This window comes from Balaenoptera ricei, chromosome 9 (assembly GCF_028023285.1).
Source record: "Balaenoptera ricei isolate mBalRic1 chromosome 9, mBalRic1.hap2, whole genome shotgun sequence".
Classification (NCBI taxonomy): Eukaryota; Metazoa; Chordata; class Mammalia; order Artiodactyla; family Balaenopteridae; genus Balaenoptera; species Balaenoptera ricei.
This window is the reverse complement of record NC_082647.1, coordinates 35,359,483-35,503,661: the sequence shown is the minus strand read 5'-3', so window position 1 is coordinate 35,503,661 and position 144,179 is coordinate 35,359,483. Positions and strand designations below refer to the sequence as shown.

The 144,179-nt window shown below is 37.6% G+C and overlaps 1 protein-coding gene across 3 annotated transcripts; it reads left to right on the top strand.

The window, feature by feature from the left end:
- The first annotated feature begins 35,057 nt into the window (after positions 1–35,057).
- MDFIC (MyoD family inhibitor domain containing) lies at positions 35,058–137,244 on the top strand. 3 transcript variants are annotated; one of them, XM_059933583.1, is made up of 5 exons: positions 35,058–35,207; positions 35,767–35,955; positions 58,244–58,366; positions 97,607–97,879; positions 134,514–137,244. In XM_059933583.1, exons 2-5 carry the CDS (start codon positions 35,871–35,873, stop codon positions 134,759–134,761), a joined length of 729 nt encoding a protein of 242 aa, XP_059789566.1. In that variant the 5' UTR covers positions 35,058–35,207; positions 35,767–35,870; the 3' UTR covers positions 134,762–137,244. The 3 variants fall into 3 exon arrangements, with proteins under 3 accessions (XP_059789566.1, XP_059789565.1, XP_059789562.1); XM_059933582.1 differs by having other exon boundaries at positions 35,058–35,342; XM_059933579.1 differs by having other exon boundaries at positions 35,058–35,495.
- The last annotated feature ends 6,935 nt before the right edge of the window (positions 137,245–144,179 follow it).

Sequence of the window (144,179 nt, the reverse complement as noted above, 5' to 3'; positions counted from 1 at the left end):
ATATTGAAAAATCCTTGCATTCCTGGGATAAATCCCACTTGATCATGGTGTATGATCCTCTTAATGTATTGTTGGATTTGGTTTGCTAGTATTTTGTTGAGTATATTTGCATCTATGTTCATCAGTGATATAGGCCTGTAGTTTTCTTTTTTGGTGGTATCTTTGTCTGGTTTTGGTATCAGGGTGATGATGGCCTCATAGAATGAGTTTGGGAGTATTCCTCCCTCTGCAATTTCTTGGAATAGTTTCAGAAGGATAGGTGTTAACTCTTCTCTAAATATTTGATAGAATTCACCTGTGAAGCCATCTGGTCCTGGACTTTTGTTCAGAGTTTTTAAATCAGTTTCAATTTCAGTACTTGTGATTGGTTCATATTTTCCTTTTCTTTCTGGTTCAGTCTTGGGAGATTGTTCCTTTCTAGGAATTTGTCCATTTCTTCCAGGTTGTCCATTTTATTGGCATAGAGTTGCTTGTAGTAGTCTCTTTTGGTCCTTTGTATTTCTGTGGTGCCCATTGTACTTCTCCTTTTTCATTTCTAATTTTATTGATTTGAGCCCTCACCATTTTTTCTTTGAGTCTGGCTAAAGGTTTATCAATTTTGTTTATCTTTTCAAAGAACCAACTTTTAGTTTCGTTGATCTTTTGTATTGTTTTCTTTGTTTTGGTTTCATTTATTTCTTCTCTGATCTTTATTTCTTTCATTCTACTGACTTTGGGTTTTGTTTGTTCTTCTTTCTCTAGTTGCTTTAGGTGTAAGGTTAGGCTGTTTGTGATTTTTCTTGTTTCTGGAGGTAGGATTGTATTGCTATAAACTTCCCCCATAGAACTGCTTTTGCCCCGTCCCATAGGTTTTGGGTCATTGTGATTCCATTTTCGTTTGACTCTACGTATTTTTTTTTTTGAATTTTATTTTTTTTACCCAGCAGGTTCTTAATAGTTATCTATTTTATACATATTAGTGTGTATATGTCAATCCCAGTTTCCCAATTCATCCCACCACCAGCACCCATCCCCACGCTTTCCCCCTTGGTGCCCATATGTTTGTTCTCTACATCTGTGTCTCTTTCTGCCTTGCAAACCAGTTCATCTGTACCATTTTTTCTAGATACCATATATATGAGTTAATACACGATATTTGTTTTTCTCTTTCTGACTTACTTCATTCGATATGACAGTCTCTGGGTCCGTCCATGTTTCTCCAAATGACCCAATTTCATTCCTTTTTATGGCTGAGTAATATTCCATTGTACATATGTACCACATCTTCTTTATCCATTCATCTGTGGATAGGCATTTAGGTTGCTTCCATGACCTGGCTATTGTAAATAGTGCTGCAATGAACATTGGGGTGCATGTGTCTTTTTGAATTATGGTTTTCTCTGGGTATATGCCCAGTAGTGGGATTGCTGGGTCATATGGTAATTCCATTTTTAGTTTTTTAAAGAACCTCCATTCTGTTCTCCATAGTAGCTGTATCAATTTACATTCCCAACAACAATACAAGAGGGCTCCCTTTTCTCCACATCCTCTCCAGCATTTGTTGTTTGTAGATTTTCTGATGATGCCCATTCTAACTGGTGTGAGGTGATACCTCATTGTAGTTTTGATTTGCATTTCTCTAATAATTAGTGACGTTGAACAGCTTTTCATGTGCCTCTTCACCATCTGTATGTCTTCTTTGGAGAAATGTCTATTTAGGTCTTCTGCCCATTTTTTGATTGGGTTGTTTGCTTTTTTAATATTGAGCTGCATGAGCTGTTTATATATTTTGGCGATTAATCCTTTGTCCATTGATTCATTTGCAAATATCTTCTCCCATTCTGAGGGTTGTCTTTTTGTCTTGCTTATGGTTTCCTTTGCTGTGCAAAAGCTTTGAAGTTTCATTAGGTCCCATTTGTTTATTTTTGTTTTTATATCCATTTCTCTAGGAGGTGGGTCCAAAAGGATCTTGCTGTGATTTATGTCATAGAATGTTCTGCCTAGGTTTTCCTCTAAGGGTTTTACAGTGTCTGGCCTTACATTTAGGTCTTTAATCCGTTTTGAGTTATTTTTGTGTATGGTATTAGGGAGTGTTCTAATTTCATTCTTTTACATGTAGCTGTCCAGTTTTCCCAGCACCACTTATTGAAGAGACTGTCTTTTCTCCATTGTATATCCTTGCCTCCTTTGTCATAGATTAGTTGACCATAGGTGCGTGGATTTATCTCTGGGCTTTCTATCCTGTTCCATTGATCTATATTTCTGTTTTTGTGCCAGTACCATACTGTCTTGATTACTGTAGCTTTGTAGTGTAGTCTGAAGTCAGAGAGCCTGATTCCTCCAGCTCTGTTTTTCTTTCTCAAGATGCTTTGGCTATTCGGGGTCTTTTGTGTTTCCATACAAATTGTGCAATTTTTTGTTCTAGTTCTGTGAAAAATACCATTGGTAGTTTGGTAGGGATTGCATTGAATCTGTAGACTGCTTTGGGTAGTATAGTCATTTTCACAATGTTGATTCTTCCAATCCAAGAACGTGGTGTATCTTTCCATCTGTTTGTATCATCTTTGATTTCTTTCATCAGGGTCTTATAGTTTTCTGCATACAGGTCTTTTGTCTCCTTAGGGAGGTTTAATCCTAGGTATTTTATTCTTTTTGTTGCAATGGTGAGTGGGATTGTTTCCTTAATTTCTCTTTCTGATCTTTTGATGTTAGTGTATAGGAATGCAAGATATTTCTGTGCATTAATTTTGTATCCTGCAACTTTACCAAATTCATTGTTTAGCTCTAGTAGTTTTCTGGTGGCATTTTTAGGATTCTCTATGTATAGTATAATTTCATCTGCAAACAGTGACAGTTTTACTTCTTCTTTTCCAATTTGTATTCCTTTTATTTCTTTTTCTTCTCTGATTGTCATGGCTAGGACTTCCAAAACGGTGTTGAATAAGAGTGGCTAGAGTGGACATCCTTGTTTTCTTCTTTTTAATAAATTTATTTATTTATTTTTGGCTGTGTTGGGTCTTCGTTTCTGTGCGAGGGCTTTCTCCAGTTGCGGCGAGCGGGGGCCACTCTTCATCACGGTGCGCGGGCCTCTCACTGTCGCGGCTTCTCCTGTTGCAGAGCACAAGCTCCAGACGCGCAGGCTCAGTAGTTGTGGCTCAAGGGCCTAGCCGCTCCGCAGGATGTGGGATCTTCCCAGACCGGGGCACGAACCCGTGTCCCCTGCATTGGCAGGTGGATTCTTAACCACTGTGCCACCAGGGAAGCCCCCTTATTTTCTTCTTGATCTTAGAGGAAATGCTTTCAGTTTTTCACCATTGAGAATGATGTTTGCTGTGAGTTTGTTGAACATGGCCTTTATTACGTTGAAGCAGGTTCCCTCTATGCCCATTTTCTGGAGATTTTTTATCATAAATGGGTGTTGAATATTGTCAGGAGCTTTTTCTGCATCTATTGAGATTATCATATGGTTTTTATTCTTCAGTTTGTTAATATGGTGTATCACATTTATTGATTTGCATATAGTGAAGAATCCTTGCATCCCTGGGATAAATCCCACTTGATCATGGTGTATGATCCTCCTAATATATTGTTGGATTTGGTTTGCTTGTATTTTGTTGAGGATTTTTGCATCTATATTCATCAGTGATATTGGTCTGTAATTTTCATTTTTTGTAATATTTCTGTCTGTTTTTGGTATCAAGGTGTTGGTGGCCTCATAGAATGAGTTTAGGAGTGTTCCTTCCTCTACAATTTTTTGGAAAAGTTTGAGAAGGATGGGTGTTAGCTCTTCTCTAAATGTTTGATAGAATTCACCAGTGAAGCCATCTGGTCCTGGAGTTTGTTTGTTGGAAGATTTTTAGTCACAGTTTCAATTTCATTACTTGTGATTGGTCTGTTCATATTTTCTGTTTCTTCCTGGGACAGTCTTGGAAGGTTATACCTTTCTAAGAATTTGTCCATTTCTTCCAGGTTGTCCATTTTATTGGCATAGAGTTGCTTGTAATAGTCTCTTAGGATGCTTTGTATTTCTGTGGTATCTGTTGTAACTTCTCCTTTTTCATTTCTAATTTTATTGACTTGAGTTCTCTCCCTCTTTTTCTTGATGGTATATCAATTTTGTTTATCTTCTCAAAGAACCAGCTTTTAGTTTTATTGATCTTTGCTATTATTTTCTTTGTTTCTATTTCATTTATTTCTGCTCTGATCTTTATGATTTCTTTCCTTCTACTAACTTTGGGTTTTGTTTGTTCTTCTTTCTCTAGTTCCTTTAGGTGTAAGGTTAGATTGTTTATTTGAGATTTTTCTTGTTTCTAGAGGTAGGATGGTATTGCTATAAACTTCCCTCTGTTTTTGTTGTCATTTGCCTCTAGGTATATTTTGATTTCCTCTTTGATTTCTTCAGTGACCTCTTGGTTATTTAGTAATGTATTGTTTAGCCTCCATGTGTTTGTGTTTTTTACATTTTTTCCCCTGCAATTGATTTCTAATCTCATAGCATTGTGGTTGGAAAAGATACTTGATATGATTTCATTTTTCTTAAATTTACTGAAGCTTGATTTGTGACCCAAAATGTGATCTATCCTGGAGAATGTTCCATGTGCACTTGAGAATAAAGTGTATGTGGTGTTTTTGGATGGAATGTCCTATAAATATCAATTAAATCTATCTGATCTTTGTGTCATTTAAAGCTAATGTTTCATTATTAATTTTCTGTCTGGCTGATCTGTCCATTGGTGTAAGTGAGGTGTTAAAGTCCCCCACTATTATTGTGTTACTGTTGATTTCCTCTTTTATAGCTGTTAGCATTTGCCTCATGTATTGAGGTGCTCCTATGTTGGGTGCATATATAATTGTTATATCTTCTTCTTGGCTTGATCCCTTGATCATTATGTAGTGCCCTTCCTTGTCTCTTGTAACATTCTTTATTTTAAAGTCCGTTTTATCAGATATGAGTATTGCTACTCCAGCTTTCTTTTGATTTCCATTTGCATGGAATATCTTTTTCCATCCCTTGACTTTCAGTCTGTATGTGTCCCTAGGTCTGAAGTGGGTCTCTTGTAGACAGCATATATATGGGTCCTGTTTTTATATCTTTTCAATGAGCCTGTGTCTTTTGGTTGGAGCATTTAATCCCTTCATATTTAAGGTAATTATTGATATGTATGTCCCTATTACCATTTTCTTAATTGTTTTGGGTTTATTTTTGTAGGTCCTTTCCTTCTCTTTTGTTTCCCACTTAGAGAAGTCCCTTTAGCATTTGTTTTAGAGCTGGTTTGGTGGTGCTGAATTCTCTTAGCTTTTGCTTGTCTGTAAAGCTTTTGATTTCTCCATCAAACCTGAAAGAGAAAAAAAAAAAAAAAAAAACCTGAATGAGATCGTTGCCAGGTAGAGTAATCTTTGTTGTAGGTTCTTCCCTTCCATCACTTTAAATATATCATGCCACTCCCTTCTGGCCTGTAGAGTTTCTGTGGAGAAATCAGCTGTTAACCTTATGGGAGTTCCCTTGTATGTTATTTGTCATTTTTCCCTTGTTGCTTTAAATTAATTTTCTGTGTCTTTATTTTTTGTCAACTTGATTACTATGTGTCTCAGCGTGTTCCTCCTTGGATTTATCCTGCCTGGGACTCTCTGTGCTTCCTGGACAGGGTGGCTATTTCCTTTCCAGTGTTAGGGATGTTTTAGACTATAATCTCTTCAAATATTTTCTCGGGTCCTTTCCCTCTCTCTTCTCCTTCTGGGACCCCTGTAATGCTAACATTGTTGCGTTTAATGTTGTCCCAGAGATCTCTTAGGCTGTCTTCATTTCTTTTCATTCTTTTTTCTTTATTCTGTTCCACAACAGTGAATTTCACCATTCTGTCTTCCAGGTCACTTATAAGTTCTTCTGCCTCAGTTATTGTGCTATTGATTCCTTCTAGTGTATTTTTCATTTAAGTTATCGTATTGTTCATCTCTGTTTGTTTGTTCTTTAATTCTTCTAGGTTTTTGTTCTTTAATTCTTCTAGGTCTTTGTTAAACATTTCTTACATCTTCTCGATCTTTGCCTCCATTCTTTTCCCGAGGTCCTAGATCATCTTCACTATCATCATTCTGAATTCTTTTTCTGGAAGGTTGCCTATCTCCACCTCATTTAATTGTTTTTCTGGGGTTTTATCTTGTTCCTTCATCTGGTACATAGTCCTCTCCCTTTTCATTTTGTCTGTCTTTCTGAGAATGTGGTTTTCATTCCATAGGCTGCAGGATTGTAGTCCTTCTTGCTTTTGCTGTTTGCCTTCTGGTGGATGAGGCTATCTAAGAGGCTTGTGCAAGCTTCCTGATGGGAGGGACTGGTGGTGGGTAGAGCTGGGTGTTGCTCTGTTGGGCAGAGCTCAGTAAAACTTTAATCCACTTGTCTGCTGATGGGTGAGGCTGAGTTCCCTCCCTGTTGGTTGTTTGGCCTGAGGACACCCAGCCCTGGAGGCTACAGGTTCTTTGGTGGGGCTAATGGCAGACTCTGGGAGGGCTCACGCCAAGGAGTACTTCCCAGAACTTCTGCTGCCAGTGTCCTTGTCACTGTGGTGAGCCACAGCCACCCCCTGCCTCTGCAGGAGACCCTCCAACACTAGCAGGTAGGTCTGGTTCAGCCTCCTATGGGGTCACTACTCCTTCCCCCGGGTCCTGATGCTCACACTACTTCATGTGTGTCCTCCAAGAGTGGAGTCTATTTACCCGAGTCCTGTTGAAGTCCTGCAGTCAAATCCTACTAGCCTTCAAAGTCTGATTCTCTGGGAATTCCTCCTCCCATTGCCAGACCCCCAGGTTGGGAAGCCTGATGTGGGGCTCAGAACCTTCTCTCCAGTGGGTAGACTTCTGTGGTCTGATTGTTTTCCAGTTTGTGTCACCAACCCAGTGGTTATGGGATTTGATTTTATTGTGATTGTGCCCCTCCTACCATCTCATTGCAGCTTCTCCTTTGTCTCTGGATGTGGGGTATCTTTTTTGGTGAGCTCCAGTGTCTTCCTGTCAATGACTGTTGAGCAGTTAGTTGTGATTCCAGTGCCCTCGCAAGAGGGAGTGAGTGCACGTCCTTCTACTCCTCCACTTTGAACCAATCTCAGTTTCTAGGTTTTTTTTAAAATTTCATCTTTGATTTCTTCTGTGATCCATTGGTCGTTTAGTAACATATTGTTTAGCTGGCATGCGTTTTTGTTTTTCATAGGTTTTCTTCTTATAGTTGATTTCTAATCTCATAGTGTTGTGATCAGAAAAGATGCTTGATAAGATTTCACTTTCCTTAAATTTACTGAGGCTCGCTTTGTAACCCAGCATGTGATCAATCCTGGAGAATGTTCCATGTGCACTTGTGAAGACCGTGTAGTCTGCTGCTTTTGGATGGAATGCTGTCTAAATATCAGTTAAATCCATCTGATCTAATGTGTCATTTAAGGCCTGGGTTTTCATATTGACCTTCTGTCTGGATGATCTGTCCATTGAGTAAAGTGGGGTGTTAAAGTCCCCCACTGTTATTGTGTTACTGTCGATTTCCCCTTTTATGGCTGTTAGTATTTGCCTTATATATTGGGATGCTCCTATGTTGGGTGAATGTATATTTACAATTATTATATATTCTTGTTGGATTGATCCCTTGATCATTATGTAATGTCCTTCTTTGTCTCTTGTAACAGTTTTTGTTTTAACATCTATTTTTTTTTGATATGAGTATAGCTACTCCAGTTTTCTTTTGATTTTCATTTGCATGGAATACCTTTTTCCATCCCCTCACTTTCAGTCTCTATGTGTCCCTAGACCTGATGTGGGTCTCATGTAGGCAGCATACATATGGGTCTTGTTTTTTTATTCATTCAGCCATCTACGTCTTTAGGTTGGAACATTTAATCCATTTACATTTAAGTTAATTATTGATATCTATATTCCTACTGCCATTTTCTTAATTGCTTTGGATTTGTTTTTGTAGGTCTTTTTTCTTCCCTTCCTTTACTTTATGTTTGCCTTTACCGGTGAGCTTTTCCATTCATAATTTTCTTGTTTCAGTAGTGGCCTTTTCTTTTCTGCTTAGGGAAGTTCCTTTAGCATTTGTTGCAAAGCTGGTCTGGTGGTGCTGAATTCTTTTAGCTTTTGCTTGTCTGTAAAGCTTTTGATTTCTCTGTCGAATCTGAATGAGAGCCTTACTGGGTAGAATATTCTTGCTTGTTGCTTCTTTCCTTCCTTCACTTTAAATATATCATGCTACTCCCTTCTGACCTGCAGAGTTTCCTCTGAGAAATTAGCTGATAACCTTACGGGCGTTCCTTTGTATGTTATTTGTTTCTTTTCCCTTGTTGCTTTTTTTTTTTTTTCCTTGTTGCTTTTAATATTTTTTGTCTTTAATTTTTGTCAATTTGATCACTATGTGTCTTGGCATGTTCCTCCTTTGGTTTATCCTGCCAGGGACTCTCTGCACTTCCTGGACTTGTGTAACTGTTTCCTTTCCCATGTTAGGGAAGTTTTCAGTTATTATTTCTTCAAATATTTTCTCCAGTCCTTTCTCTCTCTCTTCTCCTTCTGGGACCCCTATAATGCGAATGTTGGTGTGTTTAATGTTGTCCCAGAGGTCTCTAAACGGTCTTCTTTTCTTTTCATTCTTTATTCTTTATTCTGTTCCATGGCAGTGATTTCTAACATTCTGTCTTCCAACTCACTTAATCGTTCTTCTGCCTCTATTACTCTGCTATTGATTCCTTCTAGTGTATTTTTTATTTCAGTTACTGTATTGTTCATCTTTGTTTGCTCTTTACTTCTTTTAGGTCTTTGTTAAACATTTCTTGTACCTTCTCAATCTTTGCCTCCATTCTTTTCCCTAGATCTTGGATCATCTTACTATCATTACTTTGAATTCTTTTTCCGGTAGATTGCCTATCTCCACTTCACTTAGTTGTTTTTCTGGTGTTTTATCTTGTTCCTTCATCTGGGATATATTCCTCTGCCGTTTCATTTAGTTTAATTTTCTGTGATTGTGGCTTGCATTCTGCAGGCTGCAGGATTGTAGTTCTTCATGCTTCTGCTGTCTGCCCTCTGGTGGATGAGGCTGTCTAAGAGGCTTGAGTAGGCTTCCTGTTGGGAGGGACTTGTTGCTGCCCCCTGGTGGGTGGACTTGGATCTTATCCCTCTGGTGGACAGGGCTCTGCTCAGGAAGACTTTAAGCAGCCTGTCTGCTGATGGGTGGGGCTGTGTTCCTGCTCTGTTGGTAGCCTGGAGTCTACAGGCTGTTGTGTGGGGTTAGGTCTTGGGAAGGGAATGGCAGCCTCCAGGCAGGCTCACACCAGTGAGTACTCATCAGAACTGCTACTGTCAGTGTCTTTGTCCTTGCAGTTAGCCACAGATGCCCCCTGCCTCTGCAGGAGACCCTCCAATACTAGCAGGTAGGTCTGGCCCAGTCTCTTATGAGGTCACTGCTTTTTTCCCTGGGTCCTGGTGCACATGAGACCTTGGGTGTGCCCTCCAATAGTGGAGTTTCTGTTTCCCCCAGTCCTGTGGAAGTCCTGTGATCAAAACCTGCTGGCCTTATAAGCCAGGTTCACTGAGGTCTCCTCCTCCCATTGCCAGACCCCCCAGGTTGGAAAGCTTGATGTGGGGCTCAGGACTTTTACTCCCATGGGAGAAATTCTGTGGTATAATTATTTTCCAGTTTGTGGGTCTCCCATCCAGTAACTATGAGATTTGATTTTATCACCATTGAGCCCCTCCTACCATCTCATTGTGGCTTCTTCTTTGTCTTTGGATGTAGGGTATCTTTTTGGTAGGTTCCAGTGAGATTTTTGTCAATGGTTGTTCATTGACAAGCAGTTACTTGTGATTTTGGTGTTTTTGTAAGAAAGGGTGAGGTCACATCCTTCTATTCCACCATCTTGCCAGCAAACCTCCAAGAATTTGCCTACATTCTTTCACTTTTATATCTTGAATCTCTCTATTCACCAATACTGGTAAGCTATCATATCACAGATACGATTTTGTTGTATTACTAATAATATGAAGCATAGTTTACATTTACTAAGTGCTGACTAAGTAATCCTTGTAACCACTCTATTAGGAGAAAATTGAGCCAAACTCATATCAAGTAACTGACCTGTGATGCAGAGGGTAAGTGACAGAGACAGACTCTGAGCCAAGATGGTCTGAATTAGGGTCCCTTGGACTTTACCACTTCCTTAAGCTGCCGCTCTTTATAAGGGAAGTAGTTGCACTCAGTCATCTCTCTTCAAATTCTGCCCATTATGTGATACTTATTTCCAGTCTCAGAAAAGCATTTCCTGAACACAGTGGCCACTGATGGTCTTCTCTATACCTCAGGGTTCACACACAACATCTTCCCCAGGAATATGGTTCAGAAAGTTGAAAGTTTTATATGAGATACAGTGATTGGTGAAAATAGTAGGATAGTCAGAGTTTGCAAAGGTGGAGAGAAAGAAAAGAATCTATTAGGCAGAAGTATGGCACAAGCCTGGGTACCACTCAGGAGTGAGCATGGAAGGCCATAGGAATGGTGAGGATCCTCCTGAGGTAGAGGAAAGCAAAATAAAGGTAAATAAGGAGAGTGAGATCAGAGTTGTGAATGACAGGTGGAGGACTTTCAGTTTTATCTTAAATGAAGTGGTTAAACAGAAAATTTTAGAAAAGAAACTACTAATAATTCAAGGTTTCAGAAAGACCAAATCCATGCTTGGTTTTGATAATGGACTGTAAAAGAATACAAAGCTAGGAAAACTGGTAGAGAAGCTTTTGCAGCAGTCCAAGTGTGGAGTGTGAGTGCCTGGAATGTGGTGGTAGTGGGGAGAATGGAAAGAAAGTGTGTGGATTCACAAAACATTTGCAAGAAGACACTAAGGAGCTTGATGAGTCATGGCTTAAAGTCAAGATGATTGGGAAATAGACTAATTCACATCCACTTAGGCTAGTCAAATCTATTTGCCTCTTTGAATTATTTTCCTTTCAATGAGGAATCAGCAACTGAGGAATTTTGTATCATTATGTCCCTCTTGACTCTGCTTCTTACTCTGAGGTGTGGATTTATTCTAGTAATAAGAATTGTGATTTTGTCAGTTTTTGAAATCTTACCCATCCTTGTCCAGCATACTTTTTGCCAGCTGTCTTAATATTAGAGGATCATAGAATTACTTTATTTAGAATTCTAGCCCTAACAAGTCTTCCCTGGGTGTTCAGTGAGGGAAAAGAAAACAGGGGAAGGAGAATTAGGGCGTTTCATGAATTATGTGATATCATTTATTTTCCAATGTTTAGCCCAGTAAGGTGTAAGCTCTGTGTTCAGGATGCCTCTCCAACTTGGAAAAGCATGGGTCTACTTTGACTTAATCCTATGCCTCCCCAGGCAGAAGTAATTGAGTCTCTCCTTAATTATTTCTTTCTATTATTTCCTTATTATGACTTTTACCAACATTTCTTCTTAATGAGGTACACAATTGCAGTCACTACCATTAAGTTTTGAGTCCTCAGGGACAGTATTTACACCTGGAAGCCAGACTTTCATGGTTAGTTTCTCAAACTTATTTTAAGAAGGACATGGAGAAAAGGAAAGAGGAGAAAGAGAAAAAGGGTCTGGATGTAGGAAGATACAAGTGTTTATATAAGTATAAATGTGCACAAAGAAGAGGAGAATTTTGTAGTAATTAGTAGGAATTGCACATAGTTTATACGCTATGCACACACAGACACACCTGTCTATTAAAAGCTTGAGAAATTATCTATTAAGCATGTTTTATTTTAAAAAATGTGCCAATACATCTAGGGTATTGACAAAGTTTGAGCAATAACTTTTTGTTGCTCTTTTTTTTTTTTTTGCTAGTTTTAGACATAAGCAGATTCCTCCTTGAGCAATATGATATTTTTTTTATCAGGAATAAAGGTGATCATGAAGTGATCACTTCCTATAGGATTAATGACTGAGCCAAGAGACAGTGACTGTAAGGCTAGAAATGAGTTACTGGGTGAATAAAATATAACTCTTTTAAAAACATTACAGCCATTCAATGTGTTTTGTTTATGGGTATTTCTGAGACACCCTAATATTTTCCGTGTATATAGATGCCATTTTACATTGCATGGTTTCTCTCTTATGACCCCTTATGAACTCTTGTGCTTACTGTTAAATAATTCAAGGCAGAATTATTTTTTATTGTTTTGAAATTCCTCATAGTGCTTAGTTCAATCCCTAACAGCATGTTTTTTTTTTTTTTTTTATAAATTTATTTATTATATTTATTTTTGGCTGTGTTGGGTCTTCGTTTCTGTGCAAGGGCTTTCTCCAGCTGCGGCAAGCGGGGGCCACTCTTCATCGCGGTGCGCGGGCCTCTCACTGTCACGGCCTCTCCCGTTGTGGAGCACAGGCTCCAGACGCGCCAGCTCAGTAGTTGTGGCTCACGGGCCTAGTTGCTCCGTGGCATGTGGGATCTTCCCGGACTGGGGCACGAACCCGTGTCCCCTGCATTGGCAGGCGGACTCCTAACCACTGCGCCACCAGGGAAGCCCTATTTTTATATAATTAATAAATATTCATTGTAGGTACTACCAAAAATCTGTTGTTTTCTGGGTTTTTTTCTTTTCATCATTTTTGATCAACATGTACTAACAGAGCACATTTGTCCAATACTGAGATAAGTTCTAGAAAAGTTTTTTTTAATGATTGAAAGAAATACAAGAAAACATGGTCCCTACTCTCAAGGAACTAACTCTCCTGTCATATAATGTCAATGCTACCTCAATTTTTATTTGCCTAGTGGGTTTCGACTTTCAAAGACCATTTGTCTACATCTAGTTTTTCAGACTTTTATTATTCTCTACAAAGAGTGGAAACCTAACTATTTTTGTAGGAATTGAAATATTTGCCTCCATCTGTCATTTCTACTTTCATCCTTTATTTCATCTTTTCTATTTAAAAGAAAGATGCAATTGAATGATATCTTTAAATACTAAGATGACAAGTGAAATGATGAAAATTCAGAAGAAGCAACAGTGTATGTGACAGTCCATAGTACCAAAGCTAAGGTGTCAGTGTCTGAGAATATTTGTTTCATGGATCCACATTGCTTCTATACCTCAGAATTGTATAATGGCTTTAAGGAATAATTTAGGGTATCTATTTAAGATAGATAGTCATCAATTAAGAAAGAATTCATAACATTTGAGTTTGTACTACTATTTGAATTTTACTGCTGAAAAGAACTCATGAGCTAACCAATTCTGGTTAGATACTTTTACAGATGAAGTAATATCTGCACACGTCCCAGTGACAAACTTGCAAGGTGAAGGCAGAACTTTGCACAGAACCCCAAATCCATGACTCATTCAATCTGGGGATCTTTGTTTTAAACTATGTTTCTGAAAAATACCATGTGATATATTTTACCATTTATGCCACATACATCTTACTGTCATAGCAATTCTAACACAATTGGATACGTAAGGCTTTGTCCACATGACACTAGATGAGCTTACCAAAAGGAACAACATTTTAAAGTATCTATTTCATTCATTCATTCATTCATTCAGAAATATTCAGAGTGCCTACTATGGACCAGGCACCTTCAAGCTATAGGAACCCGGAGCTCTAAGGTAGACATAGCCACTGACCTCTGAGTGGTTCTTGTACTGTTTCTCAAACTGATTCTTAAAAACCTGTAGCTCCATGAAAGTATATCAAGGATTAGGTAAAAACAAAGGTTTCCACAAGTCAATAAAAAATTTTAAAGTGAACTATTCCTTGATACTTATCTATTTTTCACATGGTGTATGGGAGGATTTCACTTGAACAAAGAATTCTAAATCTAAACCAGTAGAATCAAGTAGCTTATAGAAGACAGAATAAGCTCTATTTTGGATAAAAGAAGAGTATGTCACCATGCTTCCATAATAATAGGCAATATATTAAAATGTATTATAAACAGATTTCTGATTTCACCCTATATATGTCCCTATTTTCTTTTTTTGTAAATTGAAGTATAATTAACATATAACGTATTAGTTTCAGGTGTACAACATAATAATTCTATATTTATACATATTGTGAAATAATCACCATAATAAGTGTAGTTAACATCTGTCACCGTACATAGTTACAAATATTTTTTCTTGTAATTAGAACTTTTAAGAGCTATTCTCTAAGCAACTTTCAAATATGCAATACAGTTTTGTTAACTATAGTCACCATGCTGGCATTACATCCCATGATTATTTTATAATTGGAAGTTTGTACCTTTTGACCACCACACATTTTGCCCACTCCTTACTTCCTGTATCTAGCAACCACCAATCTGTTCCCTGTATCTATGAGTTCAGTTTTTTTGTTTTTTTAAATTTCTATATACAGTTGAGATTATATGGTGTTTGTTTTTCACTGTCTGACTTATTTCACTTAGCATAATGCCCTCAAGGTCCATTCATGGTGTCACTAATGGCAGGATTTCCTCTTTTGTGGCCAAATAATATTCCTGTGTGTGTGTGACAACTCTTTTATAAATTCATTCATTGATGGACACTTAAATTGTTGCATATCTTGGCTATTGTAACTAATGCTGCAATGAACATGGGGGTACACATATATTTTCCAGTTTGTGTTTTCATTTTCTTTGGATACATATCTAGAAGTGGAACTGCTAGATCATATGGTAGTTCTATTTTTAACTTTCTGAGGAACCTCCAAATTGTTTTCCATAGTGACTGCACCAATTTACATTCCAACCAACAGTGCACAAGTGTTCCCTTTTCTCCACATCCTCATCACCATTTGCTATTACTTGTCCTTTTGATAATAGCCATTCCATTCTGACAGGTGTGAGGTGGTATCTCATTGAGGTTTTGATTTGCATTTCCCTGATGATTAGTGATGTTGAGCACCTTTTCACGGACGGGGTGGCCTTCTGTATGTCTTCTTTCGAAAAATGTCTATTTAGGTCCTCTGCCTAATTTTAAAAAAAGATTTTTTTTTTGCTATTGAGTTACATGTTTTCTATATATATTTTGGATATTAACTCCTTGTTATATGTTAAATCATATGATATATGATTTGCAAATATTTTCTTTGAATTTTTCATATTTTTTCGATTATAGTTTATTACAGGATATTGAATATTGTTCCCTGTGCTATATGGTAGCACATTGTTGGTTATCTATCTTATATATAGTAGTGTGTATATGTTAATCCCAACCTCCTAATTTATCCCTCCACCACCTCTTTTCCCCTTTGGTAACCATAAACTTGTTTTTGATGTCTGCGAGTCTGTTTCTGTTTTGTAAATAAGTTCATTTGCTCATTTGTTCATTTCATATTTTAGATTTCACATATAAGTGGCATGATATGATATTTGTCTTTCTCTGTCTGACTTACTTCACTTAGTATGATAATCTCTAGGTCCATCCATGTTGCTGCAAATGGCATTATTTCATTCTTTTTTATGGATGAGTAGTATTCCATTGTATGCATACCACATCTTCTTTATCCATGTTGAGTTGATTTTTGTGTATGGTGTAAGATAGTGGTCCATTTTCATTCTTTTGCATTTGGCTGTCCAGTTTTCCCAGTAGTATTTATTGAAGAGACTGTTCTTTCTCCATTGTATATTCTTGGTTCTGTTATTGTTAACTGATTGACTACATATGCATGGGTTATTTCTGGGCTCTCTCTTCTGTTCCATTGATATATGAGTATTTTTATACCAATATCATCCTGTTTTGATTACTATAGCTTTGTAATATCATTTGAAATCAGAAAGCTTGATGCCTTAAGCTTTGTTCTTTCTCAAGATTGTATTGGCTATTTGGGGTCTTTTGTGGTTCCATACAAATTTTATGATTGTTCTATTTCTGTGAAAAATACTATTGGCATTTTGATAGGGATCGCCTTGAATCTGTAGATTACTTTGGGTAGTATGGATGTTTTACAATATCAATTCTTTCAATCCATGAGCATGGAATAAATTTTTGTGTTTCAATGCCTTATCAATGTCTTATAGTTTTCAGTGTATAGGTCTTTCACCTCTTGGTTAAACTTATTCCTAGGTATTTTATTATTTTTGATGTAATTATAAATGGGATTTTTTTCTTAATATCTCTTTCTGGTCATTATTAGTGAATAGACACACAATGGATTTTTGTATGTGGAATTTGTATCCTGCAACTTTACCAAAGTTGAATTTTACCAAATTCATTGATTTATTCTAACATTTTTTGATAGTCTTTAGCGTTTTCTATATATATTATCACGTCATCTGCAAGTAGTGACATTTTGACTTCTTCCTTTCTAATTTGAGTGCCTTTTATTTCTTGCTTGCCTAATTGCTCTGGCTAGGAGTTCTAATATTACTGTTGAATAAACATGGTGAGAGTGGGCACCACTCTCTAAATATTTTCACTATTTATTCCCACAGATATTTTTTATAATTTTAATAATTTTGATACTCATCTGATCACCATGTTGAAGAAAAAGCTAATTCTCTATAAATGTAAAGTTTTGCATTTAAGAGAATGCCTTCTTTTTGAATGACATGACAGTTTTACTTTGCAGTTGATAAAGTGTTAAAGAATTAGGCATTTGCTATTTAGGCCTTTGATGTTAATTACATGAGTGCGTATTACTGAACATGTTGACTACTGGCTGAAGCAACATTATTTAGACTATGAAGTTACTTTGGTACACTGTACATAATTGGAGTCTCCTGACAAGATGTCTTAGAATTCATGCTCTTATTAACACACTTCCTGAGTGGAGAGGTCTCTCTCCTTCATTTTGTGCTATTGTGAAAATTGATTCCATTTTTCTAATGGGACATAAAATATTCTTTTCTAGAGAGCTCTTGAATTTCTCAGCTACATAAAGTCATTTAGCTTATGGCCCTGCAACACTATCCAAGGTATTTAAAATCACACAAAAACTCACAGGTCGTATTGCTTTTATTTACTTGGTGACTAGCTGACCTTCAAAGATTCATCAGGAAAGTAAATGACATCTTGGGTTTATATTATGAGACTAGGTAGTTTTTCATCAACTAAAAGAATCCAGAAATTATCATACCATATGATTTGTTAAAAGGCTGTAAGTTTAATTTTATTTACATCTTGCAGAGTTGGGGGAATTTCAGTAGATTATTCAAATTTTGCATCTATTACAGGCCTTTAAAAATAAGAGCTAAGCAATGGGCACAATGAAAATATGTTCATTATAACTATAATTGCTAATTCTTTGACCTATATAGACTGTATTCTGTTGACGATATCAGCAGAAAGAATTTTGTTTAAAACTTTTTGATTTGGTTATGTAGTCCTTTGAAAACCTAGGTTTTCTGTTATTTTCTGCTACAAAACTTAGAAATAACATTTAAGGACTTAGAAATAACATTTAAGGAATGGTAGAATAGCAAGTAATGTCTTTAAGTAAGTCAATAGCTTTGAATATTATACCTATTTAAAGAAATTTTGCTATGCATTCAATATGATAAATTCATATTCTGCAAATATGTTCTACTGTTAATAAGCATTCACAGTGTACATGGATAACGGTTCCCAAGGAAATGTTATAAGATATGCTCTGAATATGTATGAAGAAAAATAGACACATGTATAGGTTCAAAAGGGTCCTATAGTAAGGGTCCAAAAGGTGGAATGTATGGTTCTATTAATACTCATTCACTGAAAATACTGAAGAAACAAAAAAAGACACATTACAGTAAAGTCTGAATACATATTAAATGTGTACCACAAACTTAGCAAGCCTTTATGAGTCCACTGATTCTACACAATGTGATGGTGGTATTTTTTTACAAAACATTAGCTCATCCATAAACATAGAAAATGATTTAGATTGGATAATACAGCTCACATTTTAATAAGATTAAGTGCTTAGAAGATATTTGCACCTGTGTTCCATTGATCAAAGTATAGGCTTGGTGGTTTTGCTACCCTTATTGGGGAATAAACTCCTGAGAGGCTGACCCTCCCACAGAGTAGAGCTATCAGTTTTGGAGAAAATACAAAAACAAAAACAAAAAACCAACTACCTGAAGGCTATGGATAAAGGCAAAGGACAAAAGCTAAGAAATTTTGGGGGGGAGTCAAAACTTGAATGAAAGAAATGGCATGGTTTGAATTTCTGGGTTTTGCAAGCTTTGGATTAAGGGCAAAAAGTTGAAGCTCCAATAGAAAACCCATGGTATTTTTTGGTCTAAGGAATCAGACAGCTCAAGGTGGCCACTGCTATATGAAAATGACAAGTAGCCCTGAAAATAGCCAGAGAAGGGTAATCTCAGGTTCTATGTATAAGTTCTGCCCCAGTCCCTGAAGAATACATAAGGACCAAAAATTAAACTGAAATTTGAGATGCCCTAGATGAAGCAGAGTTTTCAGTTTGAAAATCAAATCAAGTTAATTACCTGCCAAGACAAAAATAACAACACTCTTTAAAGGAATGTAAAGGTATCTAGTCTCCACAACATAACACTCACAATATCCAGCATACAACACGTATAGAAAAAAGAAAAAGATAAGAGTAGAATTCAATGAAACAAACAAGCAATAGGGAAAATCTAAAAGCCAAAAGCTGGTTCTTTGACACAATCAAAAAAATTGGTCATCTACTAGATAGTATATCAAGGAAATAAAGGGGAGGTGGGGAGGGACGGAGACACACATCAAGACTGAGTAATGGATGGTCATGGCATCTCCTACAGATATTAAAAGGATAACAAAAGAATGTTAAGTATGACTTTTTGCCAACGAAATTAACTACTCTAAGTACAACCTACCAAAATTGACATAAGGTGAAACAGAAAATCTGTAACCTCAGTACAGGCAAAGATTTCTTAGAACACACACACACACACAGTTATACTTCAGGAAGGTTGTTAAATAAAATACACGTTTGGGAAATAGATACTTGGCATTGTATTTTCTAACTGTAGTGCTTTAGAGTCTTTGAATATGTGCATAGGGAAAACACTAGAGAAATGTTATTATGCCTAAACACCCTGTGGTAGGAAGCTTTTGACATGGTTCACAATGAGCTCTATCTCTTGGTATTCACTCCCTCATGTAATCAACTTCCATTTAGTGTGGCCTGGGCCTAGTAACTTGCTTTTAATCAATAGAACTAGCTGACAAAAGGCCATGTCTTCTATCTTGCTAGCACCCACTGTCTTGCTGGTACTCTCTTGCCCTCTTGCTTGCTGGCTTTGATGAAGCTAGGTGCCATGTTGTGAGATATTCTATGAAGAGGTCCAAGTGGCAAGGAATCTTGTGAGGGCTGTAGTAGATAGCACACGAGGAACTGACACGTTAGTCCAATGGCCCACAAGGAACTGAATTCTGTCATCAGTCTCATGACTAAGCTAGGAAGTGGATCCTTCCCAGTGGATCCTTGAGATGACTGAGACCTTTGGAAAGACCCAGAGCCAGAGGATCAAGTTAAACCATTCCTAGTTTCCTAACTTACAGAAACTATTAAATAATAAATATTATTTTTAATCTGCTAAATTTGGGGGTAACTTGCAGCAACAGAACTGATACACACAAACATACACCTAACATATGTTACAAATTGGAGGATAAAAGAAGAACGAAACAGGTTTCTAATTCTGAATATTCATGAGTAGAAGTTATAGAATTTGGAAATTTTAGAGAAAGTGGTCTTAAAAATCACTTCCTGAAGCCATTTCCTTTTATTCTCATGAATAGTAAAGTCAGTAGGTGATTTTTAAGGCCACTTTATCATTGGATTTATCATTTCTATCTTTTAAAAAATCATTAGTTTGTCTTTATTTAAGTCTAATAGTTTAAAAGATTTGTCGTCTTTAAAGTTCCTTAAAACGAACACTGTTTTATTTTTTATCTTTTAATTTTATTAATAAAGGCATTTAAGGCTACACGTTGCCCTCTGAATACAGCTTTTCCTATATTTTCTAGCTTTAGATTCAAAATGTTCTTAATTTGTGTTCTAGTAAGTTCACAATCTCACTTTTGATTTCTTCTTTTATTTAATGATTTTCCAGGAGTATGTTTCTTAACTTTAAGGTAGTTTGGAAAACTTTGATCACTGTCTTATTACTTTTTTTTTTTTTTACTACATTTTAATCAGTTATTTATCTACATAATACTAATGAACAATGGGAAATTGAAAATTTTAAATTCCATTTAAAATAACATCAAAAAAAAGTAATATTGTTGGGAGACAATTCTCTATTCGTTTCTCTCATTTCTGCATGTCTCACCAGTTCAGACACTGCCTGTCTTTGTTCTGGACCATCTTTTCAAGTGTGCTTGTGTCACAAAAAACATTGGAAGACAGAAATAGTGCCTCCCTACAGAGCAAAGGGTAGGCTTGCTTATTGTTTATTATAAAATGTTTAGGTCTCTAAGCTTGTGCAGTTATCACAAGAACTTTTTTGCATCATCCCATAGGAACTGGGGTTTGGGGACGTGGTGCAAATGCTGATACTCTGGCTTGTGCTATCTCTGTGAGTACTAAACTGTCTTTTGTCTCTGAGCCATAACTCAACTGTCTTCTGCCACCACCCATGTAACTGTGACAGGCTAACTTGTTAGCTTGCAAGTAGGGTAAAACTTCAGAAAGATCATAGTTCTTGACAAAAACACTTAGGAATAAATCTAACAAAACATGTGTTAGACCTTTACATTCAAATTATAAACATCAATGATATTAAGGAAAACAACTAAATGGAGAGAAATAACATTATTGTTGATTGAGAGACTCAATATTGTTATGATGTTCATTCTTCCTATACTAGTTTATAGATTCCATGAAATCTTTTTCAAAATTTCAGCAAGTTATTTTCAAGATATATGACAGGTTATTCTTAAATGTATACAGTAATTCAGATGATTTAAAATCAAACCAATTTTTACAAGGAACACTGTTGGAGGACATGTACATATGATTTCTAGACCTAAGATAAAAACTGCAGCTATAGTGTAGTATCTGGGTAACACCAGGAAAACAAGTTGATGGAACAGAATAGAGAGCCCAGAAAGAGACTGACAGATTTATGGTCATTTGATTTTTAATGAAACTGGCAAATTAGTTGAATGTGGAAAGGAAAGTCTTTTCAACAAATTGTGCTGGAACAATTGGATATCAATATGAAAAAAAGTGAATCAAGATCACTCTTTCACTCCATACACAGAAAGAAGAATTTGAAATAGATAGTAGACCTAAATTTAAAACTCAGAACCATAAAACTTCTTAAAGCATAGAAACCTACCTTTGTAACCTCAAAGTAGGCAAAAATTTCTTGGACAGGTTGCAATAAACACAAACCATAACACTTTAAAAACAATAAATTGAACATTATCAAAATTTAATATTTTGGCTCCATCAAAAGGCTCCATTAATAATATGAATAGACAAGCTGCTCTCTGGGGAAAAAAATTACAGCAAATATATCTAACAAGGGACTTGTACCCAGAATATAAGTACACAGACACACACATACATGCAAAGTAACAAATTCAAGCAACTCAGTATAAAAATGGGCAAGATACATAAATGGTTAATAAATGAAAAACGTACAACCTCATTGATGAGCAGAGAAATTCAAATTAATATCACAATGAGACACCACTTTTACCTACTACAATGGTTAAAATTTTAAAAAATGCTGGCAACATGAGATGTTACCAAAGATGGTGAGCAAATGGAATTATTCTGTATTGTTTATTGGATTGTACAGTGACATAAGTTCTTTGAAGAACTCTTTGGCAGTTTTTCATAAAGTTAGCTATATGCTTACCCAGGTATCCCACTCCCAGGTATTTACCCAAGACAAGTAAAAATATATGTACACACAGACTTGTATTCAAATGTTCATAGTAGATTTATTCATAATAGGCAAAACTTCAAATAACCCAAATATCCATCAGCAGTTGAATGGATAAATAAATTGTGGTATATCCACATAAATGAAATAATTCTCAGTAATTATAAAGAAGAAACGACTGACACATGCAACAATATAGATGGCTATGAAAATTATGTTAAACTAAGATAACCCAGACAGAACAGAATACACAGTGTCTAAATCCATTACTATGAAATCCAGATGAAGGTAAAACTAATCCATGTCAATAGAAATTAGATAGTTGATGAGGCGGGTAGCAACCAGTGAGGAGGAATAATAACAGGAAAAAGGCAGGAAGAATATTTCTAGAAGGATGGAAATATTCTATAGCTTGTTTTGGGTGATGGTTACATAGATATACCCAATTGTTAAAACATCAAATTAAGCATGTATAATCTGTGCATTTTATTGCATATTATATATCTCAGTTAAAATGTCAGAATATCTGATGCTTTAGGGAGGTAGAAGAATTCACTTATTTACCCATAGGTATGATAGAAAAAATTCAGACACTAACAGAATAGGCACACATTTAACCCTTTGGCTGAAGGACAACTCTTGTGTTTATTTGCATTAAGAAGCAAACAAACAATGATCCTGAAACATCAGCTTAAGTGCTGGGCACTAAGGCAATTGCCAAGGCTTAAACTCTCTCTTTATAGTTCTGAATGGTGTTCTTTTGTATTCTGTAGATTTAGAAAGAAAAAAAAAAAAGCTAAATGATTGTGTTAGTTATCTACTGCTTCATTACAAATTACCCCAAAATTTATTGGCTTAAAACAACACCCATTTATCATCTCATGGTTTGTGTGGGGAATGACTCTAGGCAAGGCTTAGCTGGGTTCTCTGCTTCAGAGTCTCTCACAGGCTGAAAGCAAGGTGACAGCTTGGGCTGTGGTCTCATCTGAAGGCTCAAGTGGGGGCAGATCTGCTTCTAAGGTCACTCATACAATATTTTGCAGGATTTGGTTCTTCAGGGGCTTCTGGCTGAGGGCCACCCTCAGTTTCTTGTCATAGAGGAGAGAGAGAGAGAGAGAGAGAGAGAGAGAAGGTGCTAGCAAGATGGAATTTTCAGGCTTTGTAACCTAATCATGGAAGGTGTATAACATCACTTTTGCCTTATTCTGCTCATTGCAAGCAAGTCACTTGGTCCAGCCCACACTCAAGGAAAGGGACTACATAGAAGGTGAGGATCACTGAAGGTCATCTTAGATTGCTGCCTGCCAAGACACTTACTAAGGTGTCTAGCATAGGGGATACTAACTGTAAGGTACTATTTTATAGAAAATTGTATTTTCTGGTCTTCAGTATGCATGTTATATTATTTAATAATATTGAGAAATTCACATGATGCTAAACATAAAATATAACAATCGTTAAATATGCTTTCATAGTGTATAGTTCTAAGTGCATAATACAAACATTGATTGACAAGATAATGAAGTAATCTTTCAAAGTTATAAGTTATTAAATTTGCATTACAATTTGTAAAGTATCAAAGGAATATGGTTTAAATAATTATTTTAATTCAATTTTGCTAGTCAACTGGTCGTTTTCAGAAATATAAATTTGTGCCTGGTATAATTTTTTTTCTTTTTTTTGGTGATGCTGCACGGCATGTAGGATCTTAGTTCCCTGACCAGGGATCAAACCTGCGCCCCCTGCATTGGAAGTGTGGAGTCTTCACCACTGTACCGCCAAGGAAGTCCTAATACTTTTTATAATATGGTAGCTATAACCTGATTGTTTAAACAGTTGATTAGTTATTGGCTTGATATTTCAATGACAGAACTCATCCTAAACTATCAAAAATAATTATTTAACTTTAAAGGTGGCTTTCTAAAATACTGATTTTTAAAAATTTATTAAGCACACTATTATTATTCATTTAAAATAGCTAGGGAAACAAAATGATTCAAAAATATTTCTAATATCAGGAAAAAACTCTCTTCTATTCAATATTTTGAAATTACCATTGATCTTCTACTGAATACACTAAACTACATACACATAGACATGTAAAAATTTTTATTGGTATATTTGAATCAAGCTTCTGTATCATACAGAAGCAAGATTCTTATAAGTAGCAAGATTCTTATAAGTAGAGGAAGCAAGATTCTTATAAGTAGAGGTTATCACTTTTTGGAGAAATTTTAACAAACCAAAAGAATGATGTTAAGCTTGTCAAAGACCAAAAAAATGGATTTCTTTCATTTCATCTTGCTTAAAGAGTGCAGTTTTTAATGCATCTGTTGCCCTGGGTCAAAGACAACTAGGGAAATGTTTCAAACTGCTGGTTGTTTTACTACAGTTTTTATCTTTCTCTTGGATTAAGGTTTCAAATTCTCTAATTGAAAGTCTTCTCTTTCCCCCCTTGCCCTGTTGTCTATCCTGATTTGAGTGAGGGGCGGGGGGAACATACATGGCTCCTTGACGTAAGAACCTGTGAGTCTTGGAAAGCATGACTTTAGCAGAGCCCAAGAAGGGAGTGACTTAGCTTCTTTATGCTGAACTAAACATCAGAATCATAATTTGAGTTATTTAAGAATCTTCCATAGCTTCGTTTCTAAGGTAGTTTTGCTAAATTTGGGAATTATACTCAGTTTTTTTAATGGCTTTTAAATAGTGATGCTAAGAAAATCCCAGGCTCTCTCCAAGGATTGATTTATCAGGAAAAAAAAAAAAAAAATGGTCCTAAGAAGTTGCTTCCTTCTGGTTGTGCAAATATTCACATCCTTGTGTGAAAGAGGTTTAGTGTCTGTAGTGCTGAATGATCACAGACAATGTCCGTCAGCTAGTATCTAAGGAAAGAGCACTCTGGGTCCCAATGCAGACTAAATGAAATATTCTAATGTTATTCCAGCAATTTTAAATGTCATGATTTCATTTTGTAATGGTTTGTTTCAACCTTACCTTTCTTATCATCTTTGGCCTTAATGATTATGTTTTACATGATTCAGAGATTTCCTTTTATTTTCAAACTATTTTATAATCATACCTTTTATAAGCACCATTCCCTCTTTTTTTGTTTAAAAAATTAACTTTAACTTATTGGTGGGATTTCCAAGTACCGCCTTCTTGATTACAGAGAGACCCAGGAGATAGTTCTTCAGAGTCTAAAAAGTAAAGACTCTAAGATGAAAAGAGACAGATGACACCAAAGGACTCCAGCCAATGTCATATTCCAGCAACACCGTGGGGCAAGATTATTCTACTATTGTTGGTATTGGTGGTGCAGTTTATGGTGTAAATACAAGTGAGCCTTCTAAGCATACTCTTCTTTTTTTTGTGTGTGTGGCTGTCAGGTGGATTTCTTTTAAAATTTTTATTGGGGTATAGTTGATTTACAATGTTGTGTAAGTTTCAGGTGTACAGCAAAGTGAACCCATTATATATATACATATATCCACTCTTGTTTAGATTCTTTTCCCATGTAAGCCATTACAGAGCATTGAGTAGAGTTCCTGGTGCTATACATGTCATGTGAATTTCTGCCAGCACCACATAGCCAATAGCATCTTCAGCATACTTCAAATGGGTTTTTGTTTGATCACCTGGGGGAAATTTAATAAACAGTCTCATTGTTAGAGAGGAGAAAACTCAGTCTAGAAATCCCTCTAATAGAATTCTGAAAAGAATTAAAAACTTCTGGAATGTATAAATGAGATCCTAATTTGATATAGGCATACATGTTGTAAGAAATGTGGTAGAACAGGTATAAGGTTTGGAGTTCTCTGAATGCCCACTTCACCTTCTCCTGTAACTTTGCACTTGCTGCTTCCTTTCTCTTTCCTCCTCACCTTCCTATCTATGGTTAAGTCCTTTTCATCCAGGCTCTTCTCCAAACCCATTTCATTCTTCAGACTCCTCTCTCTTAGGATTGGGTTTGTTGCTGCCTCTTGTGTCCCGTCATAGGGCCCAATTCCTACTTCAAAGTATGAATCCCATTATATTTTATTCTTCTCTTTACTTGATCATTTCCCTTACTCTACTTTTAAGTTCTTTTAGAGCAGGGACTTTGTCTCTAATTCTATGCCCCTCTTGCACACACTCACAGCATGCCATTGTTCTTTACTAACCACTATTTGTACTTAGATACTTATATGTGTGATTATTTGACTAACGTCTACCTGTCCTAAGACTAAAACTTTGTGAAGACCAGGGCACGTGTTTCACTTTTCATTTTATTCCAGTGTTTAGCAGAGTATGTGACATCTTGTAGTTGATTACAAAAAAAAATGCTGCCAGGACCTAACTGGAGACCTGGGGTAGAGCTTATATTCAATAAATATCTGATGAATAATTACATGAAGATTTCAGTTACAGTCTGAACTTTTCAACTTACTACTTAATTGTTCTCTGTTGAACCTCTCTCAAACGTTGTTTCCTTATTTTTATAGAATGGGGATTATAATATTGTACACTTAATACATATCAGAAAGGGTTATCCCTAAGATAAAATTGAGGATGCATGGTAAAGAATGTGTAAATTTTAAAGGACTTGGTATATGATAGTCGTTATAATTAATTATAAGAGATGGGCTATACCTCTGGAGGTATTGGACATATGTCAACCTGGAAAAGGCTTTTGATAAAAGAGTTGAGTCCCTTCCGGGATTCAGAGTAGATTGCTTTTCCCTTTGATAGTGAGCGAATAGCAAACATCAAATAATTAATAGTACACTGGGCCTAAAGAGCTTCAATTTCACTTTGTCTAAAGACAGTTGTATTAGTTTTCTGTGGCTACTGTAACAAATTACCCCAAACTTGGTGACTTAAAACAACAAAAATGTATTCTCACAGTTTCAGAAGCCAGAAGTCTGAAATCAAGGTGTTTACAGTGCTGTATTTCTTCTGGAGGCTCAGGGCAAGGATCTGGGCCATGACTCTTTTAGTATCTGATAATTACCACCTTCCTTAGCTTGTGGCCACCTAACTCCAATCCCTGCATCCATCTTCATAATGCCTTCTCTTGTCTGTGTGTCTGTTATAAGGACACTTGCCGTATTAGATAGGATTCTCCAGAAAAACAGAACCAATAGGAGATATATATGACTTATTGTCAAGTATCAGATGGAGGCTGAGAAGTCCCAGGATCTGCCATCTGCATGCTGGAGACCCAGGAAAGCATGTGGAGTAGTTTGAAGGTTGAGAGCCAGAGAGCCAATAGCACAGATTCTAGTTTGAGACTGAAATCTTGAGAACTAGGAGTGCCAAATGTGACAGAAGATTGATATTCGAGCTCAAACAGGCAGAGCGTGAATCCAATCTTCCTCTGCCTTTTTGTTCTTTTCGGGCCTTGAAAGTTTTGGATGGTGCCCATCCACACTGGGGAGGCTCATCTGCTTTCATCAGTTCACTAATTCAAATGCTTATCTCTTCCAGAAACACCCTCATAGACACCCCCGGAAGTAATATTTAACTAGCTATGTGGGCATTCCCTGACTTAGTCAAGTTGACACCTAAAATTAACCATCACACCTGCTGTTGACATGAGGGCCTACCTGGATGATCCAGAATGATCTCTTCATTTCAAAATAATTATGTCTGCAAAGGCCCTTTAACCAAGTTAACCAAGTAATGTAACATTCACAGGTTCTGGGGATTAGAATGTGGGCATATCTTTTTAGGGGCCAATACCAGCAGACTACAACAGTCTATATGAGAGTGAGTAAGAAAACATAGCTTTGTATAGATGGGCTGTTGTAACCAAAGTGTTCTGGTGTTGCTGTGTTATCTTTAACACAGATAAATTAGGTAATCACCTCTGTAGTGATTTTAGAGATATATGTAAGATACGCCTCTTTCAATATATATCCTGTAACATCTTCATTTCTTGTCATTTTATTGCATTGCCTGGTAATAAGACTTGCTTGAATTTTTGTTTGGTAGATTATTATTACTTTATTATTTATTTATTAATTAATTATTGGCAGTAATAGTTGTCATGGTTTTGGACCTCTAGTGCAAAGAATTGAGTTTATCAGCCCCTTGGTACATGGCACATTATCATGGTCTGTCCAAGTCCCTTTTCTTGTCTGTATGCTTGTCTGCCTCTATGTGTTCTCTCTGATTCCTATTCTTTTTTTTTTTTAAACATATTTATTGTAGTATAATTGCTTTACATTGTGTTAATTCCTGCTGTACAACAAAGTGAATCAGCTATACGTATACTTATATCCCCATATCCCCTGATTCCTATTCTTCACTCTTTTCCTTCCTCCCATTACCATTCTAAGATGTTTATGTAAGTCCTTTTTCTTGTGTGTATTCTTATAAACTGTGCTCTGTTGTTTTGTGTGTATATAATTTTAAGTATTAATTGGTGCTGCACTAAAGTCACATTGTTTCTTACTCTTTTCACTAAATACAGTGTTTTAAAGATCCATTTTGTGGCTAACATGTGCATATAATCTGTTTCTTCTAGTAGCTACACAATACAGCATCCTCTGCCTCCACCCCATAAACTTCCTGCTCTCCCAGGGATGGCTGCCCAGGTTGACTCCGACTCCCTGCCACCAAAATAATGTGGCAACAAATAACCTAGGTCCCTTTATGGGCCTGGATACATTTTAGGGGGACTATGGACATGGGAACAGGTTTGTTGCTCCTAGAATTAGGAAGACTATGAGTTACTAATATCTTCGTGTTTAAGGTTGGAAACCTGGGTCAGCAAGAGAATAGAATGGGGATCCAGGTGCCTGGGGAGGAGGAACTGTTCAACGTAAGAGAGAGGAGAATAATGGGAGGTGGGAGGATATTCAAGAAAACTTTGCCTTTTTCCCAGAATAGATTATAGGTCCCAGGATTGAATGAACAATATAATCAATCTGTAATCCTGCATTTTTTATTTAGCGTCTATTTCTTAACAGAAAATTTGGAGAAATAGAGGCATTGGTTTAAATCCCAGAGTTGAAAGTTCCTCTCTTTACCTGAGAGTTTTACCTATAAACGAGTTTAGGGACCCTGGTGACAAAAAGAATCCTCATCTTCTACATTATTTCAAATATCTTTGTCTGGATCATCATGCTAAGATTATTTCTAATTGTGATTTTAACACATCAGTCGTCATTTTCAAGGACCTCTTGTATTTACTACTTTTCCACAATACCTTATATATCCAGGTTCACTATCTACGTACCTTCTTGTTGGCTGCATATGATAGAAGCACATTTTCATTTCTACCTTCACTCCAGTTGTTCTCTGACATGTGCCACTGTCTGCCTTAACCTCTCCCTCCCTCCCTTCCTTCAAAACACAAGCAGGAAAGTACAGTGACAGCAAGGAAATACCCGAAGGCCAGGGCACCAGGCCATAGGAGTCAGACAACCGAAAGGGGCACTAACTGAGAGCTTGGAGGGAAGGACAAGTCAAGCTAATTCAGCAACAGGAGATTCTATGCTGCATTCTTTGGTCACACATTTACAACAGAAAATCGTTGGAACTCGTGAATGGAAGATCAGATATGCCCTAGCTTCACCATCACTTAGAAGTGATGGATTCATTTACGCAGCTTATCCAGATAATCAATCAGAGCAAGAAGCCTGGACGTTTAGAAACTTAGCTCTATAGCAAACCTACAAAAAGGACCTTTGCCGAGTCATTTAACTTCTCTGGGGCTTTCACACTTCTCTGCTTTGTAGGCATTATCTCTTCAGTCTGGAATTCCCTAAGCATTTTGACAAGCAAACTTTTACTCATCAGCAGTACTCAGCTTGGTATCGTCTTCTTTCTGAAACATCCCCTGGCTCTCCCCGCCCACGCTCAAGCAGTTAGGCGCTGCTGCCTTCAAGTTCCTGCTGTACAGTCATTATTGACGTGAATGGCCCTCTCCCACTCTGCCCTCTGCCCATCTCTTCCCTCACACACTCTGAGCTCCCAGTCTTTCCTCTATCTTTGAACTTCTGATGCCCAGCATGTGGTTTGGCATATAGTAGATTCTAAGTATATGTTTGTTGAACCTAATGAATGAACTTTATGTCTTTATATTTCTTTATATGTTAAATGAAGGAGTTGGGCCTTTCGGTAGTTTTCAAATGTTCAGAAAGGGGAAGAACCAGTTTTCTCAGTTAAATTTAAGGGAAGGGCCTATGCATTATGGAGAAAAAGAACAAAGTGCTCTATTTGAAGTAAGGCTGGAATTCCAGAAATCTGTCCACTTGACCTCTCCTCTTCAAACAGAGCACCAGGAGGTGGAGAAATACAGTTACAACAAATTGGCCTAGAATCATGATTGCTCATTTCCCTGGCAGCTATAAAAATGTAATCCTGTGAAAGTTATTCTTTCAAGTAGCAACATTTTCTTATGTGAACTTTTTTTTTTTTTGGTGGAAATTTTCCTAAAACGTAAAAATACTGACCTGCCTCCTTAAAAAACAGAATGCAGCACTAACATAACTGAATCCTTCCTTAATGACTCAGGCCCTCATTAGGAACAGTCCGTTTCACTGAGTTGAATTCACAAAGGCATTGTTATGACGTGTTTATTTCCCTGTATCTTCTCTGTCTGTCAGCTGTCATTTCTTCTGCTGTCACTTTTTTCTGACCTAATAGCTCCCTGAGCTAATCTCTTTTCCTCAAAGCCCCTGCGCCCTAAATCTTCTGTGAGGTAAAACAATAGAAAATAAAGTTTGTTGAAAAGTATATGTGCACCAAAAAAAATGAGTAGAATTTGAGAAAGTCGATGGCCGTTGTGTTGGCATTATGTGAAGGTCATGGAGGTTACCTGAGGGTACTAAGAGACTCAGTTTGTATGTTTGTATGTCCTTGGGTTTGGGGATTGCTAAAGTCATGCTTCTACCTAAATGAGGTAGGTATATATGTTTTGTAGTAAAACTAACCTTGGTACAATCTGGGTGAATGTACTGACTGAATGTACCTTAAATGATATAAAGCATTTAAATCATTTTTTAACCAAGTAAGCAGTAAAATACTTTTAAGCGTGAACCCCTAATTTATATTTATTTATAAATTATACATACTTTTGTACTAATACTTTGTATAAGTTTTAAAACATACTTGAGAATTGAAATGACAAATGACATAAAAACAAATATAAATACTCATTCTACTGTTTCCTCCTCACATTCCAGAGGATTGTCTTGTCTACCCCCTGGGAAGTATGCACAATAGCACACCCCAGTTGTAGACCTCTGGCTTAGATAACTATGCAAAGATACTAACTTCAACATTTGCTAGGCAGATAGGTCTCTACCCAACTGAAAAGTAATTTAGCTGCTTTTCAAGATATTAAATCAAACTAAAAAAAAAAAATCTCCAGAAACTAACGTGTGGCCTAGAATATAATAGGTGCACAATAAATGTTTGAATATTGACTGAGTGATGAAGATGTGGTAGTCCACAAGGATGCTTTATAAATCCTTTTAATTAGTTCATTTCATTTGCTTAGCTCATGTCAGATCTCTTTCACAACGTGTTTACGTATCATTACATCATCATCAGTGTGTACATCACTAGGCAGGAATGGTTGTAAGGCACATTGGGATTTCAGTGGCAGAGGGCTTTGAGCCGGGGCTAGGGTATTTAATTCTAAAGGAAGGCTGGTCCCCAGGGGAGGTTTCCATCTATCAAGATGACTATAGTTTGAGACATGATCAAATCCGGTTTAATCAGGACCATCAGGTGATACACCTGGGGCATCTGGACTGGTGGAGGGGCACAGGCAGTAGTAGTACTAAATAATGGTGATTCTCGAAGCTAGTCAGATAAAAGTATTATCGCATTGAGAACGGTGTGGAGAAACGGAGAGGGGCCATTAAGGACACATTTGGATTGAGTTTCAGGGCATAGCTGTGTTTTAGGCCTTCTGTTCTTACACAGCATGCTCGCCTTGGGTACGCATGACCTCCTTGCCAGTAAATACCATCTATGTGCTTGTATTCCAGACACCTATCCAGCAGCCCACTGGATGGTTCCAATTAGCCACTTCACAGGTTTCTCAGACACTACATCATCCACATGACTAACTCAGCAGCTTTTCCCCAAACCTGCTTCTCCTGAATGTTTCCATCTCTATAGGTAGTATTACCCCCATCCATCAAGATGCAGAAAACTGGAAGTCACCCTTGATTCCTCTAGCTTCCTTATCCTTTATCTCAGCCTATTTGGCTCCATTCCCACTTCTATCATCATCCCTTGCCTCCTAATCGGACTTCCAAGCTCCAATCTCAGTGCCTCCAAATCATTTTACATATTATACCAGAGTGGCTTTTATAAATAGAAATTTGGAAAATATATCCTCCTTGTTCAAAGTTGCTAAGACCTCTACTCTTCTCTTCAGCTTCCAGCTCTCTTCCCCTCACATTGGGTTATCCTCTTATACTGAACTTCTTTCAGTTCTTCATTGATGCTAGGCTACCCTCAAACCTCTGCACTTCCACCCACACTGCCTAGACCGGTCTTTTCTCTCATCAATTTCTTCTTCTGCTTCCAGGAGAGACATAACTTTTTCCAGAAACTTTTCCCTGATTCCTAGACCAGACTGTATCTCCCTGTGAAAAAGAATTATCATGGCATTCCAGAACTTTCCCTGCCATCCCATTCAGCAATTGTTGTTAAGTGGTTGTGTGTCCATATTTCCTTCTAGACTGAGTTCCATGAAGGCAATGGCCATGTTGATCATCTTCACTGCTCCATCCCCAGCACCCATGACAGTGCCTCCCACTTCCATACATATTTGTTGAATAAAAGAATGAGAGGATGAGGGCACTGGAGTGCTCTTCAGGAACCGAGCTAAGTGATGAGTCAGAAAGACTGAAAGACAGCAAGGGATGGGGTAAATGGACCGCCTGGGGAACACTTAGGAGCCCCCACTTAATTGCTGGTGTATCAAATACTAAGCTTATGGACTTCTAGGTGCTCCTAGAAGGAAGACCTGAGTTTACCTAAAGACACAAGATAGGCTTTCAGTCAGACAGACTTGAGCTATAAATCCTAGCAGTGCAATCCTGGCAAGGTACTGGTAGGGCTGATGTCAGAAGTCTTTGAGATAATTTGTGTAAAGTATAGATTGCACATGTATACCAGGCATGGTTACCTGGTATTTTGATGTGGCCCTTGTGATATAGTCATTATGCCATGTTCAGCACTACCCATCAAAATGCTTCTGCTGAATAATAATAATAGTTAATATTTTTGAGTACCTTTCCTCATAGCTGATGTTCTTCTGAAAATTATCTTATTTAGTCCTTATGGGACCCTGTGAAGAGTTTCTTTTATCATTCTCACTTATGAAGCAACCAAGGCATAGAGGGATTGACTAACTTGCTCAAAGTTTTGCTGAGCAAGATACAGCATTTGACTGTCTTGGTGATTCTACCACACAGACTCTCATTTGTTCCTAATATTTTTATTTGAATCTTATTTCTTCACTGTTAAAGAGTAAGATGTTTACATTTAATTCAAGGAGTATTTATTGAATCACCTACCATGTGTGCAACATTAAGTACTGTGTGAAATTAAATTAACAAATATTTACCACTGACTATGACTTTCTAGAAGAGTGCTGTAATTTCCTAAAATTCGTGGAGTTTAACATCTTAGTGAGGGTACATTTTTTAAAAAGGCAAGGCAATATATAAAATAGGGATAAAATAGTATCTAGGCGTGAAGCTTCCTCAAATGTTTGCTCTCTAATGGTAATGCAGTTGCCCTCAGAATTGATCTGTTTTCATCAAGCAGATTCCAAATAGTTCAGGCCCCCAGACAAGTTTTCAGAGAGTTAAGGCACTTTTATACACCATTCCTGAAATCGCTAAATTAAAAAAAAAAAAAAAAAGGCATTTGTTAGTCACAGGTCGTTGGGCAAAATGTCATTCGTCTTTTGGGACAGAACATGTTCTGAATAACTGTCAGCAGAAACTTCAAAGGCTGTGTTTTTCAGGTTTAATTGAAAGTAAGTTTGGTTGCACCAATTCTTTAAAGGTAAGAAATAGGACTTCTCAGTCAATTGGTATCAATTCCAGTTGGTTTTTTGAAGAGATGCAATTCCTGGGATATTATTGATACCCCTAGAAGGAAGATGTATCCAATGTACATTTTCTCCAATTTTGAGAACATTACTGTCATTACTCTTTTTAAAAATTAATTGATTAATTAATTAATTTTAATTAATTAATTTATTTATTTTTGGCTGTGTTGGGTTTTCGTTTCTGTGCGAGGGCTTTCTCTAGTTGCGGCAAGCGGGGGCCACTCTTCATCGAGGTGCGCGGGCCTCTCACTATCACGGCCTCTCTTGTTGCGGAGCACAGGCTCCAGATGCGCAGGCTCAGTAGCTGTGGCTCACGGGCCTAGTTGCTCCGCGGCATGTGGGATCTTCCCAGACCAGGGCTCGAACCCGTGTCCCCTGCATTAGCAGGCAGATTCTCAACCACTGCGCCACCAGGGAAGCCCACTGTCATTATTCTTGTCCTAGAAAGTCAGAGAATGAGTTTGTTCTAGCTTTCTACAAATTTTGCATTTCATTCACAATGAAATAAAGAGCAAAAGTTATCTGAAATACTTTACATCTGCAAATTATTTTATACTTGTTATTCTTGGCTCATCAGATTAAATTGCAATCGGAACGTCTCCTTTATAAATGGAGAGTTGATCAGCTTTTTACTTCCCACCACAAGTTTATCTCACCACAGAAGTCATCTGTGGAGGAGGCATTCCGCCTGTAATAGGCTGGGCCTGAGGCCCTGGGCCAGCGCATCCTCAAGGGTGTGACCCTTGCCTGCCTGGACGCCTCCAGGGTCTTCATGCAACTGCAAAAGGTTTTTCCTTATCCGGGATCCTGTTTGACCAATACAAAGAAAGAACTGAAAAACAGAATAAAGGTTGCTTTAGAGTCAGAGATGAAGGGATTAAACACTGAGCTAGGGGTCAAGGTTTCAAAACCACCCTGACTGTATTCCCCCAGGAAAGTCTGATACTTTTTTCGTTTTGCATTGTTCACCCTAAAGGCTTCTACTTTCCTCAGGGCACCCCCAGAATGTCAGTGGGTCTGAGGCAGGGCTGGGAAGAGGAGTAGGGAGAGAGGATGCGGTGACTCTCTGGGTGGGGGGCACTCTGGGGCAGCCAAGGAAGAGCCAGCTCCCTCCTTTCCCCCCCCCCCCAGGCGGCGTCCCCCCTGCCTCCCATCCTCCCCAGCGCCAGCCCTGTAGGGCTTTGGCCTCCTGACCCAGACAGAGCCGGGCGCTAGGGAGCCTGCGGCCGAGCGCGGGTCGAGCCGCCCCCAGCCTCGGGGCCGAGAGCCAAGAGTTCGAGGCCTCCCCGATCCGGATATGATGAAAAGGAGCCGCAGAGGGAGAAGTGTTTCTGGAGTATAGGCGCGCTGTAAGGGGGAAAGAGAGGCAGAGGGGAAAGAGTCCCCCTCGGAGGGGAGCCAGCGGGGCTGAGCTGGCTGGAAAGAGGAGGCGGAGAGCGCCGAGCGAGAGGAGCGGCGGCCGCCGCCGTTGCCGCCACTGCGGTGTACGCTGAGCGGGCGGGAGGAGGGGAGGGACACCCAGGGGTGGCCGCCGTCGGGCCAGCGCGACCCACGGCCCCTGCCGGAGCCTCGCTAGCTTTCCGAGGCGGAAGAGGAGGAGGAGGAAGGGGCTTTGAGTGAGTTGGGGGGATGCCGAGGTAGGTGGCGGTGCCCCGGGCGGGAGGAGGATGGGTTCTGATCCTAAATCCGATCTCCCTTCCAGCCTCTCCCACTTGGGTCCCCCCGCCCCACTTCGACCCCCTAGGACTCACTGCTGTCAACTTGCTGGGTAACAGTTTTCCTCCCGGGTTTCAAGTCAAAACTTCCCCGGGGTGGGGTTTGGGGGAGGGAAGCAGAGGGGGAGGGAATGTCCTGCAGGGGTGGTGTGCTCTTCTCTCAAAACACTTTTTTTTTTTCAATCCCCGCCAGAAGCGGTCAGTTGCCTGCACCCAACATCTCCGAGCCCTTAGTGCGTCCGCCCCGCAGGGCGGCGAGCTAGGCGGAGGCGCGGCGAGGGCTCCGTGAAGCGGCCCATGTCCGGCGCGGGTGAAGCCCCCGCTCCCGGGCCCCAGCTCGGGGCCGAGGCGGGCGGTGGCCGGCTGGGCGCCGCGGCCCAGGGTGAGTGTCGCTTGCAAGTTGCAAGCTCCTTTGTCATTGTTGCATTTTAAAATGTGTTCGCACATTTGCTGCTTGGGGTCTGTGTGTGGGGAATCGGTGCGAGGGCCGAGCCAACCTCGTCCTTGTGAACTTTTGCATAGTTAGCATTACTCGAGCAAGTTCTCCAGCATTGCAGCCCTAGATCAACAACCGGATAAGAGGGCGGGATCCGTTGGTCCCTCCACTCCCCCCTTCCTTTGGCTGCGGAGAAACAGGATGACAGGATCGCTTCTTTCTTAAGCATATGCATTTCAGGGCCTAAGACCCGACAGTGTGGACTCTGAAGCACTTCCCCACTACTTCTCTTCAGTTCCGTGCCTTCATCAGATCAAGGACTGCCGCAGCTTTCTGAACAAGCCTGCACTCTCCCTTCATCGTTCTGTTTCTTGTGGGCTCGTCTGCAACTCTGATAATCCAGGTTTCTGTGACCAATTGCTTTGGGATGGCTCATGCATACGTTTTCAATAACTGTTTTTGTTTTGAAATACCCAGGCTTCAAAAGAAATGCTTTTCAAGAATGAATTAGCTCTTTGTGTTCTTCCAAAGCGTAAACACATTCAGACTGTAAAGAAAATACTTCTGTTTCTGGGAAAATTCCACAGTAAGCTTATTAACAAGTCAAACAGTGTCTTTTTTCTCTTGAAGGTAACATACTTCAGGTTTTCATTGCTGACAGAGAGCAGGGATCTTAATCTCCTGATGTATTTTCCTCTTAGGGTGGTTCTGATTTAAAGAGTTCTGACACTGATACAAACTAAATAATTTTCCAGGGCTCCAAAACCTATTTTACTTTTTCTCTTGATTTTAAGCCTATCTGATACACGCCCCCCGCCCCCGCCCCCTTTAGCAATAATGTAATGAGCTTCTTGGGATTCTTTTTGTTAAGGCAGTAAAGAGTGGAAAAGAAGAAGTTAATGTCGAACCCACAGTAGGTAAAAGCAGAAAACATCCATGGCTAAATTAAAATGTGGAATTCAAGGGCTGTTAAATTGAATTATCATTGTTTTTTTTTTTTTTTTTTTTTTTTTTGCTTCTAAACAGTGAGTCATTTTTTCTAAACAGAGAAAATCAGAAAATCAGAACTAGAATGATAAACACGTTTTCCCAGAAGCAGCCCATGTTCCTCACACTGTATTGCCAAGGCAATCATTTTCTTGTCATTAGGCATGCCCTCAGTAGTCATATGGACTCCTTGATGGGATGTTTAGGTTCACACTTGAGGTATTCATCACTGTTGTTAACAAATGCTTATGTCAAAAATCAACCTCAAACACACTAGAAAAACGATTTAGAACTAGTGATATCTACAATGTCCAACTTTAATAATACACGTTTTTAAAGTCAGTAGAAGCTGCAGTGATAATGCACTGTACAGATGTAATGCTGTAAGGTATCACATGATCTGACTTTAAGAAACCAGCATCTAGAATGGTCTGAAGGAGAATGTGGACTGCATAAAACACATTATCAGTGTGGAAACTCTTGGGTTATGTTTTACCTGAAAATTGACTTAACCTCAGCAACATTTTTTTTTTTTAGTAGTTTAACTTTGACTCACCACATCCTCTAAGTAGGCATCAATTTAATTGTAAATGTAATATAAAGTTAAGTTTTTAAAAAAGAAAATCCTCAGAATCTTGTTAAAAGATTGTGTCTCGAACAAGCAGATTTCATAAGTTGAAAGAAAAAATGTTTTGGAGCAAGTGGGTAGGGAGAAAGCGTCAATATGTAGCTGCCATGGTTAGGGTGGTTTTATTGGTAAAGACGTTAGCGAAGAACCTTTGCCCTCAAGCCACTCTCCTCTTAAGCTGTTCCTCGAGTTCTTTCATCATCATCCTTCTGTCCTTGGGTTATTGATCATCTTTTCAGAATAATAGTTGAATAGTACTCTGGTAAGATAAGGCTGCTTAGTTAATAGAAACCTAATTTTAAAATTTTATATATTAAAATCAGTGAGAAAAATGGAATGTTCTATGAAAGTTAACAGAAAATGTCTTTTCATGAAGGGGAAGGATAAGATCAAGCCTTCCCCTGCGAACAAAGTACAATATATATGTGTATTAATATGTATGTGCATATATATACATATTATATCACATAAAGACATATGATATAATCTATACATATATTACTGTGTTGTGATGCACTATCTGTACTACTAACCAAAGGCATAGAAAGTTAAAGATGAAAGTAATTTTAGGGGGGTCTCTAGTCTGAACTCCCCATCAAATCTAGAATTTCTTTCTACATTCTTTCAGGTGGTTAGATAGACACCTACAGTGTAGTGCATTCTCCTTATCAGCATTCATAGTTATGAAAGTTTTTCATATTGAGAGCATAGCTCTCTCTCTTTACAGCTTCTCCCCTTTGGCTGTGATTCTGCAAGCACAACTCTGTTGCTCTGAAAGCATTAAAAATCTTATTTGTGCATTCTGAAAATTGTTACAGAGCAAGGACTTAAGCTCATATGCCCCAGGCTGTCAGAGGGAACCAGCATGGGTGTGGGAAGGTAGGGAGCAGTGGGGACTGTGGACTACTGTAGAGCTCAGGCCCAGGAGACGGTACTTCTCAGCTCCAGCTCATTGTTGCCATTTGGGTTAATATCTTCCGGTATTTCAAGAGATACTGGAAATACGGATTTTTATGTATCATTGCTCCCTTTTAAAAAGTTGGCAACTAATTAAATTCAATTTTTATCCAGGCCAAACAAAACAACCACACCTGCAGGCTGGAAATGGCCTGTATGCAGCTGATTTGTGATCTCTATTATAGAAAATAGAAAGTAAACCTGTGATTTAAAACTAGTTCCCTGTTTACGACAAACTTCTGAAAGATTGACTTGATCTGCCTTCTCAAGCAAAGTATCTGTATAAGTGTCTCGATAAGTGAAGGACAATTTGGGCCAAACTTATTTTTGTTTTAAGAGAGAATGGATCTTGTATATGGGGTTCACCTAATTCTCATTTTTTTCTTTTTTGGATCAAGCATCTTAAAATTCATTGTGTTATCAACCCTGATAGGTATTTGCTTTTTTGTGCAAAAGTTATTAGAATCCATGTGGTTGAAAGAGCCTTTTAATTAAATGCTTCCGTATTTGTGACTTGTAACTAGAAGGTTCTTTAGAAATAACTTAGTCTAACTGGCTCACTTTCTAGAAGGGATGTCCAAGGACTTTAAGTGACTTGCCCAAGGTCTCATACACAGTAGAAATCAGGGTGTTTCGTGGTAAATGTGGTTGAAGTAGAGAATGAATACAGCTTTTTTCCTGTGGATGGATGAATTGAAGATAATCAGCTTTGGATACTGCGAATTGCTTGAGCCTGTTCCGGCCCCTGCAGCCCCCCTCCCTCCCCCATTGCATTTGCCAAGATTTAGACTGTTGAACTGTGTGCTGGAATATTCTTTAATGTGATAATGTGTGATTTAATGCACTCTTCTCTCTTGGGAGAGTCCTCTGAGACTATTAGGCGGACTTTTCATAGCAGGATGCAAAATGCCAGTAAAGTTAATTAAAAATAATTTAAAATAGAAGCTAGGGAGAAGATGTTCAAGTTGAAATTACACAAGAAGAGCTTTGACTTAGAAGCTTAGCTGATTTGTCAGGAATTTATAGTGGCTAATCAGGTTTCCTGTATGGGAAGCCTGTTTATTTCAATTATACCATGTACGCTCGTAATATCCATATTCTTCAACTTTTATCATATCGTTTTATCCTTTTGATTAAGAATGGCATTTCTCAAAGTGTGTCATCTTTGGGCAGCTTCTATCTCTGGTCCTCAATCGGGGACGATAGTGCCTTCCAGGAGACATTTGGCAACCTCTCAAGACGTGTTTGGTGGTCGTAACAGGGGTGGGGTGGCTACTCTGGGGATGTAGTGGGTGGAGGCCGGGGATAACGCTAAACATCTGACCGTGCACAGGACAGGGCAGCTCCTCGCAACAAAGAATTATCTGGCCCAGAATGTCGATGGTGTTGACGTGCTATCCTAGTCTCTCAAGGCTACTGACATCTTTGGCTCCACTCCAGGGTTGCAGAATCAGCATCTTGAGAGTAAGACTCAAGAATCTGCATTTTTAACAAGCTCCAGGTGCTCTTTATCTCTAGTTGAGAATCATTGTTTTTAGAGGCTTTTATCTGTAGAAAGACATACTATATATATATATATATTTGGTAGAAAGCCTTAAAAAAATCTTGAGGAAAGTCCCCTTTTCAAATTCCAAACTTTAAATCATATCACTCCACGTGTACCGTCTCTTAGAGCTCGCCAGCATTTTTATCCCGTATCCCAATTAAGAAAACTAGGCCTGAGTATTCATCCTCAAAAAAGTTTCCTGTCAAGATTATATGTACTATAGTACAAATATATTGTGAATATTAGAAAAGAAATATATGAATAAAAATTTTAAAGGATGAGGTAAAATTAAGTAAATAAATAGACCTTTTAATACTTTCTTCTGCCACCTCAGTAGATATTTTTGTCCCACCACTCTACACTTCTCTTTGGGGATCCCAGCATTATGCAATAATAAGGAAAGAAGTCTCTAATTTGCATGTGAGCTGTATTCACTTGTAAATTGGATTTTTGGAATCTGAATTATCTTTTCTCATAGAAACAGAATGATAAGTTATGTTTACCTCCATAAGCTCAAAAGATTTTTGAAAATTTTATTACATTTTATATATTTACAATGATAAATTATAGAGAACATACTCTTATGATTCTGGCAACCACATACAAATAACCAAGAACAAAATTGAGTGAAACATTTTGAATACAGATGCTTGAGAAAGAACAGGCTTAACTGGAAAACTATAAGGAAACTTGTCTAGATTTGGAAGAGGATTTGGGGGCATTTTCAAGCACCTTGGACTTTATATTCCCAATTCTTTTTTATGCCTAAAGGAACTAATGTTCATTTTACAAGTTTAGTTAGAGAAGTGCAAGCCTTATCAGCTAGGCATAGTCATTTTCCCTCTGCTAAGTAAAAGAATCAAATGCATAAGAGGAGGATGTAACTGGGAAAAAACTAAGAGGGGAGGGAGGAAGGAAGTGGTTAAAAAAAGTACGACTAAAAAGTGTTTGGAGAGGTTGAAGTGTTTGAGTTGAGAACTCAGATTAAAGTTCTAAGGGATAGCATGGTATGAACTGAGCTGGAGGGGACCATGTTAAGAAACAAGATGATGGCACAAAATCTTGAGAGAGGGAGCACTGCTTACCCTGAAGTAGGCCCTAGTATATATTTGTGGAATAAATGATTGGGTAAATGGAGGGCTTGATTGCTGTCCAGAACAAGTGTGAGTCATGGCAGCAAAAGGGAATGAACAGCATCGGTTTGGGGGTAAGGGTGGAGGATGGGACTAGGGAAAGCTTTTATATGTTTGTGTTTATAATTCAGGATACTTGTATAGAGGATAAATTTTTTTTTAAATTATTTATTTATTTATTTAATTTATTTATGGCTGTGTTGGGTCTTCGTTTCTGTGCGAGGGCTTTCTCTAGTTGTGGCAAGTGGGGGCCACTCTTCATCGCGATGCGCGGGCCTCTCATTATCGCGGCCTCTCTTGTTGCGGAGCACAGGCTCCAGACGCGCAGGCTCAGTAGTTGTGGCTCACGGGCCTAGTTGCTCCGTGGCATGTGGGATCTTTCCAGACCAGAGCTCGAACCCGTGTCCCCTGCATTGGCAGGCAGATTCTCAACCACTGCGCCACCAGGGAAGCCCGAGGATAAATTTTTAATACCGATTTTCATCTCTACCATAGCCTTTTTGTTTGTCTTCACATTGTTTATTTCTGCCTTACTCAGGTGCTCTGTGAATGTTCCATCATATACATATATCTATATATAGATATATGTATATGATGCTATATGACAGTACAGAGAGAAATAGATTGATGAATGAAATCTGGGACTTGCAGGGTGATGGGAGAAATAAATAAGTTTACACATACCTATAATACAAGGTAGATGGAAAGGTTATAACAGAGGCACAAAGAAAATGAAGGCAGAACATGGGAGGGAGAAAGCATCTCTAGCTGGGGCATTTGGGAAAACCTCAAAGAAAACTTCTGATTTGAGTTGGACTAAGAAGCATAGTCAGACTCGCCTTTGTGGACATGGATGTGAAAAGCAAGACTTGGAAGGGACTGTTACAGAATGTGGAGGACTTCACTAAGACCGTTGTGTGAGCTGTATTAAGGAGCTGAGAAAAAGGTAAAGTTGTAAAGATAAGCTAAAGCAATTTTGAGGAGGGCCCTGATTTTCCTGCTGAGGAATTTGTATATCCTTTCTGTAGGCAATAGAGCCATTGAAAGTTCTTGATAAGGGTGAGGATCGGACCAAATTGGTGTTTTTAGGAAAATAAATCTGGTGGCAGTTCAAAGGATGATTTTGGAGGGAGAGGCAAGAGTGAAGGCAGTGATTTTCCAGGAGGCTATTATAATAGCCTGGCAAAAGATAAGAGGACCTAGGGCAGTACCAGTGGGAGTAGAATTGAGAATATGGATTTAAGAATGATAGCAAAAATAGGATAGAGCTCTGTCTTGCTGTGAGAAATTGTTCAGGGCATTGATTTTTACTTATTCTTTTTTTTTTTTTTTTTAAAGAGTATAGCAGTTTTTTTTTTTTAATTTAATTTATTCATTTATTTATTTATTTTTGGCTGTGTTGGGTCTTCGTTTCTGTGCGAGGGTTCTCTCTAGTTGCGGCAAGCGGGGGCCACTCTTCATTGCGGTGCGGGGGCCTCTCACGGTCGCGGCCTCTCTTGTTGCGGAGCACAGGCTCCAGACGCGCAGGCTCAGTAGTTGTGGCTCACGGGCCTAGTTGCTCCGCGGCATGTGGGATCTTCCCGGACCAGGGCTCGAACCTGTGTCCCCTGCATTGGCAGGCAGATTCTCAACCACTGTGCCACCAGGGAAGCCCACTTATTCATTTTTGAATCTCCTAAAACCAGACACAGTGTCCAAATTTTGTTCAATGGAATTGATGTGGTTGGGCAAAATATTTAATATGGGAGAAGGTGGAAAGGTAGAAATTTAAGGTAATCCACAGGTTTGCTTTTTAGCCTGAGTGGAAACATGGGAGGGGCTGCTGAGTCTTCTTTTGATCATGTTGGTTCCATGGAACTCATCCTTAAGCCATGACAGCCAGTAGGCCACTGAAAAAGAGAATTTGTTACTAGGAGAGTAGTGAGGGTCAGGCGCACAGACTGAGAGTTCACCACCAAGTAGCTGATGGATGGGCACAAGAGTGAGAGAGAGAGGACTGAAGACAGATTTGGGAGAATGGCTGCCCTTTTGGGAGGAGAAGGAAAAGAATACAGAAAGAGAGTCCATAAGGATTGGGCACAGAAGTGTTAGGTGTTTAGAGGTCATGGAAGATGAGAAGAGTTCTGGTTTGTTAAGGGAGAAGCAGGGGATATAGAAGGCTCCTTTTGGATGGGCGGATTTTGAGCATGTCCACCACACACTAATGGAAAGAAAGCCAGGGGATAGAGAGAGAAGAGATGAAAGAGCATGCGGTGGGGCCGTGCTGCAGTGGGTGTTTGTAATTGAAAGAGTAAAATTGTAGGAAGGAAGGAGATGATGAGATCAGTCTTAGGAAAGTTGGGAATGTTCCCCTTTGAGATGGGGATGGGAGAAAAGGATGAGTGATCATCTAGAGAAAATTTCATGTGAGAAGGAGATTATTGAAGGCCTAGATGTTCTCAGCAAAATAGATGTAACATTTGCTGAGAGCAAGGGGGGGTGTTAGGATGAGTCAGAAAAGATTGGGAAGAATGAAGAATTCAAGAGGGAGTCAATCTGGGGCAAACAAAAGGACTGCTCAGTAACACTGAGGGCTTAACAAAGAATGAACGGCATGAATTTTTAATGGACACGGTCAGCATGGTTGATTGCCTTTCTCAGCAAGAAGCATTCGGGACCTTGGGAATAGAAGCAGATAGAATGGATTTTTGGAATTAGCATAGGGTTGGAAGTTGGCAGAATGGAAGCAGTGGAGGGCCTGGGGCAAGGGAGGAGGATTAGGCATGTGTGGGAAGAGTGTCTTTGTACCAACTGATCTTGTGTTCCAGGCTGTATGGGGAGCTGGAGAGACCAGCAATGCAATTAGCAGGCTATGATTTCTGGCCAGCAAGAATCATGCCTGTTGGCCTTGTTTGGTCAGTTCACATACAAGGATTTAATATACATAACTGAGTGACCTTTACAGGGCTGCTGGGGAAGCTGTGGTATTTTTGGGTGTGTAAGAGCCTTTCCTGTTTCTTTGAACCTCATTTCCTGGATCTTGGTGAGGTGATTTCATGGAAAGTTCTAATAACAGTGTGCAATTATTTTACTAGCATTATATTTTTATAATAAAAGATTTTAGGGAGAAGGAAACACATAAATTGTCACAGTCTAAAGTTAGGCCATTTGCAAATGGAAAATTAGTTAGAACAACAACAAACAGAGGAGGGAAACAGTTCAACCAAATTGTTTTTCTGAGTCAATGTAATTATTCTACTGTATAAAGGCATGGGATGTGATTTTTATGTTTCTATTCCGAAAAATCTTTACTCAATTTTTATTAAGAGGGGATTGATCCTGCACTGGCTAGAGTCTAGATGTTTGGATAGTTGAACTTTGGTGATTCATTGGAGCAGATAAAGATGCTGCAGCCCTTCCTGCTATCTTAATCAGTCCTGGGTTTTAGATGATTTTCCCTCTCTGTCTTTACCTTTTTCTCTCTGTGTCTCTCTTTTTCCCCCTCCTCTCCCTCTTGCCATTAACCCTTTACTGAAGTTACTTAAACTTTTCATATTTTCTTTTGACATTAGCATACACATCCTGAAGGAGGTAAGCTTTTTTACTGTAAGTTTTTGAAACTGAGTTGTGTTTTATAGATTCTAATCGCTTAGTTCACTAAGTAGGAACTATGAAGAGTTATCTTAACATTAATTTCGTTTGTGGTTTCTACTTGAAGTCCACTTCTGTTTTCAGATTCACACCCACATGATCTGAAGTAAGATGATTCATATGCATGTGCTTTTATGCCCGATTTTTAAGTAGTTTCAGGAATAAAGTCTGAAATACATTTTCATGCTAGCATATATATTTTATCAAATATATCGACATATTTGAACAGGAAACCCTGTCAACAAATATTTCTTGTGTGCCTACTATGTAGAAAATCCCGTGACGATTGAAAATATATAAGGAAACCCTGTCAACAAATATTTCTTGTGTGGCTACTAGGTAGAAAATCCCGTGACGATTGAAAATGTATAACACATCGTTCTGCCCAGAAGGAATTTGTAAACTAGGTGAGAGAGAGGATGATGTTTACATGTGTGCCAAATTAAATTGTAATCCCTTGTCTAAATATCAGTTCAAGATTATGACAAGTACCATGTGACAGATGAGTTTATGGGCAGTTGCCAGCTTACTGGTACAGTTCTGGCTTCTGGAGGTTGAGAGCGAATCTCAGAATAACGAGTCAGTTTTGTCTGGGTTGGGCTGTGAGTGACCCCAGCTGAAGAAGGCACAGTTTGTAGGTCTTCTTGGTTTGGATTATTCAGAGTTGAGCACCAAAAATAAGGCACCTTGTGGTTGAGCAGGTGACAGGCCCTCTGAAGGCAGGTGGCAGAGGGCAAGGGAACCAGCTTCCTCTCCTCACTTTCTCTACTCCAAGAAATGGTCCTCCTACTCTTTTTCATAGGGGATCAGTCTTTAATCTTCTGGGTCTCTACGAATATAGACCTACCCTGTTCTTATTTTTTCCATCACATCATCCAAGCAACCTGTAGGATTTTAGGAAAATTTTCTGAGGGGTTTTACTCTTTATTTCTTACTGAGATACAAGCTGAAATTATGGAGCATGGGAAAGGTGTAGGAGTTTACAACCTTAAAATATGTACAATGTTAAAATAACTATCAGTTTTTCATCCATATGCAAAATGAATTTAATTCTTACTGAGCCAAGGAGTAGCATGTTCAATCTTTATGTTAGAAAAATATTTCTGATTGGAGCAGAAAAAGATGGGAGGCCCTGGTAGTGGGTATGGGCGAGAAAGTATAGATTTAAGAGAAATTGGGATGCTGTAACTAACAGGATCTGGTAATTGATTGTTGGGGCAGGGGAAATAAGGGGAAAATAGAGAGCTAAAAGTGATTCCATGAATACCATTGACCAATATACAGACTACAGTTGGAGAAATAGGCGGGGACTGAAGAGAAGTGGTGATGAATTTTGGGAAATGTTAAGTTTGAATTGCTAAAGATATAGTCGTGTAGAGTTGAAACTCCAAATCTACAGGTCAGGGCAGGAATCAGGGTGAAGGTAATGGATCTACAAGTTATCCTCCTGGAGGTGACTGAAACTGTGGAAGTTAATGAGATTGCAGAGGTTGTAAAGCCAAAATGGGTTGGTGGCCTTAAAGGAGAATTTAAAGTAGGCAGTGCCCCAAAGAGATGGTCCAGAAGGTCAGAGGCTGTGTTGGTGAATGAAATGAGAGGCTCCTGGTTTTGTCCTTTAGGAGAATTACTAGAGAGGAAGCATCCCCTGACTTCTAATTCATATCCGTCATTCTGAAGTCCAAAAAATCAATTTCAATATACTGCAAATTCTCTTATTATCTTATTTGTGGCTTCACCACTATTTGAAATGCTCTTCTCCATCCTCTCTGATTTATTTCAAGATCAGGCTCAAATCATAGCTTTGAAATGCCTTTACAAATTAAACAACTTCCTTTGGTTCACTTTTGACTTCCATTGGCCTTCCTTCTTGTAATAGTGCCAAATAAGGGTTTATTCCTTAACCAGAGAGATTGGGGCAGAAAGTGTTCTTGATAAAATCACTCAGTTTAACTGAGAAGTAACAGAAAAGTTTTAAAAATTGTGGCACTTAGAATAATGATGATGCTAAAAAACTAAAGATGGGTGTGTACCCTTATTTTAAAAAAGGGGAAGAAGGTAATATCCTCAATTCCTTTTTATATTGTAACAGGGTTAATTGACTGCTGAGTAGGGGAACTGCTATAGATATGGTATCTCTGGATTTCAACAGTCAGTAAGGCAAATTCTTTCATGATAGCTTTTTAGATAAGAGTAAGAAGACTATCGTGCTTATAAAAGTGGATAGAATATGGAAGAGGGAAGATTAGGTTTTGATTGCAAAGAGCAAAATATGATGAATCAGTGAAAATTATAAGTAGATTTTAGACAATTGTGGGGAAGTCTTTGAATAATTAAGGCATCCTAAATTGAAGTAAGCTGTCTTCTGAGGCCGTTTCCCTATCCCTGGAAGTATTCATGCCTACTCTCCTTGGCTTATTCCTGGCGATGCTGGATGTTGATTGTTTTCAACTGAATTCATGTTTTCAGGTTGGGCTAAGAGATCTTTATGAGCCCATGTCACTCCAAACTCTGTGAGCCTATGAGAGTTTGGCTTTAATATGAGTATATTTGCTGGTAGAAAGAACACAATTGAACTTGTATCTGAGGAGGCAGGAGTCAGGGGTCAGTTATCCTGAAAATACATTTTTAGGATGAGGAACTTTAGATTTAGGTGTAAGAGGTGCAGGAGATTAAGATGACTGAGATAATGTGTCCTGGTCCCCTGCATCACCCTGCCTTTATCTAACCTCCCCACTACTTTTTTTTTTAATGGAAAGTGTCTAATTCTTTCTCCCCCCATTTATTTAGAGCCCAGATTATTGAGAGATTATTTGCACTACTGCTGCATTTTGCACCTATTCATTTGCGTATCTGTATTCAATTGCATATTCATGGAATTTTTTTGTAATTGTTTTCCACTTTGCTGTGTATAAAACCTGTTGTTCTCTACCCACCCACAACCTGTAAACTAGTTGAGTCAATGTCATTTTTCTCATTCTTTTGAATCGAAACACACCATAAGCTTCTAAATGCGTAAGAAGCCCTTTGAAGGAGTAAATTTAGACTTTGCTCAGAATCTTATTATTTTTCAAAGTAATGGTAATAACAATTAGTTGATTAAGTTGATTTAAGCATTTAATTCATTCAACAAACATAGTATATCTGATTATATAATAACTTATAAAATTACGAAATTTTGTGCATATGCTCATTCATCTGTTAAAGATGCTTTGGTTATCTTAAAATGTTGTTTTGGACAATGAGATTTTAATCTGTGTTAGAACATTAGGCTAAGCAGGTAGGTTTTGTAGTGTTTCTTAAAGGTCATTAAACTTGAGGGATTTTTTTTTTTTTCCTTTTTTTGTATCAGTGAAGAAGTAAAATTCCAGAGCCTCAGGTCTTCCTGAAAGCTGCCTTATCTTTGGTTTTTAAAGGTTACATTTGGGAAACATTTGTAGATTTCCACGTTGTTCTTAGCCTCTGGGAAATAGAGACCCAGATTTTTTTTTTTTTTTACTTTTCCCAGACATTTTAGTCTCAGATTACTTGAGATTTCATAATCCGGAATACACATAGATGATCTGAAATAATGCTGGTATTTGGAAGAGTAAAAATGAAATGGTTTAAAGTTTACAGATAAAGGAGGTATGAATATAGATTGCATAGCAGTAAGAATATACATATTATATAGATTATAAATGATTTATCATAGATTAAAGTCAAATATTTAATTGAAGTAGATCTAACATGCAACAGTCCCAAATTTTAAGCATGAAGAAAGCGGCTAACGCTCCTTTCTATAAGAACTGAGTGAATTGTATACTGATTAAGTTTTATGAGGTTTTATAAGGATATCTGCCAAGGACCATCATTTATATTAGTTCTTCGCAAAGTAAGCATATAAAGTACGGATAACAAGTAAACCAATGTACTTGATGATTGGCTCGTGCATTTACACCTACCTCTGCCTAGTTCAAAAGAACATTTGAGGTAACTTATAAGAGTACATTTTAAAAAAGAGATTCAAACAGAATAATGGGAAGTATGGGTAGCCCAGGAGATCCAAACCTGAGGGAAAATAGAAATGTACAGGTATAACTGTAGGGTCCAACCCGGTTACTCAATTTTGTCTGCAAATTTGAGGCAAAAAGAAAACATTTTTCCCTCATATGATTTTCATTGTCCATAAGGAAAAAAAAATAACATATAGCTTCTCAGAGGAAGGAATAGTTTTCCTTATATTCAGTCTGGAAACAGATTTCTAGCACAGTTTCTTACATAGGGATTACTGAATAGATAGATACTGTCCTCAACAGTATCCCTAAGGTTTTAAAAAGGTGCTTATTTTAATGACACTTAATGTAATACTAATAGCAAGTGTGAATGAGCCCTTATGGTATACCAGACATTCTGCTTTCCAGGCATGGTTTCGTTTATTTCCGCATCCACCTTCTGATGTAGGTACTGGTGTTATTCCCATTTTAAAGATTAAGAATCTGACAAAGGTTATGTAATTTGCTCAGGATTCACATAGTTAGTGGTGGACCCAGGCACTCTGATTTTAAATCCTGTGCTCTTAACCATTTCTCCAGTAAAAAGTACAGTTTAAGGATAGTATTTCTGTCCCAGAGAACCTAATGAGAGTCTTTTTTTTTTATCAGGAAGGATTCAAATATCTGGACTTTTAGGTGACAATACTGTCTCTATTTCTTGGAAAACCATGGCATGATCAGTATTGTACATGTTTTAAAAGTTCATTAGTAACTTTGACAAACTCATTTCATCCTCATACAACATTACTAAATTCTTCTGTTACTCTTATTTGTTAAAACCATTTAACTATTGAGATAATAAATGTGCTTGACTACAAACTGATGGAAAAAAAATCCCTCTTCAATAGTTTGAATGATTGTCTTATAGAAGTAAGTTTAAGTTTATTATTTCTACCTACAGTGGGCAGAACTAGAACTAGTTAAAGATCACCTGTCGGTGTATTTGTGCTCAAAATAAAGAACAACTTACTACTGAATCAAACTGACGAAGAATAGAGTATGTTCCTTTACGGGATATGATTCCTTGAAATTTTGGAGAAAGACTGAGTATTGCAGGGGGCTTTCTATCCTGGGAGGGATATGATATTAGCTGAGCTGCAAGATCCTTTCCAACTCTGCATTTCATCATTCTATTTCCAATTGAATATCTATTTCTGAGACTTACTCTGTAATCTCATCAGTAAAATTGAGCTAACGTTTTCTTTATTGTATGGTTGATGGGTTCTGAAGATCAAATAAATATTATATATTAAAGTCCTTTGAAAATTGCTAATACTGTAACTATAATAATTCATTAATTCTTTCAAGAAAAGGAAGCATTTTTTCTTTTCTTTTTTTCTTATTTAATAATTACATACCAGCTGAGTGGCTGTTATATGGCACATATAATATTTTACATGTATTATTATCCAATTGACTTATTTTTAATACATTTAGATTTTTCTCTCTTGTTAATCACCATTCACTTATTTTATTCCCCAACTGCCTGAGATAAGTGAAACTCAAAGTTTTAAATTTAGATAATGCCAACTAGGTAAAATATTGTACAATTTTAAATCAAATGGAAATTCTGTTTACCTGAATCTGTCTCATTATCCTTTAGCAAGAAAAATCAAGATTGGAGACAGATTGCTTCTCACCATCATGCCCTTCTTTAGAAAAATAGCAAAAAATAAAGATCCTGTAAGATAGACAGTCATTTCTGAGTAGGACATATTATAAATTGATCCTTTAGAACTCTTACTTTTTTCCTTTGACTCTTTGGTGTAATTCATGCTCATCATTTTCTTTGAAAATTAACTCAAATCCAGTGCTTTATAGAGGGTTTTCTAGGTTTTTCTCCACTTCATTCTAAACACCCTACAGTGTGTATATGAAGTTTTGGCTCTGTTGTTTAGCCCTTGCGCAGACTCAGATTTACAGATTTTTAGAGCCAAAAAAGTTCTCTGCAACCATCCAGCTCAGTGCCTTCATTTCTGGATAAAGAGAATGAGACTCAGCCCCAGTCACACAGCTGGTCAGTTTTTGAGCCAGAATTATTACCCAGGGCAGTTTTCATTCCCTTCTGTTTTGTAGTTGTTTGATTGTTTTGTGTGTATGTTTGGTCTCCCCAGCTAGAGGATTCGTTGTCAGGGGCCAAGCTTTTTTCCCCTCTTCCAAAGATTCTTCTGCATTGTCCCTATTCAGTGGACGCGCAATAGAATGCTGGGAAGCTAGCCTTTTGGTAGCAGATGCCAGTGGTATATGACTATCCTTTGCTCTAGTGCTATTTTTAAACTGTCTTCAATTTTTGTATTAATATTGAAAGCACATTTCTTATATGTTTATCTATTAGTGGGACTGTTTAGTGTTATATGTAATTCAGGTTTGGTATTCTCAGAGTTGTCCTGACACAGAGACAGAACTAAATACCTCTGTATTAATTACTGGTTAGATAAAATTGTACTTTCTGATAACTTGGAATACTGTGACAAAGGGGATGAGAAGCAAGGTCCGTGTCTCAGTGTTTGATGGGCTCTTCTAAGTTTTCTCTAAGTTGTATAGTACAGAAGAGCTTACCTAGCACAGTGCCCCTCAAACCTGGCCATATATGATGATGACACCCCCCTCCCCCCATACCACCTGAATTGGGACCCCTGAGGTTGGGACTTGTGTATCTTTATGTTTAAAGTGCTCTGTGGTAGAGAACCATTGGCGTGGAAGAACAGCATCATTGAGATAAGGTCCCCTGTTAAGAGAAAGTTGCTAAGTTGGGAAGGAGTGCTTGTATATATATAGTTGGAGAAGAATGGATGTGTATATAGAAATCTTGTAGAAAGATACAGATTGATTTTTTGCATCATTGAAATTACTTGATTGCTTTTGGGATATGTCTTTTGGGCCCACATAGCAGTTGAATTGCAACTACAAACCTTCATAAAGCCAGAAAGGAATTAACTAAATAAGGACTATGACTTCTGCTGCTGCAATTCAGAAGTGATAGACAATCTACACTGATAACAGAAATCTGTTATAAGAAACTGCTATTTTGTCATCTTAATGAGTAGTGGCTAACCCAAACCTATTGAAAGTTGTAGTAAGATTGGTTCTGTGGCTGGACATCATGGGGCCCATTTTACAGTTATCTGTCAATTAAATCTCACTTTCATTGCATTTATTCAATATTAGATATAACTGCACACCATTTATGAGGCTTCCATATTGGTATTCCATTAAATATTAAAGAGATGTTAATAAAATAAAAATAGATATGTTAGGAAATCACAGAACAGTCAAGTGGTCACAAAAGTTTATAAAAGTGGAGAATTGGCAGGTCAATTTAAACTTGGAGTTTTTTCTGAGCCTTGCTTTGGGCTGGGTTCTATGGATTATAGCAAAAGCCTGAGACCAACTTTTTTTTGTTTTTTAATTTAATTTTATTTATTTTTTTGTACAGCAGGTTCTTATTAGTTATCCATTTTATACATATTAGTGTATATATGTCAATCCCAGTCTCCCAGTTCATCCCACCACCACCACCACTTTCCCCCCGTGATGTCCATACGTTTGTTCTCTGCATCTGTGTTGCTATTTTTGCCCTGTAAACTGGTTCATCTGTACCATTTTTCTAGGTTCCACATATATGCGTTAATATACGACATGTGTTTTTCTCTTTCTGACTTCACTCTGTATGACAGTCTCTAGATCCATCCACGTCTCTACAAATGACCCAATTTCATTCCTTTTTATGGCTGAGTAATATTCCATTGTATATATGTACCACATCTTCTTTATCCATTCGTCTGTTGATGGGCATTTAGGTTGCTTCCATGACCTGGCTATTGTAAATAGTGCTGCAATGAACATTGGGGTGCATGTGTCTTTTTGAATTATGGATTTTTCTGGGTATATGCCCAGTAGTGGGATTGCTGGGTCATATGGTAATTTTATTTTTTAGTTTTTTAAGGAACCTCCATATTGTTCTCCACAATGGCTGTATCAATTTACATTCCCACCAGCAGTGCAAGAGGGTTCCCTTTTCTCCACACCCTCTCCAGCATTTGTTGTTTGTAGATTTTCTGATGATGCCCATTCTAACTGGTGTGAGGTGATACCTCATTGTAGTTTTGATTTGCATTTCTCTAATAATTAGGGATGTTGAGCAGCTTTTCATGTGCTTCTTGGCTACCTGTATGTCTTCTTTGGAGAAATGTCTAGGTCTTCTGCCCATTTTTGGATTAGGTTGTTTGTTTTTTTAATATTGAGCTGCATGAGCTGTTTATATATTTGGGAGATTAATCCTTTGTTAGTTGATTCATTTGCAAATATTTTCTCCCATTCTGAGGGTTGTCTTTTTGTCTTGTTTGTAGTTTCCTTTGCTTTGCAAAAGCTTTTAAGCTTCATTAGGTCCCATTTGTTTATTTTTGTTTTTATTTCCATTACTCTAGGAGGTGAATCAAAAAAGATCTTGCTGTGATTTATGTCAAAGAGTGTTCTTCCTATGTTTTCCTCTAAGAGTTTTATAGTGTCTGGTCTTACACTTAGGTCTCTAATCCATTTTGAGTTTATTTTTGTGTATGGTGTTAGGGAGTATTCTAATTTCATTCTTTTACATATAGCTGTCCAGGTTTCCCAGCACCACTTATTGAAGAGACTGTCTTTTCTCTATGTATATCCTTGCCTCCTTTGTCATAGATTAGTTGACCATAGGTGTGTGGGTGTATCTCTGGGCTTTCTATCCTGTTCCATTGATCTGTATTTCTGTTTTTGTGTCAGTACCATATTGTCTTGATTACTGTAGCTTTGTAGTATAGTCTGAAGTCAGGGTGTCTGATTCCTCCAGCTCCGTTTTTTCCCCTCAAGACTGCTTTGGCTATTCAGGGTCTTTTGTGTCTCCATACAGATTTTAAGATTTTTTGTTCTAGTTCTGTGAAAAATGCCATTGGTAATTTGATAGGGATTGCATGGAATCTGTAGATTGCTTTGGGTAGTATAGTCATTTTCACGATATTGATTCTTCCAATCCAAGAACATGGTATATCTCTCCATCTGTTTGTATCCTCTTTAATTTCTTTCATCAGTGTCTTATAGTTTTCTGCATACAGGTCTTTTGTCTCCCTAGGTAGGTTTATTCCTAGGTATTTTATTCTTTTTGTTGCAATGGTAAATGGGAGTGTTTCCATAATTTCTCTTTCAGAGTTTTCATCATTAGTGTATAGGAACGCAAGAGATTTCTGTGCATTAATTTTGTATCCTGCAACTTTACCAACTCCATTGATTAGCTCCAGTAGTTTTCTGGTGGCATCTTTAGGATTCTCTATGTATAGTATAATGTCATCTGCAAGCAGTGACAATTTTACTTCTTCTTTTCTGATTTGGATTCCTTTTATTTCTTTTTCTTCTCTGATTTCCATGGCTAGGACTTCCAAAACTATGTTGAATAATAGTGGTGAGAGTGGACATCCTTGTCTTGTTCCTGATCTTAAAGGGAATGGTTTCAGTTTTTCACCATTGAGAATGATGTTTGCTCTGGGTTTGTCATATATGGCCTTTATTATGTTGAGGTAGGTTCCCTCTATGCCCACTTTCTGGAGAGTTTTTTTATCATAAATGGGCGTTGCATATTGTCAGGAGCTTTTTCTGCATCTATTGAGATGATCATATGGTTTTTATTCTTCAATTTGTTAATATGGTGTATCACATTGATTGATTTGCATATATTGAAGAATCCTTGCATCCCTGGGATAAATCCCATTTGATCGTGGTGTATGATCCTTTTAATGTGTTGTTGGATTCTGTTTGCTAGTATTTTGTTGAGGACTTTTGCATCTATATTCATCAGTGATATTGGTCTGTACTTTTCTTTTTTTGTAGTATCTTTGTCTGGTTTTGGTATCAGGGTGATGGTGGCCTCGTAGAATGAGTTTGGGAGTGTTCCTTCCTCTGCAATTTCTTGGAAGAGTTTGAGAAGGATGGGTGTTAGCTCTTCTCTAAATGTTTGATAGAATTCACCTGTGAAGCCATCTGGTCCTGGGCTCTTGTTTGTTGGAAGATTTTTAATCACAGTTTCAATTTCTTGTGATTGGTGAGACTAACTTTTGAGCCAAGACTTTTAGTTTTCAAAGGAGGCAAAGTTGGATAGACATGATTGTGATTTAATAGTAGTTACGTATTTATAATTTCTTGAATATAATGAGACAGAGGATGATAATTTTTCTTTTCTTTTTCAACTTGAGGACTCCTGGGATCATCTAATTCTAGAATTTCATGGATAAGAAAACTTAAAAAAAAAATGTGATAACTGTCTCTTAATAAATATTCAGAGCAGGAAGAACTTTATTTTCCTCTTAGTAGTAGGTCACTACTAAGTTATGTGTGTACAGATCACATGGCATTTTCATTTAGTCAATGGAGAGTTGAGAGGGTCTGTGTTTTAGCACTTGAATATTGGACGTGATTCAAATGTGAGTCAAGTGTGTCTAGAGGCTTTATTCATACGTATTTTCTTTTAGTCAGCAATGCTTCATAATGCCCTGGTTTCATGAATTAATTTTAATGGAATTAAACTTGAACAGCTCAAAATTATATAATTAATTTCATTCAGCTACAATTAGAGTTACTAATTGAATCAAGCCTACTAGCATGACACCTGGCGGCAGTCAGCTACATGACAGTAGCAGCAAGTACGTAGGACTCTGCGGTGAGAGAGTTCCTGTGTACTAGTGAGTTGGTAGAAAAAATCTTTTCTGTTGATCATCTCAGGAAGGCCTTGGGTTGACTGTAGCGGTGGAAAGATTTCTGGAGTTGTTTAAAAAAGTCAAGATTTTAATTGAAAGTAACACATCTCAGGAAGATTACATTTTCTCTAGGATAATGCTGAGTAAATGTTACATAAATCTAGAACATATTGGTTTAGCATGCTTCTAATTTATATTTTACTGCTATCTGAATATGGTTTTGCTTTCTAAAAATACTTAGCATTGAAGACCCTATTTTTTCAGAAATCTTAGCCTCTGGACTTATTCCTGAGTGTCCGTCTATTTTCATGTGTTGAAATGTGTTTTATGGCAGAACTTTTCAATTGTGAAATCCCCATGGTACATGAGAAATTTCTGCATATGCAGAAATTTTTTCCTTCCACTGGAAATGTTAATACAGTTGACTAACAACTTCTGTTTGAATCTCTTTCCTTTCCTTGCTTCCATGGTCTGACATTATCTAGTTTTTCTGCCTTCTCTGACTCCTTTCTAATTGTACAGACCCCCCCTTGATAGTCTTCTTTTAATATACTCAGTCTTTTGGTGAGTGTATTCATTTGAATGGCTTCAGCAATCAGGTTTAGGAAGATGACTGTTTCTCGCTATATGTTGTTTGTGACTTGCAGATTCAAATGTTCAACACTAAACTCATCCACTAGACTGTAAACTCCATGAAGGCCTGGGCTGTGTCTTGTAACTGATTGTATCCCCACTGCATAGTATGATGCCCAGACATCTACCATGTACAAATATATATTTTAAAAATTATTCTCCTGGTCTCTAGGTTTTTCCAGTCAACTGCAGACTAAGAGAACTCAGTCAGCTCCAATCCCATCTTCTCTGATAATCTGTGAATCCTCTAGTTATTTTCTCAAAATTACCGCCTCTCCCATTTTTTATCCAGTTGTTGAAACTCTCATCAACTTCTGCCTGGACTGTGCTAAGTTTCCCTTTTAGTTTCCCTTACTCTGCTCTCCCTCTTAGATGCATCCATACTCCAGTGATTCTCAAGGATGTAAGTATAGTAGAATCACCTCAGCCCCCTTCCCCCAAATTAAATTAGAATTTTAGGTCATGGGGCCCAGGAATCTTTTTTAAAAAGTCCCCTGAGGTATATCTACAATCTATCATTCATCTAGCTATCTTGCTGGAAAAGTACATAACAAACTGTTAACAAAAATTATCCATTAGGAGTAGAGTGGGTTGAGAGTAGAAAATAGCAGGACTATTCCTTTTTCTTTGTAATTTTTGTATTTTTGGAAATTTCTCTCATGAATGTATATTTAAATGAATACATAATTTATTAATAATACATTGGTAATACAAGTGATTCTAGAAAGTCTAAATGTTTTATTCATGAATATGTATTTTAAAACAAATGTGTAATACTTTATTAACATCTTCTGTTACTCTATCCATTGAACTTTGAAATAAAACAACATGCAAGTCAGGTTCTCAGCCCTTCAGTAGACAGATGAGGAAACTACAGTGGAGGTACAGGGCTGAGATTCCAAGGGAAATCTATGCAATGCCAAAGTCTGTATGGCTCCCACTTCTCTATGCTGCCAGGCAATAAAAAATGAGTATATTGTAAAAAAAAAAAAAAAAAAAAAAAAAAAAGTCCCCTGAGTGAGTTAAAGTACAGTCAGGATAGAGAACCACTGGTGTGTACAAGTTCGTTAATTTTTCTTATGTGTGGCTTTGATTAGGCAATTCATAAAGATTCCGTGGCTACTGTCACTTATTTATCTCACTTTGAAATAAGGTTCAGATTTTTCACCTTGGTATTCAAATATCCATAGCATGTCCCCATTCAAACTTTTACCATCTTATTTCCTAATATCCCTCTTTAAGTACTTCACAGTGCAGAAAGTTGGAACTTTTGCACAGGTGTCTGCTTTTTGAGTTCACCCATGCTGTTTTTCCACTTGGAATGGCCTTTCTCCCATCTCTACTTTGAGAATTCCTGCTGATCTTAAAGACCATCCAACGTGCACCATTTTCTATAGCGCCTTTCTTGAGCTCTCAATCCTGATGAGTTTCTTTTTCTTCCTTTGAAACTTTTTTTAAAGTGCTCTAGACCTCTTATAATGTTAATTTTACCTTATGTTATAATCTGCTTTTTGCCTGAGTTATGTTCCTAATAAGACATTACTTTTCCTTACTTCTTGGCTTCCCCCTTGAGAACCCATAAACCCACATATAAATCTCTCATCTTCTTTGATGCTGCCACCCCTGCCCTCTGCATGTATGGACTCACTTCCATCCTTGATGTAACCGTTCCACATTTTTCTATTATGGCAGATCATTTGCTGTTTCAACGACTTCTTTACAATAATCTTAACATAATTTTTACAGTAAAATCTTCAGTGCTAACCATATAGTAGGTGCTCAGTAAATCTCTGCTATTGAGTCAATAACATATGCAACAGTTGCTAGAGATACTAGTTACTAGAGATACTGTTCCCATTTCTTTAAATTATGGCAGATTTAGAAGCATTTAGAAAAAAATCTATAAAATGAAAAAATAGAGAAAAGTATGTAACATTTAATGATAATAAATATATATGTATTTTTTTATTTAGAAAAATGTGATAAAGAAAATACTGAGAGAGATATAACTCAAGCCACTGATAGCTGCTTCACACATGGAGAGATGCAAGACCAGTCCATTTGGGGAAATTGTTCGAATGACGAACTCATCAGAAGTAAGTATTTTTGGAGAAAATTGGAGTGCTTTGGGGACATGACTATGATAGTATGCTCTCAGTTAATCGTCTGATATAATTCTGCTAGAAATCTGTAAATCAACAGAGTTCATCTGAAAGTGTTTTTCATGAGTCTTTTAAAATGCAGAGCTAAAAGTAGGGTATAAATAATACTATCTGTCAGCTTTCATCCCATCTTTAAAAAGAAAGAATTGACCTATACATTTTGGACTCCATCCTCAGAGAGATTTAAACAAAACTTAATACCTTCTTGAGCAGTGACTAAGTAGAAGTCAGACAGTTCTAAGTATGAACAGACTGTGAAACTAAAAAGATAAAGACGGAGGTAAAGGACAATGAGTAGTACTTTGGTAATGCCATGTGGTCCCTGTTCTTCTGGCCAAATGATTCCAAACTGTTTTTTACAGTTAACACTTTTATCACTACTTGGCTTCTTTTTATTCTCTTTCTCTTCTTAAAATTGCTCTGTAGAATATATAAGAAGCTTTGGTTTAGTTTTGTTTTACTCTGGGAATGCACTGAAATGTCAGTATCTTTTGAGTGCTATTCAGAATGCCTGTCAATGTCAGGTTTTACTTGTTCTGGTCGCTAAATTCCCCCAGGTGGATTCAAGATGAATTTGCCATATAATGAACAATTTTCTGTAGTGAATGTGTAAGTAGAAAGAACACTACTATGCCACACCTGGAAGGGCATAGGAGTACTACATCTTTTGAAATTCTCATTCATGGTAACAGAATTATCGTGTCACTTCTCAGTTTTCCAGAGAAGAGAGAGAAGAAGTTTTATTCTGGGAATCAAGTGTTGTTTTACTTTATTTTTTAAAATTTAATTCTTCAGTTCAGACAACTTCATAATACAGACCCTTTTTTGTGTTACATATTACATTTACTTTGAATCTTGGAATATTGCCTTTACTCTCTAGAATGCCCAGTATCTGTCCCTAACTGAAACCAAACAGAAAAAAAGCAGATAGAAGGAAAAAGGCAACTTTGTAGAAAACAAAAAATAACAATAGAAACAGTACTGAAGGAGACTTCAAGTTTTCAAACGAAAGTTCTAAAAGTGAGTGTGTGTTAGTTTAATTTTAGAACCATTTTGGTTTTTTACACTTTTCTATTTGGGAAGGGAATAGAAAGGAAATGAAACTCAGGAATTTGTGAGGAGCGAGATTTATATAGCTTTCTCCAAAGCATCAAATAAACATTATTTCAAGTAAACATTTATCGCTGAAACATATATTGGTTGTCTTCTATCTAAATATTGGCTCTACTGTTGTGAAACTTAAGGTTTTGTGAGATACTGGCATATTTTATCTGTGATTTCCCAAACAACCAGAGAGTTAGAGCGAGAAGGGGTCTTAGAGACAATTTTAACTTCACCTTTCGGGAGGCATAATTGTTTGCTCATTTTTTTCCCCCATAGTCACAGAATTTTAAGTGTGTGTGTTTCATTTAATTGATTTATTTCCCTAATCTCCCTTCCCAGGGCCCACACTAGGAAAACGTGAGTAAGAACTCTTAGGACAAAACCCAAAATATAAGTACTGTTGTGTAAGGATGTGGCGAGTCATATTAACATGTTAAAAAATTTTTGTGCTATTTGATGAAGCTCATTTTAGTTGCAGAATTCATACCATTAAAGGGAATGGATTTAAAATGAACTCCTCTCTCTGTTGTCTATACTGGTTACATGGACAGCGATAAAAAGAAAATACTGTAAAGCGCAGGAAATAGATTCTTTATTGAGATGACGATGCAGCCTGAACCAGGGGGCACTGGAGAATTTGGGAACAACTGTCTAGTTGCCTACTAACATGCACTGAAGGAATGCAGAGAGAGAGGTTTATGGCCCCCTCTGAGAGGGCTGCTGGGAAAACTGACAGATGAATGGATATTGAAAGATAATGGCCAAAGACAGTACTGCCGCTCTGGCCCAAAACACGTTGCCAAGAATTTCCAGATATTTGTGGGTGACTTTGAACTGTGAATTCTGATGACAGAGTTCAAAAACTACATTTTTGTTATTTTCCTGGTCATACTTTTCTAGACAAAGGCTACTCTGTTGGGTCTACAGAAAAATTTGATATCTCGATTTGCTGGGATGGAGCATTTTATGTCATCTTTAAAACCGACTTAAGTCTGGATAGCATTTGCAAGTTTGATAATCTGATAGCCTCTGCTGTTCCAACTCCCCGATACTGAACTCTACAAACCTAGCCTGACTTTCCATCTTTGGCTTTCCCCGTTGAGTCGTTGGCCATCTCTGCGTCATTTAACGTCTGTCTCTCTTAACCCTGCAGTTAGGGAGATGTGTGTTTTCCTCTTGCTTCAGCATCTAGCCCATTTTGGGGGCCCAGTGAGTCTTTTGTAATAACAATAGGCCCTGGAAAGAAGGCGGTGGCTCAGAGCTGCATGGGGGAGGAGGGGAACATCTGTGGTGAGTCAGGACTCGGCTGGCTCCTGTGCCAGAGTCCTGTGTGGCTCGCTGAGCACCGTGGAAGAGGCGGACAGCTTGCTCTCATGGAATTGATTTTACTTTCCCACTGTAGTGCGAGGTTGGCTGGATGGAGACATCATCAGAAAAATGAGGCCGGCTGGGGTGTGGGAACATTTTCAAATGTGCAACCCACTGTTTTTCCAAGCTTCCATGGGACAGTTCAGCTGCACAAGCAAGAAGTGAAGGGGAGTGACTGTTTAATGAGACTTCTTTTTCTTATCTATTCTTGAGAGTGGCGAGTGAGGGCTGGCCGCTAATGTCTCTGTTGTCCCAGATGCCTGCTGCCTCCTTTGTTGGATGTTTAAGGCATAATTTATAGGGGACTGTTAGCTGTCAGTGTGATTAGGCTGTTTTTACTTTTCTGAGAATAACCGGGCTCTGGAAAGTCAAGGGAGTGGCCGCTTTGGAAATTGTATTCTAATTAAAGGGTGTATTCTCAGGCCTCATAAACGAGATCCAAGCTGAGAATAATTTCCAAATTATTCTGTGAACTTTAACCCTGACCTCAGTGGACCACCCACTTGTGGCTCAAAGCTGGTGCAGGCTCTACACAGGCCTTCCAGCTTTGTGTGCCTTCTCTGGTCCTTCTAGAAAACATCACAGGTGGCAGACCTGAGGTGTTAGGCTCTCAGGGCCTGGATTTCAAATTGGTTGCCCTTGAGTTGCTGACTTATTAGAATCCTTTCTGGAAGTTATAAATAAAAGAGAAGAAATCCATATGGAATCAAACATTTCAAATAAATAGGCCATACACAATCTGGTCAGGGAATGTGCATTGTGATTCTCTTTCTTATGAAATTTAAATGAAAAAGATGATTCCAACCACTTAAATTTGTTAAAAAAAAAAATCTAAATCCAATCAGTAAAGAATTAAAAACACATGGAGGTTTTGTGAGGAAATTTTATAATTGGAAAGGTTTTATTTACTTTATAAATTTTTATCCTTTTTACAGTTTAAAAGTCATTCGTATTTGGAGAAAATATTGTGGTGTATAATTTAATTTCTGGAATGGGGCTTACATTTTAGAGTTTGTAAGAGTATCTTTCTATGGTTAAGGCTGGCTTTTCCCCTCAATTAGCATATATGGGACAGTATATAATTTGGAGCTATGCCTTGTTTTAATAATCACTAGTCCTCTGACTTAGTGGAATAAATGTTGCAGTGAAGTGACTTCCTCAATTAATATTAATTTTTCTATTTAACCCATAATATGCATAAACTGATAACAGGCAATAGGCAACATTTCATATTTTAATTAGACTAGAAAAGGAACAGAAGTAACATTTCATCTCAGTCTTTGGGGGGATTTCTAAGGTAGGAAGGAGTGTGTGTTTGTGTGTGTGTGTGTGTGTGCGTGTGTGTCTGTGTGTGTGTGCATGTGTGTGTGGGTGTGTTACTGTGCTTATACTCATAGGCATGAGTAAATTTTCCTTTAATTTAGGTCAAATTCTACTATTCTAATTATTTCCTATGGAGAGAGAGCTTACATTTTTCTTTGTTCTTCTTTCTAAAATGCCTCAGGTCTCTCTCTCAGTTTTTTCTAGGTCTTTCTGAAAATTCTTACTACTTAACTTTATCCTTGGACATTGCTTTTTACATAAACGCCTCCTAATTCTAAATGTCATTACTTCACCCTAGAAATTTTCCTTAGCTTCTCTTCCGAAATAAATTTCCCATTAAATGAAACTATTTTGCTCAGCCAGTTCTCTCCTTTGTGATTTTGTAGAATTCCCATGATCTGAAGCAAAGTTAGAATGCTCTACTTAAATGGTAATCCCCATTCTATTTAACCCATTTATTCATTTTGAAGAGGCTTTAGCTCTCATAATAGTAAGCACTTAACTGGTAGGAGAATGCAAGCCCTCGTTCTCTAATTCACACTCGCCTCCTCTTTATGGAGCTGGTGCATCATGCTTTCTCACTCATGCTTCTACTTGAAACCTTCCTCTTGGCGTCCTCTGAGTTTCCTCTCAACAGGCTCTGTTGTTAGGAACTCTGTCATTTCTTTTACTAGCCTTTGCCAACTTACTGCTGATCACCCCTTAATGAATACCATTGCATCACATTAGGGAATGCTTCCTCTATGTAAAATACTGAAAGAAAGGCAGAGACTACTCAGGTGTACTATTTATATACTTAGAGCATTTCTCACTTTGACTATAAGGAAAGAACACTGAGAGGTCGGGATTTAAATCTTTTCAGCGGCTCTCATGTTTTAATGCACATCTCAGTAAGTATTATTTGGTTTTCTTTAGAATTCACTTTATATAAAAGAGGCCATAAACAAGCACCCCACCCCCTTTCCCCCCAGGTAAGTACCACCCAGTAGGACTGGGAGATGTGGCTTTCCTGCTATGTTTCTTGGGTAATCTGGGAGTCTTTCCCTCATATCAATACTTCATGCTCATTCATTTGGGAGCAAGTCATGGTGACTTCTGTCTTGCTTAGTGTCTAGTCCTCTGTTTGTCTCTCAGAAAAATTCTCTTTTTTAATATGCTGACCAAATGGTGATGTAGCTACAGTTCAGATGCTTTACTTGTTGCTATAGAGAGGAATCTTTAACCATCAATCAATCCAAAACCCAACTCATGGTTTGATTTTAGGGTTGGGTGGATAATCTTAAGCCGTTTTTGATGGCTACCCATACTTAACACATTGGTCAATGATAGCCATTAGGCTGTGTTCTAGAATGGAGCTCAAGTTCCCTGACACACTTTTTCCTCGTGGTGCGTTACCCCATGCTCATCTGGGTTCTGCCCAAAAAGCTCAGGAGAACCATTGTTCATGTTTTGTTTTCAGCATCTTAGATTCAGGGACCTGGAGACCAATGAAAGCTGACTGCCAGGGTTCAGACCTTGGACGCATCATTAGTACTGGTGTTGAGCAAGTTCCCTAAACTCTATGAGATCCAATTTCTCATTTTTAGAATGGAGGTACTATTTCTGTATACCTCATTGTGTTATTTTAAAGGTTATACAGGAAAACGCATTGTATGCTTAATTAGCACAGAGCTAAGTGGGTAAACACTCAAGTGAATTTATCATTTTTTATTATGATTATTCTTGGGCCCAAGTATCAGTTATAAGGCTTTTTTTTTTTTTTTTTTTCTCTCTCTGTGGTTCCAATGGGTTACACGTCCAGACATCCTGGGTACAGAGGCCAGGTCTTTCTGAGACCATTGATATTTACATCCATAACAGTAGCCAGCATAGTGGCTGCTACATGGTTTATGATTAATAAATGCTTGATTACTTAAGTGTATTGAATTAATGAGAGGAAGGAAGAGATTCTTCACCCGTCTTGCTTCTCTCATTTCAGACTTTAAGGTCCTATAATGAACATTCTAAATCACCGCATTTTTCCTCTTAGTCCTTCTAGCCCCCTTCTTTCTCCCACACCTGGTTCATTCATGTCAAGTTCCATATGGAACTTCCAAGTTCCATAGATACTCTAATGATGTAAAGCTATCAAGTCCTAAGTTTGACTGCTGTTCACTGATAAGGCTCTCCTGAAGTGTTTTCAGTGAACTATGGCAGTGCTCTGGATAACGTTTATTGTCTGCGTAGGTGGGTAGGGATGACGCTTTATGTAGGGCCTTTTTTGGTTCCCTATTCCTTATTTTTCTCGCCTACCTACAAGAAAAAAGTTTGAGACTACTTTAGTTCCCTTCCTCCTTCTTTATCCTTCCTTCCCTTGCTTTCTCCCTACCTCCCCACTCTCCTCCCTTCTTTCCCTCCTTTCTTCTTATATCTTTTGCTGCCTTTCTAAGTTAGTTTTTATGTTTTGTATTCTATAAAATACAATATTTTTATTATTGTTCTTATTATTCCTATTAATATTATCATTTAATCTATTACTTTACCTTTCACCTTTATCAAATACCATGACTCATTCAATTTCCAATCTATATCCTACTACACTTTCGTTAAAGATTTTCAGATATTCCTAAAATCTTCTGCTCTTTACTGGGGGAGGTGAGATGGTATTGAAGTACAAGTGGTGGATGAGGGCTCAGAGAGGGAGACGGATTTATTCCTTTCCCATTTGGGAGTTCTTTGAGCCTCAGGGAGGAGCTGAGGCCTGGGAACTAGCTTAGAGGCCACCCTGAAAATGCTAACCACTGAAGAAATAAATAACCTTTAATGATCAGGACCATAAATACTGCGGTCTAGATAATTTTAGTTCTCAAACCTCAAACTTCCTGGATCTGAACACTGTGAATTTACTCATAGATTATTATTTGTAGAACATGTTACTATAATGAACTTTCAGGATTAGGTATCAAAATATAACTTTGAAAACTGAATAAAAAAATCAGTTACATTACGATGGAGTGCTAATAGTGTGCCGACATTGTGTTGTGTTGGATACAGTGATGAATAATACAGGTGCGGTCTCCACATTCAGAATTTACAGTCTGGTGGAAGAGACAGACATTTCATCTTGAAATGATAGCGTGTGTTTTGAATGCTGTGATGGGGAAGTGTAGGCGGCTGTGTGTTCACATTTGAGAAACACAAATACTCAGGTAGGGGAGAGTCCAAGAGGGCTTTCCAGAGGAAGTGGTGTCTGTTTTGACACCTGAAAGAGTTGGCCAACTCAAGCAGGGCAGGGGAGGGAGTGGAGCCAGAGTGTTCCAGGCCCAAAGAACAGTACACCCACAGGTCTAGAGGCAAGAGAGAACGTGGCCAGCTTGAGGAGAGTTGGAGAAGTTTTGTGTAAGCTGGGATGTAAAATGTGAGATGAGGGGTGGAAAGATGGAGGGAAAGAATCTGTTAACAAGGGTTGAGGGAAGATGGAAGGTATTGAAGGGAGAAGTGACTTAAATTTATATTTTAGTTTGGCTATATTTTAGGATGATTGCTTTTGTAATAGTTAGAAAATAAATAAGAATGGGAAGGACTGAAGGCATTAGGAGATCAACTGAGCCTGTGGTGTTAATCCAACTGAGAAAAGAAGGTGGCTTGGACTGGGGTAGTGGCAGGTGGGTTTGCAAGAAGTAGATGGATTCAGCTTTTTATAGGGTACAATCGGTCAGTAAGACCTCTGGGGAAAGGGAATGGCAGGTGCTGGGAAGGAGGCCAAGGTTTTTAGTTTGGACAAATGATAGTTGTGATGAAAGGACAGTGGGGCAAAGGAGTTAAGGACATTGTCCAACTAGGGCTTGAAGTGATGGGCTGTGCATGGCAGATGGGTAGGGAAAGAAGCGAAGACAGGAAGTATCTTACAGATAAGAAAGAAAAACCAGTGAGACTAATGAATCCCTAAAGATTTCTGTTTTTTTTTTTTTTTTTTTAAGAAACTAAACAAAAGAGGTATAGATGCAGTAAGTGAATGGGATAAGTGGAAAGAGAAGATGGATTATGAGAATGGGAAATAGGAATTTAAGACTTCTGAGGTGGAACAATCCCAGGTGAGGACAAGGACCGAAGTGTGACCCTGAGGATGGGTGATGGAAACAGCTTTTCCTAAACCCAGAGTACTCGATTGGGAAGAGGTTTTGGAAGCTTCATAAAAATTGCCGTATTTGGCAGGTGGGGAAACAGAAATCCAGATGTTTCCTCCAATCAACATGGCAAAGCTGGGGCTTTATCTATGTTTTTCTTGCACCTCAATCTCTTGAATTCCTCACCAAACCTTAGTGGTTAAGAAGGCAGCCAGTTTCCATGGTTCTTGAGAACGTGTCTCTGGGTCTTTGCTGCTTTGTGCTAAAGTCAGTCACCTGTCGTAGATCAAAGAGACAGTAGTTTGATATTCTCTAAGCTGAGGACCCTGAAATGAGCAAAAAATAATACACATGGTTTGAAGCTGCTGGTTTTCTTTACTGGAAGATTCTAAAGGATCTTCTCCATCTAGTCCAGTAGACATACAAAATAGGGACTTAAAAAAAAGATGAATATCAATCAGTGTGTGCGTATCAAATTATATGTGTGTGTGTATTTTTTTTTTTTCTTAATGGAAGCTGTCTCCTCACAATAGTTAGCTCTAGGGAGTAATGTGAAATTGAGTGAGGACATACTGGTGAAGAAGACTTCCATTTAATATTCTGTATGCTATCTTCTGCATTGTATTTTTTCCCCCCATGAGGTGAATTATTTTATTGTATGAAAAGCAATAATATTTGAAAAAGAAAATTCTCCCATATAGCAAAAAATGATCAGGGTGAGGGCCTAGCTTCCCAAAGCTGCATTAGAGCCCAGTTACCTGTAGGAAATGCTCAGGTCACAGGTAAGCCAGGAGATTCTGCTTCCTTCAGGTTCTGCAGAAGACAGGACCAGCTATATCATTTTGGAGGTGGAGAGCAGTGTAAGATGAGAATGCAGGGCCCCTTGTTGGAAACTTATGAATTTCACCGTGGCAACAGCAGAGCGTTAAACCAAGTGCACTGGTCCTTTTAAGCTTGGGGCTCAGTGCTCTTGCACGGGTCACATGCCCATGAAGCTGGGCCTGGCTGGAGCCTTGAGAGAGCAGGGATTTAGTTCTGGTAAGCAAAAAAGGTATACCTTGTACACATTTTATAATTTTTTTAGTATGTTCCTGAAATTCAAGAATGAAGGAGTTTTTCTGGGCTTGTCGAATCAGTTGGTATGTTGTTAGTCAGAAGCATGAGTAGCTCCGACAGCTACGTGAAACAGCTGCCATGCGGCAAGCTCTCAAAGGGAGACAGTGGCTCCCAGCTCTTATCCAGCCACTGAAGGGGTGAGATCTGCTTCCAGCTTTACCTAGGCTCAGTACTGAGAGTGAGGGGCTGCGTCGGATTGAGGAGCATTGGTGGATTTCCCTCTCCACTCCTTTCAGGAGTTCCATTGCCCTTCAACTTAGCACAGCTAGGAGTCAATACTGTGACTTGTCCCGTGCTTCCTTCAAGGAGTCCTTCAGGACTTGGTGGTAGATCCGAGCTCCACGGTTCTCCACCGGAAGCTGGATTCTTCCCAAGTCCCTGGGTTCTGTAGCAAGAGACACAAAAGTCAGGGAAATCTCTTTTGAAACCCTCAGATGCTGGTTTAGAGGGTGAAATTGCATTAAGTGAACCAGAGAAGAGAGTGGGTGGAGAAATTTGTTCTGCTTTGGCATATTATATTTAATTAGATACATTTTCCATGGTTCTTGAGAACTTGGGTTGGGAGATTTAAGATTCCCACAATCTCGAATTGTCACAAATAATTGATTCATGCTGGTGTGATCATAATAAGACCATACGTCTCATCTTTGGGTGCTGCCCATACATTACTTGTCTTTATGAAAAAGATATTCACCTGTCATCTATGTAGAGGCCTGTCTTTGCAGGTTATCTTCTCCATATTCCTTCAACATTACCAAGGTGCTGTCATAATCACAAAGGTGAGTGATAACGTAGGTTGCAGCGGTGACAACAACACACCTAGTGAATAGTGTGACCGTGTGTAATTAACATTGTCTCACTAGTCCTCCGAGTTAGGCTTTTCTCATTGCACTTCTCCCATATGCAGTAAACTTTTTAAAGTCTTACCAAATAGCTCTGAATATGAAAATTTACTACTGGGAATGTAAAATTAAACCCACATTCTTACATATTTAGGGCTTCAATATTTTTCACTTTAGCCAATTTAAGAGGGTCGACTTTAGGTCTGGCTTTTTGAAAGAAACAGAACAAAAGCCATTCGGTATTTTTTATTTAGATATGCATGACTTGCCTTTTAAGTTTTTAAACAAAAGATTCCTTTTTAATTTATTAAATTTCAAAGATTATACATATAGTGTATATATAAATATACATATGAGTCTGTTTTTATAGAGGGTTGAACAATACTTTTGCCATGAAGTCCAAATCTGTTTGGACTAATTCAAGGCAGGGCGAACAATTAATTTCAGGCTACAAAATCTTCTCATCATTTCTACTTTAAATTTGAGCCTAGTTGCCAATCTGGTACCTGGAAAGTTGATGTGAAGGGGTGTTGGTAGTACATTAATTTCCTGTTAACATTGCAAATCAAATGGCAGAACCATAGTCAGTCGTTGTATGAACTGGTGTTGGGTGTAATATAGCTGTGACTCTTTATTCATGCCGTCAGCTCCACCTTCTAGCATAATCAATTTTATGCTTAACTAGTATCTTGTGTGTCCTCTAAGTCAGTGTTTGACTGATATAGAGCTTCTTTTAATTTCTTTGAAATCACATCAATTCTTGCCTTCTTTAACTCTAAAGACTTTATGTCTATTTCACTTTAGCCACCTTACAAATATGGACACACCTTGGACCTTGCTATCAATGAGATCTGCTCTATTCTAAGATTTTGAAATCAGAAATTAACTTTCTCATTTCTTCCTGCACTTTACCTTAATAATAATTATGCCTAACCTGCTAACTATGTTCTTTTCCCCCATAGTATCTCATCTCCTCCTTCACTTCACCTACCATTTTTTCATGGCCATCTGGGACCTGCAGATGATCCTTCATTACCCCCTAAATTCTACAACCTTATGCTGTATCTGCCAAGCTTACACTGAAACTAAGGTAGCCGACCATACCATCAGTCTTCTCACTTCACATTCCAGGGGCTGTGGATCATAGACCAAAAAATGTTGTGTAGCGGACGGAGCAGCTCTGGTATAAATACGTGGTCTCTAATCTCAATTAAGGCATCTCTGCTAGTACTAGAGGTACAGTTTCTGGTTGATTTCCACTTGTGGTCCATTCTTGCCTTTCTATTTTATGACATTTTTTAATAAGGACTCAGATTATGCTCTAATTCCTTCATCACGGAGACATGTTATGTTCTATTTAAACGCCAGCTCCTGGTATTCAAAGCCTGTTCTGGTCTGTATAGCTGATACCTTATCCTTTCTTGATCTGTGTTATGGAAGGGTTAAATACAACTAAAATAGGCTTCTTATAGGTCACTTTTCTCAGTCCAATGGCCTCTTCTCAGTCCTCATTTTTTTCTGTAAAATTTGATAGGACATGTTTCCTTCTTGAAATTCTTCCGCTTCTTGCTAATCTTCCCCCTTTCTGCCTCTGTAGCTATAACTGGCTTCCTTTCAGTCCCTCGGATGCCCTGAGTCCCTTTCTGTCTCTGGGCTTTTGCATTCCAGATCTCACCCCGGGCTTAACTGTCACTTCTAAAGGGAGGCTTTCCCAGACCTCTCAATCTAAAATGGGTTTCCCTGTTTCTCATAGCACCTTTTCCTTCCTAGCCCTTGTCACAATTTGTAATTGATTTTTGCTATTACATGTCTAATATCTGCTGGCTTTACGTTGCATTCCTAGCAATTAGCATTACTCTAGGACCACAAGAAACTTTCAGTAAACTATTTTGGATGAATGACTGTGGGAATAAAATAAATTTTACTTTGTCCTCCACTACTTCCTTTCCTGAACTTTTCCCTTAGTTAAAATATGTTCCTTGCTCTTCCCTCTACCTGTAGAGTATTTTCCTTCTCCCAAGCTTCATTTGTGTTACCTGTCTTTCCACATCTCCAGCCAGACAGCTGTGATTTCTCCCTCATTTGGACTTGCAGAGTATTTATCTTCATCTCTCCTCAAGGACTCATTAATTTCAAAGCTGTAGTGCATGTGTGGATGGCCCTCTTCCCTGTCACTGAGCTGAAGGCTCCTTAAAGGCAGTATCGGCATCTCATTCAGTTTTGTATCCCTCACAGTGTCTAGCCCAGGGCCACGCGTGAGAGTTTTGTTCCCAATACGTACATGTTAATTGTTGAATAAATGAAAATCGGTACCTTTTGACTGCACTTAGCTTCTCTGTAGGAGTCTGACGGCTTTGAATTGGTTAAGCTGTAGTAATTTGTCTTAAAATGTGGACTGACTTTCTTTGCTTCTCTTAAGGAGCTAATTTTCTGTCTACAGTTCATGCATATCAAAGGATGCTTTTTATTAGTTATATTAACAATGTTATTACTTAGAGCTTTTTATAGTTAATGAAATTTTTCATATTGATGATCTAACTTGGCCTATCAGCAACTTTATCAGGCAGGTGGGGTAAATATTATTATCCATAGATGAGATTGAGCTCAGAAAAGTCAAGCAGTGTGCCTAGGGCTGCACAGCTAATATCCCGATTACCTAGCAGTGATTCTCATGGGGGGGGGGGGGGTGGAACAGAGGAAAGGGTAAGGACTTTGTGCTGTTTGTGGTCCCCTAGAGAATGCATTAAAATCACAGGGGGAGATGACAATTTTCCCAAATTATAAGCATATTCCAAGCTGAAAATTCTGATCCATTTCCTAGTTGGGATTTATTGCCATTCTACCACTATGAATGATATGACTGCATCCTGCCTTTGTCTTAGGTCAGAAAAAAAGTTGGGAAAATTACAATCATACTCCTTTGGAATGTCATCTTTGTCGTGATAAATTCAAGACAATTCCTGGCCTTAATATATACTTGATATCTTAGAAAAAAAGCCTTCTTTACTTTTCAGAACTATTTACTCATTGCTTCCATGAGAACTTGTTCTCATTTCAGGAGATGGGCAAAGAATCTTGGCATCTGCCATTCTTCTTGTGGTATGAAGATAGGCATTTTCATTCTGTAACAAAAAGAGATCTTACTAATGGAAGCTGAAGATCTGGGGGATGGGGATGGGCAGGAGTTTGATTCTATAGTCATACCCCTTTGTGCAAAGCAATTGTTCTCAACTCTTCACATTAGCTTAAAAACAGGCCCTACCCCAGACCAATGACCTCAGAATCATTTAGGAGTAGGGTCTAGGCAATCTTAATTATTAAAAGCTCCCCAGTTAGTTCTGAGGCGCAGCTCAGACTTAGAACGCGTAAAGTTTTTAATCAACTATGTTGCCCTACAACAAATAAGCTTGTATGATAAGCTGACAACTAGTTTTTTATTTGAACATTTAAAGACTTTTTTTTTTTTAAATGGTTCCTTAATAGTTGTGACCATAAGACCCAGAGGAACTGATGGATATGGCTGCCTACTGGGGAGAGCCCAGGTGCTGGCTACCTGTCTTAGCCCTTAGCCTTTGGGGAAGTTGTTTTCTCAAGAGATGTTTACGTTGTTCAGAATGTGTGTTTCTTTTAATTTTGCTATGTAGCACTTTAAGTTTTATTACATTGGTAAAGAATGATTATAATTTGTACCCCTAGCCTTGTTAAATGAAAAGACTTGAAAATCTAAAATTTGATGTGACTATAAGGAATTATGGTGTATCTTAGGATCTTGACATTTATGAAGTCAAAATCGAAGTTTGTTACGTAAGTCAAATGTTTCAAGTATGAAAATGCTTTTGCCTGGTTTTTTTCTGAAGAATTACAAATGCTTGCTTCTTTCATCTGCTTTAGACACTGTGTTCCGAACTAGAGTAAGCTGTCTCTTTCCGTTAAAAATTTCTGGAATAAGCAGCCTTCCAAACACTATATCTAAGTGTCTTGTAGATATATTGGAAAGAATATCTCCCTAACTATTAAAGCTAGAGTTTGTTCTTAGAGTAAAGCAAAGTCTCTTATAATAGAGATACAGTTTACCTAAGAGTCATATTAATAAGTAAAAAAAAAAAAAAATCAGCTTTTTGAATAATATATGAATTCATATGGTATCAGTGGTATCTAGGCATTTGGGACAAAACATAATTAGTTTCAATTCCCTTTGAGAGGGAGATGTGGATGTTAAAATAAATTGCTGATAAAGCATATACTTTGGAGAACAGTGTATTTCAAAACTTTGTGCAATATCAGCTATTTCTTTCAATGGTATGGAAGTATAGCCCAAGACTGAGAAGATTTATTAGGGGCGGTTTTAAACCATTCTTACTATATAGAAGTTCATAGTTTGCTACTTAGAACTGGATACCGAAAAGAAGAATAATAGCAAATATTTATAGGCCTGCTTGGAAAACATTAATTCTATACAACTTCTGGCACCATTGTTTGTAGCCAATAAACCAAATACTAATCACTTGCTTGTATAAGAATAATCAGTATCACAATATGTAAATATTCAAAAGGGCTTGGTTATATAGTTATTACGAGTTACTCCTTTACAAAACACTGAATAATGGACCTACTCCAGAAAAATCAGCACTTACAGAGTAAGAAGACTTAGATTTGTGCAATAAATATATTCTGAGGGAGGAAAGGAGGAATAGAGTTTGGAATCAATTGACTTTATTAAGTAAAAATGAAGAAACTACCTCTATGGAAGGAACTATTTTGCTACCAGGAATAAATATTCCAAACTTGCACAGTAGAAAATCTAATCATTCTAACCTTGAGGGACTTCTTTCAAAGGTTTCAGTTTTATCATGGAAATTAATCAGGCTATGATATATGTAGTATGTGTAGTGTAAGACCCTATGCAAGCGATTTTCCATCGACTCTTAATTTTTTGAGACACATAAACAAAATACTGTACCTTCTCATTTTTTTGCGCAACTCTTTGAAATTTGCACTCTGGGAAATTAGCACAGGTTATCATCCTTATTTTAAACAAGTTCAAGAGTCTTCCTGAGAAATGGAGCCCATTACTTAGCCAAGGATTCATCACTCTGCTCCTCATCTTTTTCAGGTTTGCTTAGTTTGATAAACACTGGATTCATGATCAGCTCCTTGTCCGCATTAAGCCTCCAGAAAATGAGGGGTTTGTTACAACACTCACTGGGAAGAACTTTTCCATTTAGTTTGTTTTTCTGATGACATCTACAGTGTGAAAGTAAAAATATTTAAACGAAACCGTTCACAGAGTGCATACTTAATGTGCTAAAAGCACAAATGTGTGGGAGTATTCATTTTCTTTCTTTTTTTTCTTTCTTTTTTTTTTTTTTTTTACTAAAAACAAACAAACAAAAGCCCAACCACTACTTCTTGGATCTAAAAAATAAAATAGGATAACCCAGCTGACAGAGTAGGAATCTACCATTCTAGGAGGCTGAATAGCTGCGATTATAGCTTGGTCAGTAATAATGACAGATTTTAGTGTCCATTTTAGTGTATGAAACACTAAATTACGAGTTGAAAAACAGGTAGTTTATAGTCCTAGAATAGCATTTCTTGGAGGCTGTGGATGACGTTAAGTCATTTCAGGGTGGTTTTCTTTTTTTCCCTTTTAATTGCAGGTACAGTGTTGTTTTCACTTCTTTGCATATTAATACAAATATGAAAATATTTGTTGATGGTCTGTTTGGAAAAGAGGCTTATTACTATGTACATAGTATTGTACATAGTAATTGTATCCTTATGTTTTTTGTTTTTTTTTTTTGGCACACAGTATTAAAACTTAGTCCTTTGGAAAATGTCATAAAGAAGTTTCATTATTCAGATAACTTAATTTAATAAGTCTTCATAAGGGCTGCCTCAACCTAGAGAGTTTCCAGTCAGTTGGGCCTGATGCAATCCACTCTAGTATGCCTTGCAAACTAACTGCTGAAATCGCACATACTGTGAATGATTATGTGTGAAGACTCTGGAAGAACTGGAGGTGTCACTGGCGATGGATACAAACATAGCATAATGCTTTTTTAAAGTAGGGGAAGGTATACATGTGGCAAGCCAATTAGCTTGACTCCCAAATTCTAAATAGACAAAGCATTTGGAGGAAAATGGAATAATGGCCAAAAGCTTGACTGACTTGTTTCCCAGCTCCATTTTGACAGGAGTGAGCCTTCTGGTCAGACATAGTAAGGCAGCAGCATGTAACACTGGTGCTTAGAGTAAGGCTGTGTGTATGTAGAGAAGGTAAGGGGTGGAGTCCTATGATTTGGATTCTAATCCTGCCTAAAACTCATTAGCTGTGGGGCACTGGGTAAGTCACTTGTCATCCAGCTTCAACTTCTGCATCTTTAGAATATAGATGGGAAGAGTACCTTCCCTCACTACCTCATGAGGTTGGTGAAGGGTCAAACATGGAAATCTAAGTGGAAATATTTTAAATCTAAGTTTATAGATGGAAATTAGTTATATATAATGATGAGAATAACTAGTACCTGGCTTAAAGGTCGAAGTGCAGGACCACTTTGAGTTATGCCTTGAAAAGAATGAAATCTCTTCCATAATTGCATTTTTAGGCTGATCCAGAGATACTAAGCAGAGAACCAGGGAAGAAAATGGGGTGTGATTCTCTGAATGCTCTCACTGGTTATCCAGAGTTGGGGGAAGAGTCAAGTACACATATCATGGCCTCTTTCATATGATCTTAAAAATAACCACCCAAAACAGATCATCAAAAAATGTGCACTGAATAGGCCCCTCTTTTATTTAAAGCTGAAAATTAATTTTAAAATAAATGAAGTCTCTCAGTCAGATAAAAATATACAACAGAATATTCTTCTACAGGAAGAATACTCTTTTTGTCCTTGATTTCTGGTAATATCCCACTGTATTAGTGTTTTCAGTATAAAATGATGCTTCTACCTAAGTTACTAATCAATAGGAATTTACTTCTGTGTGGATTTATGTGCTTAACAAATGGAATTCTGACTTTTCTTAACACTAAATTAACTACTTTAAAAATGGAAAACAAAGAATATGCAAATACCAATATACCAACCATGCTCAGATTTAACAAATGTCAACATTTTGCCAAATTTTCTTGTTTTTTCAGTTTGTTTTTTAAAAAAAATAAATTATGTTTTGTTCAACATGGAGATTGAACATATATATTCCTTTCTCTTTGGAAATCTCCCTTAAATGATAGTAAATTAATAATATTTAAAAAGACAAATTTAAATAGAGAGAGAGAGAACAGACAAGGACACAACAGTGGATCAGAAATGTTAAGAATTTTCTGGATGATGGAAAGTAGATGGAAAAATAATAACTGAGTTTGTAGCACTGAAAGCCAGAACTGAAGTGTCAGTATAATGCAATATGGTACTTAATACCCCCTAAAAATTCAAGATTTGGAGACACCTGGGATCTTGGAATCTGGGGTGAAATTTGGACTGAGAAGAAGAGGGCAGGTGGAAAGTTTGCATACACAAGGCTTAGACCATCAGATCCCTTCCACCCACTGAATCTGAGCAGCTGTGCTACTCCCACTCCCACTCCAACCCTCACAAGACACAAAAGAGTGAAGCTCTAGAGAATTTAAGCCAGGAAGGCTCCAGACCTTGGACACCTGGAATAGCAGAGCATGGGAGCAAGTGACGTACTGATCACAGGGTGCTTGGTGACAGTTAACTCCCTGCATGACAAGACACAGACGCAGTCCCAACCTCCTTTCCCCTTAGTCATTGATGGTCATGAACCAAATATCACAAACCAGAGAAAAGTACTTACTTTTATATTTTTCTTGCTCATTAATTTTCCAATTTTGGAAAAAAAAAAAAATGGAAGAGATTTCATCTTACCTCTTGTCGGTTACCATAGTCCCTGGTAGCATTCCTGAGCTCCCAACGACTGGCTGAGAGCAGAGGGGCTATATGATCCTAGTTAAATTAGTCATTGTTGGCTGTAGGTGGACAGAAAAGTGCTCACTCCTGAAGGAGTGTCACTCCTTCAGGTTAATCTTGCTCCCAGTGAAGCTCCCTCTATTTAAGGTGTCATACCTTCTCCCCGCCTCATACTTCTTTCTCTAGAAAAAGAAGAAAATTTTAATAACTGTGTTAATAGATATTATCCAGGTGGCTTAGATTTTAAATGACAAGGTCCTAATGAGGTGGGTACTTAAACTGATTCTTTTTGGATTGTTTTCTAGATATCATGTCATATATACATTGTTTTTCTACATGTTGACAGTGAATCATGGATCTATACTCTTGTAATATTAAAATTAAGGAAGGTGCCTTAGAGATCAGTGCGTTCCACCTCTCTTTTTTCAGTAAGCAGAAAGAAGTAAACAGTTTGTCCAAAGATATTCAGGTAGTTAGTGGCAGGAGCAGGGCTATAATTTTTGAAAATGGTCTTTGATTATCAATGAGAATATCTAGTTACCCCTTGCAATTTGTAAACCACAGTGTGGGATTTGAAAGGCCATATTAATAGAAAATAATTACTAGAAATTAATAGGAATTTTAAAGTCCCCAGGTAGATAAATTTATTCATTTCACTGTCCAGTTGCCCATTTTGTTCTCCCTTAAGAGTTTACCTTCATGATAAAAATTGCTTTGGTCAGCATTCTACCCACCTGTGGTTCCGGTATTAGAATTCTGATTCTTTCTCCAGTGGAGTGCACAAGGCAAAAGACAAGGAGAATCCCTGGAGGGAGAGTATGTTTTTTGGAACCTCACCAAGATGTTACTAAAGCATGTGTGTTGCTCAAATAAACCCTGTGGAGTTGGAAAAAGGTTGAGACTTACTGCTAGAGTAATGGAATCTGATTTAGGAAATTGGAATAAAATATGAAGATTAGTACAAATCAGAGTGATAGTGTTATTTCTAAAATCTGAGCAGATTCATAAGAATAGTAGCAAGATTCCCTCACAACCATTCATTTTACTCGTAAAGAACATCAAATAATTCATGCTAGTCTCTTTAGCCTCAGAACAGTTTTCACCCAATTTCAATATAAACAGATTTGTGCATTTCAGGGAAATGGATGTATGTGTTTCTTTCTTGGAAGGTAATTAAAGGATAAGATTTCTATAAATGTTTCCTAATATTCCAAATTGTGATTGTATTTTACATTTATATACAGTTGATGGCCCCTTTATGTAACTTCCTAAGAATGCTTTTATTGAGAGTGTCTTGACACACAGTAAGTATTTAAGCCAATTTCTGGTCAGTTATACCGAGAGTGGTCTCATAAGTGAATAATTTTTTATAATAATGGCTTATATAGTAAAGAAGCATAATATCTGGAAAACTATTGTCAGGAATTGTTTATGGAAGCACAGTCTATGATTTTTCTAATATATTTGTTTATAAGTGGAATTAGGCAATAAATATGTGGTCCAAAGGGCTGTGGAATATTCTCCAGCCAAACTGGCTTCTCATCAGTTTAGCAAATGTGCTGAGCCCTCTTCTGCTTCAGGGCTTGTCATGAGTTGTTAACCTGGCCTGAAACCCTGTTACTCCTCTTTGCAAGGCCCCTTCCCCTTCAGATCTCTGTAGAAATGCCATTCCTAGCTATCCAGACCAAAATAGTTTCCCTTGTTATTCTCTCTGGTAGCAGTACTTTTCCTTTATAGTACTTACCATCATTTTAAATTGCATATTCTATTTATTTTTATTTAATGTTTAAAGTCTTTTTTTCACCTCTATTTAGTCTCAGCACTGTGTCTGATACATAGTAGATGTTCAATAAATATTTGGAAAAAGCATGCATAACACATAAAGAAAACATAATTTCATAGATAATGAGCATTTCCACCCACTCTTTTATCTTCAAGTGCTAAGATAACAATCTTAGTTTTTTTCTACTGGCTCCAGTTATTATTTGTGTGTTTTTGTCTACTATTGGAAAACAGAGCATCGTTCTTTTGATTAAATTAATATGGGGTCAGTGGTGATGAATAAACTTGACATTCTCATTTTTCCAATTCTTTTGAATTACAAATAATAATTGGCCGTTTAAATGTGTGGAATAGTTGTGGAGCTTTGGAGGATGAAGATAGTTGCTACGGGTTCTAAAAGTCATCTGGATTAAGTAGAAGAAGTCATTATATAAGGGAGGTATGGGAGAAGGCAATTGTGCTTATGTTTCCCTTGTTTACTTTTCTAGGTATACAGTATGTACTTATTAAGATTTTATTTAAATGGCTGAAATTGGGAGCTGTAAAATGAGCATTATTTTTTCCTTGTGTCATTCCTTCATTTTTTCTAAGTGACCACTGTTCAAAGTGCTGGAGCAGATATTCTGAAGTGATGGGCACTTCAGCACTTAATAAACGCTCATTGAGTGACTATACAAGTGCATGAATGACATGTTTCTTGCTACAGAGGAGCCTGCAGTCTGGTCGAGAGGGCAGACCTTTAAACAAATTTTGCTCTAGGGGCAGAGAGGAAGGAGATTTGGGGTCAGCATGTGATGCAGTGCTAACCAATGAAACTTGAGGGATGTCTCCTGGAGGGTTTCTGGGAATGCTATTTTTATATTCTTAAAAGGGACAGTTGGAAAGAGCTCCCTCTTTTTTTCAAGGACTGTCATCGTCTCTGGATATGGTGCCTGGATCGGTGTCAGGGAGTCTTGTAACTATGAAGGGAACAGTCAGATGGGAAAGTTGACATGCCAAGGATGGCAGTGAAAATATATCGATAGAACCTGTGAAATTAGTAATACTAGAGCTACCGTGTTTGGATTTCTTTTTATGCCAGATAATGTGTATCTGTAAGCTCTGTGAGGGCAAGGTCTTTGTACATTTTGTTCACTGTAAATCCCTTATGCCTAGAACAAAGGCTGGGACTAGAGTATATACTCAACAAATATTTTATAATAACCTATTTAATTTATCAATAGTATGCAGCCAAAGGTACCTTGATGGATTTTGTATGTGTTAATGACAAAATTAGAGGAAGAAATGTTTGTCTAAATGGTCTCAATCATATTCATCTTTAAATGTGGTTAATGAGTTTGTTCCTCTGTGTTTAGTTATTTCCTGGTGCTTATGTTTGGGAAACATTTTATTCTCACAGAGGCTAAAATTGTCTTGATACATTGGTGAGGACAAGAATCTAAAATTCACATTCCTCCAATCAGTCTCCAAAAATTTAAAGCAGCCCTGTAAGGAGGTGGGGGGAGAGCTTTTATCTCAGGAGGAGACAAGATAATGAGAAAATAGTGTTACTTTCACTTATTCACTTGCATATTGAAACCGTTCCAATATGTTTAAGTTTATAATATGTTCTTCACATATAAGAAAGAATTTTAAATTCATATATGTGAATCTACCTCTATAGGTTTAGAAAACTGTATTGCACCATTATTCTGAATATTGTTGTTAGTTAGTTTCTGCGATAAGCAGCTTATTTATTACTTCCTTATGGAGGAAACTCACAGGATCTCCTATTAGGGTTGGACATGACAGTTAGGGCCATCCCAGTCTTAGAGTCAATTCTGAAAACTTTGCTTGGAGACCTATTTTCAAATTATGTCAGAGACAGCATCATCTGTAATGAGAACTGCTATTAAAAGTTAAGTACAAAGGTTTCCTTGTCTTGGGCCATATCTTAAAAGAATTTGTTGAAGAGTGAAAAGCCATACTAATAACAAATACTCACCAATGAACTTTGATGGTTATGTGCTCTATTAAAGCCCTGAGGAATTCATAGTAACAGAATTTACTTTTTTTTCTGATTCACTTGTATAAGCTATTGGAAATAAATGGACTTTTTAAACATTCAGTTAGCAATTCATAGTTTCTTCTCCCTAATTTCATATCTCCTAACTGGAACTTCATTTGCATTGCCACTCCTGTAATCTCAAGGAGATACCAGTTTTACTTGTACATTAAGTTGGATTTACTTTTATTACAGGGAGGGGGGAAAAACTTTTAGCTCTATAATTTGGTACTGACTTTTCTTAGGCTGTTTTCAAAAAGGTCACTTAACTAGTATTTTTGATGCATTTCCCTACACATAGTTTGATATCTCTAACTGAATCTTCAATTCCCTTGTTATAACAGAGTTTCTTGAATCCTTGCTATAGCTTCACCATCCTTATATTATGCTTTTACAGCAATTCCCCAGACTCATGAAGGTGAAGGATGAAGTTTATAATGGTATTGAATACCAAACTGTTGCTTGATTTATTCAGGAAGGTTGTTATATACTGGGATCAAGTGACAGCTTAAAAGCTAGTATAATTTATCATCATCAGTTAATTTTCACTGGGTGTCCACTGGGTGCTGAACATTGTACAAGGCTTTTTGTCAGCAGGTATGTGCCTGATAAGGTTGATGGAACTCTGAGAAGACGGAATCTTGCCCTTAAGGCACTTGCTGTATAATCAAAGGCAAGTCAGCAAATGCCTAGAGTTGCCAAGCTCTGTGTACAAAACCTATGTAACTGAAAATATTAGGGTTCTTGTCAGCAAATGGAGGTCCCGCTCTCATTAATACCTATACAGCCACCAGAAGAACGGGGGCATTGGGTGGACCAAGAATAGGTATCTAGTATGGTCCAGTCCCTGATTGACTGGCACACATTTCTGTGTGTGTCTACACAGATATATTTTTTCCCCTACATATCATTTCAAAATACTCCTACCTAATGAGATCCAGTTATCTTTTGAACAAACGTTATGTACTCTGCCTCTGCCTAATGAGAGACAAATCAAAGTCACATCCCGATGATATATCTAGAGCTAGTGTCATATGGCTATTCCACAGATCTCTGGGTGATCTTTATTCCTCTGGAATGATCCAGAAATCTGATCTCAATCAAATTGGGATGTAGTGACTCATGATCTTGGAAATTATGGCTTAAAACGTATCTGATTGTATAATGGTGAAGGAAGTATAGGATAGCTGCCATGTAAAGTCAGTTACAGTACTGGTCTAAGGAATATCCATATTCCCCTGATTCAGGATAGTCCAGAAGATGCTGTGGCCAGGGACTATCATAGGCATCTCTATTAAGTTTCTTCCCTAACCTTGGGTTCTGTGGCCAGTGGATGTGTTTACCCGAGGATTATCTGCTAAGAAGTTTTCCCTTGTTGGGTCACCTTCATGGCCATCTCTGAGAAGGGCTTTGGGGAGAATTCCCTTGCAGGGGCCTTAGCAGTTTTTTTTCTTGTTGGTAACAAGGACTTAGATTCAGGGATTGCCTTAGGGTGGAACAAGGCACAGGTCTTTATTTGCTAGGCTAGGGAATTTTTTTTTTTCTAGCAATGTAAATTCTTAAACATCTTTGTTAGGTGCTTATCAATATCCTTTTTTTGGAGGTAGTGGTGGCATACTTCATTTTCTGGTAACTGGCACAAAAGTTGTGTGTCAAATAATGATCTTTGACTCTGGTCCCTTGCCTTGCCACTTTTGTTCCAGAGTTCAGGGATCCCTCTGTCTCCTTTAGTCTTGATCTAATGGCTTCCTGTCACTAGCTCTACTTACGTGCGTGGTGAAGCTTGACCCAGGCTGTATGTTTCCCCAGGCTCCTTCCCCAGGCTGTATCCCTTGTGAATGAGTTACATGAACTACTTAGTGAGTAGGAAAGGCACTTGAGAGAGCCTGGAGTTTCAGGCTTCTTGCAGCTCTTGCACCTCCTTAATATCCCCTTATTCCATTTTCCAGCACTTCACATTTACCCAGTCAGCACACTGCATTCAGACTGTAACAAATAATTTGGCTGCTGAAATTCAGGTAACATATCTGAACTTTAGTGGTCCGACATTACTGGCTACCAGGGCTATTTCTTACGGGTTTATATCTGTGAGTTGCACAAAGGCAAGTGGGGGCCAAAATCTAGCTCTTGCTCTACTCACCAAGGTTTGCATTCAGGCAAGGAAGGCTTTTTGAAATTTGTTTCTACAGAGGGCAGTGCCTTTTTCGGTTTACAGAGTAGCAAATTTATTTGGCTGTGTTGCTTGCAGGTAAAAAAAAGCTTTCTTTAATGAAACTGTCCGCATTTTCTAGTCAGCTTTTATGTTGGCCAGTTAGAATGGAGTTTGTTGTTTTATTGTAGCAGCTACTGAAAGCCAGGAGAAATCCAGTATCCCAATATACGGGTAGATTTCTGCAGAGTCCCCTAAAGCTCCAGCCTTCCTGTGCATGCAATCTGTGTCCCAAGGACTGATGACTGCTTATTTTAACTAGCTACTTTGCTACTGTTTCATACTGACAGCTTATTTTCCATCTAGGATGGAGTGATCCTCATTTTCCCCAAACTTGTCTTTACTTAGTTTCCCATTTTAATAAGCTACTCCTGATGCAGGTTTTTATATTATATCACAGTCCTTCGTTTCAAGGTTTTTGACTTGTACCTTGCCTTACCAGAGAGCCTTATCATATAGAGAAGGGCTAAAGGCACCCAAAGGCAGGCTGGGTCGAGGACCTACGTCAAAAAGCAGTCTGCACCTATCCAAGTTTGTCAATGTGTATATTAAGTTAAAACCTAAGAGTGCTGCATGCTTCTTAACGGGATGTCTTCTTACGTGCTTTGTGGTCCTCGAAAGCTGTAATCAGTGTGTAAAGACTCTGGGTGAATTCTGAAGTTTCAAGTGTTTGGGATTTTCAGTATTTGCTTTTTTAGTTGCCAACTACCCTAACTTTACTATAGTATACGTCGCTTAATGTTTGTAAATGGTGACTTGGTTAAGCATTTCTGATGTGTTATTTAAAAAGGTAATACTTGAATATGTTCTATCCCATTGTGATAGATGATCAGGTGCTTTTAAAGTGATTACTTCTAAAAACAAATAATAGTTAAAAAAATCTTTTTCTATAAACCTCATGGTGAAACACTAGCAAGGTCAAAGAAATGTTTAACTAATGGTCTGAAAATTGAAGTGAGGTGTAGCTACTTAATACTTCCTGACTTGCTATTGTTTTGAGAATTCTGAGGAGAACTTCTATTTGTTGAAACATAACACAGTAACAGTAGGACTTTTCAAACTTCTGCTTGCCCACTATTGATCTTAAAAACAATAACAACAAAGGAAATGCCTTTTTATACCTAAAAAAAAGTATATGTGATATATATATATGTGTCCTGAATATGCCCATTATTACCTATTAGAAAACTCAGGAGTCATTCTTCAAAAGAACATGAAGGCATTACGTTCCTTTTAAAGTTACCATATTAAAAAATATTTCAGTATGTAAAATAGGTTTTTGGAAGATTGTGTCTTTGTGCTATTTTTTATTAATATATTTTCAGTCATACAAAAAACACTATTGATTTTCTGCAAAATATAAGCACATATACATTTATTTAGATATTTATTATACAATTATAAATAATTGTGCAGAGGTCACTTTATCAGTTGAATCAAATGAGGGAAATACCTATTGAGTCAGTGAACAAAGGAGACCACAGCAACCAGAGGTCTCATCTTCACTGAGGGATTAGATGGGAGGACGATACGCTCTTTTAATATATAAATGAAGCTTGTAGACAGCAATCCATAATGAAAGCTGCTAACTTAAACTGAAAATATTCTATTTTCGAATATATGGGTGGTGGGCTCCTATTATCCAGATAAGTTAACTAGAAACTGATATTCAATAGCTGGCATAAAGTAAGGCCAAATTTGTCATCCATTTGAGGATAAAAACAAGCATGAGAGAAAAGCTCCACTTGGAGGGGATATAATAAAATTTGTGTTATTCATCGATGTACTGTCTGGGGACTTTTCAGTAATACATGCAAATATTAAAAGAAAGTGTAGCTCGCTTTCTTTAATGTTCTTTATTGTTGAATTTATTTTTCTGTTTGTATATTTATTTGAAGCCTGTTTATTTACAAGAAGGTTTGGGGCTGATTTATAGGGCGGGAAAAAAGCACCTGGTAACAGAGAATAAAAAATAAAAGGCAAGTAATAAATCAGAAAGAAATGGCGGGGGAGGGGATTAAGTAGGGGAAAGTGAAGAGGAAGAAATCAATGGGGTGGAACTGGGAAGATGAACCTCCCCAGGCCCATGAAGATCTGTCATTTTGCCAGTGAAGGTCCTACTGCCCAGGGAGATGAAATACCTTTCTCAAGCTCACAGAACCAGGAAATACTGACTCCAGAATTCAAACCCTAGTGGGTCTTTTTTGTCAAAGCTGGCACGCTTCCCACCATCTGTTGTTGGCAGTATCTGGTTGAAGACACTTGTGTACCAATTGCTCCTGATATAAAGGAGACCGGCTGGTCCTAGCTTGCCTGGGACTGTCCTGCTTTTAAAACCACTGTTCTACCTCTCAGCACCTCCCTCAGTCCTGAGCAAACTGTGGTGGATGGTCACCCTGCTGGCTTTCCTTCCAGCCACCGTAAAGGAAGAAATTTGACAGAGTTGTATCACTGTCCTCGAATGGCAGCTGAAGGCTGGGGTACTTTTCCTACAGAACTGCGTGATGCATGATTATCCCTCAGTGATAGTCGGCTCCTGTGTTATAAAGCTGAGCTGCTGCTTTCTAAGATCCACAAGAGGCTGTGGATTTGGCCGTGGTCTTTCCACTGCCACTAATATATTGTTTTGTTTCTTTCTTGCTAGGGAAGTGTGGTGTCTTTCGGGTCATTTGGGCTAGGGGCAATTTACATATGTTGTATGTTGATATACTATACATAGTTGTTCATAGGCTTTGATAGAAGCTATGAATGTTTTATAATGAGTCCCAGCATTAATTCCATGGCTAATTCAAAGTTTCTTTCTTTTTTTTTTTTTTACTTTTAACATCTTTATTGGAGTATAATTGCTTTACAATGGTGTGTTAGTTTCTGCTTTATAACAAAGTGAATCAGCTATATGTATATATATATATCTCCATATGCCCTCCCTCTTGCGTCTCCTTTCCGCCCTCCCTATCCCACTGCTCTAGGTGGTCACAAAGCAACAGCTGATCTCCCTGTGCTACGTGGCTACTTCCCACTAGCTAGCTATTTTACATTTGGCAGTGTATATATGTCCACGCCACTCTCTCACTTCGTCCCAGCTTACCCTTCCCCCTCTCCGTATCCTCAAGTCCATTCTCTATGTCTGCGTCTTTATTCCTGTCCTGCACCAGTTTCTTCAGAAACATTTTTGGTTTGTTTTAGATTCCATATGTATGTGTTAGTATACAGTATTTGTTTTGCTCTTTCTGACTTACTTCACTCTGCATGACAGACTCTAGGTCCATCCGCCTCACTACAAACAACTCAATTTCCGTTCTGTTTATGGCGAGTAATATTCCATTGTATATATGTGCCACATCTTCTTTATCCATTCATCTGCTGATGGACACTTAGGTTGCTTCCATGTCCTGGCTGTTGTAAATAGAGCTGCAATGAACATTGTGGCATATGACTCTTTTGTAACTATGGTTTTCTCAGGGTACATGCCCAGTAGTGGGATTGCTGGGTCGTATGGTAGTTCTATTTGTAGTTTTTTAAGGAACCTCCATACTGTTCTCCATAGTGGCTGTATCAATTTACATTCCCACCAACAGTGCAAGAGTGTTCCCTTTCCTCCACACCCTCTCCAGCATTTATTGTTTCTAGATTTTTTGATGATGGCCATTCTGACCGGTGTGAGATGATATCTCATTGTAGTTTTGATTTGCATGTCTCTAATGATTAATGATGTTGAACATTCTTTCATGTGTTTGTTGGCAATCTGTATATCTTCTTTGGAGAAATGTCTATTTAGGCCTTCTGCCCGTTTTTGGATTGGGTTGTTTGTTTTTTTGATATTGACTTGCATGAGCTGCTTGTATATTTTGGAGATTAATCCTGTGTCAGTTGCTTCGTTTGCAAATATTTTCTCCCGTTCTGAGGGTTGTCTTTTCGTCTTATTTATGTTTTCCTTTGCTGTGCAAAAGCTTTTAAGTTTCATTAGGTCCCATTTGTTTGTTCTTGTTTTTATTTCCATTTCTCTAGGAGGTGGGTCAAAAAGGATCTTGCTGTGACTTATGTCATAGAGTGTTCTGCCTATATTTTCCTCTAAGACTTTTATAGTGTCTAGCCTTACATTTAGGTCTTTAACCCATTTTGAGTTTATTTTTGTGTATGGTGTTAGGGAGTGTTCTAATTTCATTCTTTTACATGTAGCTGTCCAGTTTTCCCAGCACCACTTATTGAAGAGGTTGTCTTTTCTCCATTGTATATTCTTGCCTCCTTTATCAAAAATAAGGTGACCATATGTGTGTGGGTTTATCTGTGGGCTTTCTATCCTATTCCATTGACCTATATTTCTGTTTTTTGTGCCTGTACCATACTGTCTTGATTACTGTAGTTTTGTAGTATAGTCTGAAGTCCAGGAGCCTGATTCCTCCAGCTCCGTTTTTCTTTCTCAAGATTGCTTTGGCTCTTCGGGGTCTTTTGTGTTTCCATACAAATTGTGCAATTTTTTGTTCTAGTTCTGTGAAAAATGCCATTGGTAGTTTGATAGGGATTGCATTGAATCTGTAGATTGCTTTGGGTAGTATAGTCATTTTCACAGTGTTGATTCTTCCAATCCAAGAACATGGTATATCTCTCCATCTGTTTGTATCCTCTTTAATTTCTTTCATCGGTGTCTTGTAGTTTTCTGCATACAGGTCTTTTGTCTCCTTAGGTAGGTTTAATCCTAGATATTTTATTCTTTTTGTTGCAGTGGTAAGTGGGAGTGTTTCCTTAATTTCTCTTTCAGATTTTTCATCATTAGTGTATAGGAATGCAAGAGATTTCTGTGCATTAATCTTGTATCCTGCTACTTTACCAAATCCATTGATTAGCTCTAGTAGTTTTCTGGTGGCATCTTTAGGATTCTTTATGTATAGTATCATGTCATCTGCAAACAGTGACAGCTTTACTTCTTCTTTTCCGATTTGGATTCCTTTTATTTCTTTTTCTTCTCTGATTGCCGTGGCTAGGACTTCCAAAACTATGTTGAATAATATTGGTGAGAGTGGACAACCTTGTCTTGTTCCTGATCTTAGAGGAAATGTTTTCAGTTTTTTCCCATTGAGAACGATGTTGGCTGTGGGTTTGTCATATATGGCCTTTATTATGTTGAGGTAGGTTCCCTCCATGCCTACTTTCTGGAGGGTTTTTATCACATATAGGTGTTAAATTTTGTCAAAAGCTTTTTCTGCATCTATTGAGATGATCATATGGTTTTTCTCCTTCAGTTTGTAATATGGTGTATCACATTGATTGATTTGCATATATTGAAGAATCCTTGGATTCCTGGGATAAACCCCACTTGATCATGGTGTATGATCCTTTTAATGTGCTGTTGGAATCTGTTTGCTAGTATTTTGTTGAGGATTTTTGCATCTATGTTCATCAGTGATATTGGCCTGTAGTTTTCTTTCTTTGTGACATCTTTGTCTGGTTTTGGCAGCAGGGTGATGGTGGCCTCTTGGAATGAGATTGGGAGTGTTTCTCCCTCTGCTATATTTTGGAAGAGTTTGAGAAAGATAGCTGTTAGCTCTTCTCTAAATGTTTGATAGAATTCGCCTGTGAAGCCATCTGGTCCTGGGCTTTTGTTTGCTGGAAGATTTTTAATCAGTTTCAATTTCAGTGCTTGTGATTGGTCTGTTCATATTTTCTATTTCTTCCTGGTTTAGTCTCAGAAAGTTGTGCTTTCCTAAGAATTTCTTCATTTCTTCCAGATTGTCCATTGTATTGGCATATAGTTGCTTGTAGTAATCTCTCATGATCCTTTGTATTTCTGCAGTGTCAGTTGTTACTTCTCCTTTTTCATTTCTAATTCTGTTGATTTGAGTCTTTTCTCTTTTTTTCTAGATGAGTCTGGCTAATGGTTTATCAATTTTGTTTATCTTCTCAAAGAACCAGCTTTTAGTTTTATTGATCATTGCTATCGTTTCCTTCATTTCTTTTTCATTTATTTCTGATCTGATCTTTATGATTTCTTTCCTTCTGCTAACTTTAGGGTTTTTTGTTCTTCTTTCTCTAATTGCTTTAGGTGTAAGGTTAGGTTGTTTTTTTGAGGTGTTTTTTGTTTCTTGAGGTAGGCTTGTATTGCTATAAACGTCCCTCTTAGAACTGCTTTGCTGCACCCCATACGTTTTGGGTCATTGTGTTTTCATTGTCATTTGTTTCTAGGTGTTTTTTGATTTCCTCTTTGATTTCTTCAGTGATCTCTTGGTTATTTAGTAGTGTATTGTTTAGCCTCCATGTGTTTGTAGTTTTTTACAGATTTTTTTCCTGTAATTGGTATCTAGTCTCATAGCATTGTAGTTGGAAAAGATACTTTCTATGAGTTCAATTTTCTTAAATTTACCAAGGCTTGATTTGTGATCCAAGATATGATCTATCCTGGAGAATGTTCCATGAGCACTTGAGAAGAAAGTGTATTCTGTTGTTTTTGGATGGAATGTCCTATAAGTATCAATTAAGTCCATCTGGTTTAATGTATCATTTAAAGCTTGTGTTTCCTTATTTATTTTCATTGTGGATGATCTGTCCATTGGTGAAAGTGGGGTGTTAAAGTCCCCTACTATGATTGTGTTACTGTCGGTTTCCCCTTTTATGGCTGTTAGCATTTGCCTTATGTATTGAGGTGTTCCTATGTTTATGTTGGGTGCATAAATATTTACAGTTGTTATATCTTCTTCTTGGATTGATCCGTTGATCATTATGTAGTGTCCTTCTTTATCTCTTGTAATAGTCTTTATTTTAAAGTCTGTTTTGTCTGATATGAGAATTGCTACTCCAGCTTTCTTTTGATTTGATTTGCATGGAATATCCTTTTCTATCCCCTCACTTTCAGTCTGTATGTGTCCCTAGGTCTGAACTGTGTCTTTTGTAGACAGCATATATATGGGTCTTGTTTTTGTATCCATTCAGCTAGTCTATGTCTTTTGGTTGGAGAATTTAATCCATTTACCTTAAGGTAGTTGTCGATATGCATGTTCCTATTACCATTTTCTTAATTGTTTTGGGTTTGTTATTGTAGGTCTTTTCCTTCTCTTGTGTTTCCTGCCTAGAGAAGTTCCTTTAGCATTTGTTGTAAAGCTGGTTTGGTGGTGCTGAATTCTCTTAGCTTTTGCTTGTCTGTAAAGGTTTTAATTTCTCCATCAAATCTGAATGAGCTCCTTTCTGGGTAGACTAATCTTGGTTGTAGGTTTTTCCCTTTCATCACTTTAAATATGTCCTGCCACTCCCTTCTGGCCTGCAGTTTCTGCTGAATGATCAGCTGTTAACCTTATGAGGATTCCCTTGTGTGCTATTTGTTGTTTTTCCCTTGCTGCTTTTAATGTGTTTTCTTTGTATTTAATTTTTGATAGTTTGATTAATATGTGTCTTGGTGTGTTTCTCCTTGGATTTATCCTGTATGGGACTCTCTGTGCTTCCTGGACTTGATTAACTACTTCCTTTCCCATATTAGGGAAGTTTTCAACTATAATGTCTTCAAATATTTTCTCTTTCCCTTTCTTTTTCTCTTCTTTTCTGGGACCCCTGTAATTGGAATGTTGGTGTGTTCAGTGTTGTCCCAGAGGTCTCTGAGACTGTCCTCAATTCTTTTCATTCTTTTTTCTTTATTCTGCTCTGCTGTAGTTACTTACACTCTTTTATCTTCTGGGTCACTTATCCATTTTTCTGCCTCAGTTATTCTGCTATTGATTCCTTCTAGAGAATTTTTAATTTCATTTATTATGTTTTTCATCATTGTTTGTTTGCTCTTTAGTTCTTCTAGGTCCTTGTTAAATGTTTCCTGTATTTTCTCCATTCAATTTCCAAGATTTTGTATCATCTTTACTATCATTACTCTGAATTCTTTTTCAGGTAGACTGCCTATTTCCTCTTCATTTGTTTGGTCTGGTGGGTTTTTACCTTGCTCCTTCATCTGCTGTGTGTTTCTCTGTCTTCTCATTTTGCTTAACTTACTTTGTTTGGGGTCTCCTTTTCGCAGGCTGCAGGTTCGTAGTTCCTGTTGTTTTTGGTGTCTGCCCGCAGTGGCTAAGGTTGGTTCAGTGGGTTGTGTTGGCTGCCTTGTGGAGGGGACTGGTGCCTGTGTTCTGGTGGATGAGGCTGGATCTTGTCTCTTTTGTGGGCAGGACCATGTCCAGAGGTGCGTTTTGGGTGTCTGTGACCTTATTATGATTTTAGGCAGCCTCTCTGCTAATGGGTGGGGTTGTGTTCCTGTCTTGTTAGTTGTTTGTCATAGGGTGTCCAGCACTGTAGCTTGCTCATTGTTAAGTGGAGCTGGGTCTTAGCATTGAGGTGGAGATCTCTGGGAAAGCTTTTGCTGTTTGATATTATGTGGAGCTGGGAGGTCTCTGGTGGACCAGTGTCCTAAACTTGGCTCTCCCACCTCAGAGGCACAGGCCTGACACCCAGCCGGAGCACCAAGACCCTGTCAGCCACACGGCTCAGAAGAAAAGGGAGAAAAAAAGAAAGAAAGAGGAATAAAATAAAATAAAGTTATTAAAATAAAAAATTATTAAAAATTAAAAAGTAATAAAAAAATAAAAAGAAAGAGAGAAAGAAGCAACCAAACCAAAAAACAAATCCACCAATGATAACAAGCGCTAAAACTATACAAAAAAAAGGAACAAACAAACAAACAAAACGGACAGACAGAACCCAAGACAAATGGTAAAAGCAAAGCTATACAGACAAAATCACACAAAGAAGCATACACATACACACTACAAAAAGAGAAAAAGGAAAAAAATATATATCTTTTGGGAAGTCTGAGGTCTTCTGCCAGCGTTCAGTAGGTGTTCTGTAGGAGTTGTTCCACATGTAGATCTATTTCTGATGTATTTGTGGGGAGGAAAGTGATCTCCACGTCTTACTCCTCTGCCATCTTGAAGGTCTCTTTTCAAATTACAGGTGTAGGGGCTGGTTTTGTTGAGAGACAGGTGGAGAAGCAGGTTGGCATAGAGCAAGCCAGCTTGCTGCTGCCCGCAGTCCGGCCCTCGGTTGCCACGGCCGTCTGTCGGTCCCGTGAGCCTTGGAGGGAGGACAAAAGAGGTGTCCCTGTGGCTGGGACAGGCTCTCAGCGAGGCGATGGGAAGGACCCGAGTGAGGAGCTGAGGTGGCTATGGCCGTTCCTGCCGTGGATGCTGCCGATTCCCCCCAGCTGGAGGTGTCGGAGAGGCCATGTCCTCAACATTGTGACGCCCAGAGCACAGCGCTCGCCTCAAGGTTTATTTCTTATGTAACAGTATGAGATGAATATTCCAGGTCACTGAGAGGCTCTCTTCCCTGCTGCCATGCAGATTCCTTCTGTTCGGTTTCTCCAACATCCCTTAAGATATTTCCCTCAGCTGTGGTCAAAGCTGGGTTGCCCAAGTGCAAGAAAAATAGTATAGGGAGGACACACCCAAGTCTTAAGGCCCCGGCCTAGAAGTGGCAAGAATAATTTCTTCTCTCAGTCCTTCAGAGCGAACATGGACACGTGGCTGAACTGAACTGCAAGGGAGGCTGGGAAATGGGTTAGCCCCATGCCCAGGACAGTGGGGAGGATGGATCTGGTGAACAGCTAGCAATCACCCTCTTCCAGGCTCTACTTAAAGATGTTTAAGTACTTCCTTAATGTTCTTTATGAAATGGAGAAAAGTGCTCAATTCTCCAAACTTCTAAAAGTTGTATTCTGTTGTTTTGGGAAGAAGTACATCTAAGCCCTGACATCTGGTGATTTATTTTGCAATACTTAAAAAGGAATTACTGTTAAAAATGCTAACCATTGTGATAGCATCATAAGACAATCCCCTCCATCCTGTGAGGCCTCAGTCATGTAGTCAGAATTTAATTGGGATTCTCAAATGATCAAGGTTCCAAAAAAATTACAGTTCCAAAATATATCTCAATATGTTAGTATACACATTAAATAAAATGAAGATGGAAAATCAGAATGCCCTTGGAGGGGAACTAAGGACACAGAGATAGAAAATGCCAGGAGCTTCCAGAGTGTGTGTTTGTTAGGATGCTGGGTCCACCCAGGGTCTGCACACTGAGAAAGGCTTGCATCAAGCTGATACCTGGTTGTCTAATAGCACATTTATTTTAGTTGATTTTAGCCTAAATTTACATTATAACAATAAAGTAGTATAGTTGTGTCATATTAGTGCATATTGAAGTAAGAAACTTTTAAAGCTATTATTTTATGTAGATGCATATTTTATGTATATATAATAAAACACTATTTTGTTATAGATATGTATAAATAAAATCTACGTGTGTGTGTGTGTCTGTCTGTCTGTCTGTCTGTCTCATAGTGACCGTGGAGTAGCATAGTACTTGGTACCCAATAAAAGCTTTGTAACTATCCCTAGGAAGAGTAAATTTGGTTTACACCAAGTCAGTTTCCCCCGTCCATATTCTATTCTCCATATTCTATTTTGTTCATTCTGTTACTGACAATTTTAAATCCTAAGCATTTAATTTAGATTTTTGTTGTATGTGTACAACAACCATTTAAACTGACTAAATGGCATGAGAATTCTTTTGTAATTTTATTAAATCTGACTTGTGTAAAGAGACCAGCGACTGAAGATGATTTGCACATGCTAATAGATTATACGCTATAGCAGAATGTTGCTTTATATTGCTACTCCAGCAGCTGCAGTTTCAAGTATAGTTATTACTAGCTCCAATATCACCCAGTTTTTAAAAAAAAAATTTTATCAAAAGAAGTTCATGCTATTGACTCATTACTCCCATATTTATTATTATTGAAAATCACTAGATCTACTTCTATTGGTTTCCTTCCTGATTGAAAACATTTGAACCTAGAAAGCACAGTATTTCTTAAGACATTTGTAACTATTCATCATGGATATTAAAATTACAATCATGGTGCATTGTGTGAAAAATGATTTAAAAAAAAAAATTCTTTACACATATGGTAAGCGGGTGACCAATGCTATCCAGGTTTGGAGATGTTGAATGTTCATATGACTGGTATTTGAAATTTTGATGTGTATTGCATTTGTTACTGAATATCAAGAATACATTTTTTTGCTCATATAGAGTAAGTTTAAAATGGGGTCTTTTGTAGAAGCACCCATCCTGTTTAGAATGATATAACAGATGCTGAATGTTCACATATCAAACAAAATGCCAGCCTTCTGTAGAAAAGAGGTGTCAAAAAGTTTCTTTGTACCTTTAACGCATGTGATTATGTAGTACAAAATGCAGAGTTTGTAAAATTTCTTGAATATACAGGCAAAAAAATGAATAATTCAAAACAACTCATAAGTTCTACATTCTATTGTCCCTTTATAACGCAGGCAGAAGATAGCAGTGCACTCCCAATAGAGCTGAATTTGCACAAGTTACACCTCTGAAAATGCCAGATGGTCTATGGTCTACTTTTGAGAGCTGTCACATATGTAAAGATTTGAAAAAAGAAAGACAGCTGAATGAGAGCAGTGGATCATTAAAGGGAGAGTGAGGGTCCCTAGGCATCACTTGTGTTTTAAGAAGCATTGTGTCGTTCCCATATTAGTGTGCTTTTTTTTTTTTTAAGCCATACACAACTTTTACACAATAAGGAAAAGAAATCTGCTTAAAGCCAAGTAGTTATGGTTTAATCAGTCAGACGTTTCTGTTCTTTATTCAAGAATAAAATCACATTCCTGATTTGGTTTTAGTTGTACTTTTACTGTAAGATTTAATTCACATCTATGAAAAATTATCAATGAAGTTAAATGTCTTTTAAGATAATTCATGTATCTAGGGTTTATCCAGTTTTGATTTGACTTATATATTGCATGCATCTGACAAAATCATAATGTTAAGAAACTGGAGTGAAGAGATAATACTTGGTTACTTGACCCATAATACAAACTACACTAAAAATAATTAGGTGGCAGTGAGACAAAAATGAATGTACTATCATTTATCTGCCAACAGAAATAGATATCATTTTGAAGATTGAAATGTAGATAAATCATTAAGGATATGTTTAAATATCACTCTGGCCATACCCAGTAATTTGCAAATAGTCAATTTTGATAGTAGGAAAAGGTCAGACCTGTCGGTTTTAGGATTTGGTGGCAAGACCTGATGTCTTTTGCCACCTTTATTTTTATTTATGGAGAATGTTTATTACATAATAATTTTAAATTGATCTTGGATTATAGAATATGACAGGGCCTTTTTGATTGATAAGTCTCCCCAGCATTGGTCAGTAACATTTCAACTTAACCCAGCTCTCAGATTGCTTGAATTATTCTTTTCAGAGAAGAAGTGGCCCAAAACATTCCATTTATTTGGTGCGATTACTGGAGGGAGCTCTGAAAAGAACACCAAATTAGGTTTAACTGTCTTCTTTGGCATCCCGTTAAATACATATGCATAACTAGCTTTATGTTCAATAGCAGTCATTAGGATGTCATTCTAGTTGATACAAGAAGTTACAGGAGCAGCAAATTAATCTCTGGATCAAATGATTGCACACCCATAAGAAATAGATCTCCTGCACAAGCCTTGATTGTTGATTTCAGTTTTGAGAAGGGCATATATAGCTAGTAAACAGAGAAGTAACCTTCTTTTTTTCTTTTCACCAGAAGTTAGGAGAAAAACAGAACATTTTGATAAATTTTATAGCTGTTACTTTGTGTTATTCCCAAATAATAAATGTTTAGAAAACTATTCTCCTTTATCACTAAAAAACTGAATAACTCTAAGAGGAGTTCATATATTAGTTTTATAAATTGGGTATTATTGTTAATAGACTTGGTATGAAAGGATGCTTTCATTAAGCAGAAAAAAACCAAACTTTTTTTCTTACAATATGCACATTCATGAGTAAAATATTCTGGTATGTTAAGATGTTTTTCCTTAAGAGACATAGGATATGTGAACAAGAATGGAAGTAAACGATGTGTGCTAAAGACCTACTCAAATGCCAGCTGTCTTCTTTGTCAAAAATATATACCAAGTCTTAGGTAGTCCCCAGATGACAGATAATTAGTCCATTTTAGACTTATCAGTGCCATGTATAACTGTTACAGTTTTTCATGAAATACTTTTTCTAAGTCAAAGACCTCTTAGTATTCAGATTTAATTTACATTTCCTAACTGTCCATAATCATAAACAGAAAAGACTAAAACAGCAGCTTCAGATTTTAAAATTCCAGGGAATTATATAATAGTAAAATCTGACACCGAACGTTTTTTGTTGTTGCTGTTGTTTTGATGAAATGCTACGATTGGTAACTCTGCTTAGGAGCTACACAAGCAAGGTAAATGTTGATTTTAAGAACCTCCTTACTTAACCAATGTAAACAGATAACATTTTGGGTTGAGATCAGGGCTCTAAGCTGCAAAAACCAGAATCCATGTTAGCTAATTTATAGAAAATAAATGTATTAGTAGCAATAGACTCTCCCAAGAGTTACACAGCCAAGGATCATGCCCATCCAATTCAACGGGGCTTCCCTAAGGAAAACCCCACTAATACTGCACCCTCGGCCCACTGGTTTGCTAGGAAGTGGACACCAGACACTGCACCCACTGCCAAGACCGACAAATGCCTTCTTCGCTGTCTGTGCGAGAGGCTCCACGACCCAGGTGTGGATGCCATCTTGCATTGGTACTTCTGCATCTTCTGCACTTCTGCGTACTTCTCCTTGGTAGAATGTAAGTCACATATGTGCCCTCTAACTCAAGAGGAATGTAGGGAAGAGATAGAGGACGTTATCAAAAGCTATGAGGGTGTTCAGAAATGCTGGGCAGACAGATGATCACTAGTCACCCGCTTGTTTTGTGATTTGTTGTCCAAAGAATCAAAGTAGTTTGCCCTTTTTAGTGTCATGCTAATAAAATGTTCTTTTATAATTTTCTTTTAAGCTCTTCATATATAAACATTTAATACATCTGAAATTTCTTTGTATGAGAGATACATGCATTTGCATGTACATACGTATACATTTTGGGGACTTTCTCTGCTGTTCCATTGGTTTATGTCTATGCCTGGACCACCACCATACTGTCTTAGTTACTGTAGTTTTAAAATAAGACTTTATATCTGGTAAGTCAAGTCCCACATTTGTCTTTTTCTTCCTTAAAATTTCCTTAGTGATTCTTGTACTCTTATAAATTTTGGGATCAGCTCGTCAAGTTCCACAAATAAGCCTTCTGGAAATTTTATGGGAATTACATTAAATAAATTGGGGAGAATTAACATATTACCAGAATTAACATATTTATACTCTCTCCATTTATTAGGGTTTTCTTTTATGTCTTTCAGTAATATTTTGTAATTTTTGCCACGAAGTCTCTGCCGCCTTTTTTCTAGCTTAATTCCTAGATACTTATAGGGTTTTTTGTCTGTTGGCTTGTTTTTCTTTTTTTGTTGCTATGAAGAGTTCAATTTTTCTTGCATATTTGCTAGTTGCTTACTGTTGGCTTGTAGAATTTGGTTGATTTGAATATGGTTCATCGTGTATAAGTCTTGCTAAATTCTTAGTTTTTCAGAATGTATAGTCTCTTAGATTTCCCCTGGAATATTCAATTACGTACCCATCTCAGAAATTTTGTTTCTTCCTTTCCAGGACTCATCCCTGTTTTTTTTTTCTTTTTGGCGTTTATTGTTTTTGTCAGTGTAATGTTGCATAAGGGGGTGAAGGTGGGCATTCTTTTCTTGGTCCTGACCAAACAGGAGCACTTCTCCAGTGCTGACTTCTAATTTTGATAGATGCGTTTTGCCAGATTAAGGAAGTTCTTTTCTATTCTTATCTTTCCATAAATGGTTTATTTTAAAATCAAATTAAAGAATATGGAAAAGGTTTTCTTCTTCAGAATTTAAAGTGGAATTAAAAAGAAAAACAACTATCTCGTTCTCTCTTATCCAGCTTTGATACCTGACCTCATAGTTCCTTGCCTCTTATCTCAAAATGTAATTGAGCAGTTTATCATTTTCAGGGACATTGCTATAATACTGCTTGTCTATGGCACCTAAAAAATGACCTGGGACTTAGAAGACAATCCACATTTGCTGTTGAATGAGTTTTGAATGAACGTTTTTCAGATTTGAAACTTAAATTTTTTAAAGAAAAAAAATACCTTTTTTTCTCCTCTTTTTATATATCCCTTGTGGAAAGTCACCCTTGATGACCCCCTTCTCATTTTCCCTTTTAGTAATTATGCTTTCTCTGTGTTCATGTTTATTCATGTTTTCCTTTTTTTTTTTTCCTCTTCACTTTTAGGATCATGGGTAAGATCCAAGAAAGTCTGTTACTGAGTCTATTTTGATTATTTTCAAATATTCGTTTTTTTAACTGGATAAACTTTGCCTGTTTTTTTGACTTAGCCCAACCTCAGCGCTTGCCTCAGCTTCAAACTGCAGCACAGGAAGGTGAGGAGGAAATAAGCAAGATAAAGAACGGCCACCCAAGTCTGAGCAATGGAAATGGAATCCACCACGGGGCCAAACATGTATCTGCAGAGAATCGAAGACTTTCAGCACCCGTTTCTCAAAAAATGCATAGAAAAATTCAATCCAGCTTGTCTGTAAACAGTGACATCAGTAAGAAGAGTAAAGTAAATGCTGTCTTTTCTCAAAAGACAGGCTCTTCACCTGAAGGTAAGTGTGAAATATATGCATATTTTATTTGACCAGATGTAAAATCATATTCACGAATAATTATTTGATCAAGCAAACATAAATGAAGAATCTCGCTTATCCTCCAAACAGGAATTTTGGTAAAATGCAGCTTCCCCAAAGGAAAGCACAGGCTGGGAACGGAAGCGTTGGCAGCTGACATCCTGCTTTTAGATTGTCTTCTAGAGTGAATAGTCATTACTTTAAATATAACTGCTATACTTCTTTTTTTTAATACCACCTTTAAAAATACAAATACAACGTTTTGGTGACATATGAATGTATGTAGTTTTTTCGTCCCTGATTCAATATGTTGTGCTGTGGTTCAGAGATACCCGCTTGTATTTTTGTCTTGCAAATCAGTTTTTAAATATGCAAAACTAAAGCAAAGATTTGGTAATGTTCATGCTTTTGCCAGGGAGTGGGCTAGGTGATCTCTGTTGCTTGATGGACCAGCATCTTCCAGCTACCAACCAGTGCTGCCCTGACCAGCTCCCCTCCCCCAGCCCTGCCTCATTCCAAGCTCGCTGTGGTCTGGCCTTTAGCCCCTTCCCTAGAGGCACTAGGCTGTGTTCTCTGACCTCTCAGGAATTAGTGATTACCTTGTTAATTAAATACTATGAAGCTGGAAAAGCTTTTCTTTATTATAACACAAACCCATCTGGTGACGTTGGGTTTATAACCTACAGATTCCTTTTATAAAAATGGCGCTGGTGTTATGTCAAAAAAAGAATAGCTTTCCCTCAAGTTGAAGGTCCCAGATTTCTCCCAGCATATATGCATGTTCCTCTGCTCTACCTCTTCCCTCCTTTCAGCAGTTCGTGGGCATCAAAAACTCAAATCTTTTTTTGTTTTTAATATATATATATGTATTTTTTCTGGTTCAGGTATTGTGTTTGTGTGTATATATATATATATACATTCATATAGATAAAATATAAAATATTTTTCTTATTCCCCTTACCTATTTTAATTGTCATGAAATCTTAAAGAAGGGAAATTCTGGGGATGCTTCTGTGAAGTTGGCCATGCTTATTCATAGAGAGAGAAATTGAGTTGTAAATAGGAAATTGTATTGAGAGTTACCAGTAATGAGTGGGAGAAAGGATATTACATTTTGGCTACAGGTGTCTCAAACTCAACTGAGGTAAAGTGTTAGGTTGATCAAATGATATGATAATAAATGGTCTGCATAGTTCCAGGTCAGTGACACTACTTTCCAAACTAATTAGATTGAAAGGGACATGATTGACACTTTAAAATGAGTTTGACATGTAAGCTGCATGGTCATCTCTGAAGCATAGGTAGGCTGTTAACTAAACTGGCTCTCCAAGGAGTTGGGAAGGCAATGCAATTTTCGATAGAGAATCTTTGCTTCTAGGTGATTGGATGAAATAATTGAATGCAATTGAAATCTTCTTGTTTTATACATTTGACTTTTCTTATTGTGCCCCTAACCTCTAATTTTCCATTTGATATTTACTGATTTTAAATAATGGTAACATTTGCATATCCAACTTGAAATAGCTTATGGAATTTTTATAAAATTTGTTATTATTCACTTATTTTTAATACCATGTCTGAATTGATTTCTAATGGAAGAATGCAGCTTTGTAAGTAACATATGAAGGAAGAGGAAAACCAGTAGTTATATAAATGAAGTAATATAAATGAAATATAATTCTACTCTCCCTGTCTCTCTCTCCTCTTCCTTGCTTTTTCTTTTCCATCCTCCTCTTCCCCCTCTCACCCACACACACTTATGGCTGACTGCAAAGGTGTGGATAAGGGAAGTCCCTTGTAATCCTTCTCTTATTACAAAATCTGTTCCAGATTGGATCAGGGGTATGAGGAGTAGGAAATGCCAATGAAGTTGTCTAAATATATTGTATAATGTCCTACCCATTTACTTCACTCTTACACTACACAATTTAGCCTGATGGTAGGTTCCTTTTATTGTGATTACTTGAATTTAGATGAAAATTCCATTGTCCTGCTACATATTTTCTCAAAAATAGACAGACATCTTCCTGCTTTTTGCTGCTATTTAAGGTTGTGCCTTCAAATTTTATTGTTTCTTCTGACTTTCAGTTTTGAAGGAAAGTTTAAACAAACAAAAAGCACAGAACTGGTAGACGGCAAATTAAAAGGAAAAGGACCTCAGCTCTGCCACCAACTAGCTGGGGCACCTGGGTCTGGGGCTGCTTTTTTCTAGAAAATGCCTTGGATTAGAAATCTAAAAGGTTAGGTTCGATTCCAGGATTCTGTGGTGCTTTCTTTATAGCAAAGCTGCTTCACTCTCAGAACAGGTCTCTTGGTGTATAGAATATGTGACTTCTGGGTGAGTAGAAATCTAATAACTAACTAACTGTTGAACAGAACAGGGCAATAGCAGAAATTTTTAAAAATTATTTATTTCTTTTTATTGAAATATAGTTGATTTACAATGTTGTGTTAGTTTCAGGTGCACAGCAGAGATTCAGTTGTTATATATATATACTTTTTTTTTTACATTCTCTTCCATTATAGGTTATTACAAGATATTGAGTGTAGTTCTCTGCACTATACAGTAGGTCCATTGTGTTTATCTATTTAATATGTAGTAGTGTTTGTTTGTTTGTTTATATTTTAATTGCAAACTCCTAATTTATTCCCCCCCCCCCACTTTCCCCTGTGGTAATTTTAGATTCCACATATAAGCAATATCATATAATATTTGTTACCTATACATACGATATTTGTCTTTGGCTTATTTCACTTAGATGAACCTAGAGATTATCACACTATGTTGATGCAAGTGGCATTATTTCATTCTTTTTTATGGCTGAGTAATATTCCATTGTGTATATATGTGCCACATCTTCTTTATCCATTCATCTGTCGATGGACACTTACTTAGGTTGCTTCCATGTCTTGGCTATTGTAAATAGTTTCGATAAACAGAGATAGCATCTGGATTTCAGGAGGCCTATATGTCAGAACAGTAGGTCTTGAACAGGCTTGATTTGTGATACTATTAAAAATGGATAGAAATTATTTTTTAAAAAACAATGGGGGATTTAATTACTAGACTTTTCTCAGTTTTATGTTTTTCTTTTTTCTTTTTGTTTCACATTTTTCTTAAGTCTTCATTGTCTATGCCTGTTCTTATATAGCAAAGTGAGCAAATGCTAGCAAAACAAACAATATTCGCTGAAAACCTTAAAAACAGTTAACCTTGCCCAGTTTGGCAATGTATGTTTTTTTCTGGATAAATGGTGCTTGTGGTTATGATTTTTGTATTGCACATAAACAATAGTGATAACCAGAGGGACATTTTTCTGGTTCAGATGGTGGAATTAAATGTATAACTAACTCTTTCACAGTCTTTCATTAAGGGCACTAAGGGCTACTTTGCTGACCAAGTTTGGAAAACACTGCTGTGATGTGTGTCCATTGCTTATACAGAGGTAAGGATGGACCCAGACACATAATTGGGTCAGTGGGTCGGTGACATCTTTTCATATGTCTTTAACTGTGGGTTATTTAAGGCCTCAGTACAAATAGATGACATGTGTTTCATCAGATTCTCTTTTTAAGCTATGTTGAGTCATAGAGTTAGTTATGTAGATTCAATCTGTATACCAGGTACTGTTCCACCTACTTCACTCACATGAACTCATTTAATCCTCCTAATAAATAGCACTATAATTCTATGAACTGTATGTAATTATTTAATTATAAGTGAGAGAACTGAGGCACAGAAAGGTTAAGTGAACCTGCCAAAGTCAAATTAGTACATGATAGAAATGAGACTCAAACCCAGATCATTCTGGCTCTATAGTCTATGCTCGAAACCACTATGGTATTTTGCCTTAAAGTTCTCTGAGGAAAAGGTAATTTAGTGGCCATTCTAACATCACACGGGATGTTGATATCATTGCAGCTGTGGGTCAGGCAGGGATCTTCTGATTAGTAAACATTTGCCTTCTTTAAATTATTCTGACTAAAATTTTAAAAACAGTTCTCACACCTGTGTTCTGTGTCCATTTTCCTTCCCTACTAGACCATAAATTTCTGAAGAGGCTGGGTTGGGTCTGAGTCCATTTTTAAAAAATTTACAGTGGTGTTCAGTACTATAGCTTCACAGAGTTTCCCACGAGTTAATAAGTGATGCAATGTTTTATTCCAAACCACTTCCTTGAAACTAGCACTGGAAAGTTAAAATATGTACTCATATCATTAGGAACAATGTTCTTTAAAAAATTCCTTTTATGCAATAGAGGAAAAAAAACACCCATGTGGGAAAATATTGTACATTTTATTTAAAGATTATTAAATTAGTAGATGTCTACTTGTTTTATATAATTAAATATTTTCATACATACATACTTCAATTTCCTGATTGCATCTCCCAGGTAGAAAGTTTTAAGACTAAATGTTTAAGATTCTTGACCTTTGAAATAATTATAGTATAATTTAATTTAGTATCTTATAATATTCAAATTACCAAGGGTTTTCATTAGACTCTAAGATGATTTTTCTTATAGGAATAGTAAATCCTAACACATTTTAGGTGTGCCAGTTATAGCTATATGTTTTTGTAAAAATTAAGTTTCAACGAAGATATTTTTGGAAGAGATTTTAATACTTTTTAGGAATATTTATTTGATAGTTAACATACTTCATATTAAAATATAGATTTAGTACTTATAGAGAAATTGCATATCCCATCCCAGCAGCTCATTGAACATAAATGCTGAACAAAAGTGTCAGGAGCATTGCATACATGGCAATATCTAGGAACAGTCTCGTTTTAAATCATAGAGGGAGCATAGCCTGGGAATTAGAGCACAGACTCTAGAACCAGTCTTCTTGGGTTCAAATATTGGCTTTACCAGTGGCCCATGTTGTATCCTCGGGTAGGTGACTTAATCTCTTTGTGCCTCAGTGTCTTATCTGTAAAATGGGGATAAGATTAGTTACCTAGATCATAGGATGGTTGTGAAGAGGAGTTGAGTTGATGTGGCACTCAGTTGAGTTAGAACAGAGCCTGGCCCGGATGAAGTATATGCTAAGTGTAGCTGCTGTGATCATCATCATCATGAAGGAGCACACAGGGAAGGAAGGGTCAGGAATGTCCGCTTTCTGGACAGGGCCATGCCTGGATGGAGACCTGAAGGATAAGACAAGGTTAGGGAGTTGAAAGAGGCATTCAAGGCTGAAGGGGGCTTGTGACATATGTGTTTTGTTCAGAGAACCATAAATAGTTTTTTGCTGAGGAGTCAAAGTAGGAGAGATGAGACTGGAAAGGACCAGTCCATAGGCAGCCCTGGGATGCCCTGTTCTTCCAAAACTATGTAGCTAGATACTTACAACTTCTCTGAAGGACATCATTTTATATCATGAAACGTATTTCTTTTTTCTCCATGATGCAGAAATTCTATGGTTGCAAATGTGTAAACCCAGAATACTGCTATAGATTAAGCATCTGTACTCTGATTGCCTTTATAATCTTTTTGTATTTTACAATGAACTATTACCATAGATAAAACGATGGATTGGTTTTAGACTTGTTGAGCTGGGGATGCTAACAAGTTCTTTAGGAAGGCTTTGGACCTACAGGGATGGACTTAAGCCCAGTCCTCCCATTCTACTCGTTCTCTCTGCTTCCCTTTCTTTAAACCAGTCTCTTGGCTTCTTACCTTTTCTCGGTCTTGTTTTTAGACTCCTGTTCCTCTTCTTTTCAGTGTATTTCCCCTTGCATTCATAGTGTAGCCGTATTTCACAACTACCATAGGGACAGGCATGTCATCAGTAGGAGGAGTACAGCCATGACTGGGGGCCAGTCTGGGTGGGGCACACCGCCTTCAAAGGAGACATAGCACAACTGAGCAGGACAGTTTGAAAAGCCCACTGGGTGATTCAGATAGATCCCTCCCCTTCCTTCCTTGACCTCACCATTTCCCCTTCTCTCCTCATCATCTGCAAACCCTGACTTAACTCCTTGCAATTGAAATTGTGCCTTTCTCTGCATGCTTGAAGTTCCCTGCACACATGGTTAATGACACAGCTGAATGCCTTTGCTGCTTATCTTCCCTCATCCTGGAATGTTCTTACAACTTACTTCGCCTTCTTGACCTCTACACACTTTTTTCAGAACTCAAGCATCATCTCCTGATGCCCCAGTTGTGGGCTAATTGCTCTTCTCTTGGGGTCCCCATAGTATCCTCCAAATACAAAATGATACTGGAGTTTGTTTCTTTTACTCTCTATCTTCCTGCACTAAAACGTAATCTCATTGAAGGCAAAGATTCTGTTCTTTTCATCTTTTAGCTTCGAGCACACAGCCTAGTGCCTGACTTATCATAAATGTTGAAACATAACATTTTTCAGGTAAGGAACATACGTTGGAGAACATAGATACTTATTCTTTAACATTTCACAGACATTATGGTTGAAACCTCAGGGATTGCTGAAAGTCTTAAGGGAGATAATAAGGGGAGATAAAAGGGAGAGCAGATATTTGAGCTAAAAGAAAGGCAAAAAAGAAACTCAGCTGAGGCAGGACAGACTTGGAACTCAGAACTCCTGTCTTCCAACCCCATCAAGTTTTCTCATTATTCCGTATGGTTTTTTGGTCAACTATACGTGCCCAAATCCTAAAACCAGAAAAAAAAAAATTAGAAAGGTAAACTTGGAATTGAATGGTTCATTCTTAGTTTTAATAGTATTGTAAAATCTTATTCACTTTTTCCCCCATAAAAAATTCTCTTGTAGAAGTACTAGTATTTTAGTGGAATGATAATAATAGGACTTCATGTAGTGACCATAGTAGTATAATCTGAGATTCCAGAAACAAATTTCCTGCGACTTTGGCAAGATATATTGCTGCATCCCTCAAAATACTTAATTTGCTTGGATGATGTTGTATTTTGTTTTGTTCTGTTTTCTCAGGCACAGTGCCTTCCATTCCATGTCAGAATAATTGTGTGGGGAAAAGGTTTAGAATTCTGCTTTCCGATGCAATATTTGCCAGTCCATTGGAAAACAGGATTTTAATAAATTTCATTGCTCAGCCAGCAAGCTAACTGGAACAACAGTAATACAAAGAGAAGCGTGTGTGAATGTGTGTGTGGAGAGCAGGCATGATCAAAGTTGACTATGTGATTCTGCACATATAAATCATTGCGTCTTATTTACTTGAAATATTGAATCAGCTGTCCTTAAAAAATTAAAACAATTATCTATCAAAGTATTTATAAGTGCTAAGTGTTACTTTAGGACCGAAAGTAAATATTTACGTACACTTCCTTTTGAGTTTAGGAAAATAGGTTAACTTTGTAATTTATGACCTATAGTAAATTATTCTCATATCCATGCATTTGATGAAAAGCAAAGATTTTATTACAAGGTTCTGAAATATATATATATAAATTTGACATTTGAAACATAGAGACACCTCAAAATATGCCTCAAATCTTGGAGTGCTTCTTTTCTAGTAACTGACAGCTTTGTGGGCCATGTTAAAGAAGAGATAGACACAGCTATCCGCTGTGTGTGGACTGCACCTTTGGTGTTTTGGTTTTGTAGGCACGCTTAGACCACTGCTCTAAGAATTTAAATTAGCTTAGCATTCACTCAGGAGGTGGGTGGGGAGGAAGTAAAACAATGGAGCTACAGATAGACTGGCCAGGAAGCATTGGGGTGTGGGGTAGCCGAGTGAAGAGACTATTTAGAAACCCAGCTTCAGAATAATAGGCTAAGTGGAAAGAAGAATTGAATAAATCTAACGACCCTATTAATATATCCAGGTTTTAATTTTTCCTTTATCTGGTGATGGTAAGTTTAGGTGATGTTTTATTAGGTGAAACAGTAACAGCTAGGTGCAGCAACCAGGCTTGTCCCGGATTACTCAGATTACAGTCTGTTTTCAACCCCAAGAGCTGTGCCAGGTGTGGGCAGTGAAGGTTTTCTTTAGGGTTTCAGGATTGAGTTTAGGGGTCCTGGCCCAGGACTAAAGCTGAATAGACCTGAAGCAGCAGTCAGATGTGCATTCTAAGCAGGACTGCCATTCATCGTCTCGTTCAACTAGTTGGGACAATGAATAGAAATTAGGAAATCACGAAGAATAGCTGAATATAGTTTGAGGCTGACCATGAGTTGAGTTTTAGACCTGTTCAATTTCAAATAATGCTATACAATCCAAGAACATTTGGAAATATACCACTGGAGCTTCAGAGAAGGAGTTAGGAGCAAGCATACTAAATTTATATTTGTTCTCATAGAGGGGATATTTGAAACGATGCCTCTGGATGAGATTTCTTAAATAGAGATTTAAGAGCAAAGGGCACATGGCTGAGAACTGAGTGACTCAGGGCTCACTGGCAGCTAGCCAGCTTGGTGGGATGGGAGCGTGGATTCAGCTTGAGCGCTTGGGAGACAGTCCCATGGAAAGTTCAGACTTTTCTCCAGAGGTGACGTCAGAGTGAGGCCGTGGCACTGATAAGATAGCCTAGGGGAGGGAGAGGTCAGAAAGAAGAGAAGAGGAAGATGATCTGGCCCAGAGGAATCAGTAAGAAAGGTGAGAGAAGAAATGTTTTAACTCGAGGAAGAGGCCTGCACCCCATATTGCACCAGTTATTGCTGACAGCCTCAGTGGGATGAGAACTGAAATAATTCTGCTGGATTTAACAATGTGGATGTCATTTGGTGACCTAATTAAGAGCCATTTTTATGGAGAAGCCAGAATGATGGGGGTTGTGGATGAAACACACTGATGACAATAGCTCTAGAAAGGCCAGAGTCCACGGAGGGTTGTTTTGTTTTAAGATGGGAAAGGTTTGTGTGTGTTTACATTTGGATGGAAAGGATCCAGGAGAGAGGGAAAGGTTGAAGATTTAAGAAGGTAATAATGATACCCTTATTGACAAGCCAGCATGTCATTTCTTTAGAGTTTAGATCTAGAGTTCAGTATACTGAATTACGTAAATGCACATCCATTATCAAAGCATGAGAACTGAGCAACCAGAGAAGCATTTACTGAATTGTTAACCTAGGTAACTCCACTCTTTATGGGTTGTACGGTTGATTAATCTTAGAAGCTTTTTGAGTAACTTCTATGGAATACGTTGGTATGAAGAAATGATTAAAAAGTCTATCAAGTCCCCACTCGTACCTCATTCCAGGAGCATTAATTGCATTTAAATGGAAGACATTGACAGGGCAGACATTTATGATTCTGAGTTCCAAATTCCTGACTTGTGTTGTGTTTGGGACCATAAGTTGATGGAAGTTGATAGCTTCTTATACTTTAGATTGCTAAAGCCCTTGATTGAATTTAATCATAGCTTTGACACACAGTATAGTATAAGACAGGAAATAGAACATAAACAAGTAAACACGCAGTTAAAGAGTTAGAAGAAACGTGTAGGAAAGATGAGTAAGGAAACTACTGCAGAATCCAGTAGCTTAATTTTTAAATGTTTTGAAAGTAAATTTGTATTTTAATGTGGTCTACTCTTCACTGAATTGCTATCACCAGCAAAGGCTTTAAAAGGTTAAGACAATCAAAATTCCAATTAATTTAATTGTGATAGTCTCTTAGAGAGTGATTCTGATTATATTTGGTTCATGGGCTTCTTTGAAAATCCAACAACAGTTATGATTCTTTCCCTCAGGTTTCTAAGGTAGTAACAAAATCCTGTTAGATCTTGTGTTATTCCTGAAGGTAACAAAAGACCCTGGATACCTTCAGGTGTCTTATTCTAAAATCAAATATCTCTAAGAACTAAACAGTAAAGCGAGGAGCAGATTATGGGGGACCTAATGAGCCACCGTAAGGATTTTGATTTGAGTGAGGTGGGAAGCCAGTGACAGGGTTTGAGCACATGACTGACATGACCTGACTTACCATTTTTAAGTATCACCTGCCTTCTGTGCTGAGAGTAGACTCCAGGTACCCAGTGGCCAAAGAAGGGGGGCCTGCTGTGTGACTCTTGCAGTAATTCAGATGGGAGATGATGATGGGGTTGGATCAGGGTGGCAGTGGTGAGATGATGTTGTATACGGATGTATTTTGAAGGCAGAGTAAGATTTCTTGAAGGATGATATTTCACTGTGAGAGAAAGACAGGGATTAAGGATGACCCCAGGTTATTTGGCCTGAGCAATTGAAAGTATGGATTTACCATTAACAGAGATGGGAAGAACAGGGTTTGGTTTGAACATGTTGGATTTGAGATGCCCATTGTCTTTCCAAGTGGTGATGTGAAATAAGTGGTTGGATAGAGGAGTTTGGAGGTGAGAGGAAAGCTCTGCATCCTGAGATGTTTTGTGAGTCATCAGGGTACAGAATGTTCAGTGGATGGGATCCCCTAGGATTTTGGTTCTCAATTCCAGCACCTGGGTACCTGGAGTAAGAATTTCTGGGCAAAGGGAGTAGAATGTGCAATATCACTCTGGGTATAGACCCCAGAGGATCTAATTCATTTGTGGTGGAGTGGGGCCAAGGCATCAGCATCCTTTAGAAGCTCCCCACGTGATTCTAATATACATGCAGGGTTAAGAACGACTGCCCAGGAAGTAAAGTTGATTAGTATTCCAAGAACTGAGCTATGGAACAGTCCAATGTGTAGTCGTCAGAAAATGAAGAGGAAATGAAAAAAATGGGATGAGTAGTCAGCAATGGAGAAGGAACCAATAAAGAGGGGGCCGCTTGGAAACCAAATGAAGAATGTATTTCAAGATGGAGGGAGTGATCGTGTGTCAAATGGCAACTGAGAAGACCAGTAAGATGAATAAGAAGTGACCATTGACATTGTCCTGTGAAGGTCATTGGTGACCATCATACTTTTGGTGTTGTGATGGGGACAAAAGTCTGATTGAAGTGGGTTCTAGAGAGAATGAAAAGAGAAGAATTAAAGATTGCAAGTCTAGGCTACTCTGTTCAAGGAGTTTTCCTGGAGGAGAATAGTAAAAGGGCTGTGAGCTAAAGGGGAATATTTTTAGAAATGGGATATATTGGTTGAGTGTTGTTGTTAATGAGCTAGTAGAGGAGAAGAAGCTGGTAGATTCTGCAGGACAAGGATGTCCTTGAGTAGGTGAAGCAGAAGAGATCCATTAGAAGGTGCCTATCTTGTAGTTACTGATATCTGTATCTATTTCTTATCACCCCTCTCAGATTTTAAATCATTAGCAGAAAGTGGCCACATTTTGACATTATCTTTTACAGTGCCTTCTTTAATAGGCTTACACATATGAGGCACTTTGTATTTATTTAACTGGTGATCTTTCAAATGACCAGTAGGAGTTGACATTGTGGATTTACAGTTTTGCAAACCTTCCATCTAAGAAACTATTTTATCATTTGTAATGATGCAAAGTATGCTAGAAGTTTCCATTCATTTTAGAAGGATTTCAAAATATTATTTCCTAGTTATAATAATAGCACTAGACACTGCATAATACTACAATTCCCAAAGGAAGAAGTTTTGGGAAGAGATGCAGGATGTTTTGAATCTTCTGACAAAAACTGGCTGGTGACTCATTAGTCTCTTGTAGTTTATGAAGTATATACACAAGAAAAATAGTATCAGAGAGCATTGTTCATTTCATATAATTTGTCGTCAAATATTTGAGGTGACCACCTAGGGTAAAACTTTATCTTAGATGCTCATGACAAATCAAAATATTTTCTTTATATTTTGTGTTTCACCTTAGCCTAAATTTTTACCACTTTAGCGAAAGTGTTTTTTACTTTTTAAAAATTAGTTTCATTTTTAAGGATTTTTTTAAGGATAGAAGAATAAAAATATTTACCTCAGCTGATGAACTGAAGGAAATACTGATGTATAATTTGTACCTCAGTTCACGTCTAAATGCCATGTGGTCTGCCCGTTGACAGTCTGGAGGAAAGAGAAAATTCAAAATTTTAAACCTAAAAAGATTATTCACATACCTTTGTCTTTAACTAAAACTGTTTCAGTGATGATACTATATTTTTTTATTGTTGTCTTTGGTGCTGTTGTAAATTTCCTTCTTTTTCCCCAGTGTTTTATTATTAGATTTTTTTTTTTTTCAATTCCTTCCTTTGTGTGCCTGCCACCACTCTCTCTATACACTTAAAGGATCTAGTGTTTTATTGGCTAAATAGACACTAAAATGTTTATGAATAGAGAACTGTAATATTGGAGGGAAATTAACTTTGAACAAAGAATTTTTGAAAAAGAAGATTCTTAAGGAACAGGAACACGTCTAGAAATATGTCTGTTTTGTACACTCATCAGAGAAGCTCCCACCTTTAAAGATCTGGCCTGCAAGCCCAGAATTTTGGTTGTCTTATTTTGGTTGTTATTCTAAAGCATACCTTCTGTATCTTTGTCCACCTGTCTGTCAGTCTTTCAACACCCTGCCTCCTCATTTCTTTTTCTTACTTTCTGTCGTCTTTCCTCCAGCCTGACTCATTTCAGTTAGAACTTTTGCATGATTTCACTCAACAATTTACTGCAATTTAGAGGAACTCAAATGGCAGTGAGTCATGACATTTTCAATAATAATGTTTTAATACTCTTTTCAGATAAAACTATCTGAAACTATTCTTAGTTTGTATGTTTGTGCGTATCGGTATATAGCTTAAAAGAAGCATCTCCAAAATTCTCTAAGACCCAACACTTTTAATGGTGATTCTTTTCTAGGTTGAATTAGATTCTCATGATATTTGAGTTGATTTCTTTTCTTTCAGAACACATACTTTGCTTTTTCTAAAAAACCTCATTCTTAAATGACCCTGCCTGAGTCCTAAAACTAATTGAGGTAACACAAAAAATACTAGCTTCTCTTAGAAGTTTTCTCATTAATTTTAATACTTACATATAGTGTTAAACTATGACAGTTTTGAGGACCTTTTATAGTTAATTTATATAACTCTCAACTAGTATAGTATGAAATAGGATAGAGGGGAGCTCATGGTATAAAGTTGCCATATTTCTGAAAAACTCTTGTAAGATGAAAAATTTTTTATATAGAAGGGTTCAGTTGAATACACAAGGAAGCTATTTGAAAGATCCACTTACGATCCTCCAGCTGAGGAGTTCTTAGCTTTGGGGGGAGCCCATGACTTTGATGGGGAAAAAAAAAAGTCAACTTAATGTCAGTAACCTCTAAACTTTGAAGGAAATGCTAAATTTTACTTAATTATAAATGAAAGCAATAAACTTAAGTAGAGTTAGTAGTACTTGGGACTTTGATATTTTTACATTACATTACAGTTATTTCAGAAATCATGAAATATTATTTATGTTAGTCACTACTTTAAAATTATAGTAGTTACCAGATCATCTCTAGATCTTGTTTTTAATGTGTTAAGAAAAGAAGCAGATATTTATCTCAACTTTTAACACTATGATAACTATTCCAGCATAATTGGTTTCCATTGAAATCTTTTATATTTCATTTTACACGTTTAAAAATATTATTTTGTGTCCATGGCACTTACTTGGAAATAAACAAGGATCCCTGCTCTAGCTCCCTTTGCATCCTAAGCATTCTTTGTAGTATAACATTCTTCGTAGTATAAATTTCTTTTGTAACATACTTGTTTTGTAAACTTACATTTCTGTGCGCAGTTTTCATAATGCAGAGGACACATTTTTGTAAATAGCTTTTTAATTTTTGCTCATATTAAATTGAGGACGTATTCAAGTTTCTACCTTAAAAATTATATTAAATAGTAAATTCCTAAGTTACTGCTGTACTTATTTTTACATTTTAATGATATTCTTTTACCAAGGCATTGTCAGCAATACCAGGACACAGAGGCATGGAGAAAATTAACTTCATGGTTTTGCCTGCCACCATTTGAATAATCTTAATGTAACTCTCCCTAAATAAGTATGGGAGAAAACAGAGGAAAGAATCAAAGTCAACAACCTGGTGAAAAATGTTTCAGACTAATCAATCTTCTGAAGGGATTTTAATTGATATACAGCAGAGTGTGGTCTCAGGCCCCCTCCCAGCACAGGTCCTTGGTAAGTTGTACAGGCTTCCCTACTTCTTGTACACTTGACAGAAGGGAAAATGGAAGGTGGTAGACCTCTCTCAAGTGGATATAGGAAGCAATTAGAAGAAAAAAAAAAATCGAAAAATTATAAAAGTTTGCTCAGGGAAATTAATCATTTCCTATTTTGAAGGGAAAAATATTCATACAAATAAATAGTAGTTGTCTCCTAAAGATTGAGAAATCCAGGAGTTTGGGGGAAATGTGAAGATAATTGAAAGAAAAGAGCAAAATGGATTAATAGCCTACTTTTCCAACCATGTATTAAACCTGCCTAAATTTCTACTCTGACTTCTCTTGGGAAATCAAACTGGAGGAACTGGCCCTCTTGGGGAATAACATCCCATAACATAACATAATTTAAAGTTGACACAGGAAGTTGAAGTTTATTATTTTCCTAATAATTATGCTCAGTGAAGGATGCAGAAATTGTATTTTGGAATGACAGAAGAGTAGTTACTTTAGAAAGAACTTTTTAACATCTATGGTAGCTATCTCCTAGAAAATGTGTTCTGTAGAGTGATAGGAGAAGTGAAAGTAAACCCAAAAGGAATCTTTGCCTCAGGCCCTACAAACGAATTTCATCAAGTCAACAGGTATTTATTAAGGGTCTGCCATGTGCCCAGGCTTGTGCACTAAATTCTGTACAGCAGTGCCATTTTATTCTTTAACCTAGTGCCTTTGATTACTGTTGCAACTTTTTTAAAAAATATACTTTTAGTCAGAAATAAATATGAACATACTGGCTCTTGAACCCCAGTTGACCATTTTATATATATATATATATATATATATATATATATATATATATATATATATATATATATATACACACACACACACATAATAACATAATAGTATCTATATAATGGCATTTAATATATATGCAAATAATATACATTTAAATATATTCTAATATATTCTTTTTATATGTATTTGGAATATATATATATATATATATATTTGGAGCTCTTGACGAATCTCCTAACTTGCTTGAGACCCTGCCATTCTGACATACTTGTCTTTCAGAACCCCAGATCTACACTGTCTTTTCACCTTCTCTCTATACCAAGGAGCTGAGCACTAGTGAAGAAACCTTGATGTCCATAAAAACCGCTGTCACTACCCATGTGTGGTCTTGGGTCTCAACTGGATTCTCCCAGACCCTCAGGTACCAGGATACAGCAGCAAACTGTGCAGACCTGCCCTCTCCCATTTTCCACAATGACTGCTTCATTTTGTTGCTACTCTTTCAACAACAAAGCTCTCTGAAACTTGCCCTCACTCTGCCTGGGGAGAAGAGGCCATCCAGCATTTCCTCAGGATCTCTCCACCTCGAGCCTCTCCCACAAACTTACCTAAATAATCTGAACCTGTTTTTACCTCCCATCTCAAAGGAACAGACGGCTCCCTTCTGCTGCAGCACGTCCTGTTACTGCAGGTCCTGCCATCCACTTAGTCCGCTGAGTACCCCTTCCCATATTGTTTTAACTCTTTCAGTTACGCAAGTCTTTCCTGTCTCACGGCATATATGTTGTGAGCGTATGTCTGGTCCTCAATTCTGCGTCCCTTTGTAGTGCTTCCTCAGGTTTTTCTTTCCCTTCACAGATTTCTTGAAAAGCTATCTGCATTTGTAGTCCTTACTTCTCTATTCAGTCGTCACTCCTTATCTCACTGCTATTCATTTCCATCCTTGAAAGTTCTCTGGCTAAACAGAGTTGACACCAGAAATATTTTTCTCTCTTGCTTCCAACGCACATCCCTTCCCTGGAGTTTCTGCTCCTTTGTTAAGTGCTCAGTTTCCTCTGCCTACTCCTCTTCCTCAGTCCTTTCCTTAAATGCTTTTGGGACATTCTCCCTGGGCTACTTGATTTAATTCACTCTTAAGAGTTTCAGCTACATCTTACTCCCTAGCCCAGCTCTATCTATCTCCCAATCTCCAAACCTGTGTCTCCAAGCCACCTCTTGGACATCTCTATTTGAGTGTTCTCAGGCTCAACCTGTCTTACATTCAAAATATTTTAAACAAAACTAGTTTTCTGCCTCTATTTCTTTCTTGGTAAATAGCTCCAGGAAGTCACACTTGACTCTTCCCATCACTGCCTCTCCAGGGTCTTATCAACTCTTACTAATCCCACCTTCTTTAATATTGCTCAGCGTCATCCTGCCTGACCCACACTGATCCCATGTTATTACCACTGATGCTGTCCCTGCCTCCTCATTTCTGAAATAGAAAATTTAAGGCTTTCTACCTGGTTTTCCTGCTCCAACAATACTGAGCCACTCTTACCTCTAAAACTATCATATTCTTGCCTGTGTGCCTTTGCATAGCCTCCCCACTACCTGTATCCACCTTTGCTTTCTCTTCACCTAACACACACATGCTATCTGACCATCTGCTCCTGGGACTTAGCTGGCTTGGAGTCAACTTCTGTTCAGCACTAATTAACATTCCACTGTGCTTTGACCTTTGTGTTAATCAAGCAATGGCTCTCTTCAAGGCCAAGAAAAGACCCTGAGCTTTAAAATCTACTGTTTGTATATAGATAATAGTAGATTGTATCATCATAGAAACTTAGTGCTTGAAAAGAACTTGGAGATCATTTTCCCCCACGTTCTATGCATATGGACACTGAGTGAAATGACTTGCTCAAGGTCACTGAGCCTACTAGTGACAGAGTCAAGACTAGAAAACAGGTTTTAATTTTCCAGATCCTGATAAATAGGATAATACTTGGCTGTCTGTGCCACTCATGAAGATGGCAGGGTGATCATAAATGGAAACATCTTTGGTTTTGATGAGGCTTCCAGCAACAGGGAAATAACAACATTCTTGGGGGCACAAAACCAGACATACAAATAGCAACCACCACCACAGACACTTACAGCATTTCTTTTGGTAGCTCTGCCATTTGCTGCCTGAATTGTCATAGTAGATAATGAGCTGTGACTCAGGGAAACCTCAGCTGGGGGGGGGGGGGGGGGTGGACCTGATGAAGTGCAGAGGATTGGGAAGCAGCTAAGTAAGAGGGTTTTTATCTTCTTTTCCACAATTTAAAGTATTATAACAACTAACAAGGCTACACAGTTATTTTTTTGTATGAGAAAACCAGGTTTTATCTGCTGTTGTCAATTCTAGCGTATTGCAAACAACAAGATCATAGATTTTTCTTGGCTCTGGAGTTGTTTGTACGCTAAATTAAGGTGGAGGTATTTATACCTTATAATTTCAATGTCCTGTTCATCTAAGACTTGTAGTGGTGCCTTAAAAAAAAAAAAATCAGATGGTATTTATTAACAGATAACATGGGTGGAGAGAGTGCGATGTGGAAAGAAGAACAATGGCATCATTGAGTCACAAATTCATTCCATAAATAACAGGATTTACCTCCTGTGCACAGCTTTGAAATGTGCTTTGGTATCTCATTCCGCCCTAACGTTTTGCTCGGCTTGTTGCCCTTCATCTTTCCTGCAGTGTCTGTTGACTGCTGTGCCTCTTTGGTTGGGGCCTGGCTTTTCTGTCAGGGCCACGGGGCGCATCCTGGGCCTTCTCAAGTGAGGCTCCTCCTGCCTGCGTGAGGCCTGCGCGTCCCGCCGGGCTTGCCGCCCTGCCTCCGTGGGGGCCCTGCAGGAACAGTCACTGCTGGGGCCGCTCAGCCCTTTGGACTCTTGCTAAGGAACGCTCAAGTGCCTGGAGAGCCGTTGTGCCCGACCCCAGCCTTGTGAGTACTGGCAGCTTCCTCTTAGTGTGTTTGTTTACTCCGACGCTGCCACAAAAACTTCGTGTCACATGGCCAACCCTGGGGGCTCTGTAATAGTCACTGCTATTAGCCTAAAAAATTCTACACGGGGAGTTCCGGTTCAAGAAGGTGACACAGGAAGATCCTGAACTCACCTCCTCCCAAAGGCACACCAAATCTACATAGGGGACAAGTTCCTCTTTAAAAAGAACCCTAAAAACTAGCTGAGCAACTCCTACACATCAGGCAAATGAGAAAAAAAAAAAAAAAAAACCCCATCAAAGAAGATAAGAGAGGCTGAGACACAATCTCACCATAAACCCCACCCCTGGTGCAGTGACCCACAATCAGGAGAGAACTCAAAACCTGGAGTTTCTCCCTGAGGGCGAGGGGTTTAAACCTCATATCAGAGACACCAACTTTTAAGACCTGCAACGGAGAGATGAGCTCCCAAAACATCTAGATTTAAGTACCAGTGGGACTCATTTCTGTGAGATCAACAAGGCTACAGTGACTGAGAAACAGCTCTTAAAGGGCTTGTTTGCTGCGACTCACCTGGGACCAGTGCAAAGACAACCAATTGAGAGGTGCCAAACATTATGTGAAAGAGACTTATTTGCTTAACTTAAAGTATCAACCTGAGGGGCAGGCATCTAATTTAACACACATCTAGGGGCCTACTGAAGTTCTCTCTGGGGACAGAGGTGGGCAGGCCCCATCTCTGTGCCCCCCACTCCCCGCCTCCCTCCAGTTCACTGGGTATCTCCCAGAAAGGAACCTGTACCCTCCTCTAGCACCCTGATTCTTATGGCTGCTGCCCAGGGATATCTCTAGATCACCTAGCTCTGGTGGCCACTGGGGCTTATGCTCAAGGGTCCCAGAAGACCATCACCAAAGGACGAAGAGTTCTTAAATGGCCACCACTGCCCCCTCCGGACACATCAAGAGGCAATAGTCTAAGAAAATCTTTCTGTAAAAGAGGCCTATTAGCCTATCTTCATAGCTATGGCCTGAGGGGCAGGCTTCCAATTAAACACACATCTAAGGGCCTGCTATGTAAACCTGAGGGCAGGCACTGTCTGTGTGCTCTTCCTCCACTGTGCTCTGGAGCACCCATATATCCGCCAGGGGAGCTTTTATACACATCTGGTGGCCAGTTTTTATGGTTGCCACCCAGGGGCCAGGGAATGCTCCACGATCGCCTAGCTCGGGAGGCCAGCAGGTCTTGCATTCCTAGGTCCCACGGTATGTAACAAATGGAGAGACAGTTCTTGGCTAGCTATCATCACTCCCAGGGCACTTCACAGACGGAAGACTAAAACACACCCCCAGTGTTTTTGTGAAAGATGCCTGTTTGCTTGAACTGAGCTTTGGCCGGAGGGGCAGGCTTCTGATTTGGCACTTATCTAGGGGGCTGCAGAGCCACACTTGGGGATGGAGGTCAATGGATGCCTTCTTTGCGCTGCCTCTCTTCCTTGCTGCAGATCACCAGTATCTCCTGGAAAGGAACTTGTAGACTCGTCTGCCCTGATTTTGTGACTGCTACCCAGGGGATACCTCTAGATTGGTGGCCAGGGGAATTATGCTTGTGGTCCCACAGAAGTGTAATATATTTAAAAGCTGCTAACTGAGGTCTAGCTTCTAATCATCCTGGACCTAGGTGCTGACTGAAATCCTCCTCTTAGGGACACTGTTAGGTCTTGGCACACCCTCAAATACCGGGAGCTGCTAAAAATAAAATAGGCTGCTTCAACAATCACAGAGGTTTGAGAGACAACCAAAAGCTAGGGCAGGATTGAACAGTAAGGTTTATCTCCTATATGAGGCTACTCCTTCAAGACTGGGAGAGGTGGCTGTTTTCTCTAATACACAGAAGTCAACACAGGGTGTCAAAGAAATTGAAGAAAGAGAAATATGTTCCAAATGGCAAAACGAGAAAGAAAAAACTCTCCAAAAAAAGCTCTTAATAAAGAAGAGATGAATGATTACCTGACAACAGTTCAAAATAATGGTCATAAAGATGCTCACCAAACGCAGGAGAAGAATGGATGAACATAGTGAGAACTTCAACAAAGAGATGGAAATATGAGACAGTACCAAATAGAAGTCACGGAGCTGAAGAACACAAAACTGAACTGAAAAATACACTAGAGGGATTCAACAGCAGGCTAGATGAAGTAGAAGAAAGGGTCAGTGAACTCAAAAACAGGCAGTGGAACTCTTTAATCAGAGCAGCAGAATGAAAAAAAAAAAAAAAAAAAGGGTGAAGATATTATAGGGGTCCCAGGAGGAGAAGAGAGAGGGAAAAGCGTGGAAAATTATTTTGAGAAATAATGGCTGAAAACTCCCCTTACCTGGAGAATGAAACAGATATCCAGATTCAGGAAGCCCCCAAATTTCCAAATAAGAGAACCCAAAGAGACCCACAAGACACGTTATCATGAAAATGTTAAAATTTAAAGACAGGGAGAGAATCTTAAAATAGCAAGAGAAAAACAACTTGTTACTCATAAGGGAATACCCATAAGACCATAAGCAGATTTTTCAGCAGAAACTTTGCAGGCCAGAAGGGAATGGCACAATGTATTCAAAATGCAGAAAGAAAACTTCCAACCAGGACTACTTTACCTAGCAAAGTTGTCCTTCAGAATTGAAGGCGAGATAAAGAGTTTTCCAGAAAAGCTAAAGCAAAACAAGTTCATCATCATTAGACTGGCCTTATAAGAAACATTAAAGGGACTTCTTTAAGCTGAAGAGAAAGGGCACTGATTAGTATCAGGAAAACATATGGAAATATAAATCACAGTGGTAAAGGTCAATATATAGTAAAATTCAGAATAATCTAACATTGTAAATGTGGTAGATTAATCACTTATAAAGCAATTACGAGGTTAAAAGACAAAAGTAGTAAAAATAACTTTAACTACAATAAGTAGGCGACCCAACAAGAGGATATGACATTTGTATATATTTATGCACCCAACATTGGTGCACCTAAATATATAAAGCAAATATTAGCAGATCTAAAGGGAGAAATAGCAGTACAATAATGGTAGGGGACTTTAATATTCTACTTTCATCAATGGATAGCTTATCCAGAAAGAAAATCAGTATGAAAACATTGGCCTTAAACAACATGATGAACTTAACAGATATATTCAAAACATTCCATCCAAGAACAGTATGGAGGCTCCTTAAGAAACTAAAAATAGATCTACCGTATGATCCTGCAATCAGCCATAAAAAAGAATGAATTAATGACATTTGCAGCAACATGGATTGGACCTAGAGATTATCATACTAAGTGAAGTAAATCAGACAGAGAAAGACAAATATCATATGATATCACTTATATATGGAATCTAAAAAAAATGATACAAATGTACTTCTTTATAAAACAGAAACAGACTCACAGAATTAATATTGTTAAAATGGCACTACTACCCAGAGTAACCTACAGACTTAATGGGATCCCTATCAAATTACTCATGGCATTTTTCACAGAACTAGAACAAATTATCCTAAAATGTATATGGAACCATAAAAGACCCAGAATTGCCAAAGCAATCCTGAGGAAAAAGAACAAAGGAGGAGGCATAACCCACCCAGACTTCAGACAATACTACAAAGCTACAGTAATCAAAACAGTGTGGCATTGGCACAAAAACAGACATACAGATCAATTGAACGGAATAGAGAGCCCAGAAATAAACCCATACACCTATGGTCAATTAATCTTCGACAAAGGAGGCAAGAATATAAAATGGGAAAAAGACAGTCTCTTCAGCAACTGGTGCTGGGAAAGTTGGACAGCTGCATGTAAATCAATGAAGTTAGAACACACCCTCACATCATGCACAACAATAAACTCAAAATGTCTTAAAGATTTAAACGTAAGACACAACACCATAAAACTCCTAGAAGAGATCATAGGCAAAACATTCTTTGATGTAAATCATACCAATGTTTTCTTAGGTCAGTCTCTCAAGGCAATAGAAATAAAAACAGAAATAAACAAACGAGACCTAAACAAACTTACAAGCTTTTGCACATCAAAGGATACCATAAACAAAACAAAAAGACAGCCTACAGAATGGGAGAAAATATTTGCAAACAATGCAACCAACAAGGGCTTAATTTCGAAAATATACAAACAGCTGATGCAACTCAACAATGACAAAAAAAAAAAAAACCTAAACCAAAAAAGGGGCAGAAGACCTAAATAGACATTTCTCCAAAGAAGACATACAGATGGCCAATAGACGCATGAAAAGATGCTCAGCATCACTAATTATTAGAGAAATGCAAGTCAAAACTACAATGAGGTACCACCTCACACCAGTCAGAATGGCCATCATTAAAAAGTCTACAAATAACAAATGCTGGAGAGGGTGTGGAGAAAAGGGAACCCTCCTATACTGTTGGTGGGAATGTAAATTGGTGCAGCAACTATGGAGAACAGTATAGAGGTTCCTCAAAAAACTAAAAATAGAGTTGCCATATGATCCAGCAATCCCACTCCTGAGCATTTACCCAGACAAAACTATAATTCGAAAAGATACATGCACCCCTGTGTTCACAGCAGCACTATTTACAATAGCCAAGACATGGAAACAACGTAAATGTCTATCAACAGATGAGTGAATAAAGAAGATGTGGTACATATATACAATGGAATACTACTCAGCCATAAAAAAGGAATGAAATAATGCCATTTGCAGCAACATGGATGGACCTAGAGATTATCATACTAAGTGAACTAAGTCAGAAAGAGGAAGACAGATACTATATGATATAACTTACGTTGATTTGTATCGTATTTTAGATTCCACATATATCTATGAAACAAAAACAGACTCACAGACATAGAGAACAGACTTATGGTTGCCAAGGGGTAGGGGTGCGGGGATTAGGAGAGGGAAGGAATGGGAGTTTGGGATTAGCAGAGGCAAACTATTACATATAGGATGGATAAACAACAAGGTCCTACTGTATAGCACAGGGAACTATATTCAATATCCTGTGACAAACCATAATGAAAAGCATGAAAAATGTCATTTGCATAACTGAGTCACTTTGCTGTACACAAGAAATTAACACAACATTGTAAATCAACTATATATATGTATATATAAAACTGGAATATTCACAAATGTGTAGTGATTAGACAATATGCTATCAAACACCAGAGGGTCAAAGAAGAAATCAAAAGAGAAATAAAATACCTTGAGACAAATGAAATGGAAATACAACATATCAAAACTTATGGGACAAAGCAAAAGCAGTTCTATATGGAAAATATACAGTAATAAATGCCTACCTCAAGAAACAAGAAAAATCTCTAACAGCCTAACTTATACCTCAAGGAACTAGAAAAAGAAGAACAAACAAAGCCCTAAGTTAGTAGAAGGAAGGAAATAACAAAAATCAGAGTGGAAATAAGTGAAACAGATAAACAAAATTGATAAACCTTTAGCTAGACTCACCAAGAAAAAGAGAGGTGACTCAAATAAAATCAGAAATGAAAGAGGGGTCATTATAACTGATACCATAGAAATACAAGGGAACATAAGAGACTAGTACTATGAGCAATTATACACCAACAAATTGGACAACTTAAAAGAAATGGATACATTTCTAGAAATATGCAACCTACTAAGATTGAATCAGGAAGAAATAGAAATCCAAAAAGACCCATTTTTAGGAATGAGATTGAATCAATAATAAAAAACAAAACAAACAAAAAAACCCGAAAAAACCCAAAACCTTCTAATAAACAAGTCAGGACCAGATAGCTTTATTGGTGAATTCTGCCAAACCTTTAAAGAAGAATTAATACCAATCCTTCTCAAAATCTTCCAAAAACTAGAAGAGGAGGGAAAACTTCCAAATTTTTGTGAGGCCAGCATTACTCTGATACCAAAGATAAACAGAGACACCACAAGAAAAGAAATTACTGGACAATATCCTTGATGAACAGAGATGCAAAAATCCTCAACAAAATATCAGCTAACTGAATTCAGCAATACATTAAAAGGATCTTACACCATGATCAACTGGGGTTTATTCCAGGGATGCAAGTATGGTTCAACATCCACAAATCAATCAGTGTGATACACCACATTAACAAAATGGAGGATAAAAATCATCATCATCTCAATAGATGTAGAAAAAGCATTTGACAAAATTCAACATCCATTTGTGATAAAAACCTCAAAGTGGCCAGAGAGGGAGTGTACCTCAACATAATAAAGGCCATATATGACATGCACACAGCTAACATACTCAACAGTAAAAGCTGAAAGATTTTCTTCTAGGATCAGGAACAAAACAAGGATGCCTACTCTCACCACTTTTATTCAGCATAGTACTGGAAGCCCTAGACAGAGCAATTAGGCAAGAAAAAGAAGTAGACATCCAATTTTAAAAGAAGAAGTAAAACTGTCTCTGTTTGCAGATGACATGATCTTGTAGAAAACCGTGTAAAGACACTTCCAGAAACTGTTAGATCTAATCAATGAAGTCAGTAAAGTTGCCGTATCCAATATTAGTATAAAAAAATCTATTCCATTTCTATACACTAATAATAAACTATCAAACTTAAGAAAATAATCCCACCTATTGGCTAAACAGAGGTCGGAATGGGCACGACTACTACGATTACCACCAGCGCCACCACGATGAGGATGCTGCGATCGGTCCCTGGAGCCCCTATGGCTTCAGGCACGGAGCCAGCGTCAACTACGACGACTACTGACCACTGACCGTCACTCAGGTGGGCTCGGGGCCGTAGGATCCGCACAATGCCTGGGCTGTGTCTGCTGCGCCTGTTCTCAGTTCATCTTTCCTACCCGCTTTCTGTGGCCACAAAGGAAGAGTTAAAGCAAAGAACGTAAATGCCTTTCGAGGTTTCATGCAAGTACCTAACAATGCATTTCATTTAAAAATAGAAATAAAAGCATTTTGTTAAAAAAAAAAAAAAAAAAAACCTGCATCAAAATGAATAAAATACCCAGGAATAAATTTAACCAAGGAGATGAAAGACCTCTACACTGAACACTCTAAGACACTGTTGAAAGAAATTGAAGAAAATAAATAAATGGGAAGATACTTGTGCTCATGGATTGGAAGAATTAATATTATTAAAACGTCCATACTCTCGAAAGCAATATACAGATTCAATGCAATCCCTATCAAAATTCCAATGGCATTTTTCACAGAAATAGAACAAACAACCCTAAAATTTGTATGGAACTACAAAAGACCCAGAATAGTCAAAAGCAATCTTGAGAAAGGAACAAAACTTCAGAAATTACGTGCTCTGCTTTTGACTACATTACAAAACTATAGTAATCAAAGCAGTATGGTATTGGCATAACAAACAGACACATTGACCAATGGAACAGAATAGAGAGCTCAGAAATAAGCCCACAGATATTGGTCAATTTATGACAAAGGAGCCAAGAATATACAATGGGGAAAGGACAGACACTTTATAAATGATGCTGGGAAAACTGGATAGCCACATTCAAAAGAATGAGACTGGACCACTATCTTACACCATACACAAAAATTAATATAGATTGAAGACTTGAATGTAAGACCTGAAACTATAAAACTCCTAGCAGAAAACATAGGTAGTAAGATCCTTGATATAGGTCTTGGTGATGATTTTTTCGATTTGATCCAAAAATCAAAAGCATTGCCTTTAAAGCAAAAATAAACAAGTGAGACTACTTCAGACTAAAAAGCTTATTCGAAGCAAAGGAAACCATCGACAAAATGAAAAGGCAGCCTACTAAATGGGAGAAAGTATATGCAAATTGGGATTAATACCCAAAATATATAAAGAACTCATATAGCTCAATAGCAAAGAAACAATCTGATTTAAAAAACCACAATGAGATATCACCTCACACCTGTTAGAATGGCTGTTTTCAAAAAGACAAGAAATAAGAAGTGTTGGGACTTCCCTGGTGGCTCAGTGTTTGGGAGTCTGCCAATGCAGGGGACATGGGTTTGATCCCTGGTCCAGGAGGATCCCGCATGCCGCAGAGCAACTAAGCCCGCAAGCCACAACTACTGAAGCCCATGCGTGTAGAGCCTGTGCTCCGCAGCAAGAGAAGCCACCACAATGAGAAGCCTGCGCACCGCAATGAAGAGTAGCCCCTGCTCTCTGCAACTAGAGAAAAGCCCACGCACAGCAATGAAGACCCAACGCAGCCAAAAAAAGAAAAAATAAGAGGTGTTGGTGAGATCGTGGAGAAAAGGGAAAACTTGTGCACTGTTGATGGGAATGTAAATTGGTAGTCACTATGGAAAACAGTATGGAGGTTTCTTAAAAAATTAAAATAGAACTACCATGTGTGGGCTTCCCTGGTGGTGCAGTGGTTAAGAATCCACCTGCCAATGCAGGGGACATGGGTTCGAGCCCTGATCTGGGAAGATCCCACATGCTGCGGAGCATCTAAGCCCGTGCGCCACAACTACTGAGCCCACGTGCCACAACTACTGAAGCCCACGCACCTAGAGCCCGTGCTCCACAACAAGAGAAGCCACTGCAATGGGAAGCCCTGAGAAGCTCATGCACGGCAACGAAGAGTAGCACCTGCTCATCGCAACTAGAGAAAGCCCGTGCACAGCAATGAAGACCCAAGGCAGCCAAAAATAAATAAATTAAAAAAAAAAAAAAAGATAAGTAATATTAAAAAAAAAAAAAAAGAACTACCACGTAATCCAGCAATTCCACTTCTGGGTATTATCTGAAGGAAAAAAAAAAACACTAAGTCGAAAAGGCATATGCAACCCAGTGTTCACTGCAGCGTTATTTACAATAGCCAAGATGTGGAAACAATCTAAGTGTCCATCGATCAATGAATGGTTAAAGAAAATGTGGTGTATATTATACCATGAAATATTATTCAGCCATTAAAAAGAAGGAAATCTTGCCACTTGTGACAACATGGATGGACCTTCAGAGCATTATGCTAAGTGAAATAAATCAGACAAAGACAAATATCATTATGATCTTATATGTGGCATCTTACAAACAACAACAGCTAGGAGCTATAGATACAAGGACCAGGTTGCTTGTGGCCAGAGGCTAGGGATGGGGGTGGGCAAAATGGTTGCAGGGGGTCAAAAGCTACAAATTTCCAGTTATAAAATAAATAAGTCATATGGATTGACTATAGTTAGTAATACTGTATTACATATTTGAAAGTTTCTCTGACAGACATTAGATCTTTAAAGTTTTCATCACAAGAAAGAAAAAAGTTGTAACTAGGTACAGTGACGGATGTTACTGAGACATATTGTGGTGATCATTTTGCATTATATACATATATGGAATCATTACATTGTACACCTGAAACCAATATGTTGTATGTCAACTATACCTCAGTAAAAGTGAATAAATAGCATCCCATATGGCAAAGGTATTATTTTACTATCATCACCATCATCACCTTTTACATGATCACCCAACTGCGGTACTATATGGCTTTAAAAAAAAAAAAAGGCTGATTTTTCTCATAATATACCTTGCACAATATTTAAACAAGCACGAATCAGAAGTGAAATTGAAAGGTGAATTGTTAAATAAACACAGTTGCAAAAGTAAAAACAGGAAAGTATTAAGTTAAGCTTTTGAGAGAGATTTCTTACATCATTTTTATACAAATATATATTTTCCTTAAACCTAGAGGATTTACTTATTTTTTGTCCTAACCATAGATGATATTGTGACCAACTTTAGCAGACTGTTTATACAGTGACTCTTTCTAGGAAAATGCTTTTAAGATCTAAAGTAGATTTTGTTATCCAAAAGTTATATTCAACCTTCCTATTAATTAAACTTTTTGGATTAGAGATATTTCAACTGGCCAACTTAATAAAATTACCATTGAGTAGGTTCAAGTATGGTTTTCCTCTGTTTTTGCTTTCTAGCTTCCTGAGAAAATAAATGGATAATAGTTTAAATATGGAAAACGATTATTATTTTTAAATCTTCTGTCATAGCCAAACATAAGATTGACTAAATCTTTCTGGGCAGATTTCTGCTCCACTCTTCTGCAGATTCTGTCTCTTAGAACTACCTTCTTGATTCTCTCTTTTTAAGTATTTGAACTATGAACAGCCTTTTATAAACCTCCTTAGGTTAAAATAGAATGGCCCTATTTTGGTGTGGTAATCAGAGCGAATGAAACATCTTAAGGTAGAGAGTTGTACCCTCTCTAGAATAAATATTTTGCCATTATCTTTGTTGCTATCACAGTGATATTAATAAGTATGTACATGAATTCTTTACTGAGTACTTTATATACATTGTCTCTTTTAATCCTTACCTTAACCCTATGAGGACAGTACTGTTATTACCAGCTATCAAATGTGTGATCTTAAAGTACTGTAGAGATTCAGTAAACTCATATGCATAATACTTGCACCATTGCTATTTTTTCACTTTTCTTTCCCTGCCTCTCTGTCCACATACTAACTTTGCAATTTAAGTGTTTTAAATAAACACCTCTACTAACTGAGTGTTTACTCCCTGGCAGATTTCTGTGTTAAGCTCCTGGGAAACAAAGGCGACCTGATATATATGTTATCTTCCTAGACTTTATAAAGTGTGACTCTTCGGAAAGGAATACTTGAATCAGTGCTATAGTTAAGTCATGACCAACAATTCCTGGATCAAATCTCTCTTGAGAGTTTGGAATAGTTAATGAATCAGCAACAGATCAGGCAGCAGGGTAAACAAATAAGAGAATCAAAAAAAATCTGTGCTATCCACTTACTGTAATTTAAAATATGAATGCACTTCCCACAGGAGGAGGATGGATTCTAGGATTTGGACGCGTGTTAGGTATATGATTGAGGAGTCCTTTTGTGGGGTGTGGGAGAATGGTACTGTTTTTTTCTATAGTTCTTTTGAGTTTATTGAGAGGAAAGATAATAGTAAAGGTTATTGTTCAGTTTCTCTAAGTGTGGTCTTCTTTGTGCTTCAGTGGAAAATGTAGCTCCTCTCTTTCTTTTACCTCCTGACCTATCTCACTTTCTTCCCTACTAGGAAAATGTTGACTGTGTTTTGGCTAAGATGCATGGCCTCGCGGGGACAGCAATGTGCCAGAGGGCTCTGTGTGGGAGGCGTACTTCAGGCCAATTTATGCAAGCAGCAGGTCATTCTAGGGCTGTAGGCCAGAATGCTGTGCGTCCTCTGGCTTGGAGACATGCAGCTACTTGGAGCTAAGCTACCGTGCCGTCTTAGTAAATATTTCCTGCCTCCGTGATCACTTGAGGAGTAGAACTCCCTGGAGATGTCTGTGTCTCGTCCCTCACAGCTGGCTTTTCACAGAGGCCAGATCCTGGCTGCGATTCAGGATGACCAAAACCCACTTTTAGCCTGCTTTTTGATTTTGTATTGAGAAACAGTTGCAGCAAAGCAATATCTGGGAAGAGGAATGCCTCTTGCTCTGCATGGTGAGTCCCCCTGTGCCCTCCCAGGGCGGATGTGAGCCTTAGCAGCTAAAGACATGGGGACACCTGTGGTTTCTCTGTGGCTTTGATTATAAAGCTAGAGTCAGGTTTGATCGCAATACAATTTCCTAAATTACTAATTACACATAACTGACTGCTCATGCTTTAACCTGCATTTGCTCTTTGGCATACTGTTGACCTGTTGAAAAAAATAATGAACCCCTGTTTCTTAGTATATAGTCTACATGATGGGGACCTGATTAAGAAAGTATTTTCAAGCATTTTCAGTCATAGGAAATGTTATTAGAGATCAGTCAAGATAAGACACATACAAATCTACCTTCGCTTAAAAAAGGGTTGTGGGTTATTCTCAGAATTCACTGTTCTTTGCCCTTCCCTGTATTCTGCTGTACAGTATCTTTGTTCCAAGAAATTCAAAGCACCTGTCATACCACATCTTAAAAGAAGGAAACTAAAAAAAATAGACTTATTTAGAATACAGCTGAGTTTCCTGTGCAGAGAGTTTTCTGATGGTTCTTAGGGTTCCTTTCACTATAACTGCTTTCCTCACATTTGCCTAGTATTTTGGGCCACCTATGATTGGGTAAAACAATTTGGGATAATTTTATTATTAAATTCGTGTATGCTTATAAAAATAAGTCTTCAATCTCATTTCAAGAGAACAAAGGCCCTCAGATCAGTCACAGATATTTTCACCAGTCATCGAAGATGCTGTTTAAAAGTAAGTTTCAGTTGTTACCTTCAGGGTGTTGGGAAGCTAGACTCTTGCCAGATATGCCAGCTGCATGGATTTAACATTGATGACCTTTCAGAGGACTCAGAGATTTTGTTTGGGTTTGTGTCTGCAAGTAATTCATAACAGTTTTTTTTTAAGAGTCAAATGTTGTGCTAAAGGTTTCCTTTTATGCTTTCTTTTTAGCTCCTTGGCTGCTGGTATGTTTCTTTGTTTTCCTAAATTTACAGTAGCTGTCAGTCTTGTGCTGAGTTCTCCTCTCAGTAATACACTGAATTGTGCAATTCTTTTGGGCCTAGTTTGGAACAGGCATTCTTCCCAGAACCTAGTTGGCTTCTCAAAGGTTAAACACTCTTGGCAAAAAACTGCAAATATGACCGAATAAAACCATAAAAACGAAAAACCACAAGAACAGCAGGAAAAACAATTATTTCTGCCAGTGAACTACAGGCATGCAGAGGACTCGTCTCTTTTAAAGTTTGTTTCTCCGCTTAGGTCCTCTTAGTTTGTTAATTCTTATGATCCTCTCTTTGCTTCAAATAAAACCAACAACATACTGCCTTTTATGATTCTCCATCCCCCTGGGGGTGGGAGGGGTGGTAGTGACAGAAACTGTAACAGCTATTTCTTCTTAGTTTATTTTAACCTTTTCGTTACCCCAAGTCACAATCACACTACTCTTTCTAGAACACAACTGAAAAGAAAAATGCTTTTGGAAAGGAATACAAACCAGATTATTAAAATGAGTTGATAGAATTTAGGGATTCATCGTTTGGTTTCTTTTTTTGTTGTCATGTCTTAAGTATTTTTCTACTTATAAAGTACAGAAAATGAATGTGTTTCTGGTAGATGTTTCTGTAAATGCACCTTGCTTAATATCACTTGAATCTCTAAAATGAATTTTGGTCTGTGGCTTCTTTACGTGCCCTATTCATAGATTTGATTTTTCAGAGCAGCCCAAAGTGCTTGTCTAGTAAATTATGTAGGACCTATGTTTTAAGAGGATGACTATTTTTGTACGTTTTAATATTTACATAAAGGGCTTCTTCTTTTGAGAACTCTGTCATAACCGTATATTTTACCAGTAGGGTCCCTATGTAATCTCTACAATGCTCCTGTTCATATAAATATGAACCTTAATTTTTAAGTTTTAAATTTAGATTTCTTTTGATTGACACATCATCTCTCTCTTGGCTGCCTACCATCTTATGTCTGTTTCAACAACGTAACTGGAAGTTTATGAGTTCTCCAGCTCATCAACTTTGCTCTTAACTTGTTGAAGGATAACATTTACTATAAAGTCTTCATTAAAACTAAAATTCAGAATCATCTTTGGAAAGGAAATGTGAACCGAGGCTGAAAACAGATCAGCAAGACAAATGAGCAGAAATCAGTTGGATTTATAACTGATCTTCTTCCCCCCAGGAAGATGAACTAAGTGTTAGAAGTGACCCGTCCCTGCATTGGCAGCATAGCATGCCGGATTAGACCATGGATTACAGAGGCAGATTGCGTGTGTTCTGACTCTGCCTCTACTACTTCCTGACTCTGTGACTTTGAGAAGATTTCCTAAGTTTTCTGTAATCTGTCTGTGATAAAATGGGGATAATACCATTACTGCTTCTCAGGGCTGTTATTTGAATCAAATGAATTAATATTTGTAAAGAGCTTAAAACAGAATTTAACAGAATTACAAAGTTTCTTAAATAGTTAAAAAAAAGTGAAAGAGTGATGAAAATATCTCTTCTCCTAAGATAACACATTTCTTAATTAAGAAATGCTTTTTTCTTCATTAATGCCAGGCTTCTTATCCTCTGTAAAACCACCACTTGTATCTATTACACAAATTACACTGTATGACCCAGCAATCCCACTACTGGGCATATACCCAGAGAAAACCATAATTCAAAAAGACACATGTACCCCAATGTTCATTGCAGCACTATTTACAATAGCCAGGTCATGGAAGCAACCTAAATGCCCATCAACAGGCGAATGGATAAAGAAGATGTGGTACATATATACAATGGAATATCACTCAGCCATAAAAAGGAATGAAGTTGGGTCATTTGTAGAGACGTGGATGGACCTAGAGACTGTCATACAGAGTGAAGTAAGTGAGAAAGAAAAACAAATATCGTATATTAACGCATACATGTGGAATCTAGAAAAATGGTACAGATGAACCGGTTTGCAAGGCAGAGATAGAGACACAGATGTAGAGAACAAACGTATGGACACCAAGGGGGGAAAGCGGGGGGATGGGGGTGGGGTGGGGGGGTGGGATGAATTGGGAGATTGAGATTGACATACATACACTAATATGTGTAAAATAGATAATAAGAACTTGCTGTATTAAAAATAAATAAAATAAAATTCAAAAAAAAAAAGAAATTACACTATGTTGTTGAAGACAGTCTAGAAAACAAGTGTTCGATGTATTTGCACTAAGAATTTATTTTTTCATGTTCCTTGTTTATTAAAAATACAAAGTTTAACAGACTTAAATTACTTTGTAGATCTTGTTGGCTAAAAGTAGGAATTTGGAGAGATTCTATTCTTGGCTTAGGGCTTCTGATTTTTGTACAACCACCATCATTATTGTCTAAGATCTGGAAGGGACTTTGATTCTCAAATGAATATGTTCTATGAGCACCAATGAGTTGTTTAGTGGGAAATGTCACTCCCATTCCTCTTCATCCTGAGGGCAGCTGATTTCACACGTTACATTCAGTCCCTCCCTCCTGATTACTTATTGTTTTCTCCTCCCTTTCTGTATATCGGAATGGCTGGACTCCCTTGTTTTGAATCAAACGCTAAAACTTATTTCATTCTGCTACTGAATCTTGTTAATGCCTCCTTTCCTTTTCACTGACTCATTTGCCAAACTTGGCTATCCGCCACTTTACTTCCTCAGCCATGTTATCCCATGTTGTATCTTCAGCTAAAAACAAGATTTGATTTGAATTTCTCTTCATCAGTTCAAACTCTCAAGGTCTAAACGTTAACTCATCTGTATCTTATTTCTTTTAACTACAAAAAGCCATATACTGAGAGAGGACAATCATATTTGACAAAGGACTGATGTCTTGACTATATCAAGAACTTCTACAAATCAATAAGAGAAAAAGGCAGTTCAATAGAAAAATGAGGGGAATACATGAACACCTGTTTCAAAGAAGATGAAACATGAATGGCCAACAACATGATAAGATGTTCAAACTTATTAGTAAACAAGTAAATGCAAAGTAAAACTACCATGAGATGCCATTTCACACTCAATGAATTGGCATATATGAAAATATGACAGTTTCATAGATTGGTGAAGATGTGGAACAATGAGCATTCTCATACTTGGTTGGTGGGAATACATTTTGGAGCAATCACTTTGAAAGCAAATGTGGTATTACCTAACTTGATTAAACATATGCATATCCTGTGGCCCAACAATTCTACTGCTAGTTATTAGGCATGTGTACTCTAGGAGACCTGCACAAAACTGTTTCAAACATTAATGTTTGGAATAGCAAAACACTGGAAATGACCAAAATATTCCTAAGTAGGATGAATAAATAAATTACTGTGTATTAAATCAATGGAATACTGTACATCTAGAAAACAAGTGAACTTTAGCTACATGAATCAAGAAGGGTAAATCTGAAACACATAATATTGAGGAAAAATGCTACTTATGGGAATTTATATGGTATCATTTCCTTTCTGATAGATTATGTAGGGATATTTACACATTCACTGTTGTATAAAGTGCAATGAAAAGCAAGGGAAGAGGAAGATGATTTAGGAAGGGACCAAAGGAGGCTTCAAAGGTATCATTACCCTCTATTTCTAAGGCTGGGTGGGAAGGCCATTCTTTCCCCTTTAAGATTGATAGATTCACTACATACAGTTCAATGTATATTTTATGATTAATACATAAAGAATCTAATGCTCAATAACTATACTTAATGTTTTTCAGTATCAAGTGAGTTTTTGTGGATTCCTCCTCTTAGTCTTGAAATAGAAGCATTCCACAGTGGAATACAAAGTTAAGGTTAGAAGTGTTCTTAGAATTAGTTAATATGGATATTTGTTTGAAGGCATATTGAATAGAACTGGGTTGCTTGCCAGTTAAACACTAGTTTCTTAATAGGAGTAATAATAATAAAGCTAGCTCTTTATAACATTTCAGATATTTTACAAATCACGATGATAACATAGTCCTGGAAAAACTCTACTGAACAGATACATATAAGACACTGGGATAAAAATTTATAGAAAGAATGTAGAAAGAGGGAAACTATAGACTCTCTAGAAACAAAGAACTTTCCAAGGCTGTGGACTTGGATCCATGAAGTTGATTTTACTGTTCTCCTAATATGATTGGATATAGTAATCCCCACTTATCTGTGGTTTTGCTTTCCATGGTTTCATTTACCCACAGTCAACAGCAATACCAAAGAATTAAATGAAAGACTTTAGAAATAAACAATTCATAAGTTTTAAATTGCAAGTTGCCCTGAGTAGCATGATGAAATCTCATGCCTTCCCACTCCATCCCACGCGAAACATGAATTATCCCTTTGTCCAGCATGTTTCGCCTGACCATCACTTAGCAGCCCTCTTGGTTATCAGACCGACTGTCACAATATTGCAGTGCTTGTGTTCAAGTAACTTTTATTTTACATAATAATGGCTCCAAAGCACAAGAATAATGATGCTGGCAACTCAGATATGCCAAAGAGATGCTGTAAAGTACTTCTTTAAGTGAAAAGGTGAAAGTTCTCAGTAAGGAAAGAAAAAAAATTATATGCTGAGGTTGCTAAAGTCTATGGTAAGAATGACTCTTCTATCCATGAAATTGTGAAGAAGGAGAAAGAAATTTGTGATAATTTTGCTGTCGTACCTCAAACTGTAAAAATTATGGCCACAGTACCTAATAAGTTTGTAGTTAAGATAGAAAAAGCATTAAATTTGTACAAGGTATTTCAAGAGAGACTACATTCACGTAAATTTTATTACAGAATATTGTTATAATTGTTCTCTTTTACTAGCAGTTATTATTGTTAATCTCTTTGCCTAATTTATAAGTTAAACTTCATCATTGGTGTGTATGCATGGGAAAAAATAGTATATATAGAGCTCAGTATTATCCGTGATTTCATGCATCCACTGGGGGTCTTGGAATGTATCCCCCAGTAATAAAGGAGGACTACTGTACTACTAAACACATTAGGGGAAGATGGAGAGAAACTCACAGACTTACAGTTCTGTGATCTTTTTCCAATTGCTCCATAGACAATTTTACATGAGAGTGGGCTTGGCACTGAGAAGACTGGGAGGAAACATTGGTGTGTTTTTTAGCTTTTTTTTTTTTTTTTCCACACTGCGTGGCTTACGGGATCTCAGTTCCCTGACCAGGGATTGAACCCGGACCATGGCAATGAAAGCCAGGAATCCTAACCACTAGGCCACCAGAGAACTCCTAGACTTTTAATTCTACAGCCAACTCTGGAGTTTTCCTTTTTGAGTGTTTTCTGACTCTCTCCCCTTTTTGCCATCTGGCATGTAGAGTATGTATTTCCCACATTTCCCCCTTTTACAAAATTACAGACTCTCTACAAAGTTAGAGACTACAGAGAAACAGGGGAATGCTCAAGGAGTTGGGGAGTTTATGACGGAATACACAATTTGATGAAACTCCATCAAAGGCACTCAGTCGGTAAAGCCAAGTACAGAAACACACAAGTCATGTGACAGTGGGATGTGGGTAGGGATTGTTCTGTACCGTTGCTGTTGTTGGAAGCAGAATCCCCTCACTAAAGCTTGCATTGTACGAAATTTAAAAAAAAAAAGAAAAAGAAGGAAAGGAACACAAATACAAACCCAGAAATAACCCTGCTAAAAATTCACAAATATTTCTGAAAATACACAAATGTCTTATAACATTGGTCTTAAGTTATTTTATTGCATGTGTTAAAGTCCTCCAGAAATAGAAATTTTCTTCAGTTGCTCCTTTTACTTGCCCCAAAATTCTACAGGAAAGAAGTTTAGAACATGGTGTACTAAATTTATTAGATTGTAATCCATTTGATTTCTCACTTTTTTATATCAGTTCATGAAATTTATTGTTTAGAGAGGCATCACTAGAGATGTCTCAGGAAATAATAGAAATGTAAAGTACTTTGCCACACAGGAAGTGGAAAAGCAATTTCTATTTTCTGAAGGACTATAGTGTCGTGGAGTCATTTAGCAGAGAGCAGTAGATAGGGAAGATGGATGAGACGCATAGAAAAGTGGAACCCAGGACCAAGGACCAGTGCACAGTGTGTGAGTAATACTCTAACCCACATGCACACACACATATACACAAGTACAATCTTTTTTTTTTTTTTTTTCCAGATCCAGTATCTACTTCTAGAGATTGCTCATCTAGAATTTAACTTGTTTCTTTTTATGCTTCCAGCCCACAAAAGACTACTAGGACTGCATGTCATTAGGTTCTGGATTACTTAATTATTTTCATCAATTCTTATTATTCAGTATATTGATGATTTATATATTTTGTGTTCCTCCTTTTTCTGACTATGTGGCCTCCTCCCAACTGAAAATGAAGATTGCTGTGTCCACTGTATCCTGGCCTGCCTGTTCTGTGAATTCCTGACCCTCTGCAATATTGTCCTGGGACAAGCTTCGTGTGGCATCTGCACCTCAGAAGCCTGCTGCTGTTGCTGCGGAGATGAAATGGGAGATGACTGTAACTGCCCTTGTGACATGGATTGTGGCATCATGGATGCCTGTTGTGAATCATCAGACTGTTTGGAAATCTGTATGGAATGCTGTGGAATTTGTTTTCCTTCGTAAATATTTATCTTCTGTTTGCATTAAAACTGGAGAGTGTTTTAAAATTTTTCTTTTAAGGGGAAAGGAAAGCACATGGTAAGATTCTCATCAAACAATCCAGTATTTGCACTGTTAACTCATTATTTTAGGAAATCTCTGAGAGCCTTTTTTTTCCTCTAACCAAATCTACATGGTTTAATATGTGAAATTTTAACTACTTTTAGACTTCTTAATAGGTTACAATGACTGAGGGACATTTTGACAAAACAGAAAGAAAGGAAGGGAGGGAGGGAGAGAGGGAGGGAGAAAGAAAAAGAAAAAGACAAAATGTCTCCTCCTTTTTATACTTATTTCTATTTCTTTTAACCATTCTTAGGAGCCCCTTGCTCCAAATGTATTATTTCTCAGTGGTTATTTAAATCAGACAATTTATTTGTGATGTTTATTAATGGTTAAAAGTAAGTATTCTTTAAACTTTGGGAAACAAACCCACACAGTTGTTGGGGACCCAGTGTTCATCTCCATGCTGTGTTCTCCACTCGCTCAGCAAACACTGAGTGCCTGCTGTGTGTAATCTCCTGCTGCCACACAGAGATGGATGTCATTCAGCTCCAATCCAGAGGAGCATAGGAAAGTTTAGAAGAGGAAAGAGACCTGTAAAGAATAAACCAGCCCACAAGGCATATTGAAGTGAAGATTATGAGAGAGAGAAAAACTCAAATGGCTATAGGAATACACAGAAAGGAAAGCTAATGTCTACTGGAATATTCAGAAGGCTTCAAGGAGAATGTGGCATTTGAAGGAGGCCTCTTAGGATGAGTGATTCATCTGCTGCTTGAATGAATTAGATTTAGGGCCAAGTTTTAGGTGACTAGCCCGAGCTGTGTGTGCCCTTGAGCATTTAGAAGAAAAACGCCTTAAGTAGGTATTTTCTTTTTTTAAACTATAAAATTAACTAATAATATGCATTTTTTACATAATTTAGATGTTATGATAAAGTTTTGATTAAAAACAATGCTTTAGTAAAATATCTATATTTTTTAAAGAACGTGGAATACTTTTGAAAAGTTGTACTTAAATTAGGAGATTTTTTAATATTAAAATCTCAGCATTCTGATTTTGATTTATTCAAAAGCTTTTCTTTTTGAGAGCTTTAAGTCTTTTGCGGGGGGGGTTGTTAAGAAACAAACCGACCCCCCCCCCCACCAATATTTATAAACACAGTTAATCTTAAATGCAAACCATTCCTTCCAATTCAGTGGGAATCTTGACATCCACTACTATGACCGAATTTCAGTACTGCAACTTTATATTAAATTAAACCATTATGGCAGGTTATAAATATCCTTAAGTATAAAGAAATGAGTCAGATACAAGACTTACTAAGTGTTAGCGACTTAGTAAGTTACAAAGTTACTAATACATAGAGACTTTGTGTGATGCAGATGAAAGGGAGAGTAAATTTTCATACTACCGGCTCTCCTACTAAGTTTGATGTCCCCAAATTGTAGTTTGGTTTGATTTAATTGTAGTTCCTTGTAGAAATTCTGAAAGTATACCTTTGGATGAATAGTTATTTTTGATTCTTTCAGTTGAATATCAAATTGATAGTGAAAACAAATGCATACTTTTAGGAAGCCTTTTAGCAAATTTAGGCTTTTAAGAAAGATTTTAAACCTAAAGCATGGGTATGAGACCGAGGGTTTTTCCTTTGAGATGAAACTTAGTTTCTACTTATATCATTACTTAAAAGGCTTAAAAAAGGAAAAAAGTTAGCAGACTCTTGAATCCCCCTTTCAGTACTGTTTACGCACACACACATACACACATACACACACACACACACTGTTAAATTGTCCGGTTTAAATAGAGTTCTAGTAAACAGCTGTCTTTCGGTTCCTTGTCTAAAGAGCGTCTTTGATGTAACAAATGAAATATAAGAACATCTTTCTACTATTTCATAGTAACCAGAGTCTGAGTATTTACATATACCCAAAGTTAACTTATGCATATATATTAGGATGTGAGAGTATCAACTTTATATTGACATATAAAACCTCCTAATGACCTGGAATCATTAAAATATTATACTTTTTGTCCTGCAAAAATTTTCAGCCAAATGGTTTGACTAATATTTAAGTGTATTCTGCTACTATTTGCGATGATGATATTAGCACTTTTAAAATAATGTTTCTCTGTAACAGAGAACATTAGTTGATAGCAGAATTTTATTCTCATATTTATATTCATAGTACTTTTGCTCTATTGTCTATTCTGCAGTCATTCCATAAAGTACCATGTATGATTTTTAAAAAATAAATGAAAAAAACAAAAGTAGGCAAATGTGAAAATAGTTTCAATATGTATTTTAGAATTTCTGTATGTAAAATGTTTTGTTGAATTATATGGCCATCATGACTAAGTGCTCTAGCTTACAGTTATAGATTTGGTCTCTTTTTAAATGTGGAAACTTAATCTTAAATATTTTTAAACTGGATCTGTATTATCCCAAATATATTATTTTGAAATTTAAAAAATGACTTCTCTATTGTTCTTTAGCCTATTTTCAATCTAATTGATACATTGATATTTAAACGAATTCAACTATAATTTAAAACCTTAAGCTTTTCTTTTCTCCTTACATCCCTCTCTAAAGATTTCCTAGTTTCATTTTGTAAATCACATGACTCATGCTCATAAATGAACTATGAAAGATTCAGATCAGTTTATACTGCAAATCATAGTTGACAAATGATTTCAAAACATAGTTTTCTTTTAAAAATTCACAATAGAGCAAAATGCATGTTTTGTACATTTTTTTAGTAAATTGCTTTTACTCATTTGCTTTGGAATTATCTCCCAACTTATAAAAACTGTGGTAGGTTTTTTTTTAATATGTGTACTGAAATTAAACACAAAGTAGCTGTGAAATTGGGTATTAACTTTAATGAATTTCACCCAAGAGTGAATCATCAGAAGTACTTTCAACTAGGGTCTTTAGTGTCACAAATTTTAAGTAACAGGAAATGTTTTACTGTTAGTATTTAACCCCCCAAATCACTTTATTTAGGAGAAGACTTTTTACTTAGGAATATAATAATTTTATTTTTGTGTTCTTATAGTATATCGACTATATCCATTTTCCTCACCTGAAGCAGTCAGTGCTTCTCTGAACAGTTCAAGGAGTAACCAAGGCAACCTTATGTAATAACTTTTCATTCTTTATCCATACAAACTCTATCAGTGCCCTAGATTCTAATGTTATAAACGTCAAACTCACTGCCTAACATAAATAAGACTTGAGTCCAGAGTCTCTGTGGCTTGCCTTCTTGAATTCCAGTTTAAATGCCTAGATTTACCCAACCACCTAATGAATAAGTTTATTTATTAATAAGATTATTTTTCACATTACTCAAGACCTTTATGACCTTGCCAATTACTTGTGATTTGTAGGCCTGTAGGTTTATTACATCTAATCTGACAGGCAAGATAAAATTTCATCAGATACTATAATATCCATTTTTCTCTTATTTTAATACTAATATAGGAAAGCATACCATTTTTGTTTTAAACAGCAGTTAATACAGGGATAGGGTTTATTCTACACTATATTTTAAAATCGAGGATTAGGTACTACAAGGCAGTCTTTTTAACCCTTCATCTCCATGTCCCCTATAACCAATACATTTATAGTGACTATTTTCTCTAAGCCCCTCAAGGGAGTCAAAAAACCCTCAGGATGTTTCATCCTAGGGAAGAAGTTTGGCACTTCCCGTGAGAAAACTGTTAGTTCCAACAGTGAGGCTACTGATATTTACTTGCTCATTTCAGATTACTTTTAGAGATTCTGGTTAAAATGGGAGGGGTTGTAGAGAGGGGATACCGTTATGATGCAGCCCTAATGTAGAGGGTGGTTTTTGCAAAAACTGTCATTGGTGACTAAATCCACCATGTATTTTCACTCTGCAAAATTCCCAGGGAACAATGGCTGCTCCTCTACTTTAAAGGACTATGAATCAGTATCATCCGAATGATCAAGTTGTAATAAAGTCAACCAGCAATCTGTACGTGAAAAGGATTCTAAGCAAAGCCACATCTGAGCCTCACCTGGAAAGCAGGATCTCTATCTAGGCAAGCAGAAATCTGCACCACCTCATTCTTCATCAAACTGGGACAACCGTGTGACGTCTTCCACTAGGGCAACAACTATAGCCCCTAAGCTGCCAAATGTCAACCTGAGTAGTTCCCTGCCTTCCAACTGAACAGCGGCCACTAGTTCCAATTCTGTTGTTTGTCCATTATGTATGCCCTTGACCCCTCACCTCAGCCCTTGCTAAAAGAGAATCTTGAATTTATTTGTGAGGTGATCATGAAGAAATCACTTCACATAACCATGTCTGGACATATTACCAACATCGAGTATAGCTATATGTGTTAAAGACAAAGTATAGCTCTGCAATTAAGTGTTCACTTTCAGGCAGGTCTTTGTTTGAGGTTCAGTGGAGAATGTAATTATTAGGAAAATAGTGAAAAGCAAATTCAAACAAATTCTAAGTTTAGCTTGAAAAACTGAAAAGGTTCTTAAGTTCTGTCTGATGCATAAAGGGGTAGAAGCAAAGGAATTACATTCCAAAGCCAAGAAAGAGGGTGTACAAAAGCAGCTGATCCACTTGACATAGTTCATAGCCTTTTGCAAAGGAATAAAAGCCCGTTGAGCAGGGAACCAAAAGATCTCATTATAGGATGAAGCCAAGCCATATTAAAGCTTGTGCACTAGTAACTATGTCTAAAAACAGCCTGCTGTTTTATATTGAACCAATACATTTCTTAACTTGGTAGGTTGCAGTGTAAAGATGTACAGAGCCTGTCTGCTGGATGCTATGCCAATTACAGATGTGGCGGAGTGGTGTCAAACACCTACAAATAGTTAGGATCTCAAGCAATCTTAGAGAGAAACAAAAGAAGTGTTAAAATGTCATCTCAAAACCTAGATAGCACAGTTCATCATATGTGTCTGACTCTCAGAGTCTCGAGATCACCTTTATTATATAATTTAATGTGGACGTCATATGATCCCTCAATCAGAATGCACAATTCTTTCAAGGACATGAATAGTGCCTGAAAGATAAGGAGAATATCTTTTAAAAGTAACACCTTCAGATGACAAGGCACCTGTGATCAGCTCTGCAGGAACTGTGTTTTATTGGTGTTGAGGTGAAGGAGGAGGGAAATGCCCATGAATACATATTATATTAGATTTTGTTAGATCATCAGAAAGAATAATTGGGCATATTTACACAATTACATTTTAGTAAACTATTATGCCAGCTTAACGATAATACATATTCTGGTAAAAGTACATTAAATGGCAATCCTAAAGCAATTTGGCTGCTGAGGACATTATATTTTTTTATCTAATTATTCACAAATTAATGAATAAAATTAAATTCAAATCACTGAAGAAAATGAAGCAATGGTGAGAATCAGAACTACAGATTAGTTAAAGCAAAGATATGCAATGCATAACAGAATTAAAGCATTTCTTTTATTCAAACTCGGTGCTTAAAAAAGAACAAATCCATCATCTTGAAATTTGACTTGTAGCTTGACATTAAAAATAATATGAGTAGAATTTTCAGTGGGGTAAGCACAAAACTAGTTCAAGTTGTGTCACTCTCAATTACTGTACTCAGGTGGTGTGCCCATTAAAATTCCCACTTGTGGGTTCCGCTCACTATGCAAATGGGGTCATTACCTGGAGAATTTAATTGGTTATGACACTGGGAGTAGGACTTCTCCTTTCAAAATAAACCTACTTACACATATTTTCACTAGAAATTTGATTGTTATATATACTTTGGATTGTTTTGCCCTATACATATTTACTAAAATTAAACTGCCTTTGCTTACTTATTTCTTACAAATAATTCAAAGTGGTTCCGAATTACTTTGTGCATGTGGTTTTATTTGTTTCTCTATAAGGCTAGTTAGAATGATCTTTTGTAAATCATATTGCTAACAAAATAGTATTTTAAAAAATCTTTGTATCTTTCACACTACCCATCACATGTGGGTACATTTCCAGTGAAGGTTATCATCATTGAATAGTATCTGTTTTCTCTTTCATCATAGTTCTAAATATTCACTTTGAGGGGCTTCTTCCATTTTTCTCCTTTTTCGTCACTTACAAAAAAATGTACAGTTAAAGAGTTGACCTGCCCTCTTGGGTGTATAATATACATAGCATGGCCGAGAAGCCATGCCTGTAACACTTGCAAGGCCCTTATATTCACTGATAAGACCGGGTGAAGATATTAAGTTGTTTGTCAGAATTAGTTCTAGAGACAGTTCTAGCAAGAACCACGAGACATTTAAAAATTTAAAAAGAACAAACAATAAATCATCATGAAAAGTACAGTTCTCCATATACCTACCATCTGTTTCCACTAACTGTGGCAATTTCAACTGGAAAAAAACCCGAGTTTACAACTAGATAACAAGAATATTGATAATGGCCTGAATTTACAACAAACGCTGAAATTACAGTGTGGTTTAGTGAAATGTAATATTAAACTGGACACCCAGGAATTTAGTTCCTAGACACTGTCTCAACCAGCAGTTCTCAGAGTGAACTTGAAGTGGGAACAGGATTGCTGTAAGTATTAATGATATACTCTCAGGGAAGTGCTAATAGTTCCTTGGAAGAGAGACGGGTTTGCAGTCTAAATTTGTATTACAATACCAAGTTGTACAACAAGCCCAGATTTTATCACTAGCTTATCTGGACCTAAAGAGAATATTTTTCCTTTAATGTAAAAAACAATATTCTAAAATCGGAGAAAAAATAATTCTAGGGATGATAGAAGAAGAAATACTACAAATTTGTAACTGGACCATTGGGCAGGATTTTTAACATCTGTAACTATGGGAAATTTCCCATAGAATATCAAACATGGATCCAAGTCTCTACATTCATTTTTCTATGATATTTCTAATTGTGCCCAGAGGATAAGAAGGAGTTGGTGCATCCAATAAATATAATCATTTACATGCACGGAGCTCCCTTTGAAGTTAATAGGACCTATGGAAAGGGGAGTTATGCACCACGAAAACGGAGTTCAACCTGAATCTAGTTCTTTCTTTTTAACATGCAGTGGTATTGCCAACACATTTGGATTTTCTTACTGCTTATCTTTTCTTTGTATGTGATGTTTCAGTTGGAGTTGAGTGAAGTGCTCCATGTGTAGAGGAAAGATAGCCCAAAAGAGAGGATGTGATGATTGGCAAGCTTATACTCAGGGACCAGCTTTATAAGATAGTATCCAAAAGTGATGGGGCCTGACGTTTGTAGAGCTTGTTTAACTTTTCAAAAGGAAACCATATACATTTTCTCATTTGATCTTCACAACCCTATGATTTATCCAAGACATACATTTTTACCTCCATTTTACAGATGAAAAAACTGCGACAGACTGCTTAAGTTCACTTCCTAAAGCCACACAGTTCCTGATAGAATGTAGGAAACCTGATTTCTATTCCCAGGTCTTTCCATTAGAAAGGTATTATTTTTTTAAGCAATCTTATCTATAACTTAATATAATAAAGAGATTCAGCTACAACGTCTCTGATTGAAACTGGAGTGAGGAAGTTGGGATCTGAATTCTTACCTGCCTTGTTCCTTGTTTCCCATCTTTCCTACCTTCAGCAGATATCCTGGCATGGGCTCCAAGGGAGACTGAAAATCATAGCTACTTATCTGAAGATACTTATATGTGCTACTTATTTCTTATTATACACATTGACCCCAGAGTCAATCAACTCACAATATTTCACTGTCCTGTTCCTACTTATCAATGAGTCTTTTTTTTTTCCCTAGATGGATGAGGAGTCAAGAGTTAGATGTTCTTCCTAAGACTGTTTGCTGGTCATTCTCCGTAGGTCCCTGCAGATCTGTTCTCTGTCTCTGCCTGTATTGTGCCAGGATCCCTTGCTTTCTGATTTCTAATTGGCTTTGGCTGATGGCAAGCACTAAAGGGAAATCAGAAGGTGGGAGGAGAGAGAGGTCAAGGTACTAATTCCCACTGTGCTCCTAGGCCCCCTTCCTGCCAGGCAGTGATTTTTAACAACTCCATTCCTCCATAGAAGGTGATCTTGTGCAGTGACCCCTGTCCCATAGTTACAGCTCCGTGATCTTGCCCCCTCCGGCATGGGGAAGTAATATTTCCCACCTCTGCTGGTCCCTGGCACTTCAAAAATCCCTGTTTTGTTACCTTTCAACTGATTGTTCCTCTGTAAACCGTCCCTTTTATTAAATGCTCTTCAATTTAGCCCTTTGAGTGAGCCATCTGTTTCCTGCCAGTACTCTGACTAATGAGTAAAAGTGAGTTTGTGTGTGTGCAAATGCACACGTTGTCTGAATCCAATACTGTTATCATGTGTTTCTAAGATTTATCAAAGTAACGTAAATCCTGGTGGTCTCTTAGATGTCTGTCTCTAACATGGACAGTCTAATCTAATATCGCAAGAACTACACTAGACACTCCAGAAATGTACTTGACAACTTCAGGTTCAAGGATCACACCTCTCCATGCTAATATTTGAGACTATAACAAGCTGAGGGTGGGAGACGGAAAGAAAGAGGGTATCATTACCATGAATGGTCCAAAGTTTATTGAGTTTATAAAGCTTTAGGATCCCTAGAGATAATGAGGTTTTCCTCTTTCCCTACAACCTAAAATTATTCAATATTATTGACATAAGCAGACCCACAATAGAAACCTTAGCCTGGAAATGAATCCCTCCAGAAATGTCCTATCTGGGGACTCTATGTGAATGTAACCAGTGGTAATAAAACAATTGAATATGACATCTGTATGCCTTCAGAGTCAAACAGTTCTAAGCTAAAGTAGGTCCAGTATCAACCTTGGTCCTCCAGTTCAACCCCCAAGTTGGTAAACTGACAACATTTTAATTGATGCCTCAATATTCACCCAGTTAGTCAAGGAGACTTTACTGATAACCTGTTTGTTCCAGACCCTGTGCTGGGCATAGGGATAGCAAGATGTCCATTTACGAATTCTCAGTTTAGAGAGAGAATGCAGATTAATTTGATAGAATTAAAGAGTTATAATAGAGACAGTATAATTGCTAAGAGAGGGGAGAAATGGAGGCTGACTAACGCTCCCCAGGAGAGCCAGGAACTTTTCCTAGAAGAGGTAATTTTGAACTGGGATTCGGAGAAAGTAAATAGTTACTGGTGCATTCTGAAGTTGCAGTAATGTTGGAAAGGATAGAGTTGGTGATTATGGGAAGAAGCAGAACTGAGTCCAACAAGGCAGCACTTTAACTGCTTTGCTGAAGTCTTCTGAACTCTGACCTGTAGGCAAAGTGAAGCCTTCTGAGGACTTAAACCAAGGAAATGGCAAGATCAAATTTATAT

Coding starts and splice junctions, on each gene's coding strand:
- MDFIC (XM_059933583.1), top strand. CDS start 35,871: ATGTCCGGCGCGGGTGAAGCCCCCGCTCCCGGGCCCCAGCTCGGGGCC. Junction 58,367..97,606: donor GAATGACGAACTCATCAGAA/GTAAGTATTTTT, acceptor TTTTTGACTTAG/CCCAACCTCAGCGCTTGCCT. Junction 97,880..134,513: donor GACAGGCTCTTCACCTGAAG/GTAAGTGTGAAA, acceptor CTGAAAATGAAG/ATTGCTGTGTCCACTGTATC.